Source organism: Marmota flaviventris, chromosome 2 (genome assembly GCF_047511675.1).
Source record: "Marmota flaviventris isolate mMarFla1 chromosome 2, mMarFla1.hap1, whole genome shotgun sequence".
Lineage (NCBI taxonomy): Eukaryota > Metazoa > Chordata > Mammalia > Rodentia > Sciuridae > Marmota > Marmota flaviventris.
This window is the reverse complement of record NC_092499.1, coordinates 9,515,716-9,637,611: the sequence shown is the minus strand read 5'-3', so window position 1 is coordinate 9,637,611 and position 121,896 is coordinate 9,515,716. Positions and strand designations below refer to the sequence as shown.

The 121,896-nt window shown below is 42.3% G+C and overlaps 1 protein-coding gene, 1 non-coding gene and 1 pseudogene across 5 annotated transcripts; 1 reads left to right on the top strand and 2 right to left on the bottom strand.

Annotated features, from left to right (window-relative positions):
- Window positions 1-1,314: 1,314 nt before the first annotated feature.
- LOC114104711 (exosome complex component CSL4 pseudogene) lies at window positions 1,315-1,999 on the bottom strand (annotated as a pseudogene).
- Window positions 2,000-7,617: 5,618 nt separating this feature from the next.
- On the bottom strand, window positions 7,618-7,719 carry LOC114104730 (U6 spliceosomal RNA). The gene has a single exon (XR_003584879.2). It is a non-coding gene; the product is annotated as a U6 spliceosomal RNA (small nuclear RNA).
- Window positions 7,720-18,308: 10,589 nt separating this feature from the next.
- On the top strand, window positions 18,309-80,441 carry Papola (poly(A) polymerase alpha). Of its 4 annotated transcripts, none has more exons than XM_027950933.3 (22): window positions 18,309-18,530; window positions 34,056-34,229; window positions 34,614-34,680; window positions 39,484-39,565; window positions 41,658-41,767; window positions 42,266-42,319; window positions 44,958-45,069; window positions 45,727-45,816; window positions 45,907-46,045; window positions 47,572-47,644; window positions 48,965-49,085; window positions 49,998-50,082; window positions 55,481-55,534; window positions 56,065-56,184; window positions 57,439-57,548; window positions 61,516-61,637; window positions 66,889-67,031; window positions 69,430-69,527; window positions 69,763-69,983; window positions 74,296-74,358; window positions 76,044-76,118; window positions 78,238-80,441. In XM_027950933.3, the coding sequence occupies exons 1-22, from the start codon at window positions 18,523-18,525 to the stop codon at window positions 78,331-78,333; spliced, it is 2,217 nt and encodes a 738-aa protein (XP_027806734.2). In that variant the 5' UTR covers window positions 18,309-18,522; the 3' UTR covers window positions 78,334-80,441. The 4 variants fall into 4 exon arrangements, with proteins under 4 accessions (XP_027806734.2, XP_027806736.2, XP_027806735.2 ...); XM_027950932.3 differs by having other exon boundaries at window positions 18,310-18,530; window positions 69,427-69,527; XM_027950935.3 differs by lacking the exon at window positions 74,296-74,358.
- The last annotated feature ends 41,455 nt before the right edge of the window (window positions 80,442-121,896 follow it).

The following is a 121,896-nucleotide window of genomic DNA, read 5'->3' as shown; positions in this document are numbered from 1 at the left end:
TTTGACTAATATAAGTTAACTGTAATTATGTGGGGTAGTGTCCTCTATTCTGTACCAATGGTCTACTGGTCTGTTTTGGTGCCCATACCATGCTGTTTTTGTTCCCATTGCTCTGGAGTATAGTTTAAGATCTGGTATAGTGATGCCACCTGCTTCACTCTTCTTGCTAAGGATTGCTGGGAATGGAACCACCATTTGACCCAGCTATCCCACTCCTCGGTCTATACCTAAAGGACTTAAAAACAGCATACTACAGTGAAGCAGCCACATCAATGTTTATAGCAGCACAATTCACCATAGCTAAACTGTGGAACCAATCTAGATGCCATTTTACAGATGAATGGATAAAGAAATGTGGTTTATATACACTATGGAATATTACTCAGTAATAAAAGAGAATAAAATTATAGCATTTGAAGGTAAATGAATGGAGTTGGAGAATATAATGCTAAGTGAAATTAGCCAATCCCAAAAAACTGAATGCTAAATGTTGTGTCTGTTATAAGGAAGTTGATTCATAGTGGGTTGGGAGGAAGAGCATGGGAGGATTCTATAAACTCCAGATAGGGCTAAGGGGTGGGAGGGAGCGGGCACAGGGGTATAAAAGATGGTAGAATGAAATGGACATCATTACCCTAAGTACATGTATGAAGACACAAATGGTGTGAATATACTTTGTATACAACCAGAGATTTGAAAAGTCATGTTCTATATGTGTAATGTGAATTGTAATGCATTCTGCTGCCTGCTAAGAGCCAAGTATATGATGCATGGCATTTTTGGTTGAAAGGTGACGCCAGCTAGCCATTGAGATGATATGATTATGTTAAGATTTGCATTCATATGGATATTGGACTCCTGCTGTTCACCTAGGCCTACTACAGGACTCCTGGAGAGTTCCCATTGGTTGGGGAAGTACAGTAGGAGGGAGTTCCAGGGGAGGAGCTCTCTCTGGCGGTTCCGGGAGGAGGCCGCGTGGGTGGATCAAAAAATCTTCCCAGCGCGTACTGGACATTGGCGGCAGTTTCAAAAAATAAAGTTTGTTCCTGCTTGAGTGGCTCGTGATTTTGTGCCCAGCCAGACTGCAGCAGCTGCCATATATAACAAATTAGAATTTAAAAAAAAATGATTTTTTTCCTTTTAATAAAAATGTTTTCTTTGTTGCAGCAAAAATATATATACTTAAAAGGCCTGTCAGGTTATCTCCAAAGTTACACAGTTTGTTGGAATTCCCCCAAAGAGAAGCTTTATCCTCACGAATCCAATTTACTAAAAGGTTCACAAAAATAAACATTCCACCTATAGTAAATTACTGGCAGATTTTTTAGAGGTGGTCACTGGCTGACCCCAGGTATCTAAATAAAGACCATGGCATCTTGATGTTATTTTCATCACGTACTCTTAGAAATAGCTACCCCCTCTGTGGGGTAAAATGTACCATCTTAGGTCTGCAAAAATTCAGGCTGTACTCTGGCCAATTTCTGGAATTCTTCAGTGTGGGTCTTAGGACACTGCATCTCACACCAACTAATGGGAATCATCTGGACACCTGATTCACTGTGGGCTACCACCACACCCAGCTCATTCTTGGCAGTGATCAGCAAGTAGTTGGACTCCACATGACTTAGATCACTTTAGCCAAAACAATGTCACCTGGGCAGAAACTCTTATCTTTTTCAGATGCTCGGACATCTTCCTTTCTGATAGTTCCTTAGAAGGAGTTCTTCAGTGGTGTGGAGCCCACATATAGGATGTGCACTTTGGCAAAGCATGAGACCTTACAGGTTACAATAGTTCCCATATCCGGAAGTAACTGGGACTCTGCTTCTCTCATCACAGATACCATGGGAAGCACGCTGTTCTTGCTGCTCTTCATCAGGCAGCCCGCAAGTGGCGAAAAGATGTAGCCGTGCTGGGTATAGGTGCCGCTGCCAGGGCTGCCCTCCTCCAAATTACACAGACGTTCACCAGGGATGCAATATCTCATGGGTGTCACCATCAAAACAAATTAAAAAAAAAAAAAAAAAGCTGGGCACAGTGGCACACATCTGTAGCTCCAGCAGCTTGGGAGGCTGAGACAGGAGAATGGCAAGTTCAAAGCCAACCTCAGCAACTGTGAGGCACTAAGCAACTCAGTGAGACTCTGTCTCTAAATAAAATACAAAACAGGGCTGGGGATATGGCTCAGTGGTTGAGTGCCCCTTAGTTCAATCCCCAGTACCAAAAAAAAAAAAAAAAAAGAAAGGAAAAAAAAAAGAAAAAAGAAGTTGTTAAATTCACGGGTGAGGCAGGGGATGTGGCTCAAGCGGTAGCGTGCTCGCCTGGCATGCATGCAGCCCGGGTTCGATCCTTAGCACCACATACAAACAAAGATGTTGTGTCCGCCGAAAACTAAAAATAATTTAAAAAAATATTAAAAAAATAAATTCACAGGTGAATAATATATAATTCCATTCATATAAAGTTGAAAAGATAATAATTAACCTACAGTGATAAAGTCAGAATAGTGGTTGCTTGGTGGTGTCCATAGAGGCTGATCAGCTGAGAGGAAGCCTGTTGGGTAGCTGGACATTGACGATACACTGTATCTTGGTTTATCTGACAGTTATTTGGGCATGTCTATAAAAATTCAATAGGGAAAGAATATTACAGAGATGAGGGGGAGTTGAAAGGCCTTGCAATTTGAATACTGTACAAGTTGTGCTTTAATAATTCCTTTAAAGAGCTGATATTCTACCTCAAAATAATAGTAAAGTCAGCCAGGTATGGTGATCATGGTGACTTGGGAGGCTGATACAGGAGAACTGCAAATCGAAGAACCTGGGCAATTTTGAACCTCTCTCAAAATAAAATTAAAAAAAAAAATTAAGGCTGGGGATGTGGCTCATGCGGTAGCACGCTCGCCTGGCATGCACGGGGCTCTGGGTTCAATCCTCAATACTACATAAAAATAAAAAATAAAGATATTGTGTTCACCTAAAAAATAAATATTAACAAAAACAAAATTAAAAATTTTAAAAAGGACTGGGGATGTAGCTCAGTGGTAAAGAGCCCCTGGGTTCAATCCCAGGTATCAAAATGATAATATTGCTAGGCATGGTGGCACATACTTGTAATCCCAGCAGCTCAGGAAGCTGAAGCAGGAGGATCACAAGTTCAAAGCCAGCCTCAGCAATTTAGTGAGGCCCTAAGCAACTCAGCAAGACTGTCTCTAAATAAAATATAAAAAAGGGCTGTGGCTCAGTTGTTAAGTGCCCTGGGTTCAATCGATGGTACTCCCCTCCAAAAAAAAAAAATAATAAAATAAATAAATAAATAAATAAAATTCAAGACCAGTGTCAGCAATTTAGGCCCCTTACTGAGACCCTGTCTCAAAATAAAAAATAAAAAGGACTGGGGAAATGGCTTAGTGGTTAAGATCCCCTGAGTTCAATCTCCAATACCAAAAGGAAAAAAAAAAAAAAAAGAAGAAGAGGTATTAAGTGATAAATTTCAATAAGTGTAAAGCTTTTACTTGGCTTTATGTGCTTATTTTAGAATCAGGCACTTCATTTTCAAAAATAAGTGTTCTCAGCCAGCCTCAGCGAAAGTGAGGTGTTAAGCAACTCAATGAGAGGCTGTCTCTAGACAAAATACAAAATAGAGCTAGGGATGTGGCTCCGTGGTCAAGAGCCCCTGAGTTCAATCCCCAATATCCCAAAAAAACAAAACAGAAACAAGTGTTCTCATGTGTTTGTCAGTAGAGAAGAGATACCACCAGAAGAGGGTCCAAAGGAACTGCAGAAGGGGGATCTCAGGAGAAGTGGGTTTCTTAACACACACAATGGAAATTACTTTCAGCATGTGTCAGTAGAGGCACAGAGATTTATCTAGGAAAGCAGGGAACACACATTCAAGAGAAATTCAAGAGACTCTCTAGGGGTTCTCAGGCTGCTCTTTTAATATGTGACTTTTTTTTTTAATTGTAGATGGACACCATACCCCTATTTTATTGTGTGCTGAGGATCGAACCCAGTGCCTCACATGTGCAAGGCAAGCGCTCTACCCCTGAGCCCCAGCGACAAAGCGCTTGCCTTGCACATGTGAGGCACTGGGTTCGATCCTCATCACCACATAAAAAATAAATAAAGATATTGTGTCCATATACAATTAAAAATTTTTGTTCTTTTAGATATACATGTCAGTAGAATGTGCTTTGACATACATACATGGAGTATAAGTTCCCATTCTTGAGGTTGTACACGATGTGTAGTTCCATTGGTCGTGTATTCATAGTTGAACACTGAAAAGTCTGATTCATTCTACTGTCTTTCCTATTCCCATCCCCACTCCCTCATTCCCCTTTGTCTAATCCAATGAACTTGTATTCTCCCCTCCACCACCCTTGTTGTGTATTATCATCTACAAATCAGAAAGAACATTTGGCCTTCAGTTTTTGGGGGGGATTGGCTTATTTAGTATGATAGTCTCCAGTTCCATCCATTTACTGGCAAATGCCATCAATTTCATTCTTCTTTATGGCTGAGTAATATTCCATTGTGTGTATATATATCTCACATTTTCTTAAGCCTTTCATCTGTTAAAGGGCATCTAGGTTGGTTCCATAGCTTGGCTATTGTGAATTGAGCTTCTATAAACACTGATAAGGCTGCACCATTGTAGTATGTGGATTTTAAGTTCTTTGGGTATATGCGGAGGAGTGGAATAACTGGGTCAAATGGTGGTTCCATTCCAAGTTTTCTAAGGAATCTCCATACTGCTTTCCAGAGTGGTTCCACCAATTTGCACCTCACATGTGGTAGGCAAGCGCTCTACCCCTTCAAGGGGGGGGGGGAGTCCTCAGGGGGGATTACTTTGGTATACAGTGTAGGTGTACTCCGCCCCCCACATCCTCACCAACACTTATTATTACTTGTATTCTTGATAATTGCCATCTGACTAGAATGAGATGGAATCTCAATGTAGTTTTGATTTGCATTTCTCTAATTGCGAAGATGTTGAATATTTTTTCCATATATTTGTTGACCATTCACATTCTTCTGTGAAGTGCCTGCTCAATTTCTTTGCCCATTTATTGATTGGGTTATTATTTTTTTTTTATTGTTAAGTTTTTTGAGTTCTTTGTATTTCCTGGAGATAGTGCTCTACCTGAGGTGTGGGTGGCAAAGATTTTCTCCCATTCTGTAGGCTCTCACTTCATATTCTTCAATATTTCCTTTGCTATGAAGTTCTTAGTTTGATACCATCCCATTTATTGGTTCTTGATTTCCCCTCTTGTACTTTAGAAGTCTTGTTGAGGAAGTCAGTTCCTAAGCCAACATGATGGGGAGTTGGGCATACATTTTCTTCTAGCAGCTCAGGGTCTCTGGTGTAACACCTAGGTCCTTGATCCACTGTGAGTTGATTTTTGTTCAGGGTGAGAGATAAGGGTTCAAGTTCATTCTGCGACTTGTGGATTCCCAGTTTCCCCAGCGCCATTTGTTAAGAGGCTTTCTTTTCTCCAATGTATGTTTATGGCGCCTTTGACTAGTATGAGAACTTATTTATGTGGGAGTGTCTCTGTGTCTTCTATTCTGTTCCATTGGTCTTCATGTAGTTTGGTGCCAATACCACAATGTTCTTGCTACTATAGCTCTGTAGTCTAACTTAAAGTCTGGTATTGTGATGCCTACTGCTTTGTTTTTCTCACTAAGGATTGCTTTGGCTATTCTGGGCCTCTTATTTTAACAAATAAATTTTATGACTGCTTTTTTCTATTTCTACAAAGGTTTTCATCGTAGAGGTCTTTCACCTCTTTTGTTAGATTGATTCCCAAGTATTTTATTTTCTTTGAATCTATCGTGAGAGGGAGAGTTTTCCTAATTTCTCTTTCAGTCAATTCACCAATGGTGTACAGGAACAACTGATTTATGTGTGGAACCTCCTCTTTTAAATGAAACAAGTGAGGGGTGGGCATGGCTGCTGCAGTCTGGCTGGGCACAAAATAACCGAGCCACCACCGAAGCCTTGTAGATTTAAACAGCAACTCTTTATTCACCGACACTCTGCAGATTCAAACAGCAACTCTTTATTCACCGACACTCTGCAGATTCAAACAGCAACTCTTTTTTCCTGAACTCTCACTGATACTCTACTCACACTTCCTGTGAACACCCTGCCTCCACTCGGCTCTGTGCACCAATTCTCTCAGAACCCTGCGAGAACTCAAAGGAGCGGGTGCCTGAGGCAGCAGGATGCGCCTTAATCCTAGCAGGATCCGCCCTAATCCTGGAGCCACCCTATTCCCAGCAGGATCCACCCTAATCCCTGAGCAGGGTCACCTTTCAACCCAAAATGCAATGCGTCATTCCTACTTGGCTATGGCTCTCAGCACATGGTGAGGTATGTGAGGATGATATCAGTCTGGTGGTTCTCAGGTCTTGAGAATCAGATAATGGAGACAACACTGGAAACTCTCCTAAGTTGGTTTCTTTATATATTGTCTCTATGTCTCTCTCGACTTAATGTATTTAGTGGATAATTAACAGTGCACAAGGTAATTTTCCTAAGTGGGTAGATCTGGGTAACTTTAAGATTTGCATTCAGGTGCAATGGCACACACCTGTAGTCCCAGTGATTTGGGAGCCTGGGGAAGGAGACTGTAAGTTTAAAGCCAGCTTTAGTGAAACCCTGTATCAAAAGGTTGGGGTTGTAACAGTGGTAGAGTGGGTTCAACCTCCAGTACCAAAAAAATAGAATGTACAGATTTCCCCAAAATTTGGAAGTAACAGTACTGGGAGACAGACTGGCTTGAGGAAAAGACAGGCCTTGAATGATATGCAGAACCTCAGACTAAAATTCAGTTCTCTTGGGGCTGGAGCTGTGGCTCAGGGCTAGAGCACTTGCCTGGCATGTGTGAGGCTCTGGGTTCGATCCTCAGCACTGTATATAAATAAATAAAATAAAAGATCCATTGACAACTAAAAAATATCTTTTAAAAAATGCTATTCTTTGTCTTTTGTCTCCTCTCCACCTACCTTTGATTTCTCTGTCCTGCCTCAGGCTGAGCAACTTTCCTTTTTTGAGGGGCTGGGAATGCAATGCAGGGTCTCACCCAAATTAGGCAAGTGCTCCACCACTGAGTTACCCCCTCGGGCCCTAGATGTTGGTTTTATAGACAGAAAAAGCCTAAGAAAGCAAAACAAGGAACAAGAAGGGGACTGATCATTTCAGAGTGACTCTAACTAAAGGAAAAGGAGGCAGAACAACAGAAAACTGATTGGTTGACACCAGGTTACTTTAGGATTGGGGGGTTTTGTTTTGTAAAGATGAAAGCTGAGAGAACTTCAATTTCATGCTGCTGGAACTGGCTTGTTGGTAATTTTGGCATCTCTTTCCTGACTCCTGGGAAAGTCAGATAATTGTTTCTTTTGGTGGAACCTTAGCAAGCACCTTCATTTTGGGTTTTAGTCTAGTCTGTTGAGGCTACTACAGGAGTTTATTCTAAAACAATGACCTTAAACTTTTATTTAACAAAGGAGGATAAGAATTTAATGAAAGGACAACTCAAGAGTATGGTACTCATTAGATGGAAGTGCTTCTGCTATTATTCTTATCTTAGTAAATAATTCTTTTAAAAAAAATATCGAACACTTCGTGAATTTGCATGTTATCCTCCCGCAGGGGCCATGTTAACCTTCTCTGTATTGTTCCAGTTTTACTATATTGCTGCTATGAGCTCTGCTTTAGTAACTTCTAAATACAATTTCTGATTAATTTTGTAAAGTATTGGCCAAGTGAACCATCAAACTTTATTATTAATAAAAATCTCCAAGTCATACAGTATCTCCAACTGTTACCTCCTAAATGATACCAGCTACAATCCAAGTAGCTCACAATATATGAGGAGGTTCTGCTCAACAACATTTTTTTTTCGTTTCATACACTGTGGACTTTGTAAACCAGCTTTGGAATTCATCTCTTTATGACCTTGTTCTGTTTAAAATGCTACCTGAGGCAGGAGGATTGCAAGTTCCAGGCTAGCCTCAGCAACTAAGTTAGGCCTGAATCAACTCAGGAGACTCGAAAGTGTCCCTGGGTTGGGGCTGGGGATGTGGCTCAAGTGGTAGCACGCTCGCCTGGCATGCGTGCAGCCCAGGTTCGATCCTCAGCACCACATACAAACAAAGATGTTGTATCCGCCGAAAACTAAAAAATAAATGTTAAAAAATTCTCTCTCTCTCTCAAAAAAAAAAAAAAAAGTGTCCCTGGGTTCCATTTCTAGTACAAAAACAAAAAAAGCTACCTGAATAGGGGCTGGGGTTGTGGCTCAGTGGTAGAGTGCTCGCCTAGTGCAGGTGAGGTACTGGGTTCGATGCTTAGCACCACATAAAAATAATTAAAAAAAAAAAAAAAGACATTGTGCCCACCTACAACTAATATATGTATAAAACTTAAAAAAAAAAAAAAAAAAAAAACCAAAAAAGGCTACCTGAATAATACTTAAGATATCAGTAGGCTGGGTGTGGTGGCACATGCCTGTAATCCCAGCAGCTTGGGAGGCTGAGACAGGAGGATCAAAGCCTGCCTCAGCAATGGTGAGGCACTAAGTAACTCAGTTGAGGCCCTGTCTCTAAATAAAAATACAAAATAGGGCTCAAAACAAAAACAAAAAAGATACCAGTACAACACATCTTCTCAGCAGCCAGTAGAAAATACTGGCAATGAAGCAAAGGGCCCATGGTAGTGTACACTACAGCAGCTGGAGATACTGCTGCAAGCTTAGTCCTTGTCTCTGATGCCAACCCATGAGGAGGACTCGGTTTTGAGAAAAAGAAAAGAGAAGGTTTATTGCTTTGCTAGGAAAGGAGAAATACTGGGGACTCCTGTCCCAAAGTCTGTGATTCTACCCATCAGCAGGAAGGGGGGGCTTTAAGAGAGGTGATTGAAAGGCTACATTCCAGGCATTCTCTGTTAGAGTTGTAACTCATTTGTTAATTTGGGAGGCAGTCATTTCTGAGATCTTCTGGTGCCATCCCCAGAGTTTGGATTATTCCTATGGTGGTGTATACTCAGAGACAGATAACTCTGCCTAGGATGGGAAAGAAAGGTGACCCTGTTTCCCCTGAGATTAGGGAGGGGGAGAGATTAGGGAGGAGCAGGGAGAGAGGAAGAGAAAGAAACATGTTCACTTAAAAAATAAGTTGCAGTGGCAGAGAAGCAAGGGCTATATTCAAAGCATAAAGTAGACCACTGTTACAGAGGGACATTAGGACAAGTGAGACAAGGGTCACGGTCCAGCGACTCTTACATACTGGTAACTGGCCTCATCACTCCTCGCTTCCTTGGCTAAAGTTATATTCTTAATTGGGTCCTAAATGTGACAGGTGAATACCTTGTGAATTACTCACGTGTGAAACTTGAGTTGGAGTAGTGGGTGGGTGTGCTTAAGGTCCTACCAGAGCTGAAACATGACTCCAACCTATGATTCTTGCCTTCGGAATTCTTAATCTCTATTTTTGGCCCAGATCTTCTCTCCTTAGCTTCCAAAGCACATTTTAATTGCCTAAAAGCCATTTGTGAAGGCCCCACAGCACTTCCAAATCAATACTCAAACTAGGCTCCAGATCTCAGGCACTCACCCTGTTCCCCTCCTGCTTCCTATTTCATTTACTGGTAGCTGCATCCATGTTGTCACCCTTCCTAGAACCTCTGAAGTCATCTTTGTCTTCTCTTTTCCAGGATAAACTGTGCCTCTTAAATCTCTCTCAAATTGTCCCCTTTTTCCTTATTTAAGTATCATCATCCCTCACTCACTTGAACTGGTAAGAACTAATTCATACCTTCAAAACTTCCCCTGTTCAGATTTATTCCCTCCTATACTTTCAAAAATACAAATATAATCTCACTTCTGTTACAAAACCTTCCATGGCTCTCCTATTCACAAAAAGGCAAAATCTACATCTTTTAGGGTAGCTTTTGGTCTCAGCTACTCTGAAAAGCCTTGACTTCTTTGACCACACTATTTGGAGTTGATCTCCCCTTCATTCTGTCACTTTGTATGTTTTATTTATGGCTCTTAGCACATTCTGTAATTCCCTTGTCTGATTATGAACTTATTATTTGTCCTCCCTCGCCCTTTTTGTAAGGTCTATGTGGGTCTGTGATTTTTTTTTTTTAAATTATTTATCTATTTTATTTTGGTACAGGGGACTGAACTCAGGGCACTCAACCACTGAGCCACATCCCCAGCCTTATTTTATATTTTTATTTAGAGACAGGGTCTCACTGAGTTGCTTGGTGCCTTGCTAAGTTGCTGAGGCTGGCTTTGAACTCGTGATCCTCCTGCCTCAGCCTCCTGAGCGGCTAGGATTACAGGTGTGTGCCACTGTGGCTGTGATTTTATTTTTCAAAGTGAAAAGTAACAACCTACTCCCCCGCACCCCAGCACAGTCATGGCACAGGGCAGGCACACAACAACCAGGTGCTGAATGAAAGGCCCTCATCTTCCATCTCTCACTTGACTACTCCCCAGGACATTCCTTGTCGTTGAGTTACTTCAAAAATCTCTTTCTCCAAATGAATGTAAAATTATTTGCACTTTTCCTATTTTTTAATTGTTTCCTTTACTTAATGTGCCCTTCTTGCCTGTCTGTCCATTTTTCCTCCTGCCTCAGCCTCCCTGGTTGCTAGAACTGCAGGTGTAAACCACCCCACCCAGCCCAAATCCTGACTTTTCTATCAGGATATTTCAAAAGTTACAGCTCATGTGACCTTGATTCCATCCCCTTGTGTAGTTCTTTGTAAATGTCTCCGGCATGTAGAATGATACCTAGCACATTCTAGGTACTAAATAAATATTCATCACTTCTGCTACATTGCTATCTCCCTCATTCTAGGGAAGGCCAAAACAGCTTATTTGGAACAGCTATAGGCCAAAATCACAAAGGTTTAATGTCCACCTGTTTCTTTTTCAATATTTTCTGAGATGCCTGGCAAAGGACAGTATGAGCTGAAGTTCCCATTCTTTAATTCATAAAGCACACCTTGCTTAGCATTTGGATGGCCATCTTAAGTGACAGCCACCATTTTAAGGAAAAGTTTCACTTTCCCGCCCAAGGGCATTTCTGAGAAAGGCTCACCACTCCCTCACACCAACCCAACCCTAACCACCTGCAGCAGGACCCGCTGGTCTCTGATTCCTGAGCTTGCCCTATAAAAGTCCTGGATCCCAACCCTGTTTTGCCTCTCTCCACTATAGAGATGGCCTTTATTTGTCACTCTGACAAATAAACTCTTGTGCGCAGCTCTTTGATTTCTCACATACCCATCTCTCGTTCCTTGCTTTCCCTTCATTCTGGTGCTGAAACCCGGGATCGGGTTCCCCAGTGTGCCCACTCCCCTCTTCGAGGGTCAGGCCCCAATCCAGATTCCATCAGGAGACCAGGCCCCCCATTCTGCCAAATGTCCTCTCCACACCCACCACTGGACATTGCAGATAAGACCCCTGTTCTCTAGTTGACCTAAACGACCTACAGGTCCTGGGACTCCCACGGTTACTGTATGGTCAGGGATATCCCCAGCCACAGCTTCCACAGCTACGGCTGATCCCTACTGTTGACCGGGTCTATAGGTGGCCTTTTATTTGAGTTCTGGGTTTTGAGAAAAAACCACCAAGGGTGATTGGGAGTTAATCCTGGTGAGATGATCTCTCAGCCTTGGGTTAATCTCTATGGGCTTCTGCCCCTTCTACATAGTCCTCGCTGGGTGTCCAAGTGCCTCTACAGGGTCCTGCCCCAATGCTTACCCACCGGTGGTGACAACCCCCTGAGTGTAACCCTCCTCTTGACTAGGTGATACTAGAGACTGGGGGACACCCCACCTCTAAAATCACCATGGGCAGCTCCTCATCCATTCCCTCCCATAGTCCCCCAGGCTGCCTCCTTGCTAACCTAGGGTCTCTCTCACCCTGGACCTAAACCCCCCAAAACTTATCCGCTTGTGCAATCAGATCTGGCCTCAAGATCCTTTGGACAATGTAGCCACTTAATGGCACTCTAGATCCCAATATTACCAGAGGCCTTTTCAACTATGTGAGCGTTCTGGAAAATGGAAAGAGATATCCTATGTTCAGGTCTTCTCCTCTCTGCATTCCAAGCTCTCTCTCTGCAACTCCTGCACAAGTCCTCTGAGCTCTCACCTCCCCTAAGTCTGCTTCCAAAGGGACAGAAGATCCTACCCAGGACTCCTTCTCCTTCGACCCAGCGGATGAACCCCTGCCATCCCACGATTCTCTTTCTAATGAAGCCTCCGGGCCACTGTCCCCTGGGCCCCTCCGCCCTTCTGTCCTCCTACCATACGTTCATGGGCTGCCGCTGCCCAGCCTGCATCTCTGTGTCCTCTACTCGAGGTGGCTGGGTAGATGGTGTAATCCAGGTTCAGGTGCCTTTCTCTTTGTCAAATCTTTCACAATAGAAAAGCAGCTGGGGTCCGATACTTCATGTCCCACTTCAAGTACATATATCAAAGAGTTTCAGCATCTGACCCCATCACGATTCGACCTTCCCTGATGTCCATATGATCTTGTCTAACACCCTCCTGCCCGAGGAGCACAGTGAGTTTGGGAGCAAGCTAGAAATTACGCTGATGGGGTACATCAGACCTCCGCTGCCCATCCAATCGGCACTGACGCGATCCCAATCAGGACCCCAGTGGGATTATAATTTGCCTGGAGAAGTAACTAGTGGAAACCAATTCATTACTCGCCTCCTAGCAGGACTTAGAAAGGCCGCCCCTAAGGCCATCAATTGTGAAAGGCTCCAGGAAATCTTCCCAGATAAGAGTGAAAACCCCTCAGCATTTCTAGACCACCTGACCAAGGCTTTATTACAACATACTAATCAGGACCCCGAGACTCCAGATGGGAGTCAACTCTAATGACTGCTTTTTCTCCCAGAGTTTCCCCGATATTAAGGCCAAACTAAGGCACCTCGAGAGGGGGCCCCTAACTCTCCAAGCTGAGGTGGTGGGAGTGGCCTTTAGGGTGAATAACAGGAGAGAGGAGAAGGCCTGGCAGCAGAAATATCAGATGCTCGCTCAAATTGTCTGTCCAGCCTCGTCATGTGTCCCTGGTTCCACTGGCCCGCGGAAGGATCCCTCAGGACCACTTGGACCCTGTTTTAAATGTGGTCAGATGGGTCACTGGGCTGGTACATGTCCCAAGCCTTGCAAGCCTACGGGCCCTTGTCCTAAATGCCATCAGGAGGGACACTGGGCCATTGACTGTCCCCAAGCTCTTGTGGCTTCCAGCCACCTGACCCTTCTGGCTCCCCTTTCCAACTCTTAAGACTGACTGCAGAGGACCGAGGAGGACCAGGTCCCCATCACCTGACCACTCCCTTCACTCCGCGGAAACCCAGGGTAACTGCATTTCAGGTGGGCCTGTCTCCTTCCTCCTAGACCCCGGGGCTAGATATTCAGTCCTCAAGGAGTCCTGGGGGCTACCACTCGCTCTATGACCTCTGTTGTGGGGTAGAGGGCAAACCTTACAACCCTCACAGACACCCAGCCTCGTTTGCGCTTTTGGCTCTCTAATTTTTACCCCTCCTTTCTGGTCATTCCACAGTGCCCTGTTTCCCTATGGGAAGGGACATCCTTACAAAGTTGGGGATGACGCTTTCCTTCTCCCCTCGTATACACTTCCATCCAGACTCACCTGCTGCTCCCCTGATCCTCATCCTCACCTCAGGACCGTCCTCTATTCCATCTGCCAGTGCCTTCCCATTACCCCTTCCCAGGTGGACCCTACTGGCTGGGATCGCCTCACACCACGAGGCCACTCACATCGTCTCAAACCCCCCTCCATTTTCTGGCCCAAGCACAACGCCTGCTGTCCCTCCTTGCTGCCACTGCCCTCTCTTTGCAGAGTAGCCTTGTCAGGCTCCTGACAATAAATCTGCTTCTTACCCCAGGTGGGTGTGTGACTAGTCCTGCGCCACTTTTCTTTCATTGATGCCAGTGACTCCATCAGTTCTCCCATCAGCTTTGCTCTCCCCTCGGGGATTTGGGCTGCTTTGGGATCCTGGCCTGAGGGCCCAGAACAGTGACCACATATCTTCTTCCATTCACCTGGTGCTCTTCTTCATCTACACTCCGGCCTCATTTGGGTCCTTAATCTTCATAACGTTTGCAAGCGCTCAGGAAAATGGCAGGAAACCCCTTATGTGCAGGCTCTCTCCTTTCTCACTCTTAGCCTTCCCTGGGCTCCTCTTGCCACCCCCCCCCCCCCGCCCCACCAGCTTCTACTTGCCACTAAAGCTCTGGATTCTACAGAGACCCTACTTCTAGACAAAAAGGGACCCAGAACCCTCCTCCCTGCTTCTATGGGCACAGTACATTGTAAAGCCTGGGCAGCAATGTCCCTGGCCAAGGCCACACTGAAGCTAACACTGAAATACAAAGGGCAGACTCAGCAGGCTGGATAAGAGGCCTAAAACTTGGAGAAAAAAAAAAAAGTCAATTTAAATTTTCCCTTGGCTACAACACAGAATGACTTCAAAATTTTCTCCCTCTCCCCCCTCCCTATCTCTTTCTCTCATATCACTTTAATGAAGTAATTAATGGTCATATCATTTTTTTCCTAGGACTAACACTTCATTTGGCTCAGAGACCAATTTACAAAGTTGGCTCTTATAAGGTCCTTGCTTAGCATCTGGATGGCCATCTTAAGTGACAACCACCATTTTAAGGAAAAAGTTTCACTTTCCCGCCCACGGGCATTTCTGAGAAAGGCTCACCACTCCCTCATACCAACCCAACCCCTAACCACCAGCAGCTGGGCTCTGATTCCTCAGCCTGCCCCACGAAAGTCCTGGAACCCAAGCCTGTTTTGCCTATAGAAAGATGGCCTTTATTTGTCAGCAATGACAAATAATAAACTCTCCTGTGTATGTCTGCCTGGTCTCCGCCTTTCATTTCTTACTTACCTGTCTCTCATTTCTTGATTTCCCTTCAGCTCTTAATCTAATAAGTTTTAAAAGTGATAAGGCCTTTACTCATTTATTCTGTGTACTGTCTTGTCTATGTGTGTGTATCAAAACCAACATATAGAGCACTCATAAACTAAAATTAAAAAATGGATCAAAAAAAATCTCTAGCCAAACAATAAACCAGCTTTTGTTACAGGAATACCACCAATCCCTCACCAAAATTGGGCCGCCAGGGACTGCATTCCACCACCACTCAGACAATTCTCCTCTCTAGCGACAAAAGTTAACCTAGATCTTGGCCCAGCACCAAGACTCTCGACCTTCCCATCCCTTCCGCTGGGCAAGCTCACTCTCAGGTCTTGGTTCTCAGCTCTTCAGCAGAGCTCACAAAAGCCCTGGCCAGGCAACTAAGACTCTCTATGGGCAAAGCCCGGGCGGGACTAGGGAAGATTGGGTGATGACTCCCTTCTCTCAGTCCCAAAAGGGCTTCAGCCCTGGGGCTAGTGAATTGGGTGGTGACCACCCCTTTCAATGCTGTCCCCTCTCTCACTCTGGGTTGTCCTAGAGCAGGAGACATCTTCCTCTAGCCACTCTAGCACTCCAACTCACCATGGGGAACTCCCAATATAGAATCCCACCTGACTCACCTCTCGGCTGCCCCCTCCATTTGGCTTCTGACTAATTCAACTTTCCACTCAGTCATAGCCATTCTATGACTTGGACAATGGTCACCTACATCCTGTGCCCCTAATGAGAGATTCAAATGCCGCCCCTTCCCAGCAGGTAGAAGTTATAGAAGACTGACCTACATCCCTGTTTCCTAAGGAGCCCAATAAAAAACAAAAAAGTGGGGAATACAAGATCCTTGCTTAGCATCTGGAAGGACATCTTAAGTGACAGTCACCATTTTTTTTTTGACTGGTTGTAGGAAGCACCCTACATCCTAGAACACTTTATTAAGACCTTATTGCTTATGCAGTTAAAAGAGACATTGATTAAGCTAACAGTCACCATTTTAAGGGAAAAGTTTCGCTTTCCCACTCCCTCATACCAATCCAACCCCTAACCACCTGCAGTAAGACCCACTGGGCTCTGATTCCTGAGCCTGCCCCATAAAAGTCCTGGAACCAAGCCTGTTTTGCCTCTTTCCACTATAGAGAGATGGCCTTTATTTGACAGCTCTGACAAATAAACTCTCCTGTTTATGTCTGCCTGGTCTCTGTCTTTCATTTCTTGCTTACCTGTCTCTTGTTCCTCACTTGCCTTTCAACACCTTCAGACACATTATTATGAGCAACTTCAGTATCAAGGATTTAAGACTCTTTACTTTTTCCTGCAAATGTCCAATGGATGGTTAAAAGCAGGATTAAAGACTTGGCATCTCTGCCTGCATTTTGCATTCATCTTCTTTGCTCTGAGTCACCTTGGATTCCAGAAACAAGGTCTGATAGGATAATGATCATGTGATGAGTCAACCTTACCACCAGCTCCCCACCAGGCAACAGCACTTTCTCCTCTGGGACAAGGCCCTGCCTGCCCAATCCTGAGATAATGACCTGGTCAAGATCACCTGTTTGGGCAGCTTATGAAATCCCGCCAGCTATGCAGACCCCCCTCACCATTGCCCCTATTCCCCTATAAAACATCAAAGTCATTCTCAGTCTCTGGGCTAAGGGCCTTTGTTTTCTCAGTACAGTCATGCTTTAAAGAGTTAAAGCTCCTTTCATGTTTTTCAATGTTACCTTTTCTTTTTGGTTTTTGGGGCAAATAGACCTCATTTGACAGTTCCCCAGTCAGGACCCTGGGCTAGGACTTCACTGACCACTTTTTTTGAAAAAAAAAAAAATATATTTTTAGTTGTAGATGGACACAATACTTTTGTTTATTTAGTTTTATGTGGTGCTGGGGATCAAACCTAGGGCCTCACACGTTAGGCTCTTCCACTGAGCTACAATCCCAGCACTCCATTGACCACTTTTAAGACTGAAGCCTTAATAGGTTATGGATTTCTCTGAATCTCACATCCTCAGCTTTTTTGGAGATGCCAGCCCCCCAGGTGAGATTAATTTTAATACCATTTTCTTTAATGCAACAGAACCAAAACATTATTTCAATATGTAACCAATATAAAGTAATTGATTGCAGTATTTCACATTATTAATTTGTGCTAAAATCTCCGAAATCCGTGTGTATTTTGCATTTACAGCTCATATTAAATGGAATAGCCTCCTTTCAAGTGGTTAACAGCCAAATGTGGCATACAGATTTACAGCCTGTGCTTTTCTCATTCTGAATCATTAGTTCTAGAAGGAAAATAAGTCCTTTGTCAGATCTTCTGAGGATTTATAAGTGCATATAAAAATATTTAGAGTTTTGAAACTTCAGGCTAACGCTTTCCCCTACTCATTTGACCCCCACCCTACCCCTATTAACTTGTGCAACACTTTGGAATGTCCATTCTAATTTACAGAGGGAAAGAGCTTCAGAGTGCAGGGGCTGCCTCAGGCACCTTTTCAAGCTTTTACCGGTGACAAGGCAGAAGGTCGAATTCTAGGTCCCACCACAAAGAGATTAAGGGCTGGAAACACAGCCTGGGGGGAAATTCGGCTCAAAACAGCCTTTGCTAAAATCTCAGTAGTTACCGACAGCTTTATCAAGTAGCTCGTGTTGCAGAACTGGCTGTCATCACAATCCGATCTAGCAAAACTTATCCACTCAATAAATATCTGCGGAGAGCCTGCAGACAGACGTCAGGAACATCAGTGGACCAGACGGACGAGGGGCTCCGTCGGCGGAAGGCATACCCAGGAGAGACCAAGTCCTAGCAACGCTGTGGCGCGCCGAGCCAGGCTCCGAGCTAAACACCTCTCTGGCTTCACCGCATAAAGCCTCGGTTACCCTATGAAGTAAGCATGACTCCTACCTTCGGTAAACTACGGTGCGGTTGAGCAAGTTGTCATAACCCACGGCTGCGACCCACCCGCGCCCCCGAGCAGCACATGGTTCACGCGCCAGCGCCTCAGGAGGCGAGAAGGGCGGGTCCGCACGGTGCACCGGAAGCGGCGCCTCGGAGGCCGGGGGTCGCTGCGGAACCTTCCCGCGCTATCGGAACCGCGTCGCCCCCATTCGGGCACGAGGGTATCCTCGCCTAAGTGCAGACTGCCGGCCGGAGCCTCCGACACCGCGTCGTCCCCCGATACCCGTCGCGGAAGCGTGAGCGGATCAGGGTGGGAACTGAGGGCCCACGGTCGCTTCTCAAACTACGCTTCCCGTGAGGCGGCGCGGTGCCGGGTGTCTGGTGCGCAGGCGCGCGCACGGCGTGCGTGGCGGCGTCAGCGGTTCTAGAACGTTGCTGTGGTAGCGCTCGGGCGCCATGTTAGGACGAAGGGGAAGGAGGAGAAGCGCTTAAAGCGGCGGGAGCGGGTGCGGGAGTGGGGTTGGACCCAGGGCTGAGGCAGGCCCCCCCCCTCCCTCCCGCCTCAGTGGATCATGCCCAGGGCGGCAGCGGCGGCGGTTGCGGGGGGGAAGTGACTGGGCGGTGCCGGCGCAGGAGACGATGCCGTTGTAAGTGTTTCGTGTTCTGTTCGCTCTCGCACGCCGGCCGGGCCTCGGGGGCGTCGGGGAGGGGGAGGGGCGGCGCGAGCCGGGCCCGCGCCCAGCCCGCTGCCGGCGGACGGCCGCCCGGGCCCGCTGCCGCCGCCCGGGGCCTGCGTCTCCCACCCCTTCCTGGCCGGACCGCGGCCGTCGGGCCGGGGGCTTTCCCCTTCCGGAAGAGCCGGGGCTGCTCCCGCTGCTCCGCCGGCGCTGGGTACGGAATGGCTCCCGGCAGCGCGGCTGGCGGGCCCGCTCCTCGTGGGCGCTGCGCTCGCGCCTCCTCGCCCTCGTCGCCGCCGCCGGCGCGTCAGCCTCCGTCGGGCCCCTTCGTTCTTCCCTTTCTCTGAGCGCCCCTGTCGTGCGCCTGAGTTACCCACTTCCGCTTCCCTTGTGCAAACCTGCGTGAGCGCGGGTGAGACGGGGTCTGAGCTTCCAGGCCCGCTCCTGCGGCCCCGCCGCGGCCTCCCGGTGCTCCGGGACGGGGCGCCCCCGGTGCGTGTGCTCAGTCTCGTCCGGGTGGGTCACGGGATTCCCCTCGGCGTCCTTCGCCCTCGATGCCCACGGACGCTCCTCTCCGCCCCCGATTGCAGCCTTATTAGAGCTTCCCTGACCCCTTCTGATCCGCTAGGCCTACAGCGGGTACTTACGTAGCCCTACAAGGTTTTTAAAAAGTTTTCTCTCCCTCTTTTTTTCCTCCTAAGAACAAGATGCAGTTTGAAAACTTGTTTCTGGGATCAAAAAGTAGATTAGAGCCTTTACTCTGCTTATATTCAGCAGCGTAGAGGCCTCCTCTGTGAGACTGCATTCCTTCCAGTTTTGAGGTGTTTAGAGTGCCCCTTTTAAAAAGACGAAAGGCTGAGTTTTCTTCATCTTTGTATTCCAAACGAAGCGTGTCATTGACAGTTGACGTTTTGTTTAAATCAAATTCAAGGTAAAGATTTTATGGTTTCTAGGCACCCAGTGTTAAGTCAGCTTAATTTTGTGAAAGTAGGAACAATTTAGTTTTTGGAAATATAGTTTATAACTAGAAAAAAGAAATTTATATATATATATATATATATATATATATATATGTAAAAGTTAAGTAAATATGTGTGTGTCTTTAAAGGTGAGACTTTAATTTTGACACATGCCTTTAATGACATCTATCGCATTTTACATAATTATTTGAAAAAAAGTATCTTCTGACTCCCTCTTGTGCCCCAGCCTCACTCACTCACCCCTGGTATTTTGTATAGAGACCTCTCAAATTATTTTTGTAATTAGAATACTTTTTTAGTAAAGATTTAAAATTGGTGAGGTTTCTGTTGATTCATATTATCATGGAATTGGAAAAAGATGCCCTGGGGGGAGCCCAGATCAAACAAGAATTTTTGTGGCAGTTTTTCAGTTTAGAAGGAATTCAGATAAATGTTCAAATGATGTCATGATGATTTAGTGTTAGCTTACAGTTCATTGCTATTTTTGAAAAGGGACTCCTAATTTTGATAATTATGTCAGTAATAAAAATGGAGGAAATGTATACTCTAAAGAAAATGGTTTCATAGAGCAATTTCAAGTAAATCTAAATGCACCTGCTTTTTTCTAACATTCTTTGAGGAAGGAAGGTATAAGTTTCTATTAAATTTTCACTTCAGCAAAATGAGTATATGAAAACTAGAATAATATAGAGAGGATTAATATAATCTCTGTAAAATGTAAAAAAGAAATCACTTGTGGCTATCATACTTTAAATAAAAGGACATAAAGGAGAGTAATCAACATCAACATCAATGACCAAGCATTCATGCCACAAAGAATATTGAAATTACTGGAAAAGACATTAAGTCTTGCTAAAGGGGAGGCTAGAGATTTTTCTCCCAAACATTGTGGAAGCTGTCACAAGAAAGGGAATTAGGGTAGTTTCATGTAGCCATAAAAGGTAGAACTGGGATCTTCTGGTTAGTAACTATACTTATAGCAGTGTTTCTTGTGTGCTATTTGTGGATGCCTGGAGTGAAGGTTGTCACTGAGATCCTTTTAGAGGGTACCTAAGATCTTTAATAATAATGAGATACTATGTCTTTTACTTCTGGCATTTGCACTGATAGTGTGAAAGTAATGGTGAGTAATTGAGTAATGCTGCTAGTGCCTTAGGATCAGTCAAGGCAGAGGTGGCTCCATATTGTACATGTCATATTTTTTTACTACACAGTTCAGAAGGTTCTTGATGAAGCATTAAAAAATGTTAATTTGCTGGGCATGTAGGTGCTTGCCACTAGAGGTTAAGGCAGAAGAATCATAAGTTCAAGACCAGCCTTCGCAATTTTGCAAGACCCTACCTGTCTCAAAACTTAAAAGAACTGGGTATGTAGCTTGGTGGCAATGTCTGGATTCAATTCCCAGTACCCAAAATCACAAAGTTTATTTGGGCTGGGGCTCAATGGTAGAGTGCTCCTAGATTTGATTCCCTAGCTCTACAAAGAAAAAAAATTAAATTTTCATCCTTAAAAAGTGTCTTTTATTATTTTCTATGTTTATGTAATTATATGTGATACTGAGGGTCTTTTATTTATACGTGGTACTAATGGGTCTTTTATTTTATATGTTTATTTATTTATATGTGGTACTGAGGATCAAACCCAGGGCCTCACACATGCCAAGCAAGTGCTCTACCACTGAGCCACAACTCCAGCCCATGAGGTTGTCTTTTTAATATGCTTTGATAATAGAAAGTAGAATAGTGATTTTTGAGGAAGAGTACTTGCTTGGTTTGTCTTCTAAGCTAATCTAGTGGTTTTGTTTATTTAATTTTTGGTACTGGAGACTGAACCCAGGTGTGCTTAACCACTGAGCCACATCCCCAGCCTTTTTAATTTTTTATTTTGAGACGGTCTTGCTAAGTTGCTTAGGACCTCACTAAATTGCTAAGGCTGGTCTTGAATTTGGCAGTCCTGTCTCAGCCTCCCCCAGGTTGCTGGGATTACAGGTGTGTGCTACCACACCCAGTTTAACCTACTCCCCCCCTCCCCCATGGAGCGCCTTTACCTGAACTGGTGATGAACTGTTGATATTCAAGTTTGAATATTTGCAGGAACTTTTTGCTAATTAGTTGAGCCTCCCCTGTCACTTCAAGAAAACAGCTAGATAGGTGTGGTGGCTCATACCTGTAATCTCAGTGGCTCTGGAGGCTGAGACAGAAGAATGGTGAGTTCAAAGCCAGCCTCAGCAAAAGCGAAGCCCTAAGCAACTCAGTGAGACCCTGTCTCTAAGTAAAATACAAAATAGGGCTGGGGATGTGGCTCAGTGGTCGAGTGCTCCTGAGTTCAATCCCTGGTGCCCCCCCAAAGAAAAAAGAAAACAGTTGACAGTATTTGTAGCCAGTAAAAACAATTGAGCTTTTAAGCAAAAATTGGAATTTTGGAAAGCTTGTTTCTGTAATTGTGAATGTGACACCTTCCCAGTACTTAAAAGATGATATTGGTGATGAATCCCCCCCAATGGAGATTGAACCTAGGATGCTGAGCTATATCCCCAGCCCTTTTAATTTTTTTTTCTTGAGAGAGGGTCTTTCGAAGTTGCCCAGGCTAGCCTTGACCATTGGATACTCTTGCCTCATCCTCCCAAGCTGCTGAGATTAAAGGCATATGCCACTGTGTCCAGATAGTGATGGTATTAATGGATGTAGGTTTTTTGATGTTGCATAATGTGTGTCAGTATTTGGAATTCAGTGAATTCATTATTTTCTAAATGACAGTCATGATGTAATAAAGTCATACCTGGTTAAAAGGTACATTCAGAATACAGAGTAGGTCAGAGTTTTGTTATTTACATATTAGTTATACAGAATGGTAGAATTCATTGTGGCATATTCATAATACATAAAAACATAATTTTATCATTTTACTCCCCAGTATCTCCCAGCTTTCCTCCCTCCCCTGTCTGCCTCTACTCTAATGATCTCCCCTTTACTTTCATTGCATCTCTACCCCTCCCCTCCCAGCTTCCATATATGAGAAAACATGATACTTTTCTTTATAGGTCTTACTTATCTTGCTGAAAATGGTAGGTCAGATGTTAATGCAACAGATTACAAAGGGTTGGGATTGTTTTAGCTTTATTATCATAACTAGTTTTTTGGGGAGGTGGGGACAGGACTAGGGATTAAACATAAGGCCTCATAGACTACCACTTTTCTGTATCCTCAGCCTCTGACTCTTTGTTTTAAGATTTTGGAGCATTTGTAGTGAATTGCTTGCTACTCAGTGAATGGTTTTGGAATGTGGGGTGTTTTTATCTTTAAGAGTGTTTTCAGGTCATGCTTTTTTAGTAGAGAAATTGAGATGGAAGATGGAAGATGGTAGATGGAGTAAGTTTATGAGCTTATTCAATTCCTATTTCTTGATTTTCCTCCTAAAGTGAAAGCCTTCTTATTTAATAACATAAATTTCAAAGTGTTTTGGTTCATCGGAACATTCCATTCCTTGGTAACTAAGTCAACTTTATGTTACCATTACACTTAAATTTATCACCTTCATTTGCATGTAGGCACATTTATAAAAACTACTTTCCTAGAAAATGAGACCATTTGGATTCTTAGCTGTTTCTCCTTTCTTTTGTTTTTTATTCTGTGTTTTCAGTATTCTAGCTGCTTTTTTTTTTGGTGTGGTACTGGGGTTTGAACTCTGGGATACTTTACCACCAACTATACCCCAGCCTCCCCCGCCCCCTTTTAAATTTTGAGACAATTTCTTAATGCTTGGTTGCTCAGGTTGGCCTCAAACTTGGGATCCTCCTGCCTTGTCCTCCCTGATTGCTGGGATTTAGGCATGTGCCACTGTGCCCTATTCAATAGCTTTTAAATAATTGCATAATCTTGGCTTATGATTTACAAGGCAGTAGTGTTGCTGGAAGTATTGGTTCTTCTTAAAATAGATTAAAGTGAGGCTGAAAGTATCCCCTTGGCCAAGTTTTTGAGGGTGCTAAATTGTAGATTGGTGTTTAAATTAGTTCTGGTTTCCATGCTTATCCCATCTTTTGTGGATTCTGTTGAGAACCATGTTTGATCAGTTCAGCTGGAGTCAGTTTACATTTTAAGACCCATTTTTCCCAAGGTGCTATGGTGCTAACTTGTAGTCCTGATACCAGAGTCCTAGGCCAGAACCCAGACTTTGAAAATCCAACAAATCAAATCTGATCACTCACCCCAAAAACCAAACAGAAAAGGTAATGGTGAAAAACATGAAAGGAACTTTTATCAGCATGGCTATATGAGGAACACAGGAGACCGGTGCCCTTAGCTGTGTCTTCCAGAGACTAAAAATGACTTTGAAGTTTCATAGAAAGGGGAATAGGGGCAATGGTGAGGGGTCTGCATAGCTGGAGGGATTGCACAGCTGCCAAAGGAGGCGATGTTGATCAGGTCTGTCTGTTATCTCAGGATTGGGCAGGCAGGGCCTTGTCCTGGATAAGAAATTGCTGTTAATTGTGGGTAACTTGAACTCATCAAAAGATATTTATCTATCATATCTTGTTCCTGGAATCCAAGGTGACTAGGAGCAAAGAAGACGAATGCAAAATGCAGGCAGAGATGCCAAGTCTTTAATCCTGCTTTTGGCCATCCATTGGACATTTTCAGGCAAAAGGAAGTCCTTTTTACAGTCCTAGTGCTGGGGTGACAGGAGGTGGGAGGATTGCTTGAGTCCAACCTGAAAACATAGGGACACCCATCTCAAAAAAAAGAAATGTCCAAGCTCAAGATTTTTGGTACAGAAAAAAATTTAAATATCAAACTATTTACAGATAACATACTATATACTTACATACACACAGTGTAATATATTCTGTAGAACCTAAGATCTTTGTAGGTAATCCCGGCCCCGGCCCTTTTCCTTTTTCCCTTTTCCATTGTCTTTCTTCTTTGCTCCTAGACTGTTGCCCAGGCTGGCTCAGAACTTCTGGGCTCAAGAGAAGCTTTTGCCTTAGCTTTTCAGGTAGCTGGGACTATGGACAGTACCCGGCAAGTATTTTTAGTGACTGGGTGTAGATGCTTCTGTGGGAATTTTGGGTATTAGGCCAGAGTTTTCCACATTCTTATTTGTGGAAATTTAAGTATTTGGTCCTATTTAGCGTTTTATTTTTTGGTGATAGTGGGGATTGAACCCAGGGCTGTGGGGATCAGTGACTCACATCCTCAGCCTGGAATTTAAGGATTTGGGAAAGTAAAAAATGTGAGGGATTTGTTAGATGTCATTTCTTTCTTCTATCGGAGTTATTTTGCAAATTCATATTAACCTATATTTCATCCAGAAACCAGCTCATTGTATTTTATTAGTTTCTACAGTTTGGGATTAAGAGTAGTATCACAGTCATTTTGGTCACCTGAAATGTTTAAATTGCATTTCCTGGCATTAATGTATATAAAACTATGCTTTAATAATTTTTTTATTAGTACATTTTAATTATACAGATTGATGGGTTTCCTTGGAGTTTTATATATGTTTTACTTTTCTGACACATTTTAATTTTTTTTTTTTCAGCTTCTCTTTATATTGCCTTCATTTTCAAGGTGTACTTGGCAGGTTGATACAGGAGTGCTGCAATTTGAGAATCTGAGGTTATTGTTGTTTAATTTCTCCTAGATAGTAAGGAGAAAGAAGGCAGTGGGGCCCTCAGAAGTACCTTTAGGAAGGGAGGATAGTAATCTGGCCATTGTAGTAATTGAATAGCAAGTACCTATTGCCTACATAATCAACCTTGTTTGACCTTGTGCTTCATCCTGTTTCATTCCCATTGAGCATAAATTTACCTCTCTGTTTGATCCTCTGATGCTGCCTACTAAATATTGGCTGGATCATCCACCTTGAATATATTTTTCAAGAATGCAGTTGTGTTCTAAACATACTTAGTACAATTTAACACAGAACAAGTGGTCAGCTATCCTCACCCTCCCCACTCCACCCTCGTTCTGATATTGAAGCTAGGGGTCCTCTACTGTGAAGCCACTTCCCAGGCCTTTATTTATATTCTAAATTTTGAGAACAGGGTCTTTCTAGGTTGACTAGCTGGGGAACTTGGGGTTGTACCTGTAATACAGGTATCTGCCAGTGCGTCCAACCTTAGAATAATTTCTTAGGAAATAGATTACCTTGGTTATATGCTTGACTCTTGAGTTTCTGTCATTATTTGCTATGCCTTGTGAAAGAGGATGATATATTTTGTACATTAAGATACTTTAGAGAAATACTTCTTTCCTTCTCCATCCAAACTCTTTTTCTTTGCTTAACCTGAATGCACATATTATGTTTAAGGTCAGACCTTTGGACAGCAAATTACCTATATACAAGAAGTTATTTTAGTTTATCTGATTGCTTCTAAACAAGACTGTCTAGCAAGTTAAGCTTTCAATTTTAACTTTATCATAGAAATGATAAAATTATTTTCTCTTGGGTAGGGGCTATAAATTTTTAGACAAGTTGGCCCTGTTGATAGCATGGACCACAACTTGTTCCAAATGCCAACATTAGGAGACAGAGATTCATTCATCAATAGTCTGAACTTTGTATAAATTGGGGTGAGGCAAAGTGCTTAAAACATTAAATGTTTGGGAAAATGCCACTGGGGAAATGATGTTGTCCTTTGTGTGTTATCAGCCTAAACTGCCTATTTTCTCTCTGCGTAGCCATACTTCTTTATTTTTTTTCAGGCTTTTATTTTGCATTTATTGTTAAGGATCTGAATCCCAGAGTAAATTTCTCATTGTTATTCAGAACAGAGGCTATCTTAAACATCCCCGTATTTCTGATTTTAACATCGTCTTTCATATATAGTTATGATTACAATACTTTTCTGTTAAAAGTAATTTAAATGAGAAAATGATTGTAGGGAAATTGGGTTAAGTGTTTTGGAGCAGTAAAGTGATTTACTTTTTATTTTATTTGTTTTTTTCAGGTACACATGACACTAGAGTGTATTTTGACATGTTATACATACATGGAGTATAACTTATTCAAATTAGGATCCCATTCTTGAAGTTATACATGATGTGAAGTTAAACTGGTTGCATGTTCATATATGAACATAGGAAGGTTATGTCCTATTCATTTTATTGTCTTTCTTATTCCCATCCCCTCTCCCTTCCCTTCATTCCCCTTTGTCTGACCCATTGAACTTCTTTTACCCGCCCCCTATTATGTGTTAGCATATATACACATATCAGAAAGAACATTTGGCCTTTGGTTTTTTGTTTTGTTTTTTTGGTGGAGGTGTGGGGGATTTGTTTATTTCACTTAACATGATAGCCTCCAGTTCCATCCATTTAATAGCAAACACCATCATTTCATTCTTCTTTAGGGCTGAGTAATATTCCATTTTGTATATATACCACAGTTTCTATCCATTCATCTGTTAAAGGACATCTAGATTGGTTCCATAGCTTAGCAGTCTTGAATTGAGCTGCTATAAACATTGATGTGACTCTGTCACTATAGTATGTTGATTTTAAGTCCTTTGGGTATACACCAAGGAATGGAATAACTGGGTGAAATGGTGGTTCCATTCCAAGTTTTCTAAGGACTCTCCATACTTCTTTTTAGAGTTATTGCACCAATTTGCAGCAATGTATGAGTATGATGTTCCCATATCCTCCTCAACATTTATTGTTACTTGTTTCTTGCCATTCTCACTGGAGTGAAATAGAATCTCAGTGTAGTTTTAAATTTTTCTGCAGCTTTTTTTTTTTTTTTTTTTTGACATTTTGTGTGCATCTTTTCATGCTACTGCATGTGCTGACTACCCCCTTTTTATATGGCATAGTATTATTGTGTAAGCATGTACTGTAATTAATCTTATGTTGATGGTATTTAGGTGGCTTCCTGGTTTTTTTTTTTACTGTATTGCATACAGGGATCCGTCCAGTGAACAACCTTCAGTATCTTTGACTAGGGATTGAATCCAGGCATGTTTTACCACTGAACTACATCCCCAGCCCTTTGGGATAGGTTCTCACTAGGTTGCTGAGGGTCTTGTTAAATTGTTGAGACTGGCCTGGGAAACTTGTGATATTCCTCCCTTGGCCTCTAGAGTTGCTTGGATTTTAGTCATGCATCCCAGTGCCCAAATTGTCCTAGTATTTTTTTTTTTTTAGTTGTTGATAGACCTTTATTTTATTTTATTTCTTTTTATGTGGTGCTTAGAATCAAACCCAATGCCTTACACATGCCAGGCAAGTGCCTACATTCAACCCCAGCCCTTGTCCTGATGTTTTTAAGATAAATTGCTATAAACTTTTAAAATTGGCATATGCGTTTTAATATTTGATGAATATTGCCAGATATTTTTTAAGTGATATGCCAAAAGTTCACTTCCATTGGGAGTGCATATTGTTAACACCATTGCTAACATTGGAGGTTTACAATGGTCTCTTGTTTTCCCTGAATGTTTAGTTGGTAAAGATTTTGTTTTTCTCTAGTTTGTTGGTTTTAATTAGCTTCCCTGATTTGAAGTGACACTTTTTAAAAAATTATTTAACAATTCTGTTTTTCCTACTATTTGCTGTAACCTTTCTTACTGATGTATTTTTTGTTACATAAATTGTATAACACAATTTGTTTTGGGGTGTGGCTTTTATGTTTTGTCTTAATTATGCACTGAAAATACTATTCTTCATTTTCTCTTAGTACTTATACAATTTTTTTTTCTTTTGTGTGTGTGTGTGTGGGGGGGGTATAGGGATTGAACTCAGGGTCAATTTCCCCAACCTTTCTGTTTTATTTTGAGACAGTTCTCACTAGATTGCTGAGACTTGCCTCGAGCTTGCAATGCTCCTGTCTCCGCCTCCCATATTGCTGGGATTATAGGTGTTTACCACCGTGCCTGGTTGTAATTCTTAAGTATTTTGAAATAATGAGGAATTTAGATTTGACTTAAAATGTATAATATTATCATTATAATGTATTCAGACATTGATAACACTTTGACTGTTTGAATGCATGGCTGCTAAATTACAATTAACAAATTATAGGAATTTGTACTATTTGAGTTAGTTTTATAATTACCAAGTTTGGGTGTGGTGTGTGTGTATGTGTGTGTGTTTTGGTACCAGGGATTGAATCCAGTGGTGCTTATTCACTGAACCACATCCTCAGCCCTTTTTATTTTTTATTTTGAGACAGGGTCTCACCAAGTTGTTTAGGTCATTGCTAAGTTGCTGAGGCTATTTTTGAATTTGTGATCCTCCTGCCTCAGCCTCTTAAGCCCCTGGGATTACAGGCATGGGTCACCATAACTGACTCCTAGGTTGTTTTTGATAGTTCATTTTGTGCATATTAATTAAAATTGGTTGCCCAAACATTTGAAATAAATATCTAGCCAAAATAAACAGCCAACAGTCATGCTAATTTTACATAAAAGTCAAGTAATTCTTTGTAGCTAGAGTATCTTTATTAGAGTTAGGTCTTGAACAACCTAATGTGGCTAAAGGAATACCCTTTTTTCCAACATTAATTGGAAAACTCATGTTTTGTTACAGCCCTTTAGTGTTATAAATGCATTAGAGTTTTTAGCTTCATAATTTGTTACTCAAAGTAGAGAAGAGATATAATAAATTCTAGGTAAATCCAAGTGTATGTGATGGACCTCTCTGGCAAGGGAGAGGAAAGGAGTGGCATAAAGATAGCCAAGGATAAGAACTAGAATAGTTGTAATGCATTAGCTACATAGAATGTTGTTACTATTTAAAAAGGTTGATATATTTTAAAGGCCAACTTTATATAGAACATATAAGGAGAATAGCCCATATTCTGAGGAGGGAAAAATTCTGAAAAAAATATATCATGTCCTGAACCTGAAAAGAAGAGGTAGGGGTGCGTGTGTGTGTCTTTATGTGTATGTGTGTATGTAATGCTTGGCTGTCATGTGATTTTGAGGGGGCAAAATTGATATGTGTAGGGCTGGGCGCTGTGGTGCATGCCTATAATCCCAGCAACTTGGGAGCTAAGGCAGGAGTACCACAAGTTGCAGACCAGCCTAAGCAATTTAGCAAGACCCTGTCTCAAAAAAACAAAAGAAACCCTATAAGTGTATATATGTATTTTTATTTTTTATTTAATCCTATGAAGGATTAAGACTTAAGAAGCTTTAGTTACATATTTAATAACTACAAAGATGTTTTCATCAGAAGTGGATGAAAAGTTAGAAGGAGGCTAGAGAAAAAAACAGCAAAAATTTAGGGCACTAAACATTAGTTATTATGGAAATGTAATGATTTTTAGAGAGTATAGAACTTGCTGGATGGGCACCAGTTTCATTCTTAGGTATTTATTTAAGCAGTATCCTAGACATAAATACAAATCACATTCATAAGATGAAAATAAATGATGCTCAGGAAAAGCTCATATGTACTTGTTTTCTTTTATTATTTTGTGATACTTGGGATGGAACCCAAAGGTACTGTACCAGTTAGCTGTATATCCCCAGCCCTTTTTATTTTCAATTAATTTATTTTTGGTACCTGGGATTGAACCCAGAGGCACTTAACCACTGAGCCCATATCCAACCCTTTTTTATGTTTTATTTAGAAACGGGGTTTCTCTAAGTTGCTTAGGGCCTTGCTAGGTTGCTGAGGCCAGCTTTGAATTTGTGATCCTCCTGCCTTGGCCTCTCAAACCTCTGGGATTATAAGCCTGTGCCACGGAACCCAGGGCCTATTATTTTTTGTTTTGAGACAATCTGGATCAATTGGCCAGGCTGGCCTGGAATGTAATTCTTCTGCTTCAGCCTCCCCTGTAGCTGGGATTATAGGTGTGCACATTGCACCCAGCCCCAATAAGAAATTTTAGTGAATCATCATATTGTAGGTTTATGTGTTGATATTTTTCGTTGTTTTACATACATTGTTGAAATTTTCTTTTTAAAGTAGATTACTGTATGAAGAAAATTAAATACATTTCTAGAAGTGTTTCTAGAGAAAGATAGACATGGGCAGAAGTCTAATGTTTTCAGGAATGGAAGGAGGAGCTTTGCCTTCTTGGGGTTGGTAGTAGTCTAATGTACGGTTCCAGGAGACAAGTAAAACAATCCTTCTTTTTCTGAGGCTTATGTTCCCAGTTGTCCAGTGTTAAGTATATGTTTTTGTCTTTGTTAGAAACAGATCAACAATGAAAAGATTCCTGAAATTGTTTTTATTGCTCTATATTTAACATCTAGTATGTGTTCCCTCCACCAATCCCAATAGATAGATCCCAGGGCCTCCCTCATGCTAGAGCTAGGTTTATTTTTACTTATTTTATGCATATTCTTACTTCATATAGATGTTCTACGGGTATGTATACCTGTCCACTGTGACTGGCTACCTATTCTCATTTCTAATGTTAGATTTAGATGGAAGAGTGCTGGGGATATAGCTCAGTTGGTTGAGTGCTTGCCTCTAGGTATGTATTATATGTGTTATTTCTTGAATCACAAGGTCCTGGGTTCAATCCCCACCAAAAAAAAAAATTTTAATAAATGGAAGAAATGAGACTTCTCTACTAGTACAACAATGGTTACTGTTTCTCCTTAGGCCACTCAAAGTATCTAGCAACCATCTTTATTGGAGCCACAACTATCTTTTAAGCTTCATTTTTTTGGGGAGGGGGTTTATTTTTACTTATTTTATGCATGTTCTTACTTGATATAGATGTTCTACAGGTATGTAGGTATGTGTTTTATAATTTTTTTGAATCAGAACAAATGGGTGTGGTCATATACTTACAATACCAAGGCTGGATGATATTACTACATTTTAAAGGGAGAAAATTTCTAACTTGCATATGATTTATTTTCCCATCAAAATATTAAAATGTGGAGACTAATGTAGATATCAGTAATTTTTTCAAATTGTACTAATTTTGTGTGAATTTATAAATGTGAATCTGTATTCTGCTATTATAGCAAGATAGTTGAAGTAGACAGGAGCTTTCTGAACATTGGATTTTTTTTTGTGTGTGTGTATGTGTGTGTGTTTGAGACAATGAAAAGTTTGAATATTTGGAAAAATGGGAAAGATAAAAAGGAATCTTAATTCCACAAAGAATGTGTATTCATGTTTTGTTGATGATCCAAACTGAACTAGTAAGGAATACAACCCCTCAGAATGGAGAAAAATATGGAAAAAACATGTTATTTGTACAAAACAGATTTATTGATTGAAGCTAATGAAACTTAAATTTGACTTGAAAGCTTTCTTTGCTTGAATCAAATCTCTCCTGGATAGAATGAACTTTACATTTTCATTTCTGCCCTTTATGTTCACATCATTTATAAAAGTGCTGGTAATTCTAGCATGATCATGAAAACTATAGTTTATTTGCACAAGAGAATGCAGTTATGCTAGGATTTGAGGTAAGTGTACTTTGTAACAATTAAAATTCTTCAACAGTAACTTAATGTACACTTAAAAATTCACTGATTTCATGTGTTGTACCCTGCCACAACAAAGCAAAATAAAATAAAGGGACGCAAGGCAACTGGAGGCAATGGATATGTTTATTATTTTGATTGTGGTGTTGATGGAAACAAAAGTGTGTGCATATTTTTGAACTCACCAAATTTTATATGTTGTCTCCCTCCCCCTTTTGGGCATACCATTATACCCTAGTAAATCTGGAAAGAGTAAAACTTCAAAAAATAAGCATATAAATATTTTATCTGAAATTATTAGTATGTGTTGTGAGAGGAGGGTGTGGTCAGGCAGTTTTGAGGGCTACCTTTGTGGTTTGTTTTGAAGAATTCTGAGAACTGTTGGTGATTAATGAAAATATATAGTAACCAAGATGCCAGTATGAGTTTAGTTTTGTATAAGTTAATATGTATACTTTAATGATAGTAGCATAAGTTAGGAAAATAAAACTTTTCTTCCATTTTTCAGAAAATCCTTGGTGCTTTTTCATGTGGATCCCACATGAATTTGTGAATTAGCATCACAGCCTTTCATAGCTAGGCAGTTTCATTTAGAGGAGTACAAGGCAGTGATCTGACATGAATTGATTACTGCCAAAGACAATAAATCTTATGTTTATTCAGGAAATGTTACTATAGTCTTTATGAATGTTGAAACATCATATAAAGAGAACATAAAATGTTGATTAGAACGCATACCACATTCAGCCCAATGGGTAACAACAGTATGGGCTTCCTAGCATTATTTGATCTGTGTTAATATTAGAAGATAAAAGATACTAATCAGTCACATTGTTGGCTAGAACCTAGTGACTGTTGGTAAATTTTTCATGCGACTTACCTGTGTAATATTGTCAGATTCTTTTTTTTTTTTTAATCTTTTTTGGTGCCAGGGATTGAACTCAGGGGCCACATCCCCAGCCCTATTTTGTATTTTATTTAAAGACAGGGTCTCACTGACTTGCTTTAGCTTCTCACTTTTGCGGAGGCTGACTTTGAACTTGAAATCCTCCTGAGCTGCTGGGATTACAGGTGTGCACCCACTGTACCTGGCCTCAGTCCTTTTTTGTCTTTTATTTAGACAGGGTCTTGCTGAGATGCTTAGGTCCTTGCTACATTGCTGAGGTTGACTTTGAACTTGTAATCCTCCTCTCTCAGCCTCCTGAGCCTCTATTCTTTTTCCAAAAATCAGTAATAAGGGCTGGGGCTGTAGCTCAGCAGCAGAGCGCTTGCCTAGCATGTGTGAGGCTGGGTTAGATCCTCAGCACTGCATAAAAATAAACAAATAAAATAAAGGCATTCTGTCCATCTACAGCTACAATTTTTTAAAAAAGAAAATTAGTAATAAGCTTAGTATGAATATGGTTTTCTCACAAGTTGTACTTGTTTGTACGGTTTGCTGTGCTATGTGTGAGCTTTATGTTATATTCCATTTGGGGAGTCTTATGTTGTGAAAATATTTCTTGTTCAAAGTTTTATCAGTAATTTAGAAATAACAATGTAAAGGATTTTTTCCTTTTTAGTGAGTAGATTCTTTCAAAAGTTTATTGTATTCTGTATCACATTTTGTCTAATAATATATTTGGTCTGAATTCTTATTTATTTAGATACTTAGGATGTGACTAAGTTAAACTCCTTGGGAGACAAGGAGAAATAATTTTTCTTTCTTTTTTTTTTTTCCTCCTAATACCAGGGATGGAACCCAAAGCCTGCTATATGCTAGGCAAGTGCTCTAGCATTGGACTGCATCCCCAGCCCTTTTTTATTTTGAGACAGTTTGGTTAAGTTTCCTAGGCTGGCCTTGAACTTGCCATCTTCCTTTCTGAACCTGTAACTAGGATTACAGGCTTGAGCCACTGGGCCCTGCTGAAAAGTAATTTCTTTTTGGTCACTTACTTTAAGTTACCTCTTGTTACAAAAATGTCTTTTGAACAAAAACAAACAAACAAAAATTGGAGTTGTGGCAGGGAGCAAACTATGTTTAGAAGTATATTTTGCTAAAGTAGTTTTTCTAGTCATGTTGCTTGGTTTCAAATTGTAGAATTATTTTGCAGTAATTTTTTCCAATTCCATTTTTAGTCCAGTTACGACGCAGGGATCACAACAAACACAGCCGCCACAGAAGCACTATGGCATTACTTCTCCTATCAGCTTAGCAGCCCCCAAGGAGACTGACTGCATACTTACACAGAAACTAATCGAGACTTTGAAACCCTTTGGGGTTTTTGAAGAGGAAGAGGAGCTGCAGCGCAGGTATGAGTGTGCACCTCACACATTTTAATTTGTAATTTTTTATTGTTGAAATTAATTTGAGGCCTTCACTACTTAGTTAATCAGGGTTAGCTATATATTTGTTTCAGATAAAAGTGATACTTAGGAGAGACACCTTTAATTTTTTCTACATAGAGCTCTGTTCTCTTAGTTTTGATTTTTGGTGCTTTTGGTTTTTATAGTACAAAATTTATCAGAAGAAATGTTTTCCCCAGTGTAACAGTGCCTATAGCTAACTAGTATATGTTTCTGATCACTTAAAAACATAAAACTTAGGAAACCACCTATTTAAAATGTCTTTTCATTTAACCAGTAATGACATAGAATCACAAACAGCTTGATACTTGACAATTGTTTTATCCACAGGATTTTAATTTTGGGAAAATTAAATAACTTGGTGAAAGAGTGGATACGAGAAATCAGTGAAAGCAAGGTAAGATTCTTCTTTTGTATACAAAGAAATTTTGTTCTATATAGCTAACTCAACATAGCAGTTCAGGTGTCTTATATCACCTGGTTTTACTTGAGAATTTAAAGTCTTTAATGTAGAGATCATTTTAGACTGTTGACCGAAGTTCACATATTTTGTTTCTGGTTATTTTGAAGAAATATTGAACAAGAAAAGCAAGAAAAATTGAACTCAGAAATTTTTTTAAGTACCCCCCTGGGGGTGGGGGACAGCTAGGGATTGAAACAACGGATGCTTTACCACAGAAGTACATCCCTAGCCCTTGTTATTTTGAGATAGGGTCTTGCTAAGTTGTTGAAGCTGGCCTTGAACTTTTAAAAAAGATTTTTTTTTAAATTTAGTTGTCAATGGACCTTTATTTTATTCACTTGTTTACATGTGGTGCTGAGAATCAGACCCAGTGCTTCACACACGTGAGGCAAGTGCTCTACTACTGAGTCCCGGCCCCACCCCTGGCCCTTTCCTTGAGCAACCTCACAAGTTGCTCCTCCTCCTGCCTCCTGCCTCAACCTCAACCTCCTGCCTCAACCTCACAAGTCACTGGTATTACAGGGATGTGCCTCTGTGCCTGGCTCTAAGTACTCTTTGATTATAACTTTTCAAAGCTGAACTCAGTAATTTATACTCTTTAGAGAAATAATACATGTTTCCTGAAGTAGTTTTAAAAAGTTTACTATATTAGCCTGTGTGAGTTCCTGGATTTAGTCCCCAGCAAAAAACACATACTTTTTAAATTTTTTTTTGTAGTGTAAGAGATTGAACCCAGGGCCTCTTGCATGCTAGGGAAATGCTATACTTCTGATCTTCATCTCCAGCCCAAGTACTTACTATATTTGAGAATATCATGTTGTCTCTCACAGAATCCTACAATAATGAGGGGGGTTTTTTGTACTAATATTCTCTGAGTTTCTAATACTTTTATTATGAATAGTTATACAACTGAGGAATCCTTGGTTAGGCTTCTGGTTAAAGCAAAGGTATTTTAGAGCTGTGTGTGGAATTCATTTGATTCATTTAAAAAATATACCCCAAAGTGATAATTTTCCCGGGGTAGTAGAAAATGCATATTTAAGTTTTAAATACAGCTGAAGACTTGATATTAGGATGGAGAGTGTTAACTTAGAAGAAAATTCAGTATTTTGGCTTTAGTTGAATTTATATTTTCTTAAAACAATGGATATAATAGTTAAAACAATTTAACACGTTAGTAATTTGAGTATTCTAAATTATGTTCTTTATCTGTTAATGTTTCTCATTAATAGAGTTTCTGATAGAAAATGAGAGTTTTGGAAAGGCAGTTTTTTGAGCTGAGGAACAGCTGGTTTAAACGTGTGTGTGTGTGTGTGTGTGTGTGTCTCTCTGTGTGTTTGGAGCTCGAGTAAACCTGGAACTTGAGGTGTTTTTTAAATAGATTTATTTATTCATTCATTCATTCATTCATGGTTCTGAGGATCGAACCCAGGGCCTCGTCCGTGCTAGGCGAGCGCTCCATCGCTGAGCCACAACCCCCTAGCCCCTTGAGGTTTTTTTGAAAATTGTGAAACCAGAGTATTGTTTCTGTTACTAGTGATTCTATTGTTTTTGTTTCCAGAAGAGGATTTTTTTTTTTTTTAATCCAGGGGCACTTAAGCACTGAGCCACATCGCCAGCCCCCCTTTTTACTTTAAGACTGCATCTTGCTAAGTTGCTGAGGCTGGCTTTGAACTTATGATCCTCCTGCCTTCAGCCTCCTGAGCTACATCCCCAATCCTTTCCATTTTTATGGTTTGAGATTCCATTTCTCTTTCGGTAAGGCTGGTCTCATACTGGGATCCTCTTGCCTCAGCTTCTCCAGTAGCTGGGATTACAGGTGTGTGTTACCCTGCACAGTGATTTTTACTTTAGATGGCTACTTTGTTTGCCATCTAATACTTCTAAGATTTAGTTAAAAAAAAAAGATTTTGCAATTGAAAATTGTATTAGTAAAAATATCTTTGCTTTAACTAGAAGCCTAACCATGGATTCCTCAGTTGTATAACTATCATAATGAAAGTATTAGAAACTCAGAGAATATTAGTACAAAAAAACTAAACAGTGGTATTCAGTTTGAATGTCTAATACTGGAAATCTTAAAAAAGGCTTAATTCTATGACCTGAATTATCTTGTTACAGTTATCGTAATAGCTATAAACATACTAATGTCTAGAAGTGTAGCCATAGGTAGTTTCTAACCCACAGGTGACCATTTAAATAAAAATTAACCAAAATTAGACATTCATGTTCTTAATCACACTATCTACATTTATGTACTCAATAGTGGCTACTGTATTGGTTGGTGCAAGAGTAGAATGTTATGTCCTTGCCAAAAGGTGTTTGTCCAGAAGATTTGTGTCTTTACTGGAGAAGTTCAAAGTTCGATATTCTAAGATTGTTTCTCTCTAAATTCTTTGTAGGCCTATTTCTACACACATCTTGCTGGCTTATTTTATTTTAAAATTTGATTTTTTTTAACTTATTTTTTTTGGGGGGGATACCATGTGTTTAACTACCAAGCTACATCCCCAGCCCATTTTATTTTTCGAGACAGGTTTGCTTAGGGCCTCGCTAAATTGATAAGTTTGAGACTTCAAGTCGCTGCAATTACTGTGCCCGTTATTTATTTTTTTAATTTCTTTTTTCTAGATCAGTCAATCTACCCACCTACCTTTCTTTTTTTAATTTTGAGACCACGTCTTACTAAATTTTTAGACAGGGTTGGTGAAACTGGCCTTGAACTTTTGATCCTCTTATCTTAGCCTCCCAAGTCACTTGAGATTACAGATGTGAGCCAGCATGCCCAGTTTGTGGCTTATTTTAAATAATCAGGCCAGCATTACAATTAGGTTTTCTCATTATCTAAGTACAGCAAAACAAAGGCTTTCTTTACTTCTTAAAAACATTAACAGTTGCTGGATATGGTGGCACCAGCCTGTAATCCCAGAGACTTGAGATCTGAGGGAGGAGGATGGCAAGTTCAAGGCCAGCCTGGGAAAACTAACACAACCCCATCTCAAACTAAAAATGGTTGGGATGTAGCATATAGCTCTGTGGTAGCATGCCTTGGGTTCAATCCCTAGTATTAACCCAACCTGCCCACCCCCCAAAAATCAATTCACATATAACTTGTCTGTTTTCTAACATGATGGTTACAAATGTCCTTGAAAAACAAAGAATTCCTTGAATCTTTTTATTTTATTTATTTTTAATTTGGTGGGGGATAGTTATAGATGGACCGAATGCCTTTATTTATTTTTATCTGGTGCTGAGGATTGAACCCAGTGCCTCACACATACTAGGCAAGTGTTCTGCCACTGAGCTACAGTCCCAGCCTATGAATCTTTTTATTTTAATGACCTTTATGGTTTTATTTTCAGTTCTAGGATTGTATAATGCTTCATTCTATAAAATAAATGTTCCTGAACCATTAGAATTCCCCTTTAGAAAGTTTTTTGAATGTAAGTAACACTAGATCTATGTTATTTATATTTTTGGAGAGGTGAGGGAGTCATTTCCTACTTTCTGATTCTGAATAGAGACTTTATTACCAAGGAATTAAAAATTAAGAAGCTAGGCCTGGTGGCACACGCCTGTAATCCCAAGGGCTTGAGAGGCTGAGGCAGGAAGATCTTGAGTTTAGAGCCAGCCTCATGGACTTAGTAAGAGGCCCTAAGCAACTCAGTAGGACCCTTTATCTAAATAAAATATAAAAAGGGCCGGGGATGTGGCTTAGTAGTTAAGTGCCCCTGGGTTCAATCATAGGTACCACCAAAATAATAATAATAATAATAGTAAAATTTTATTAAATAAATTAATTTTATTAAATAAAATAAAAAGAAATACTGATTGATTTAGCACTTATTAAAAGAAAATCCCCCCTCCCCAGTAGTAGTGATTGAACCCGGCAGTGTTTTATAACTAAACATCACCCCTACTTCTGAACTATATCCCCAGACCGCTATTGGAAATCATAATTTTTTTAAATTCCTGAACTACTGTTTACCAATATTGCCTTTCAAGTCACTGTTAATATGGTAAAATTATACTCTAATCTTCTATTAGATTTTTGGTTTAGTCATTGAATATAATAATCTTTTCTTTTGAACAATTAGAATATGTTTTTATATCCTAATATTACTGAATTATTTTATATAGAATCTTTGTCATGAAATAAAAATCCTGATTCTAACATTGCTCCTGTGGAACTACATGATCTCCTTTATTAGTGTTTTTTAGAAATGTGGCAAAATTCAAAAATAGTATGGGTCTTTACCAAAGAACACTTTTCTGTTCAAAGCTGGTTGAATCCCAAATCAGATTTATCTGTGAAAGGCTGGCTGACTTTTTTTTTTTTTTAAGAACTTACAAATAAGTATGTTTGACTACTCTATACATTTGCACTGTAATCTTTTTTTTTTTTTTTTTAATACTTTTTAGTTTTAGGTGGACACAATATCTTTATATTTATGTGGTGCTGAGGATTGAATCCAATGCCTCATGCATGCTAGGCGAGCACCTACCACTGAGCCACAACCTCAGCCCTGCTAATCTTGAGTTTTGGGTTTTGCTTTTAATACAGAGTCCTCCACTATTACTCAAAGCTGACCTTAAACTTCCAGGCTCAAATGAGCTTCCTGCTTAAGCCTCCTGGGTAGCTGGGATTTTAGGCATGCACTACCACACTTTTTTTAAAAATTACATTTAAAATAGTTTCCCTTTTGTTTCACTGATTACCATTTTTTGTTTCAACAGAATCTTCCACAATCTGTAATTGAAAATGTTGGAGGAAAAATTTTTACGTTTGGATCTTACAGATTAGGAGTACATACAAAAGGTAAAAAAAATAGTGGTTGTTTTTTTTATTTTGAAGAATGCATTTTTTATTTCTTAAAATTTATGATACAGAAATTTTATTTCTTAAAATTTGTGTCAGTTACTTGTGAATCTTGTAAGCTTAGGTTTTTCATGGAAGAAAGAGTCTTAAAGGGATCTAAAGACTAAAAATGTAAAATAATACCTTCATGTCTGTTCTAATGTAGTACTAAAATTAAGTAAAATTAAAATACAGGTCCAGTTGAAATTAGCTATGTTTTATATGTTGAATAGCTACATTGAGCCAATGGCTACTACTCTATTGGAAAGTGCTGACAGAGGCCATTTTTCCACAGAGGAATTTTATTTTTTTATTTTTTGTACCGGAGGTTGTCTTTCAACCAGTGTACTTTCCCACTGATATACATCCCTAGTTCTTTTTATTCTTTATTTTGAGACAGGTTCTCATGAGTTGAGGCTGGCTTTGAACTTGTGATCCTTTAGCTTCAGCCTCCTGAGAGGCTGGGATTACAGTGTGAACCACTGCACCCAGTGCTGTTTGTCTATTAGATAGATGCATGACCAATATTGCTATTATTTTTTTCTATAGTATGTCATTCCAAATATTGCTATTATTTTTTTCTATAGTAAAAACACTCCAAATAATTTATCATTAAACATTAAACAAACTGATATGTATCCATGGCTTTTTTTTTTTTAACTGGGGATTGAACCCAGGGTGCTTTTTCACTGAGCTACATCCCAGCCCTTTTTAATTTTTTATTTTGAGATAGCGTCTTGCTAAGTTGCTTAGGCTGGTCTTGAACTTGCAGTCTTCTTGCCTCAGCCTTTTATGTTGCTGGGATTACAGGCATGCGCTACTGTACCTGGCGTATCCATATCTTTTTTTTCTAGTTGTAGATGGACACAATACTTTTATTTATTTTTATGTGGTGATGAAGCTAGAATTCAGTGTCTCACATGTGCTGGGCAGGTGTTCTACTACTAAACCACAACCCCAGCATGTATCCATATCTATTGATAATTACTGAATATTTTCTTATTTATATTTATTTTCTCTGTGCAATACCCAATAAAAATGTTACCATGGCTAAGGACATTTATTGAATTCTGTTTACCAGGTACTGAGTTAAGTGCTTAATATTCATTATCTTATTTATTCCTCACAGTACTTTTGTTTTCATATTATAGGTAGTCTAAGACTTAAATAGGCAAAAGAACTTGAGCAGTTTTTCTTAGCTATGTACTGGTAGAACCAATAAAATAGAGCTCACACAGTCTGGGATATATCCCCATTAATATCTGACCTCTGTTTTAAGAGTATCTGCCATTTCTCTGTATAGTGGTATTCTCTTTTCCAATTTTCCACAGTAACAATAGATTCGTTTCTGATGTGTCCTGTGTACTATATACCACTTTTCTCCTTTGTGAATAATGTGCTAAATATAAATAGCCTCTAGAGAGTGCCTTAACATCTCATCTTTTAGAAAAATGGCTGTGTTGACCAACTTCCACCTTGCCCTCTCTCTTTTATGACTCAGATTATTGATTTGTTATCCTCCTTTTTCATATGGGAGCCAGTAGACACCTATCATAGAGTGTTTAGAGAGTCACTGTTTAACTTATGAACATGGTTGGACTCATGACATCAAGGCATTGGATTTTGTATTTCAGTAATTCCCTCTCTTTATCCTGAAAGTTCTGTCACCGTTTCCTGGATTATTTGGGCCCACTGTATATATTACAGCATGCTTTAGGAACAAATAGTCCCTATTAATTAGAACTCATTTTTCCTCTAGTGACTGATGTTTCTTTTAAAATTTTTTTAGATGTTGATGGACCTTCATTTTATTCATTTATTTATATGTAGTGCTGAGATTCAAACTCAGTGCCTCACACATGATAGGCAAGTGCTCTACTACTGAGCCCCAACCCCAGTGTCAACTGATAATTTTTAATAAGGAGTGATTTTTTTTTTTTAAGAGCTTGCCAGTATAATGTTAAACGGTTACTATCCATCAAATACTGCCTCAAAAAGGTGGAAAATAATTTTCTTTTAGTACTAATTAGTGGTTGCTGGGATTTTTTTTTAGGTGCCGACATTGATGCATTGTGTGTTGCACCAAGACACGTTGATCGAAGTGACTTTTTCACCTCGTTCTATGATAAATTGAAATTACAAGAAGAAGTTAAAGACTTAAGAGTATGTAAATGTTTGGGGTGAGAGGAAGGAGTTATAAAATTTTATTTAGTCTTTTGAGTGAATTTTATGGTAGAGTCATCATGTATTGAGCTGTTACAATTGACCATGCTATTTGAAGCACTGAAAATGTGTTTGCATTTTATTCTTTACAGTATGCTAAAGTCATATATATGTAAGATGTACATGATGTCTTAATCATTAGAAAATAGAGGCAAGCAAAATAAATATTAGATAATCAGACTACAACCACACATCTGATGAAATAGCAGAAATCAAGGATTTAAACCCTGGAGCCTAGAGAGTCTTAAAGCTAATTGCTGAGAACTTACTTTGTGCCAGGTGTCATGCTAAATTACGTTTAAGCAATTTCAATTAAATTGAAACAATTGTTTAAGACAGTTATGTTTGCAATTTCATGTAAATTTTCACATTTATTTAAAAGTACTAAAGTGCAGTTTTAGAGACTAAGTTTTTTTTTTTTTTTTTTTTTCCTTACAGGCTGTTGAAGAGGCGTTTGTACCAGTTATCAAACTCTGTTTTGATGGGATAGAGGTAAGGTGTTATGCAAATGGACAGTTCTTGATATGTGGTGTTACTGAACTTGACAGTGTAGGTTAAAAAGTTGATATGGTTATTATTTTACTTTCTGCAGTACTGGGAATTATCTCAGGCAGTCTACCACTGAGCTACATGCCCAACCCTTTTTTAATTTTTAAATTTTGGACAGGGTTTCACTTAAGTTTCTGAACCTATCCTGAAACTTGTGATCCTCTTGCCTCAGTCTCCCAAGAAGCTGGTATTAAGGTGTGTACTGCCACGCTTCATTCGTGAATTGGTTGAAGATTAATGCCAAGTTTTTTTTTTTGTTTTGTTTTGTTTTTTAATGGAAGTGACAGCCGGCCATGGTGGCTCACACTTGTAATCCTAGCAGCTTTGGGAAGCCAGGGCTGGAGGATTGCAGGCTTGAAGCCAACCTCATCAACTTAGTGAGGCTCTAAGCAACCTAGTAAGACCCTGTCTCAAAAAATAAAAAGGGCTGGGGATGTTGCTCAGTGGTTAAGCACCCTTGTTCACTCCCTAGCGCACGCTTACACACACACACACACATACACACACACAGGAGTGACTCACATGTTTAGATTATGTATCTGTCTGTCTGTGGTACCAGGGATTTAACCCAGCCCCGCCCCCTCCTCCCCCCTTTTTTTGAGACAGGGTCTCATGTTGGTTTTTTTTTTTTTTTTTTTTTTTTGATGGGTGGTGGTGGTGCTGGGGATTGAACCTGGGACTTTGTGCATGGGAGATAGCACTTTACCAACTGAGCTATATCTCCAGGGATCTCAATAGATTGCTTAGGGCATCACTGAATTACTGAGGCTGGCCTTGAATTTGCCATTCTCCTGCCTCTTGGAATGACAGCCCTGCACACCTAACCATGCTGGCTAATTCTCATTTAAATGCCAAGGGTACCCAGGAGCTGAAACATGGGCAAATTTAAGACCAAGTGATACTACAAAGCGATTTCTTGGTAGTTTTTCATATGCAAATTTTATGTTGTTTTAGTTTCAATGAGGCAATAAAACTGTGGATTTGCAAATGGTACTTTGCCTTAACTTCCTTTAAATATTTAAAAAATGGGGAGAAAAGTAAATTGATATGTATGTGTTGAAATATTTTCTGGTAGGATTTAGAGCTCAAGTTGTCCAAGATTGTGTACATTTCTTGCTGTTTTTTTGCAAATATGGTGGAAATAATTGGAACAAAGTAGGTGGTTAAACAAGTTTAGTTACTTTTTATGGTACTTTTACTGTGCAAATGATGCTAGAAAGTCTCTAATGTTAATGGTGAAGATAATAAAATTTTATAAGTGGAGTAATGATAACTTAATGGTTTTGCAAAAAATGGTAGTTTTTAGAATTGCATAAGATGCCAACTCTTAATCTTTTAAAAAAGTCAAACTAAAGGCTGGGGATATAGCTCCATTGGTAGAATGTTTGCCTTGCATGCACAAGGCCCTGGGTTTAATCCCCAGGAACACACACAAAATAAATAAGTCAAAAGTCAAACTGCATTGGGCGAGATGGCACATGCCTGTAATTGCATCATCTTGGAAGCCTAAGGTTTTAGAATCACAAGTTCAATGCCATCCTGAGCAATTTAGCCAGGCCCTGCCTTACATTTATTTAAAAGTAGGATATGCTGGGCCCTGGGTTCAATCTCTAGTAAACCAAAGAAAAAATTCAGTTGAATTCCTTAAGCTTTTCAGAATTAGATCTAACTCTGGGTCTTTTAAGCTGGGTTATCCCTAGTGTGCGTGCATGCGTGTGTGTGTGTGTGTGTGTGTGTGTGTGTGTGTATGTGTGTGTTACTCAAAACTAAAATTTGAAGCTGGGTACAGTGACACATAGTTTTAATCTCAGCTACTTGGGAGGCTGAGATAGGAGGATTGCAAGTTCCAGGCCAACCAGAGATTTTCTCAAAAATTTTTAAAAAAAGAACTGAAGATGTAGCTCAGTGATATCACATAGCTTCCCTGGGGATTAATCCCCAATACTAGTAAGTAAGTAAGTAAATAAATAAATAAATAAAATGAGAAGAAAACAAAATAATACTGTAATATGGACATATGAATTCTTCCATTTAAGGCAGTCTTTATTGGTAGGTATTTTTGAGATAAGTATAAAGATATTTGTTCTTTTTAGCACTGGTGACAGTTCATACAAATAAAGAATTTTAAATAACTTCATAATATGCATTTAGCAAGCCTAGTAACTCAGATTTATTAAGTATAATTAAATGATAATTAGGTATTTGTACAAGTTGCATTTCATATTACTATGATTTAACATCTAGTTAAAATACGTATGATATGCTGGGCACAGTCATGCATGTTTGTAATCGTAGCACCCCATGAGGCTGAGCTACTAGGATCACAAGTTGCAAACCAGTGTGGGAAACTTAGACCAGTATCAAAATAAAAAGAACTGGGGATTTAACTGAGTAGTAGAGTACCTCAGAGTTCAGTCCCCAGTGTTGCAAAACCCCCCGGAACCTATAACATAAATTAATATATTACTGTTAGGTTTGTTAATTGATGATGCTGGCATTAAGTAGAAGTATTTTTTTTACAAAAATGCTTTAAAAGTAGTTTGACAGATATGGAATGTTAAGTTTTGTTTTTTTATTTTAGATTGATATTTTGTTTGCAAGATTAGCACTGCAGACTATTCCAGAAGATTTGGACCTACGAGATGACAGTCTGCTTAAAAATTTAGATATAAGATGTATAAGAAGTCTTAATGGTATGTCAAAAAGCCTTATCTCCTTTTGCTTAGTTGGAGTTGTTATCAAATATTTAGTTGTTTTTAAACCTTTAATGAAACATTTATAGCCATTTTGTTAATTCATAGTGATTACAAATGTGCTTTACTTAATAGATTACAGAGAAGTGGCTGATAGTTTTACTCATTGGTTCCTTATTCTGTTATTTATTTTCTTGTAAGCTAAGAAATACTGAGATTTGTACTTTTGCTAGAAATTTAGATTTTACTGTGTGACCCTAATTAATTTTGATCCTGATATCCTTTTGTAATGGTATCAGTTAAATTTTAAAAGATTATTTTTTAAAAAATTTATACATAAGACTTTTGGACAACAACTGTTAGAAACTTAAGTGGACTGAATTCTTCTCAGTGTATCTAGACAGGGAAAAAATTTAATTATGAGTTGCAGTTTGATATTAGGAAGATTAGTTCAATTTATTTGGCTTACAGCATTGCTTGTGGTAGGAGATAAATGTTTCAACTTTCTTGTTTTGTCTTTTTATTGAATTAAGCTTATTGGCTGTACCAAATCAAAGTTTCTGCTCAATTTGTTATCAGTCTCAAAAAATTTAGAATTGGTGTTACCATTCAGCCTTTGATGATTTCATGTTCTGTTTTTTCACTCCTATCAATCAGGTTGCAGGGTAACCGATGAAATTTTACACCTAGTACCAAACATTGACAACTTCAGGTTAACTCTGAGAGCTATCAAACTGTGGGCCAAACGTGAGTTCAGAATTTGTTGGCTAGCTTATTACAAACATTTAAACATGTGTTCAACACTAACTTCTCTTTTTGCTTTTCCCTTATCAACAGGCCACAACATCTATTCCAATATATTAGGTTTCCTCGGTGGTGTTTCCTGGGCTATGCTAGTAGCAAGAACTTGCCAGCTTTATCCAAATGCAATAGCATCAACTCTTGTACATAAATTTTTCTTGGTATTTTCTAAATGGTATGTGTTTAGATTATATTAAAATAAAATTGATTGTAGACACTGAAGTTTAGTCTTATTTCTATGACATTTCTGCAGCTGGTTTCAGATTCAAATTTTAGTTCGTGAAATAGTCATTTAGATAGCCTTGGATATCACAGTGAATATTATGGCAAACTTGAACTCCATTTCTTTTCCCTAGCTTTGCCAGGATAGTAACTCATATTCTATTTGTACTTAACTTGCATAATCCTACCCTCCAAATAAACTGAATTTTAGCTGTAGCTTTTGCTAAAATCCAATTTATTAATAGGTTGGCATATATGTTAACATTTGGATAAAACTTCTACATACAACTTTTCACTTTTTGAATGTTTTTGAATACATACACCATTAATATTTGATTTTTTTTCATTGAGCTATTTGTTTATTTTTGGCAAAATATTAAAGATGCCAATTGTGTAAAAAATGTAAAGAATAACCTTATGTATAATGAACAAATTATCGCTCATGTATTAATGAATTAGTGCTTGGACAAAAGCAGTATCTGAATCATTAATATTGGGGAGTTTTTTTTTTTCCCCACCTCATTTCAAGATGTCCACATTTGTCAACAATGGTTTCATTTAAGAAAATTAAGATTATTGCCATTTCAGAATAGTTACTTTGGTCCCAAAGATGAGGATTGTTTGGTTTTAATCAGATTTCCCTCAGATTTAAATCTTCCTAGTTTCTGCCAACTCATACCCATCCAACATTGCAAAAGACATTATTGTTTTCTAGTGATTTTGTAAAAATCAAGAGTTTTTGGAGACTTTAGAATCAAGTCACACTTTCTAATACACATTCTGCTATTTTGGGATTTGATAGCACATTTTAATTACATATAATAAGATATGATAAGATTAAAGAATGTTTTTTAAGGCTACACATATATAAATGTTTTCAAGAAGCTAACCTTGCTATTAAGGAAGGGGGCAGATGTTTTCCATTTTTTAATTTCTACTGTAAGGACTCTGCTAATTTTACTAAAGATTGCGTCCTGGAAACACTGTATTCACACCACAGACTTTTACTACATTTATTCATGTAACAACTTTTAAGTCATGAGATGGAGAAAATTTGTCTTAATTGTTATAATTATTCATACCCCATTGTCTATAATTGGAAGTAACTTTTTCTCATTTTTCTTTGGATGGAACTAGTACGAAGACAGGATTTTTGTCTTTCAAAAGGGTTTATCCTGTTCAAGATTTAGGTGAAAGCATCAAATATCTTGCGGGTGCTTTTTAATTTACATGGTGCTTTATCAGTTCTTTTAAGAGAGAAGATATTTGACTTCAATTTGAAAAAGCTACCAAATGGTTTAATTTTATAGTTACAGAACTATTTCAAGTAGTCTTTACCATCAACAGAAAGGAATGAAAGGTTGTATATACCAAAATGAATGAAGAAGGATCACATTCACAAATGCTGTATGTTTAACAAAATACGTTTAGATGATAATATCCAATAGTCTTATCAAGTGCTACAATCTTTTTAAACAGGGAATGGCCAAATCCAGTGCTATTGAAACAGCCTGAAGAATGCAATCTTAATTTGCCTGTATGGGACCCAAGGGTTAGTGTATTATTTTTTCCCCTACAAATTCACACTGTGCAATAACAAGTAAAAGTCATCTGCATAAACTTCAGGGAGACCTCCCAGCATTTTATGTATGAGTGGACATGTCCGTATTACACTTTCTTCTAGATAACCTCATCTATAATTGTCCTCTGATGTGAGAAGCATAATGATGTACCCTGTAAACTACATTTAATTGTACATAGTTTTTAATACAAATTTCACTAACATTTTAATTTATATAGAACTACCTTGTAAGCAAAGTTGTATGGGCCTTTGTGCTTAAAAAAAGAAAAAAATAATAAAAGGATACTAAAAATCCCTGTTTTTTTTTTTTTATTTGATCTAAATATTTTGTTAAAAATGGGGTTATTGTAGGGAAACTGCTTAATGTTTACATGTGGTAGATAACTTCTAAGCAATATCATTCTAATAACAATGATGTAAATGTAAAAATTGTTTTAGATATTTCAGATTATAAAAACATGGTTGGGCTGAAGAAAGCTTCCGTTTTGTTTGGGGAGTTATGACATTACTGCTTACACATTTTAAATGTTAATAACATGAACTTTATTGATAAGAAATTTAGGTTTTCACTATGACTCTAGGTTTATGAAATTCTATTTTTCTGAATTAATTTGCTATCTTACTATTATACCAAAATTTTGTTTTTAATAAGTTCTGTTGAATTACATGAAGCTGTGTATTTCCAAACCTCGAGAAATTTAATTTTGGAGGATAGGAATTTACAGTTTCCTTTGTGGAAATATGCCACTTACCATTATGTAAATTAGCAGTTATTAAATTATTCCCATATCTTAAAATGATATCAACAAGGACATTGTAGTTTCACTATGTGTTAGGAAGCCTTAAACACCTTATAAATTAAGGGTATATTCAAAACTTAAGTTTCCATCTTGTTTAAAATTAGTTTTATACAGAATAACTTTAGAGTATGACGTTTCATGAAAGTGTAATTGCGTGCACATCCCCATTTCTATTGTTGAATAAAGAAAAACTAAATATCAATATATTCCCAGTTAGAACTTTCTTTGCTTAAGCAGGCACATTATTTCTAATATGTTTGCCCAAATAGTCATGCCCATATGATTGAAACAAACCATTACTTTAGACCAAATCCCTGATTCTGTAAGGAATTCCTTAAAAAACAGTGTCTCCTTTCATGGTTTTTCTTTCTCAACTCCAGCTGTGAATGAAATAAAATTTAATCATTGGTTCAGTTTAACAAGGGGTAAAAAGTCCAAGTATCTGTTGCATATGTACTTGAAGAAACTGATTGGCTGTTATTGTATGTAGGTAAACCCCAGTGATAGGTACCATCTTATGCCTATAATTACACCAGCATACCCACAGCAGAACTCCACGTACAATGTGTCCGTTTCAACACGGATGGTCATGGTTGAGGAGTTTAAACAAGGTAAGTGTTTATCCTTATGCTCTCCTTTATACGTGAAGGATTTACGTATCATTGTAGAACCAGTAGTTCACTATAAAATTTAATTGAAGAAATCATTCACTGAAGTGGATTTTGGTGTTCATATTTGTTTAAGGTGTATATCAGAATTGACTAAAAAATTTAAATTTAGGTAATGTATTTTTTATTATGTTGGAAGATTAAGTAACACCTAAAACCAAATCTTTTGCTGCCCCTTTATAAGCTGACTTCATTCTATACTGTTGTGAAATTATGAATGATAAAATGCTTGTCCAGTGAGACTTGAGGGATGCTTAGGAAGCTGCTTACTCTTGGCAAATAGCTTTCAGAAGGATTGGGACCAAACCCCTCATTTTAGGGGAACTTAACCTTTTTGAATCCTAATTTTACTGTAAATTTAAAGTACTACCCACTGGCCTTTGAGAGAAGTAGCTAAAATGGGATTGTTTGGTTGACTGGAAGCAGTTGAGGAAGTAGTGAAAAACCTGTGAGTATCAGCTTTACCTTTAGAAGTTCAAAATTCTTTCCTTCAAGGGAAGATGCTTTTATTCATTTAGAGAGAGCAGCTAACTTGAGTTTTAGAAATGTAAGGAACAAATTATGTGGACAACTTTTCTTCTCACATAACTCAGTGCTTTAGTTTTGTGAAAGTCATAATTAACATGCCGTCTTAGAATAATGGTGCTTTACTTGAAACCTGGCTCTCAGAAAACAGGCCAACTTTTTTGAAAAATCTGTATATATGTAAGAATATGCTTATGAGCTATAAACTAAATCTTTTAAAATTTTCAGTTTTACAATTATAATGAATGCATGTGGTTATGTTTAAGATTATATAAAATTCTAGATTGTTAGACTGAAGCATGCAAACATTTTAATATGTTTTTAATTTAGGTCTTGCTATCACAGATGAAATTTTGCTGAGTAAGGCAGAGTGGTCCAAACTTTTTGAAGCTCCAAACTTCTTTCAAAAGTACAAGTATGTATTTTAAGGCATGTTGAACATGTTCTTTTAAGTAATGGTTTAATGGCAGCATATATGATACCTTTTCTTCATAGACTAATGTAGTTTTGGATTTCCCTTCCTCTCACTTAGGACATACCATTTTTTAGTAAACTGTTTATTATCTGTTTTTCAGTGTAATGTGTGGCCCCTAAAGTTTTGCTGCAGCAAGAGTTTGGTCATCCTATATTAACCCTGACCCAAATAGGAAATCCATATAGTTTGGCAAATTGGTGAACTGTTAACATCTGTAATTGAACTTATCAGAAAATGAAGTCTTTTTTATCTAATTCCGGAAACTTATTTATCACTAAAATTCTTTAGAACACAGACTTAGCTAATAAAATGCCAATATGTAGCCATTTTAGAGCACATTAGTAATATCCTACCAGTTCCCTCCCAGTGTTAATAGCCACTTTCAAGTCTTTATACAATTAGTTTTCTTGGGTCTAAATGGGTTTAATAATTTTTAGTACTGATTTGAATATAATGGTTCAATACCTTAGGTTAAAAGCTTCGTTAAATTGTGTTGGTTTGGTGAAAACTGTTTCATAAACATTTTTTTAAAACAAACAAACTACACGGACTTAAACTTTTATTTGCCCTGAGCTGAAAATTTGCCAGAGTCCCCTTAATTTTTTTTAAATGCTTGAAACTTTCCTGATCATGTTGGATTGTGTTTTGTAATAATCTAAACAAGATTAATTGTTGCTATTTCCCCAATTAAAAAGAAGAATGATGACCTTCATGATGTCTCTGTGTTTTCTGTATCTTTTGAATGAAAAAGCAGTAATGGAACCAGCTTAATTATTACGTTCTGGGAGCACTATGTTGTTAGTAAAAATTTAAATAGTTTACTATTTAATAATCTTATTTTATTACACCCCATATATTGTGCTTTCCATTTGGCAGATAATTTTTGTTTTGTATTTTAGCTAATGTTGAGGAAGCCACCTTTGAACATGAAATAAATGTATGTACTGATAGTTTTTAAAACTACAATATGAGACAATTGTGTATAAGGAGAAAATCAACGATAATATCAGCATCTCTTAATTGCTGAGAACCAAGCATGAATTCTTTTCCTATCTAACTTGTTTATGTGAGTAAGAGGTAGATGGGATGGAGTTCTTCAAAATATCTACTTAAGCTGTTTCTTTCATTTGAAAAAATTAACATCAAAATTGAACAAACCTTTCCATTGTTATTTCATTTGAATAAATTGACATTACTAGAACTTTGGTGCTTTTTTAAAAGCTTGCTTAGTATTTCTTTAAATTTTTTAAATCTTTATTATGTGCCCAATAGTACCTGTAATGTTTTTGATAAAAAGATTATTATTGCAGTGGTACATGCCTGTATTCCTGCTGACATAAGGGACTGAGGCAAGACGATCATAAGTTCGAGGCCAGGCTCAGGAACTTAGGCCCTAAGCAACTTACTGAGACCCTGTCTCAAAGAATAAAAATTGCTATGATAATGCTCAGTGGTAAAGTCCCTCTGGGTTCCATTCCTAGTCCCCCCCCCCTCCCCCCAAAATCTTGAAGCAGTCAAATCCTTTGTAGGATATTTATAAAGACTTAAATAGGTGTGATGAAATACCACAAAGTTTATTTCAGGAAAATTTGTTTCACCTGAATATCCTGGGAAAATTAATTATTAAAAACAGTACATTGAGTTAATTTTATCTTTACCAAATTCCATTATATTTTTATGTCTTTTCCACAAATGTCCTCTTCAAGGTACAGTGATGATTATCCTTAGGCTTTTGGAGGTATTCACAGATTGAATTTAAATCATCTTTATATGAAATGCCTTGATGATTAGCTGTATGACTGAATTGAAATCCTTATTTTCTCCATGATTGAAAGTTGGTTAAGTATGATTTGAAGCATATCCTGAAGATATTGTTGTTTGGTAGGTGTAGAGTTCTATATATATCTTCCCTTCATTAGAGGGAGAAACTGTAGAGGGAATTTTGTTTGTCTTAAAAAGCAATCTAGGGCTGGGGATGTACCTCAGTTGGTAGAGTACTTGCCTGGCATGGACAATGCCCTGGGTTCAATCCCCAGCACCACAAAGGAAAAAAAAAAAAAGGCAGGCTAATCTTCTAAAAGAAAATAATGCCTACCTTGAGAGAAAGTTGTAATTTTCTGTAAAGACTTCTAAGAAAATATTTTCTGTATTTCCTCTTTAAGATATTAAACATAGCTATTAAGTAAGCTAGCAGTAAAGAAAATGTGAATACTTATGTGTATTGTTTCGCTGGGATGCAAGGAAGGAAAGCCAGAGTAATTTTTAATGAAGTTGTATGTACAAAATTATTTAGATTTTAACATTTGTTTAAACAATTTAAGATGATGAAATACAACTTTTGATTCTGAATACCTAAAGAGAATTGTTGAAGGATTTCTGACTAAGATTTTCATCAGTGTTCATATCTGAACTGTCATCTGTTTAAGTATTGAGATGAAATAGCAAGGGAACCATCCAAAAGCTTTTTGTAAATAACTGTTAGGCGGTATAACAACTATATTTAAGTGTTCTTAGGCCTTTCCACATAGATTTAAATTCATTCAGGATACATTTTCATAGTTAAATTTTTATTAGAAGCCATGTCTCTAAATTTTGGGAAAAGGTAATGGCTGTTGACTTTAAAGTGTGTCACGAAGGCATTTGAGACTGTTGATACATGTTGATTGTGAAACAGGATCAAAAAATGTTCTAGATTAGAATTGCTTTTTTTTTTTGTTTGTTTTCTATCAAAAACTCTGGTTTTTAAGATTTTTATGTAGGTTTAAAGAATGAATTTGGGATTTTGTTTATTGCTCTGGTGAGTGTTTTTCTAATGACTGATGTAAAATAATTGCAACTTATTTTTTATTAACCATTGTATTTCACACCAATTCAAATTTTGCATAAATTTGAGTAAAGAACATTTAACTTCATCATTAATACTTGAGTTAATCTTTTACATTTACATTGTACAGAGATGAAAAGACACCCCTATTTCAATAAGAATTAAAATTGAAGTCATAATCTATAAAACGCAGGAGGTAGGAAGTATCAAAATCAATTGGATTGCCAACAAAATTATGTTCAAATGGATTATCTATTATATCTTAGTAAATAGAGAACATGGTACTATACCATTTAGAAACTAGGTGATTTGGCCCTCTGCTGGGTGAAGCCAGCTAAGTTAAACTGATTTTGATGCTTTGTTGTCTGCTGTTCAGAGTTACTACACTTGGGCAAAGGAACTCTTTCTTCATCTATCCTCCACCCGCTATTTTTTTTTTTTTTTAATCAGTTCACTCTTCTTTTTCTTCTTTTGTGGGGGAGAAAGGAGGTAACCGGGGATTGAACCCAGTGAGGTACATTCTTGGCCCTTTTTATGTTTTTTATTTTGAGAATAGGGTTTTGCTAAAGTTTTTTAGGACCTTGCTAAGTTGCCCAGACTGGCCTCAAACTTTGTATCTTCCTACCTCCTGAGTTGCTGGGGAAGGTTTGTACCTTGTGCACATCTTAGTTGAATCTTTTTAATGGAAACCTAGATAATCTAGAAATCAGGTCAGAAATGAGGTTGTTAGGATTTTGTTTGAGTGTGAGTATTCTCTACATAAAATCCACAGATTTTAGTTATTATTTTAAATTTTTGCTAGGGAGCTTTTTGGTAAACTTTACTTTCATATATATTTACATGTATATGTGGATTTTTTAGTTATAGATGGACATAATACTTTTAATTTTGAATATTTAGTATTTTTATGTGGTGCTGTGGATCAAACCCCAGTTCCTCACACATGTAAGGCAAGTGCTCTACCACTGAGCCACAATTCCAGCTCCCAGATTTTAGTGTTTTTATGTGACTTTTAAAAATTTGTTCTATATATTGGCTTGTTCCCAAATAATACTAAACAAATGGGAAAGGAAGTATTAAGTTTATGTATTTGGACTATATTTTTATGTAGTTGCATTCACATTTTCATATACTTATATCACAGACCTATTTTTATGTGTTTACATATGCACACCTTACTTTTGAATTACCTGCTACTTTTTTTTTTTTTTTTTGACAGAATGCCTTTATTTGTTTATTTTTATGTTGTGCTAAGGATCGAACCCAGTGCCTCACATATACTAGGCAAGCCCTCTGCCCCAGCCCCTACCTGTTACTTTTAAGTTTACTTCAAATTAATTTGCTTGAAATTTACAATATTTCTGCCACTAAGATAAGTACTGTTACCCCACTTTATAGATGATGTATGCAAGTTTTAGAACAGTCTAGGTTTACAGTATTTTTCAAATATATTGTGAGCATAATTAATAAAATAACTTATTGGGCTATTTTATGGTAGTATGGTTTAAAAAAATGCTTAAATTTGTTAGGCTTTCTTTAACCTTTGCTAAAATATCCAGAAAGTGTTCTATTTCTTTGAAATTTGTTGATAGTGGTTTTTTTTTTTTTGAGGGGGGTGCGGGAGTTGCAACACAAAATGTGAGTGAACATATCAAAAGGATTTTAGATTTTTTGGAGAATAAAATGAAATTTTTGTTTACACTTTTAGTTTTATAACCAGTATTTATATTAGCTGTAAAATTTAACTTCTAGTGCTTACTAAATAAGTATTGGGGAAGGGCTTGTTTGACTGAACTTCTTTAGTTGGAGGAAAATGAATACTTTAGAGACATAAATAGTTTTGAAAAGATTAAAAAAGAAGACTTTGTTAGTGATGATATTTTCTGAAATAAAATATTTTCTCTATTTTGAGTGGGATTGAATTCTGGATAGAAATCAGCTTTCTTTTTGTGGCTCTCAGGATAATGATGTCTTTTTTTTTTATTGTCACAGAAGTTTATATTAAAGTCTTGGAGTCTGATTCAAATTATGCATTCTGTTTAATATAATTAAAAAGCCTGATATATTTGTTGTTATTTTGAAGTTACTATTGTATTATGGGTATTTAGTGATTATTTTTGTGGAGAAAGCCACTCTGCTTGTTTCTCCTAAAACATTTTCTTTTAGTAGTATATTTCAGTGAGCAGCTCTTTTATAGATTGAACGCTTCACTGGAATCATTGTGGAAAAACTATCATTTAATGTTTATTCAGCTTCCTTGATTCAGCTGCTCTTTTTTGTCGTCATTCCTAAAAATCACTATTGTCTTTCAGAAAAATTAAAATCAAAATCATTTGTACTTAGAAATGTGTAGAGTTAGCTTCTGTAATTTTATTTGCATATTGAGATTGCAGGCCCCCCCTTGGTAAATTGATGTTGATCTATAAATGTAATGAAACTTACTACATTATCGTTTTAATATCCAGAACAAAGTATGTAAATAAAATAAAAAGCATATTGTCTTTATCTTCAAAGGCATTATATTGTACTTCTAGCAAGTGCACCAACGGAAAAACAACGCCTAGAATGGTGAGTAATAAGATTAGACTTGACAGAAAAATAAACTTCAAAATGAATCAGTCCCAGAACACAGTAGGAGTTGGGAAGTCCTTAAAAAACATCAAGTTTGTTTGAGTTGTTTGCGCATGGAGCTTTACTACTTCTGATGGAAGTGTAAGAATTAGAGAATCCATATGCAAATTACTTATTTTATAAAGATTTACATTTTTTAACTGTTGATTTATTAAAGATTTTTTTTTTATATTTTAAGCTTTCTGTTTTTTCTTTAATTATTTGTTGTAATATCTTTTGTAACCTTCCGGATGTGGGTAAACTGTGCCATAGTTCTCTTTCTTCCTCAGTTCAGCATTTTTGGGAAGAGCCTAGGGTTTTTGCTTTTGAGTGTGGGTGGATAATTCATTCAGTTGAATTGCCTTTGTATGGATTTTAAGTTATGTGATCTTCATGTTCCTGTTTTACACAAGCATTTGATTTGTGCATTTGCTATTTTAAATAAAGTCAACCAAATCTTTCATTAATACTAAGTGACATTTGTTCAGGGTGGGCTTGGTGGAATCAAAAATTCGAATCTTGGTTGGAAGTTTGGAGAAGAATGAATTTATTACACTGGCTCATGTGAATCCCCAGTCATTTCCAGCACCCAAAGAAAATCCTGACAAGTAAGCACTCTTAATATAAAAGTACTCCATCTCTCTTTTATCTTTACTCATAGAAGTTTAACCTTGCAAGTATCTGATTTGTGATGGATTCTGGATCATTGGAAGGCATGTAAATAAAATCAGGCTCACATTTTCATTTAAGGTTCTTGAGTAGGTCAGTTGTTGGTTTGATTCTTGCTATTATTATGAGATTATAACTGTATTTTTTTAAAATTAGAGGATTATGGGAGTATTCATGATAAACTTTCAAAAAATAAATCAGTTTTAAGAAGTAAGATTCATAGGAGGCTTAGGTAGGAGGATTGCAAGCCAACCTCAGCAAGGCTCTAAGCAAATTAGCAAGACCCTATCTCAAAATTAAAAAAAGGCTTGGGATTTGGTTCAGTAGTTGAGTGCACTTGGGTATAATTCCTACTACCAAGAAGAAGAGGGGGGAAAAAAAGACAAAAGATTGAAAAGTATAGGTGAAAGAATTGTTAATATAGGATAATTATTCTGTAAACCCAGGGCCTTATGCATAGGATAATTGTTCTGATGGATTGAATAGATTATTTTCCCTTTTGAAATCATGTAAAAAGTTCTTTGAACATTTTACACATTTTTTGTCACTGCAATCTTAATTATTTAAAGATTGCATGTTTCATTCAGCAGATAAACCATCGGTTCATTGTTCAAAAGAAGCGGAGTCAACAACTTTTTCACTAATTATGCTGTAGTCAGATTTGCTTATGGCCTTTTTATATTGAATTTTAAAGTTTAAGAAATATATATTTTATGTTAAATTTTCATGTTCAGAAAATCTTTGTGCAGACTTTTCTAAAAAGCAGTATTCTTTCTTCCTCATTAATTAGAACATAGTATTTCTTTTGAGTCTAGTGCCTTTGGTCATCATTATTAAGAACATCATACAGGTCAGGCAAAGTGGTACAGGTTGTAATTCCAGCTATTCTGGAGGCTGAGGCAGGAGGAATGCAAGTCACAGGTCAACATGGGAAACTTAGCAAGACCCTGTTACAAAATTAAAAAGCTCAGTGGTAGAGTGCATATACAGAGAGTTTATTTGTCCTGGGAGTTGATTGTTTACATAGTTAAAAGAACATAGAAGACATGTTTGGGATAGAACTCTGAATGTAGACCTTAGTTTGCTCATACGTTTGTGTTATAAAATTTTCCTTGTGTTCTCCATGATGCTAACCAAGTGATAAATACATTTTCATGAATACTGATAATCAGTGGTAATGTTCTTTTTTACAGGGAAGAATTTCGCACAATGTGGGTGATTGGGTTAGTGTTTAAAAAAACAGAAAACTCTGAAAATCTCAGTGTTGATCTTACCTATGACATTCAGTCTTTCACAGATACAGGTATGTCTACTTGGATAATCAAGCATTCAAGTTGCTTCCATTTTAAATTTATTGATGTACACAATAATTAGTGATATTGGCAATAACTTATAACCTGAGAATGTCACAGTGATCATAATGATCTTAATGGTTTTGGATTACTTTCAGTACTGTCTAATATATAATTGATTTTTTTTTTTCTTGTGACCTTAAAGTTAAATGGAATTACTTAAAATTTGATTTCTCCACAATTCTGTATGGAATTAGAAACAACCCGAATATTAGTTTTGTCTACAAAACTGACTATATCTGACTACTTTAATCATCTTGAACCTTAGAAATTGATTCAGTTGAACTTCTAGTAATCTGAAGACTTTTTTCTCACGTGTTAAATGTAGATTGAAGTATTAATTCATAGGCAGGCAATAGAGTGATTATGTGTACATTTCAGTTTGACTTGTATCCTGAGATAAAGGGTAGTTTTATTTAACTTAAGACCAAACGATGGTGTGTGACCATTATGTAGATGTATAACTTTTTAGGGGAATGGTGCATGTGCACAGGGACAACTGTACATCTTCCCTAAGGACTATTTCTGTTCTCTTTAAAGTATCCCTCCACCTTTGTTTTAAATAATAAGTGGCATTTTCATTTCTCCACTCTTGAGTTTTCCCTTGTGAACATTTAGGTTTAATATTAAAAATTTTTTTTTTTCGCCTACTTACTAAAGAAGGAAAGAGATTGGTGGCAGTTTGCTAAAACGCCTGTATCATACACTGATTCCAATGTAAAAGAGAAATAAAGGGACTATTGTACTATGTTCCTTTCATCTGTGGTTTCACTTTTGTTACTCTAGGTCCACTGTGATTCATAAATATTAAATGGGAAATTCCAGAAGTGAGCAGTTGACAAGTTTTAGATTGCATATTGCTGAGAAGCATGACATCTTGTGCCCTCCTACTTTTTTCTGCTTAAGAGGCAAATTATCTCTTTGTCTAGCATATCCACATTGTGTACACTAACCATCTGTTGGTCAACTTAGTAGCCACTTAGGTTATCAGTTGCCATATTGAAGTGTTTGTATTCAAGTAACCTTTACATGGTAGCCTAATGCTACATCACAAAGACTGATTCATTCATGTTTGACCTCTTATTCCTCATGAGAAGAAAAAGGCAAGTACGGTAAATTGGTAAATTAATATACTTTGATAGACCACATCTGTATAATTTTTATTACAATATGTTGTTATAATTGTTCTTTTTTATTGGTTCTTTTTGTTAACCTCTTATTGGGCTTAATTATGTATGTGTGGGAAAAACAAAGTATATATGGATATGGGGTTCAGTACATATGGTTTCAGCCATCCACTGGTTTTTTTTTTTTTTTAACATACCTGCTTGTGGATAAAGGTTGACTGTGTGTGCATTTCAGTATGTAAATGCTCAGATACAGTGACACTAGAAGACATATTTAAGAAAAGTCAAATGATTATACTTTATGTAGAATCACTGGCAGTGCTGTATCTGGGAATTCTGACTGACATGGGTGTTGTTTGTGGTTATTCTGATTGATGTTCAGCAGTGTTGAAATTTGTAACAAGATAGAAATAAAAGTTGGAAATAATGCAAAAATTTCCATGTTTTTTGGTTTTGTTTTTTTGTTCTGGGGTTGAACCCAGGGCCTTATGCATGCTAGTCATGCACTCTGCCCCTGGGCTATATGCTTATTAACCCAGTGATCTAATTTTTGGTATACATAGTGGTTGTGCTGTAAGCAGTTATGTGTTAAAAAACTTTTTTTTTTTTTTTTTAAGTAAAACTGAATCACTTTCTTGATTCAAATAATTAGTAGATTTCCATCTTTAGAAATGGTGATGTAACATGTTACAGTTCTCTGGGTGGAACAGTCTACATTAAAGGATATAACTTAATCACTGTGACAAAATGAAAACATCCCTAGATGGTTTTAAGATGTCATTTGTAGGACATTATTCCTCCTCCTGCCAGTAAAAGTAAAAGTAAAAGTTTTGATGCCCACCTAATCTGTTTGTGAAAAAACAAGGTATGCACACATGCTTGAATTAGTAAATTTATTTTGTACATTGCATTCAAATTAAGCTGTTTATTAAAGATCTTAATGAATCAACTAGGTTTCAAGGATCTTTTGGGTGTTTATAAAAGGGAATACTTACTTCTGTTATTGAAAATTTTTAATGTAATGTTTTTTTTTTAATAACAAATTAACATGTTCATGGCAGATTTTCATCCGTAATTCCTCCCAACTTTTTTTTCAAGACATTGGAGACATCTGATGCCTCTTTTTCCTCTACTTAGTTTTTTTTTTTTTTTTTTTAATTATATTTAATTATTTATTTATTTGGCGGACACAACATCTTTGTTTGTATGTGGTGCTGAGGATCGAACCCGGGCCTCATGCATGCCAGGCGAGCGCGCTACCGGTTGAGCCACATCTCCAGCCCCTCTACTTAGTTTTTTGATGATTCTTTCAGAATACATGAAGAATCCTGCTACTTACTGCTTTTTCTAGTACTTACTGCTAGTTCAAGCTGCAGCTATTGCTCTGTAGAATTACTACCCTTGCCTCAGCTTTTTTGTTCTGCCTTGCCCACCTTACTATTTTCATGTAGCGCTCAAATGGTATTTTTAAGACAGAATCGTGTTGCCTGGCCACCAATGTCATGCAGAATTAAGTCTTAAGTCCTAAACTGATGTTCATAAATTATGCGATCTTCTCATTATTCCTCTTTTTTGACCTCATCTTCTATTATAAGTTCATAATCCTTTGTCCATTTGTCTGGGTCCACAAAAGTAATAAAATCATTGCATAAGATCCCAGCAGCCTGGAGCACTTGGTAATCACAACATTTTGCAGGGAACCATTGCTATTCACATTAGCAAAAATAAAGGCCAAATAGCTATAAAGAGTTAAGATTAGAGTTTGTTTCTAGATGAGTTTTGATGTCAGTCTTTAGAAAGAAAGCCTTCTGTGTTGGGAGTTATTTGCAGAGGAGGGATTATGGAGTTCCACTTCTCCTCTTTTCCTTTTGTCTTTTTTGTTATTCCTGGAACATTCTATGCATGTTCTCCTGCTCAGGGAATGTGGTTTGTGATGTTTGCTTTCCCTGAAATGCCATTCTACTAGGTACTCTTAATCTTCAGTCAATGTTACTAAGTTTCCAGGCTCAGCATCCTGTCCTGTTCCTTGTTCAGTTTTTCTACATAGTACTTACGTCCATCAGGCACAAAATATATCTTACATATTTCCTGTTTATTCCCTACACCTGTAGCATGTTGACTCTGATTCTCTTTTGGTCTCCTTTCTTTACTGTTATCTCCAGTATGTGCAGCATTGTGAGTGAGGTCTCAGTATAGATGCTTAATGAGTATTTGTCATATGACTTACTAAATATTTTGATTATTCTGTGGCCCTAGGACCTAAATAATTTGGATTTATTTCTTTGTAGCATTTTCTTTTTATATCTGTGACCTGTTATTGATTTATTTTTATAATAAAAAACATGTCATTACTTAAAATTTTATCTTGCAGATTCTTGTAAAGTATCTTACCTTGGAACCATTTAACAAAGAAAATAGTTTAATAAGTTTGACTTTTATTTTGTTGCATGGGTTACATACTGAGAGTAAAAATTTAATTATACTGGTAGCAAAAGGGTATGGGTTTAAGAAATCCTTTTTCTTCAATTCTGGTGTTTTCTTAAAAGAGTTACTATGCTGGAAGATTTAATGTACTTAGTGTTTTTATTCATTATGTGTACCTTACAGAAAAGAATTTTCCTGGACAATGAATTTTGTCAGATTAGGGACAGGTCTTGATCTGATAATTTTATACACATGCAGTATTGATGGAAAAAAAAGATTCCTACTTAGAATACTTTCCCCTGAGTGAGTTTAAACCTGACTTTAAAAAAAATGTTTCTGTTTCTTGTAACAATTTCTAATTGTGTAGTTTATAGGCAAGCAATAAACAGCAAGATGTTTGAGGTGGATATGAAAATTGCTGCAATGCATGTAAAAAGAAAGCAACTCCATCAACTACTACCTAATCATGTGCTTCAGAAAAAGAAAAAGGTAAATTTAGAAAGTACTTACAACAGCATTACTAACATAATGTTTTGTGCATCCAGCCTGAAAGTATTTCAGAATTTAGATGTAGTTAATAGATCATATTTGAAATAGGTGATAGCATTAAAAAAAAAAATCTGTTAATGTGGAGCAACTCCATTCATGTGAAATCTTACTCAAATCAGTTTTCTTGGATACACTTGCCTCAGACTTCAGAGAGATAAGTGGTAATGCTGCATATTCTTATTTTTATACATCCAGATTCTCTTCTTTTATAAAGTCTTTTATTATCCATTTAAAGTCCTACATCAGTGTCTCAATTCCTTTTCTTTTAAAGTGAACCATGTTAAATTAGTCAAGTTATGTGGACTAAGAAATTGTATTTTTTTCCCGCAGCACTTGCTCAATCTATTTATTTAATGGGAAGCAAGAAATTGTATATTTTTATTTTGGTAAGTGTAGAACAATAAAAGTACATGTATATTACTTAAAAATTATAAGTTACTGGTTATAAAGGAGATCATACCACCAGAGGTTAAATTTTTGCAGTATGTTGTGGGGTTTATTTTTCCTTTTGACTAACTTGGAGCCATTTTTTTCCTTCTTTGGACTTATAGCACGTATTTTAGAATTTTAGATAACAAGCATGATAACAATTTTATTTTTTTTTAAAGTGGTTCCAAAAATAGATGGCTTACCAGGTGTGATGGTGCACGCCTATAATCTTGGCAGCTTGGAGGGTGAGGCAGGAGGATTTCGAGATCAAAATCAGCCTCAGCAACTTTGTGACGCTCTAAACAACTTATCGAGACTCTGTCTTTACATAAAAATATAAAAAAAGGTTGGAATGTGGCTTACTGGTTAAGTGCTCTTGGGTTCGATCCTGGGTGCCAAAGGGAAAAAAAAGATGGCTCATTTCTACAGTGGAATCACTTATAGTTTCACTGCAGTGAAAATAAATGATATGGAGAATCACATGTTAATAAAAAGGATGCAGATGAATCTGTACAGCATGCTACTGTGATGTAATGTTTACAAGTTTAAGAATTTGTAAAGCAACATTTAGGAGATGAATACAAAACAAAAGTGTATGTTAGAGAATGATGACCATCTTTGTATTCATGGTAATAGTTGTTTATCTTCATCTGGGGTTGGGAGGAGAACAGTATAGTTAATATACAAAAGACTTGAACTTTAAAAAGCTGGGACATAGTGGGTTATGCTTATGATCCTGGCAGTTTGGGAGGCAGAGACAGGAGGATTGACGTTCAAGGCTGTATCTCAAAATTAAAAGGCTGGGGACTTGGCCCCATGATTAATCACCCTTGGTTTCAATCCCTTGTAGGGAAGAGAAATAGAAAATAAAAAAAACCTAGAGCATGTTAAGGTAAAAGGCATTCATTGAATTTAAGCCTAAGAAATGTGTAACAGACTCCTTGGTTCAAATTCAGGCTGTATTGCTTCCCATCTGTGACACTTTGGCATGTTATATGACAAGCACCTGTTCTTGATTTTTCTCATTACTAAAATCAGGTTAATACTTTTACCTGTCTCATTTGGTATTTCATGAGAATTAAATCAATTGGTGTAAAAAGTGGCTTAGACTAGTGCCAGCCACACAGTAAATGCTCATATTGACTTGTTATTATCATCACCATCATCATTTATAATGTAGGGATAGGTATATAAATTTTGACAGGGAGGAAGAAATCTAAAATTAAATTCTGGAATTAAAATATTATGTTACTTTTTCTTTATATTCTTCTTAGTGCTGGGCATCAACCCAGGGTCCCATGCTTACTGCGCATGTACACTGTGACTGAACTGTACTCCCAGCCTTTGATGTTACTTTTATAAACTGCTTGTCTCTCCCCAGCACTGCAAACATTCTCTTAATCTATTTGTACCATGAATTACCTAATCTAGAAAGTGACAAAAATATGCATGTATTGCTAAGCAATTTTAGTTTTATATTGTCAGGAAGAACATTTGTCTTCTAATTGTTCTTTGAGATTGTATTATTATTTTTTTATAGTGCTGGGGATCAAACTCGGGGGCCTCATGCATATAGCAGGTGCTCTACCCAGCCCTGATATTATATAATTAATGAATTAAATTGTACTTGAATGTAAATTTATTATGTTTGAATATGTATATTTTGTTTTCTGAAATGAATATAAATAGCCTACTATTCCTTTTATTAAAATATTTATAATAAGGGTTAATTAGATTGTCTGGTATCCTAGATTCATACTAGTTTTTAAACTTACTGTTAAATGATAACAGTATATTTGGAACAACTAGTATATAGTTACAAGAATTTTTGGATGTTTTATTTTTATTATGTTTTTATATAGTATTTCTCTAGAACTATTTAACAAAGAATTATGATCGCTAACTTATTTGTTTACAAATGAAGTTAAGTGTTTACAATTTACCTTGCAATAACTGCTCTTAACAGTTTATTTCTACAGATATTATTCATTATACATGTTATCCTATGTAATGTATATTTTTCAGTTTTTTTGATGAAACTTACCATTTTATGATCTGCCTTGTTTTGAGCTTAGTATATTGTGACCATCCACCCAAATTATTTTTTAGTGGCTCCTTAACATTTCTTTGTATGACTATAGTTTGATTAAACCCATCCTGTTTATAAATTCATTTAGATTTTTACTAATTTCCTTTATTAAAGTAGTACTTTCTTGTTTTTATAAGTATTTGGGAGTATTGAATTCTTTAATGGTTACATTGGACTCTAATAGCTTCTTTTTATTAATCTCTGTTTACAAAGCACTGTACCAGTCTTTCTCTGTATTTACTGTTCCAGCAACTCCTAGGTATATGTCTCTTATAGAAGAAATGGAGTGGTTAAGAAACTTGTCTCTTTATGCAACATAACTTTTCATGTTGTATAAAATGTGAATTAAATCTAGATCTGACTGACATGTATACATGTATTCATTCTGTAGTATCCTCTTGTCTTATTTATCTTTTATTAGAAAATTTTGATGGAATATTTATGATTAGTTGATTTTGAGGTGTTTTGCCACCACACTTGATGTAAACGCAGACGCAATGAAAAGTAACTTAATACTGTTTTTTGTCAGACCAGCCACTTAAAATATTCACTTTCACAAATTATCCTGTGGTGGTTTACCATGTGTGTGGTCACCTAGTCAGGCAGGTAACTATATGGAATTGAATATAATTTATTTACTGAACAAATCTTTCTCTTGTCTGGTAGAGTAAGGTTGGGAGTATCTTTGAATGGAAATATACTCATTTAGAATAATGGATATTTTTGTTTTACAATTGGTTTTATAAGCAAAAGGCATTACTCTCATAAGATCTTGATTTCCCCATTTGACCCATTTTTACTTATTTATGTAAGTCGTTTTCTTAGTAATAAATCAAAGATTAGAATGTCTTGTCATTTGGGGAACTGAGGAGCAGAGCATGCATACATACCCACATACATATATTTGGTTTTGGTTTTTGTCAACAGTGTAAGTTATTTTCATTAGAATGTTTCTTTCGGGGCAGAGTGTATAGCTTACTGGTGAGACTTGCCTGGTGTGCATGAAGCCTTGAGTTTGATCCCAGCACTGTATTAAAAAAAAAAAAATCCTGTAGATAAGTGAACACTGAGGTTAAATGAAGCTGAGTGAACTAGCCTAATGAATAAGCTTTGTTAGCAATACTTAAAACTTTGCCACTTAGGAAATCAACTTTAATCCCATAAAACTGTTTTTAGTTTTGCTTTTTTCCCACATTATCTATTTTAGAGGGATTTTGTTTGATTTGATTTTTTTTTTTTTTTTTTAAGAAGCAGAACCAACATTGGGGTTCTATATGTGGTTACTGGGTTTAGTTTTCAGAAAATTAATTTTGCTTTTATTTTTCTCAGGACAGTTTACATACAAAAGTAAATATACCATATCAAAATCTAAATTACAATTACAGCAGCTGAACTCTTTTGTTTTTAGAAGGTTCTTTTTTTTTTTTTTTTTAATAGTGAATGACAGTAAATTATACTGGATTTTTTTTGTTTGAATTGTGTACTTTTTATGTTCATTATGGAATAATTAGAAATCAATAAATTGTATCATGTGAGGTTGTATATATGCCAATAGTCCCAACTACTGAGAGGCTGAAGCAGGAGGCTCTGTTGAGTCCAGGATTTCAAGGCCAACCTGAGCAACATAGTGAAACCCTATCTTAAAAAACAAAAAACCAGGACTGGGCTTGTAGCTTAGTGGTAGAGTACTTGCCCCCACAGGTGAGACACTGGGTTCATTCTCCAATACCACATAAAAAAACTATATAATAGTGGCTGGGATTGTGGCTCAGAGGAACTACGCTTGCCTCACATGCAAGAGGCACTGGGTTTGATCCTCAGCACCACATAAAAATAAAGATACTTATTAAACACTAAATAATAACGGGCTGGGTATATTGGTCAGTTGGTAGAATGCTTGCCTAGCATGCTAGGGTTCAATCCCTAGCACCACAAAAAAACAAAAAACAAAACAGAAAAAAAGAAATGAAGGTATTGTGTCCATCTAAAACTAAAAATATTTTATATCTATATATACCTATAGGTATTTTATTTTATATACATATAAACACATATATACACACTTTTTTAAAATTAATTATTTTAACCCAACCTCTTTAGCCAGCCTGGCATTTGCCTGTAACTTTGGCTATCCTGGAGGTTGAGGCGGTATGATCGAATAGTTAAAGGCCAACCTGGGCACCTTAGTGAGATCCTGTATCAAAATAAAATAGAAGGGCTAGGGGTAGCGCCCTTGCTTGTCCTCAATTAAATCTCCAGTACTGCAAAACAAAAAGAAAAGAAAAATCACTTTAAATCCACTAGCCAGATAGTCGTCGCTAATATCATATTTATTAAGACATTTTCCCCCATTGTGTGTTTCCTCATATTTATAGTCCCCTGATTCAAAATTGATGTATTTTCATATTATAGTGGTTTAAGTTGCATTAGGTCTTAGTATACATGCTTAATGTAGCATTCCTTTCTCCTCTTTTTTCACATGGAACTATAGTTCAATCAAGACATATATAAGTTCCATATCTTTGCCTTTTATATTCGGCACGACACTTAAGAGTTCTACAGACTTAGCTGCTTTATGCTTTTTAGTAGAAAGTATTTCAGTTAAGAGTTTTCATGTTTCAAAGATCTGGGTGAAATAAAGATGTATTTAATTAAATATTTTGTTGATTGCAGCATTCAACAGAAGGTGTCAAATTATCAGCTCTGAATGACAGCAGCCTTGACTTGTCTATGGACAGTGATAACAGCATGTCTGTGCCTTCACCTACTAGTGCTATGAAGACCAGTCCATTGAACAGTTCTGGCAGCTCTCAGGGGTAAGGAAACAAGGGAAGTAGAAGTGGAAAGATTAGCTGTTTGCTGAACACATTAAAATATATTCTCTTGTGGCATTAAAGTAATCTGTTAATGTTTACTCCTTAATTTTTAAAAAATAGCAGTTTAACTCCCTAGTTCTGAGACAGTTTTTAGTTTTGACCTAGCGTATATTTGTATTTCATTTTTGGAGCTGGTATGTCTTTGATTTATGAATGAATATTAGCACCTTCATCCTTCTAGATTTATATATTTAGATAGCTACTGATAGAGGATGCTATATGGTATGCTAAGGAGAATAGACAAAAGGTCTATCCTAGAGCTGCTTATTTGGAACAGGAGAGCTTTTCTGTGAATCCGTTTGTGAACTTCTGAAGAGGGTAAAGGTCCAGCATAGAGTGGTTTCAGATAGAAAAACCTTTTTAAGAAGAGCTACTTCTTAAAACGGTTAAAATATTTTGAAAGAAGAACATATCTGTGGTAGTGAAAATTAGAACACAGTAAAGCCATATTTATGTTTAATAAGTTGACAAACTTGAAACCTTAAAAGTTGGAGGGTCAGTTAATATGCAGTCAATGGCAGAGGTGCAGTTTGGGGAAGATTTCTGAAAAAATGTGAAATAGAAAATGCCTATGCACAGATGAGTTCATGGTGTTTTTTTCATTTTGACTTGGTAGCATGTTTTTAAAAGCTTAAGCTAATCATATATAATCTGAAGACTTCAACCCTGAACATGTCTTACAAATTTTGGAGTTATAAAACAAATTTCATTTTGTTAGAGCATTAACTTTCATACTTACATTATTTTAAATTTTTTTTTTGGTGAGGGGTGAAGAAGCAAATATTTAAAATAAGAATCTTGTATAATTTGAGTTTAGTGCAAGTATATGAATTCACAAATTCGGTCTTGCAGTTTAGTTTCTTAAAGTAATATTAAATTCCTTCTGAAAGTAAAAATTTATTTTTGGTAGGTAATACTGGGGATTGAACTTCAGGACTTTTGAACATCCTAGGTAACACTCCCCAGGTCTGAAAATAAAATTTTTAGTCATTTAATATCCCCTTCAGAGCTCTATTTTCAGTCCTTTATCTCTCTGGAAGTGGTTTTACCTTTTCTGTTAATTCCATTTACTTACATATCCTCATAAACACCAAAATTTTTTTGTTTCTTCAGTGCTGAGAATCAAACCCAAGGCCTTGGGAATGCTAGGCAAGTGTTCTACTGCTGAACTACATCCCCCAGCCCTTTCTTAAAGTTTTATTTTGAGACAGGGTCTTGCTAAATTGCCTAGCCTGTCCTGAGCTTGGGATTCTCCTGCCTCAGCCTCCAGAGTAGCTGTGGGATTATAGGTGTGTGCCGTCACACGCCACTGTAAGCTCCATAGCTTAAAAAAGTGGATTGCTCTATGGTTCCATGTAAATACCAGAAACCCCTCCCCAAAAAAGTGCTCCAAGTGTTGCCCACCTTGTCCTCATGGCTCCATAATTCCTCAGCTTCAGGATGTGAGCTATGGCCGAGGGAGAGTAGGTAACCAGAGCATTTTTTGCTTTTATTTTTCTTTCAGGAGAGAGTAAAAACTTTAGCTTATTTAAATGTCCTTATGATAATTACTAGAGACAGAAAAGTGGATATAGGAGAATAAAGAAGTGGTGAGTTTCCTTTACTTCTAAGAGTTACTGGGGTCCAGAATGTAGAAGAATGGATTGGGCTTTGATAAATTATGAGACAATGAATATAATCTCATTGAATAGGAAAGAAGAGGGGTTATGATAGAAGTAGGTATGTCTCATATTTGTACTTGAAATTTTGGTTAATTCCTTATTGTTGATGGCTTTGGTTGTGAGTTCAGAAATAGGTCATTTGCCAAGACTGGCCTGTGAAAACAGAGGAAACACCAGAGAGAATTTTGAGGAGGCACAAGGAGGGTTTAAAATCACTTATTTCTAAAGTAAAATATTAAAATAGCCTCTTGTTACTTGAGAGTCTTTGTTTCTAACTTGGCCACTGGATGGGCTTTTAGGGTTATGTGTACCCTTAGATTTTATGTGCAGAAATTTATTTCTGTTTCTCAGACCATTTTCCTGTTCTATTTTTAATAGCACCTGATGCATCCACATCACTTAAGAACAGATCTTTTAACTATTTCATCCACTGTGGTAGTTACTATCTTTATGTGGTGTTAAATTTAACTAATATTTAATATTAGAGAAATAACATTAAGTATTCAGTTCAGTTTTCACTAACTATATTTGAAGGGTAGAATGGCCACATGTTTGTAGTGGCAACAGTGTTAAATAGCATAAATAAAAGAACATTTCTGTTGTTCCACAAAAGTCTGTTGGTCAGTATTGCTTTATAGAATATTTAATATTCAATTTTTTGTTTGTTTGTTTAGCAGAAACAGTCCTGCTCCAGCTGTGACAGCAGCATCTGTGACCAACATACAGGCTACTGAAGTTTCTACGCCACAAGTAAATTCCAGTGAAAGCTCAGGGGGTAAGGAGATTGATTTGACAAGTTTGAGAACTTTAACATTATAATTAGTTTTAGTCTTCATTTTAGAAAAATGAGTTTGTTGATTAAATCGTTTGAATTCAGGTTTTAAATGTTATTTTATTATTTGTAGGTAAAGTTATTTATGAAATCAAATTCTGAGAAATAAAAGCTTTCCCTGAACTTTATGTTCATGTTATTATTTTAATTTATATGTATTCATGTATTTACTGTTTAGGTACATCAAGTGAAAGCATTCCTCAAACTGCCACACAACCAGCCATTTCTCCACCACCAAAGCCTACGGTCTCCAGAGTTGTTTCCTCAACACGTCTGGTAAACCCACCACCTAGACCTTCAGGAAATGCAACAACAAAAATACCTAATCCTATAGTAGGAGTCAAGAGGACATCGTCACCTCATAAAGAAGAGAGTCCCAAGAAAACCAAAACAGAAGAGGTATATCTATCTGTTCTCACACACACATACACCCCTAAATCCACACACATGCAGACATGTACATGTTAGTTAGCTGTGGCAACACAAGGTTGCCTGTTCTTAAATGCAGTGGAAGAAAATCATTTGTTAGCCAAAAATGAGTTCTGAAGTTTTGAAAAAACGTTTGGTGTGTCTGTAGTGGTTTAGTGCTACAATTTCTCTTCACCATTTCCTTCTCATTAGTAACTATCTCTTCTGTATAAGCCTGGACTTTGGGGCAGGGGTCGGGGTAAGGAGAGCCCTGTGTTGTGAATTGCATTCAGGGCCTCTCTTCACAAATGACAGGCAAGCCCTCTACCACTGAGCTATAATCCCCAGTCCATGAAACTTTTTAAGCATGTATGTAGTTTGTAACACAGAATTACATGTTATCTTCATTTATTATTCTCTCTTATTTGTACTCATTTCTTCATGGCCTCTTGGGGCAGTTGTATGGAGCTTGAACCTTGTGCATGCTTTAGGCTACACCACCAGTCCTCAGGTGCTTCTTATTTAATAATAGAGCAAAGTTGCAAAGTCAGATTAGTTTTGCAGCCTTGAATGATTACTTCCTACAACCTTCAGGAAGCTTTTTAACATTAATTATTTTTTCTATTTTAAAAATAACAACTATAGTTGGCTTACTTTATTGCATTCTCAAATGTGCATATTGATTTGGTGAGTCTTTGTTCTGCAGGGGCTCTGACTCAAGAAACAGATTCAGGGTTCAACAGGTGAAAGAAGACAGTTAAGACAGTAGACATGTTTTATTCAGTGGTGGCACAGCCATTAGCTGGCTCCCAGCTTTGTCTCCAGTTCTCAGCCAGTTCCATTTTAGGCCCTTTTTAGCCCATTTCCATAGGCTTTTTTTTATATGTAAGATACAGCAGGTACACTACCAACAGCTTACACGTGGGTAGGGAGGTACATGTTCAGAAGTTAATGTCTATCCGTGAAATCACAGTGTTTCTGGCCTTGACTAACCATAACATAGCTAGTTCCCAGCCCTGACTACACACTAAAACATTAACAAAGCCTTTTGAAAGTGTCTGCCTGGGAGCCTAACTACAGCCATTTGGTGGCCTGCCCCAACAGTCTTTTATTTCCATTTTTTATTTTTATTTTTGCATTGGTGGGGACTACACCCAGGGCGTTAGTTATGCTAAGCAAGCCCTTTACCACTGAGCTCCACCCTTAACCCCTTCTATTGTAACAAGACAATAGAAGTTGTCTTGTTAAACAATTTCATCTCTCTTGAGCTACTCTCATCTTTTCATATTAGTGAGGCATTCACCATTGCCCTGGAGATGATAGGATAAAATTATCAATTTCACTGTGATATATTTATCTATCTGCACATGTGTGTGTGTATGTGTGTGTGTGTGTGTGTGTCACATGTTTTTTAATTGAAAGGATTTCTTTGGAAAAAAAGAATCTGGGTTTCTCATGTGTTTTGTGTTTTGATTGGTAATAGTGAAAATTTAATTGTTTCTAATTGACCCTTGTCTTGAAATAGACATTTCAAGACAAGTGATCAACTAAAAATGAATATTGTGCATTTTGTCACTAGTAAGACAGTGATTTTCATTGTTAAATTACTTTTTCGGGTTTTTTTTTTTTTTTTTTATTCTTTAATACATCTTGTGTTTTGTTTTTTAATTAGAGATTTAAAAAAATTGTAGTTGCAAATGGACAGAATGCCTTTATTTGTTTATATTTTTTTTTTAAATGTGGTACTGAGGATGAAACCCAGTGCCTCACAAATGATAGGCAAGCACTCTGCCATTGAGCTACAGCCCCAGCCCCTTAAGTAGAGATTTTAAGGCCTCTTCCAGATAACTTTGAATGAGAACCATTGAAGGAATCAGGCCTAGGAATCTTATTAGAAGCCTCTCTACCACATGATTGTGTTGTGAAGCAACCTAAGAGGAAAGTTGATGTTGTGTTCTTCAGGATTTCATGTACTAGTTTGGTGTAAATTACACATTCTGCCTATTCATGCTGTTTGGAGTTGTCAGAGCATTTCAGAATGCAAGTTTCTTTATACCCTAGTAAAGGATAAGTGTAACTCCAGACTAAACATTTGGTTTCCTTAATGTTATAAGTGGCACCCAAGGAGCTGTTAGTAAATAAATGTATACCGGCACAATGTTTGTAATTTTGTTAGGACTTCTATTGGTAGAATAATGATCATGTTTCTTGTAAAGTGTAGAGAAGCCGTAGGAATATAAAAATTTTAAATTTAGTATGGAAAATTTAAAATATATATGAAAGTAACGCTCACTTAATATACCTATTACATAGTTACAGTTATAATGAATGCTTAGCCAATCTCTGTACCCTCATTTCTGTTAGACATTTGCATTTCCCCCTATGTCCTTGAATTATTTAGAATCAAAAGTCTGACAGGTATCATTCAATAGAATTTTTTATGTCATGCATTTATAAAAGAATGCATAAACAAAATGAGTCACTCTTCCAAAACTAATAGTTCATTAATATCATCAGATATCTATCTGGTGACTGTTCAATGTCTTTGATCATCTTGATTTTTTTAATAGTCTCTGTTAAATATGGAACTAAATAAGATTCCTGTGTTAAAATTATTTGATGTTTTTTAAGTTATTCTTTATTTCTTAAAATTTTTTTAAAATAGCTTTTTTAGTTGTAGGTGGACACAATATCTTTATTGTGGGGCTGAGGATCGAACCCAGTGCCTCTTACATGCTAGGCAAGTACTCTACAACTGAGCTACAATACCAGCCCCTTAAGTTAGCCTTTAAAATACAGATTCTCCCTTTCTTTTCACCCATGTAATATTTTTGTTACATAATTTTCTTAGGATTTTGCTTATAGTATCTCCATGGAGTTGATTAACAAATATAGAATTTTAAGGTAAAGAAATGATCTTAGTTTATTTCATAAGCTTACTGCATTTCCTAGCAGAGGAACTTGAGGCTCATTGGCTTTTCCAGATATAAAGCTAATTTTAGTCAGAGGCAGGATTAGAATTGAGCCCAAAATCTCATGGTGCTGCAGTTGAAGAAGTATCATATCCTGAAGTTTTTTCAGTACATAAAAATGATAATGTAAAGTAAAATTAGAAGAAAAGTTTGCTCTTTCGTCTGGATTGTATGGGTAAATTAGGCTGTCTATATTATAAAAACTTCTTTTGTGAGGGGACATTTCAAACACGTACAAAAGTATAATGAGCTTTGCTATTTGCATCACCTATCTTCAGCATTCAACTCCCAGCCAGCCTTTTTGGTATGTGGGTACTATCTCACTCCCTTCTCCATTGTTTTGAAGCAAACTCTAGGCATATTGTTTCAGCCTGAAATATTTCGGTGTGTATCTAAAAATTAAATACTTCAAAAAACATACTACAGTACATTTATCACTAATGTAATTTTATAGTGTCACATATTCAGTGTTCATGTTTGCAGAGTTTGTGACATAAATCTGTATTTTCAAAATTATTTGCAGAACGCAACTCATGTTTTTATTAAAATTAGTGGGTTTGTTTTTTTTTTGTATTAAATCTCTTTTAATCTATAATTTAGCCTATGGTTTCTATGTCTTTTTTTAAAAGCTGTGATGTAAAATTAGGGGCTGTGGTTGTGGCTCAGTGGTAGAGCGCTTGCCTAGCATGCATGAGACACTAGGTTTGATCCCCATCACCACATGAAAATAAATACAAAGATATTGTGTCCATCTACAACTAAAAAATATTTTAAAAAATAAAATTTTCTGTTCAGTAAACACAACTGATAAAAGAGTCTCAATACAGTTTTTAAGACTCAAGGAGGGCGTGTTGATTTTAAACTTTGCATTCTTTGTGATGTTAATCGTCCTTTCAAGGAAAGCGGGAAGAGGAAAGTTGATGTGGTTTTCTTCAGGATTTCATAAACATTTTACGTGATCACACATGTGTGAGTTTCCTCCAGCTGGAAGGACAGTACTCCACCTTCTTAAACTTGTTTGATTAACTAGCTTTTTCTTTCCTTACAAAAAATATTTTAGAAATTTAGTAGTTTGGGGAATGTACTTTAGATGGTGATTATCTGCAAAAACAGTTTTCCTCATGCTTTTAAAAAATTTTAGTGTTTACTACTGAAGCCACATTAAATTAATTAATCTCAAAGAATCCTTTTCATAGAGAGTCCTCGATCTATTTTAAGGCTATAGGTTGATTATTTTATAGTTTTGGAAAAATAACAAATTGAAGCATTGATTGGCAAATAATCTAAATTTTTTTCATTTTAGAGAATAAAGCTTTTTTTTTTAAAAACAGGATGAAACAAGCGAAGATGCTAACTGTCTTGCTTTGAGTGGACATGATAAAACAGAAACAAAGGTATATTAATTTAGCCTTTAGAATACATACACAATTAAGAGTACAGAAGATGTGATAGAAATGTCTGTAGAATAATGTATTATATTTTGTGCTAGTTTTTTTTTCCAGTATTGTTTTTAGTGGAGTATTTGTTCTTTTAATGTTAATTAATGCCTAAAGCTAAAGGGAATATAATGGTGAGTGAGACATGCAGGTAGATGTAAGTAATTATATTATTAAAGAAAATTAGAGTAATTGAGGGCTGGGGGCGAAGGGTCAAGAGGAGTAAGGTACTGATTTTGGACCCCAGAGAGATAGTAAAAGGCTTCATGGAAGAATTTGAAATGGTCCTTGGGTGATGTATAGGATTTGGGGCTGTCTTCCATTAGAAAGCCATCTCACTATTGGTTTAAGAGTGTAGTACAGAGGACTTGGTTTTTGACAGAAGATTTTGGCTAGAACCTGGGGTACATGAGACTTTGATGAAGTAGGTAGGGTGGAGAGTTTGTTTTTTTCCAAACATTAAAAACTTGGAATGTTATTTCTTCAGAAGTTGAAAAATTCTGAAGGCTATTAATGTTATTCCCATTTGTTACAGAAAAATTAGAAAGTTTCCTCCTTTCCCCAAATTCCCATTCAGTTTCCCATGATCAATATTTAACAAGTGTTCTTTTGGCATCTTTCTAGATTTTGCATGTGCCCTCATGTAAGCATATACCAACCAATGCCCTTTGCTTTCTAATTTTAATTCATTTTGTAAATCAAGAAAACATATTCATGTCATTGTTACTAAAAAGCTACAAAATTATCATTATGACTGCATGGAAGGCTATTTATTGCCTTATTTTATTCAACTAGTTTCCTGTCATTAGCACTTGTTTCCATTAAAAAAAAGTTGAACTTTCTTGCTGTAGCATTGACTAAAATTAAATACCTGCCACCCATTCCCATTTATTTAGGATAAACTTGTGTAAGATTTATTATTATGGCGTAGTATGTTTTGATTTTAACTCTGAATACACATTGCCAAGTTGTGCCCAGAAAGGCTGCGTGTTCTCCGTTGTTACTCTTACATCCTATTTGCCTTTCTCAGATTCTTGGGAGAAAACTGATATTTCATGGTTTTATATTTGCATGCATGTTTTTTAAAAATTTAAGTTTATTTTCATTTATATATGCACACATGTATTATTTTCTTTTGTGCACTGCTTTGAAAAAGTATCAAATGGTTTGCCTTGCCTAACAGTAGAATCAGTTCTCATTCAGAGACATATTTTCTACTTATAATTAAAGATGTAGAACAATTTAATAATAATGATTTTTTTTTTTTTTTTTTTTTGCACATAGCTAAGAGCTTTCTTTGGGTTTATATTGTGTTAATTATTGCCTGGGCAACATTTCTTAATAGGCCACTGTCTTCAATAATTGCTTGCTTAAAATTGTCCAGGTTGGAGCTATTTGAAGTCAGGAGATACTTTAACCATGCCTCAGAAGATTAAAGTAGGCAAATAGAAATTTATGAACATTTGAAATGATGAAATAACCTATAACAAGGCTTAATAAATGATTTTATAATATAGTCACATCTCTCTCTTGATCCCTCCTGTTTTCCAGTTTGTCTTCTTTATTAGCTACCAAACCCAGTTATGTTCTTTTATTCTTTGTTAAGTCTCTTTTCCCCCCTCCCCATCCTCTTTGTCTCACAGGAACAACTTGATACAGAGACAAGTACAACTCAATCAGAAACTATTCAGACAGCGGCTTCTCTGTTGGCCTCTCAGGTACTAAGTGCAACAAGCAAGGAGAATTTTGTTCATGTTCTTAAGATTAGTTGGTATATTGAATTAAAGTGGGCATTCATATTAGACTATTAAAATTATCTTTGTGAAAATAATTACTTGCAAGCCTGTGGGTGTGTTTATTGTAGTTTAAAGACAGGGCACTGGATGTGATGGAACAGAGCTTTTGTGCTGCCAGAATAACTAGCTGGGCACAGTGGCATGCACCTGTAGTCCTAGCTTCTCAGGAGGCTGAGGTGGGAGAATGGCTTGAGCCCTCAGGTTGAGACCAGCATGGGCAACAGAGCAAGAGGTAGATCCCATCTCATTTGGGTGGGGGTAGGGGGGAGATACTATAGCTCTGTCTCTTATAAATCACTTAAATCCTCACTGGTCATATTCATAGGTTTGTGTAAAGGTCAAAGAGTGAAATTTAAACCAGAAAAGAACTAAAAAACAGATTTTTTTTTGTAAGACTAATAATTTTAAAACGTGTTTCTGTGTTCAGTACTGATTTTCAATTATTTGATATTTAATCTGTATTTCTTTAGAATTGTTTTTTCAATTGTACTATTAATTTTCCTTGTGACAGTTCCTTACGTACGTAGGCATCTGGGGTCTTTTTTCATTGATTTGCAAACCTTCGTTTTGCTTGGGAAATAACTATTCTCTTGAATTCCTTGGAATTGAATCAATCCCAGATAGGTCAAACTCTGACGCAAAGTTAATATTTCTTTAAGTAGATACTAAACTGAATAACTTCTACAAGGTAACAGGACAGCTGCTGCCAAGGGATGTTGCCGTACTGATACATGATGATGCTTTGCTCTGTGGTTCAGTTGTTTTAATGTGATCATTTAAAAATGTACTTTTATAAGATGTTAATTTCCAGAGTCTTTAAAGACACATATACTACATATTATGTTTAGTTTTGAAATTTTATTGTTATCTAAAAACTTTTGGGAGAGGTAAATAAAAACAACCTGAGAAGGTATACTTAATATTGATACATAGACTTGTTTATCAAGCTTAAACTATACATTGATTGTGATTACATGCCTTTTGGTTTGCTGTGATACTTTCTCTGGAAATATTTTCATAGTTTGTCTTATTGAGTTCATTTCTATAGAATTAGGAGCCATTTTAAAGTATTATTCTGAGTAGAATTTTTTTTCTAGTGAAAAAATTTATAAAGCCAATAAAAGAAAAAGCACTTAGAAAACGAATGATGTTGACTTTAAAAAAGAAACACATTCTTCTATTTTTTGATATTAGGGATATACTTATTTCTGGGGAGGTGGTGATATCTAACCAATGAGTCTTTTTATTCTTTTGAGGTAAATCTTGAAATATTTACAGATAAATGATAGGATTTCTAAGATTTGCTTCAGAATAATCTAGGGACTAACAGTGGGAGGATGGTAGATTGGCTTTCTTTGACACTGGATAAGCTGGATAATGAATACATCAGGGTTCATTATGTAGTGCTCTCTACTTTTGTGTATGTTTTAGAATTTTTCAGAATAAAACATTTAATAATTGGTCTATTCTCAAATGTTAAAGACTTATGATTTAATCTGTTTAAAGTAATAAGAAAAGACTTCTAAAATTTTAGATAAAGTTTTGCTCATTAGTATGCATTTCATTTTTTAATGTACAGTGTCAGAAAATAGTAAGTTTATGGACGAATGCTGGCTTCTGTGTGTAAGGTGAACTTTAAGTATTCTCCCACATGGGGGTGCTCCAGCACCAGTTAATATTACTGCTGTGGGTGTTACAAGTAAATGCAGTCTAATGTTACCTTATAATTATATAGTAGGTGATTTTTAGAGGAATATGCTTTTAAGAGTTTCATTTGAAATTTACTTGAGTTTCCTATGTATTGATAAATTTTTAAAAAAATATATTCTTATTTGAAAATTCCTATGAGTATAGAATAATGTGATAATAATAGTTGTGTTTATTTGTATTGCATTTTGACAGCATTTCTGAGCATTACATTTTTAATACTTTCTTATGATAAGGTTCCATCATTACATAGGAAGTAAAGCAGTGGAAAGTACATCTCATTGCTAAATTGTGGTACATTGAACGATGATGTGTTCTTTGCTTTCATTCTCAGAAAACATCAAGTACAGACCTTTCTGATATCCCTGCTCTCCCTGCAAATCCTATTCCTGTTATCAAGAATTCAATAAAACTGAGATTGAATCGGTAAAAACAACCTCAGGGGTCCATAAACAATATCTGCCAACTCAACCTGTTGTCTTCAAATGCTAATAAAGGAGAATGGAGGGTACAAGACTAGACATGACTGAAAATGGATTTAGGTTTTTTTGGTGACCTCCCTTACTGGGCTAATCAGCACTTGATCCGAAGTCCAGGTTAGTATGTGAAGCCAGGAGTACTATTATTATTGTGTTAGCAAGAGTTGCATTAACTATTTCCAAAAAAATTACTGCCTTTAAATAAGAAAAGAAAAAAAAAAAAGAAGAAAACAAAAAACAAACAAAAAAAAAAACCTCAAGCTATATTTGTATTCATAATTGACATCTGGATTGGGTTTATGTTTGATGCATTGTTTGGAAAATTTGCAATACAAACTGGCATAATTCCTTATTCTGATGATGCACTTTTATGTATTTTTTATTAGAAAGTAGAACTAATTTTAGATTTTTCAGCTTGATGGATTTTCGTTTTTTCCTGAAGAATTTCCTTTAACATTAATCTTCACATTGGATACCATTGTGCAGTGGTGTATCATCATACTTCAGAGAAAGAGCAGGAGGACATCCAGTTCAGTCCCTGTGAGGTAGCTGTGACCCTAACAATGAAATGTCAACTCTAGGGCATACATTTGACATTGAAAGAATAATGAGGAAATACTTGGTTTTGATGGGGTTATGATTAAGAAATGATATATTGGTTTTATTTATAGAATTGTTTTATAGTGCATACAAATCAGCGATCAGCCAATAAATACATTTCTTTGAGCTTACTCTGAAGCTCTGTATTCTTTTGCCTTCAATCTGTTGTCTTCAAAACAAATTTAAAAAGCTTTTCAAGCCTTCCCTCTTTTCTATTTTTCCTTTTGCTTGTATGCACAAAGTAGGGCTTAATTCACAAAAACCAAAATGCCAGTATTTTCTTAAGCCATGACGTGAAACCAGTGACCCTGTGGCTACATGGCACAGAACACTAAATTTTGGTCCCATGGCTAAAACTTTAGGTTGACTAAAAGTAACGCCTGTGAAACATGATATCTATCTTGGATGGCTGTTCGATCTCTAAATAAGAGGAATTTTGTACACTCCACAGAACTCTCCTGTTCCTGTCTATAGTAAATTGATTTTCAATTTTAAACATGTGGGCAAAAAGGCATTTTCTTCAAGATTTTTAACTGATTTTTATTTTTAACTGGTTTATCAAAATTTGTCAGTAAATTTTACATACAGAAACATTTTGAAAATCATTTCTAGCAAGCACTTGACATCTAGTCAGTCAGCCCTGTACTCCTTTTTTATTTTTATTTATTCTATCAAAAGATTAGAAATTTCCTTTAAAGAATAGTTTCTCCTAATTGAGCAGCAGAACATCCATCTTTATGAAGAATGAGGGATGCCGGATGTTGCTTACGATTTCTTATCTGGACAGAGCAGTCTAACAGATGTTTCTGATCAGCATGTTTCATGAATCCTCCGTCGTGCTCCATCTTATCACATGTGCATTTTTCATGTTAAATCGCAGTTACTTAAACTCTTCCCTTGTCCTTCTAAATTAATTTTCCAAAGTTGGAGTGTAGTCTTTGCCCTTAGGCTATGCATTAATTGATGCTTTCCTTTCACCATGACTTTATAATGTCTAGTAGACAACATTTCCACTTCCCACGTCTCTGCTCTGCACAGTCACCTGGCCCTTCCTCCCACCACCTAAGGAAAAAAGATGGTCAACTAACAGGTGAAGTGTACAAGGTGTCTGTGTTTTGTAGCTTCAGAGTTAGATTGATATTGCCAGGCACAGATTTAGTCTTGTCATTTTGTTTACACATTTGGGGAAAAAATTCAGTTTATTAAATGTTTCATGTAACTGCATCCAAGTTTTGCCAGGCTGGAAACTTGGACCTTTTCTGTGTAGTGACCTTTTAATTCTAGTTTTCATAACCTGGAGATCAGACTGTTGCTTTCGCATGATATATGTAGTGTCTCATGACTGGAGTTTGCTTTGTTTTATAGTATCTGTACTCCTTGTATTTTTCAAGAGCTATTTTGTAAACAGATGATGTATTTCTCCATTGAAAACACAATAAAATTAAAAAAAACAGCACAATCCCAAAGTTGGCTGATTTCTTTTGACTCTTTGTTTTTTTTATGTCATAATCAGCTATTTGGTGTTTTTTTGTTTTTTTTGTTTTTTTCTTTTTCCATATAATTGATCTTTAGAGGGAAAAGCATGAATGTAGTTACTAATAATTCCCTTTCGGCTGTCCTGTCCTAAAATAGTCACTCTGTAGACACCATATGTCATCTGTGTGTTTATTCTGTGCAGGTGGACAGTGTCCTCTGTGCTGCCTCTTCAGAGCACTTCATCTCTGACATCAGAAGGTGGCACTGTTGTTTTTTTCAGTAAATTTAGAATTATAGACTACAGCCAGCCAGGATGTGTTTCTTATTTTACTAAATCCAAATCAGATACTGCTTTTCTCAAACCCCCAATTGCTTGATATTGCAGACGTAACTGATGCATCAGGAGGGAGCTGCCCTGTGTTTGTGATGGTCAGCTCTTGGGTATGGTTGTCTTCAGTGTTTTGATTGAAGAGATGGATCTCTTAATGTAAAATCCATTATTCTAAGGGACACACTGCTGTGTACATTGCATTCTTAAGATTCAGATTTCTAATGCTTTCAATATATGTATGACTGCAGTGTGGGATTATTTTTTATTAAAGTAAAATTCAACTTTTGGGCTTATTCAGCAAGAGGGAAAACATTGTAAAAATTATCTTTGCCTCCATTTTGACACTTCTAGAACTAAGCTTGCTATACTTCTTTTGCCTTGATAGAACTAACCATGGGACTGAATGTTATTCTTTCTGAATTTTGTCAGCTTTACTGCCTTTTTGTATTTCATGCATCTTGTTGAATTAGTAAAATGACTATTGAAAGTTGTGTGTTTTGTGACTCTGGGTAAAACTCTGGAATAGTTTTTATTTTTCTAATTAACGCTTCTTTTTTTTTTCTGTACATAAAAAAATGTTTTAAAGCTCAGTGTAATATTAATTCCAGCAGCATTCAAGACAGCAATAAATGATCAGCAGTTCCATGTAGTATTTGATATATGAATTAATATACGCAAATTTGTAGACCGAGCCTTGGAAATAGCATTAGTGCACTTTGAAGCATTTAAGTAGGAAGATAAACTGTTTTCTAGAAAGGCGTTGAATAATCCTTTGGATCTTTTGCCCATTTTAAGTCTAATAAAAAATGAAGAATAAGGAAAATTAGTTTAAGGAAAATTAGTTAACTTTTAGCCTGAATTGTATGTTTTGTTTTGTTTTTAGTTCTCCACATTATTCCTCTTCTGTTAGCTTTTCTTCAAGCCAAAAATCACAAATGGATGCTGAACTTGGTAAATGAAGTATTACGTACGTTCTGTAATAAACATGACCTTCTGTTACTGGAGAGAAGTGGACTGTTTAATTCTGTGTTTCTAATGTTTATAAGATCAATTCATCCTTTCTCTATTTTTACCCATTTAAAAATTTTGGTTACATTCCATATAGCTTTATTGGCACCAGGTAAGGAAGATGGCATAAATATTTCTGACCCATGTGTTTCAGAAATGACTGTACTTCATTCTAGAAGTGATTTCACTTACTTGGGAAATCATTTCTGCCTCTGCTTTTCTTCCTCAGAGACATGCTTTTGTCTCTGTATTCTGGGAACGTCCTAGCAGCTGATGAAACCACAAAAGTATTTTGTTGAAAGGCATGGAATTTTAAAGTTCATTTTTTCTTTACTCATCCCCTCCCAATTCACACGCCTTTGTTGAAAAGGTAGAATTAAGGCCACGCTCAAGTTTAGAAATTCACAGATGGGTGGAAGGTCATCAGTATAATTATTACTCTTTTTTTCTCTATTATCCTTCCTTACACTTCATATTTTTATGTAGCTAAAAATCATTTGTACAAAGGATACAGTATTTATGGAGTTTAACCATCTACCATTTAAAACATTAACTTTCAAAATACTCATTTTTAATGTAAATACGGCTGTATTTATCACTTTCCCTCTGATTTGAGTGTCTTTGAATCCCATCTCACCAGTAGGATGAGAAATGTATTCAAATAAAGACAAGTACTGTGTGTGTGTGTGTGTGTGTGTGTGTGTGCGCTTTAATCAAAACATGGGAGGGGTTGTTGTTTTTGTCTTTGTTTTGTGGTTTTTTTTTTTTTTTTACGATTTATTTATTCATATTTATTTTTTAGTTTTCCACGGACACACATCTTTGTTTGTATGTGGTGCTAAGGATCGAACCCGGGCCGCACACATGCCAGGCAAGTGCGCTACCGCTTGAGCCACATCCCCAGCCCGGGTTTTTTTGGTTTTTAAGAATTTAACCTTTTATTTATTTATTTATTTATTTAATGTGATTCTGAGGATTGAACCCAGGACCTCACCAGTGCTAGGCAAGCGCTCTACTACTGAGACACAATCCCAGCCCCCAAAACATTGTATATACTGAACAATGCTCTGTGCAACCTAGCCTAATGTCTTGTGTGTTTTATTTTTTAGTGGTGAGAATGGATTATGCTAAACCCTGCACACACTTCACTGGTCCCAAAGTTGGCTAGGGAAAGCCCAAGGTTGTGCTTGTTTCATTTGTCGTCATGGAATGGACAGTGTGTCTAGCAGCCAGAGCTTGCCACTACCACAACAATGGTCCTAGCAATGGGCCTTTCCTCCTGAACACGGGTATCCCAGTCCACACAGCCACAGCAAATTGCAGTTCTGGAACAGTGTACATTCAGCATATCAAGAGGCCTCAGCACATGTTTTATTTATAGTCATGGAGCAATACTTTTTGTAAGTATCAGGAATTGAATCCAGTTCTCCCAGGTTCAATGAGCTATATCCCAGCCCTTTTATTTATTTAGTTGTAGATGAACCCAATATTTATGTGATGCTGAGGGTCAAACCCAGGGCCTCACATGTGCCAGGTAAGCGCATTCTACCAATGAGCCATAACCCCAGCTCCCCCTTTTTATTGAGACAGGGGCCCCCTAAATTGCTGAAGCTGACTTTGAACTTGGCAATCCTTCTGCCTCAGACCCCCAAGTTGCTGGGATTACAGACATGTACCACCCACAGCCTGCTTAATAATGTACCCTTGATACATGTCTCTTTTTAGATAATAGGTTGAAATACAAAATCAATTACAGGGAAAGTATTATGGACAAATCCTGACTTTATGTAGCCAACAGTAAAAGTGATGAAGTCTAACCTAGGCCAAGTACCATTCCTCCCAATACTTTGAACTCTCCATAATAAGCCTGGTTTTAATTTAGCATGGATGGGTTTTGGTTCATATTGTGTGATTATGACCTGATTTTATATAAATCAGTCTCTTAAAAATATTTCACAAGCCTTTAGAAACATTTCCTTTAATTAATTTATAAGACGTTATTTTTGATCCAACAGATTTCTTGCTGAAAATATGTATCTTGAATAATTCAAACATTTCAATTTTTTGGGTTTCTTAACACTCATTACAGACATTTATCTCAGTCTTGTGTGTTTTCTAATAATGTCATGTAGTCCTAAAATAGTTAAAGCTTGAAATTTTTGGAAGGAGTCTAATACAATTTTTGTAAAATTGTAAGTTCAGAATTACAAAAGTTATTTCCAGAGAGTAAAGTGATCTCTGCCACTGCTGTGCCCCTCTGACATCTCCATATTCAAAGGGGTGGGCATTTGGGTTCTCCGATTTTAGGCGTAAGGAAGTAGGTATATGTATTTTAACATAATAATGTAAAATGTCCCAACTGTGTGCTTACTCCGTGTGGATGCTGTCTGTCTCTTGGCACAACACCCTCCTCACAAACTTTCACACTGTGTAGTGCCTGGTGCTGTGTGATTTCCAGAAATCTGGCATGAGAATTGGTCCTTGTTTGCGTTTTGTGACTGCAGTGGAGCTGTTAATAAAGAGATTGATGATAAAGTTGTCGAGAAGAGACAGTTGGGCAGAACTGCTCCCCGTGAGTGACAGAGGGCATGATCTGCCTTCACAGCCAAGAAAGCCGCCCCCAGCCGAGAACCGGCCGTGCCGGGACACTGTGCCAAGACTATTAGAAGCTTCACTGCACTATTAGATGACTACATCTCCCTTTAATTTGAGCTCGCTTCAAATTCTCATTTTTATCCTAAGTTCACGAGATGCTCAGAACAAATATATTTGCAAATATGACACACGCTTCCCAACTGTAAAATAATTACTTTTGCAAATTCTTATAAGCACTCATAATTCGTCCTAATTTGGCTTAGTAAAGTTAAAAGTTTTGTTTTGAAAATATGACTACAGTTTTTGTAGAGAGCCAACATTTATTTTAGACAGTAGCTGCCTTAAAACCTTAAGGAGTCAAATCTGCCAGGCTCGAGAGTAGGTGTTGGCTACAGCAAGCCCTGGCTGTGGACCGTGCAATACCCTGGGGCACTCGGGATTGACTGCTGCAGGGAGGGTGTGCACTCTGAGGCCTGGCACTGGTCCTCCAAGCTCTCCAGAGGAAGGTGTCCTTGGCACAGGAGCATTTCCTCAGCCACGCTTTTCCAGAATTGGCTTTCGAAATGGGATGTTCTCACCACAGACTACAAACCATAATATCTACCCATTTGGGACAGGTGGAAGGAAGGTGAGTTGGCAAGGATGCCCCTGTTTTTAAAGCTCCATTTTGACTTTGTATTTTTGTGAAGCACTTTGGACTTGGCTGATGATACCTCAAAAGGTTAGAAACACGAAAGTGTAAAAATCTTATTTCATCTCACAAGGATTTTAAATGGCTTAAAATTTTGAACTACCAATATGGAAGTTTTTAGAAGGGTAATGCAGCTGAAATGGAGGGGTGGTAAGTTGAGGCCAAAATCTTAGAGAAAGGAACATGTTTATTCATCAGATGTTTTCAGGTTCTGTCTGCCTAGACACTTCTGGGGGAAGTTAGATTACAATGAAAGTTAATTCTTTTTGGTTGTTATTCCCCTCCTCCTTTGTGTACTGGGAGTGTAGCCCAGGGGCGCTATACTACTGAGCTACATCTTCAGCTCCTTTTTTTTGGTAGAGAAGGTGTCAGCTAAGTTGCCCAGGCTTGCAATCCTCCTGCCTCAGCCTCCTGAGTCACTGGGATCACAGGTGTGTGCTACAGTGGCTGAACCATACAATTTAGCAAAATTCTTTAATTCACAAGATGGCAGGAGCAGTCTGGCCTTGGTATATGAGGCATGCCAGACACAGCGGGGGGGGGGGGGGGGGATGAGATGTCTAAGCTTGGTCCCGGGAACAGCCAATGCTCACTACTGGTGCAAATGGCATTGTGTGGGGGGCTAGTTTCTGGTGTAAGAATTGAATTCTATGAGACACTCTATCATCCCTGTCAGGTTTGGCACATGGTAGAAACAGTGTTCAGTAAAGTTGCCCATCAAGCATCCATCTTAACATGTGTAGTGGAAAGAAGGTCTCCAAGTCAGTGCTGCTTTCAGCTCTTGGTGTAGCACGGTTTTCACCTTCTTTAAGGTTCACATTCCTTTATTGTATGGACCAAATGCAAGCAAGGAGCTGTGAGGTAGCTCTATTCTACTATTACATGATGCTCTTTGTGTTTACCCTGCAACGCTCACTGGTGTGAAAGTTTTAGTTTTTTCTCAGTTGAGTTAGCCAAAATGACCAGTGGCAATTTGAGCTTGAGAAGTTTGTCGGACAGGACAACCTGATGGTCTTATTTGTACTCGGCCAAAGACTGTCACCAACTAGTTGTGGAAGTTTTGTACCTGTAGTTGGAGAGTTTCCCCACTTGAAGTTTTCTAGATAATAGTGGAAGTGAAGGGAAAAGACAACCAAGGAGCAGAAGATGTGATAATGTGGGGGACTCCTGCAGGATGTCAGTGAAGAAAGATGGAGGAAGAGGGAGAGGGGAGAAGGAGCCACAGATGAGCCAGCCGTGGGGTGTGGGGTGGCATGCAGCGCAACTGGAAAGAGAAATCCCATTGTTCTACGTTATGGCTATGTTGTAATACTGTTCGATAATTTCTCTTGATTTATCATTTGAATATTGGATAATGTTAGCTAATTGTTTTCATGAAGTCTTGAGCCTTGGCTTCTGAAGCCTCTGCCAGTGGGTGTAGCGGTTGATTAGTGATAAGAAGGTCTAGTCCAGCAGATTGAAGAAAAAGTCCTGGCCTTCAGAAAGGACAGATCCTCTCCCCACACTCAGGGCCTAGTGACCACAGGTAAGTTGTCCAACACTTTCCTACTCTATACAAAGCTCTCTTGCTGAGACTTTATGTGGATTAGCAAGTAGACAATGTGTTTAGAGAATTAGATTTTTCTTTTTTAAGTGTTAGAATAAACCTAGTCTGAACTTGTCAGGAGTAGGCAGAAGAGGCAAATTGCTCACCTCAGAGGAACATCTGGCAGTCACCCCTGCTAATTCTCAGAGCTACCTTCCTACTGTGAAATTTGGGCAGAACAAGAGTAGTGGGTCAGGCAAAGCCCTCTTTTATTTTCTTTTTGAAAATTAAGATGGGATGGAAGCATGCTAACTCCTCCTCAGGAAGCTTGCTCTGCCTTACTGCCAAGACACCTGCAGTGCACCACTTCGGATGAGCAAGCCCACTCTGGGTGTCTAGCAGTAGGTCTAATTGACGTCGTAAATGCTGTCTCCATTTACAGATGAGGAAGCAGGTTTAGTTTGGCAAAGTATCTTGCCCAAGGTCTCACACTAAATTGGATTTTAGTCAAGTTCTGTTTCATTCTAATAAAGTTTCATGCTGAACTATGACCTTGTGTTTTCCACTGGTGGTGCACCTTCATGTCTGTCTGGATGCTGTCATTGTGAAGGCCAGGGTAGTTCTTTGTGTGTGCTCACAGTTTTGCAGCAGCTGAAATGCAGCCTTCCTGTCCGTATGCCCTTATAGGTGGTTGCTAGAGCTGAGGGGGAAAGGCTTGCAAAAACATGGTGAATGGCTTTTGGCAGCTGCACTTGGCGAGACTTGAGTACTGTATTATTAGTCCTGGAAGGTTCAGGCCTTTGCTGGTTTGGAGTGAACTGACCCTACACCCAATTCACCTAGCAGTAGATTTGCCAAAGATGTGGATTTTTAAAAAATGTAGTTTTAGGGCTGGGGTTGTTGCTCAGAGGTAGAGTATTTGCCTAGCATGTTTTAAGCCAATTAAAACAGACTAGATAGTGCCTTCAAAAATGCCAAAAGTTTGGCTGGGGGTGGTGGTGCATGCTTGTAATCCCAGTGGCTGGGGAGGCTGAGAAGAGGGGATCGCGAGTTCAAAGCCAGCGTCAGCAACTGCGAGGTGCTAAGCAGCTCAGTGAGACCCTGCCTCTAAATAAAATACAAAATAGGACTGGGGAATGTGTGGCTCAGTGGTCCAGTGCCCCTAAATTCAATCCCTGGTACCAAAGAAAAAAAAAAACCCGAAAGTTTTAACCTGCTCAAGAGTAGAGCATATAGAAATAGAACAAAAAAGCCTTAAGTCTGCTCAGCTGGGGGGGGGGGGGGGGCTTTGCCTCTGTTTCACATGGGAAGGTATTGGGTTTTTTTGTTTGTTTTTTGGTACTGGGAATTGAATACAGGGACACTTAACCACTGAGCCACATCCTCAGTCTCTTTTTGTATTTTATTAGAGACAGGGTCCAAGTTGCTTAGGAACTTGCTAAGTTGCTAAGGCTGGCTTTGTGATACTCCTGCCTCTGCCTCCTGAGCTGTTGGTATTACAAGTGTCACCACTGCACCTGCTGAAGGTATTGATTTTGATAAGTTTTCATTAGAAACAAGAAATTTTTAAAATATTTATTTTTTTAGTTGTAGTTGGACATGATACCTTTATTTTATTTATTTTCATGTGGTGCTAAGGATCAAACCCAGGGCCTCACATGTGCTCTACCACTGAGCCACAACCCCAGCCCCCTAAAAACAAGAAATTAAAGCAGAAATGCTTTAGGAATTGAATGAAAACCATACTTCATGTTTAAAAATCAAAGTATCTAAAAATGAATTTTGGGGAGAGGGCTTCATCCATTATATTATAAAATACCATTCAAGTTGTAGATATTAAGATGTGGATTGTGGGTGAAAGCTATTTTGTAAATCATTATTTGAATTGTTTTAAACAAATATGAAACTACCTTAAATTTGTTGATTTTTTTTTTTTTCTGGTTATAGTAGAAACAGACTCTTTTAATGCTTGAAAAATAGCAATATAAATAGAAGGAAATGAAAATCATTTCTATTTCTTTCATACCCCTTTTTAAAAAATACATAGCTGAGGTTGTACTAAGTCATTTTTATATCAATCATTTCCCCAGAAATTGTCATGTCTGTGGAACCTCCAGAACATCCTGGTGGGCCTCCGTAAGCTGGCAGCCTGTCCTCTGGAGGGCCGCTGGGGCCTTGAGGAAAGGTGGTGGAGGTGTGGAGAGGAAGGCAGGCTGCATGGTGGGGTCCCTGGATGGACGTGGGGAGGCCCGTCGTGGAGGCTCACTGCAGCAACTGCTTAGGTTGAAATTGGAGCTGCTCACAAGAAACAACATTCCGGAAGCCTAGTAATCCTAGCAGGCCCAGTTCTGCTTCCCATGAGGGGTCATTCATTCAACAAATGGTCATTGATCTGCCATGCGCTCGTGCTGCCGAGGAAAACACGAACATGGTGCTTCATTGGACCCAGGGTCTGCTGTGCTCAGCGTCTGGGCACTCTGAGCCCATCACACTCAGGTCATTAAGAAGCAGTGGGCCCAGCCATGAGTTGGACCTGTCCAGACTCCCAGTTGTGAGAAGCTGCATTTGAGGACATGCAGTCATGACGAGGCCTGGCTACCTGTGGGGAGCCACACTGGCAATAGCACCTTGTGCAAGCCCAGGGTTCCCAGAGAGAGGGATGACCTTTCCTGAAGCAGCAGGGAGCTGGGAGATGGCAGAGGAACAGGCAGCCAGGAGCTGGGGTCGTGGCACAGTGTGATAGTAGCAACCCCGAGATGCTGAGGGAGCTTACAGCTTCCCAGTGGCCTTGAAAATGCCGGAAGTCAGCGATAATTTGGTGATGGTTCTGAAACAGCTGAGGCATTGGAGGAGCTGGGGACAGCACTCCAGGTGGTGTGCTGGGTGCCCGTGAAGGCAGATGGGAACATGTAAGGTCCGAGTGCAAAGCAGTGGCCAGGCTAGTGCGGGGGATAGTTGGAAATGACAGCAGTGATAGGGAGGTTGACCAGAGAGAGGTCACAGCTCGACCCTGAAGGGTTGTAAGGGTCACCCTGACCAAGACCTGGTCCTAGCTCTTCGTGGTGTTACAAACCAGCAGAGAAAAGGGAAGTGACCAGAGGCAGCTCTGGGTTTCTCCCGCCTTCCCAACCTCCCTGTCATCTGGATGTTTGGAGACAAAGCGCCTTGCCCTGTAATGTGGAATAAGCCAACCTTGAGTGCCAGCTTTGAACCAAGTGTTCCCAGAGCTCCTCTCAGTCCTTGAGGGTGGATGCCATAGATCCTGGGGTACTAGTGGACCGGGGGTCCATCCAGCATGCCAGCGCGCTTGCCCAAGCGTGGGCTTTTCCACATGCCATCCGGGCCTGTGCTCTATTCCTCTGCCCTGCTACCCCCCCTCCTCCACTTACCTGGCCACCTGGCTGGGACCCCTGCACTGTGCTAATAGCCCTTCAGTCCTGGCTGCCATGGGCCCAGATCCCTGATGCACAAGTGCATTTGGTTTTGGTGTGTCCGTAGAGCCAGAAGAGGCTGTGAGCAGTGTGCCCTTTCTATTTTGACACCTGTGGGGCCACGTCTCTGTCTCTGCAGAGTCCTCCCACAGAGAGCCTCCCAGCCCGACAGCCGTCACTGTGTGGGCTCAACACCATTGGGCTGAGTGTGTACGAGTCTTTATTTCAGTAAGGCCAGAAACCTCTTCATTTTTTCATTGCGCAGTCACCCCCCTACATGGCCTTGCCACCACCTCTCAGCCCTAGCCCCTACCCATCTTCAGGCTGTGATCCCCAGTCCCCACCCACCATTCAGAAGACCAGGCTGGATTCCGCTCTGTGCTCACAAACCTTGGAGGCCAAGTGAGAGGCATCTGCCCTCCCCTTGGCTGAGAGGCTGTCATTCCACCAATAGTTACCCCCTGTCCCTTCCCCTGACCCCTTGTGGCCCAAGTGGAAGCCTCTAGAAGACAACCTGCAGGATTCAGAGAAGTAGCCACTCCTGACTGCTGGTTCTGTTTACAGCCTCATGGAAGGCAGAGGGGTGGCTCTGAACCACAGGCTGGCACCAGTGACTCAGCTGGGAGCAGAGTTTTGGGGGCGGGGCAGGAGCAGGGGAAGAGGAGAAACAAGCACAAATTTGGGACAGTTTTACTAGAAAGAGGCAAAGGGAGTATGGCCTGTATCCTCCTGGCCCCCGCATCCTCAGAACCAGCAGAGCAGGGGTGGGTGCCCTTTCCCCTCCTGCTAAGTGACCTAGCCTAAAACACTCTGCAGAAGTGTTTGGGACCCCAGCCTGTGCTGTGGGTCCCCAGGCTGGCATTGCTTTCCTTGGCTGGCTGGCCAGTTGTGTCCAGTAAGATGGCAGCACTGTTGCCCCTGGCTCCTCAGGCCGCCCCTGTGCTGGTTAGGATGTGCTCGAGGGAGTGGACAACTCTTCCCAGGAAGCTGGAACCACAGGGAGGGAGGGGGACAGCAGGAACAGCAGGTATGCCGTTCGCTCCTTCAGCACCCCTGGGTCCTGGTGCCTGGCTGAGTTCTTCTGTGGTGAATGAGTAAGTGGGCCACCCGCCGCCTGTGGGCCATGGCGTGTCCTGGGTATGCTTGGAAGCCCTTGCCCAGCTCCTCACTACCCAACCCACTGGTGCCATTTGCATATCATCTCCTCTAAGGGGTCTGATGGTCCTGCAGGCTGGTCAGAGTCCCCCCAGTCTCAGAGCACTCTGAGACTACATCTCCAAGCACTTGCCAAACAGCGCTTGGAAAGCCATGGCTGTGCCTTGCAGCTGTAGCCACAGGGCAGGGGGTGTAGTAGACACTTGGCAGTGAGTTCACGGAGTGAAGAAAGGACCAAGCCCTGCCCCAGGAGCTCCCGAACCGCCGCAGGATATCAGTGCACGTTTGAGATTCAAGTACCAGACAGGTGCCTAATGCCGTTCATAGACCGTCTCATTGCATCCTCCTTTCAGTCCTTTGAAACAGCTGTTTCCCATCTTGGAGCTGGTGAAGCTGAGGCCCAGAGAAGTTCAACACTTGCTAAGCCCTGCACCTTCCAGGCCTGGGAGCCAGTTGCTCTGCTAGGACTGTTGGAGGGTGGTCGAGAGGAGGAGGGCACCAACAGCCTGAGGCCCAGCTCAGCACTTTCTGAGTTGCTGTCTCAGTTCTCTAACAGCCCTGAGAGGGTGTGGCATTACCTGGCGCTGAAGAATTCAGAGAAAGTCAGGGATTTGTCCAAGGGCACCAGCTAGGGAGCAGTGGAACCAGGATTCGAACCCTCTGACCTGATCTGAGCAGACAGGAAGGGAGGGCTCAGGTATTGCTGATTGAATACCAAGAGGCCTTGAGACAGGAGCTACCTGCTGTGGTCTGTCCCACTTTGCTGGGAAGAGATGCCGATGTGCCAATTCTTATTGTTATCCATAAACTATGAAAGGGAGTTCAGCTAATGGAGATGTAGCTGGGAGCTAGGTCCTTATTGATCTCAGTGGTCACTGTCAAAGCCCCTCCCTTCTGTTAGGACTCATTGCTGCTTACCCAGTCTTCCAATGCCTCGCTTTCCAAGCCAGTGCTGTGGGATAAAATGCAGAGAGGCGGGGCACACCTGTGAGTGCGGCCAGAGCACATGCAGCATTAGGCTGGGCCAGGAGATGAAGCTATAGCTCATGGGATTTCAAGAAACCAATCTTGGCCTATGATTCATTTTGATAAAAAACGAATATGGTATTACTGCCCCAATTCTTATTTCTTCAGCTGGTTGCTAAGAGAATTCAAGGGAGAGCAGTGCCAAATTCACATTCAGCTTTAACAGTTTGTCCTTCCGAGCGCAGGCCGACTTGAGAGTAACTCCTATGATGGGTACAAATGGAGCTGGCATTTGAAAGGGCGAAGGGAAGACACAGGAAGGGGGACAGACAGGCTAGGCCCCAGGCAAGAGCACATTTATTTGGAAGTCTGGCTTGCAGGAGTCTCTCCTTCTGGAACCAGCCCCGGATCTGAATGGAAGGGCCAGTGGCTCTGGGAAGCAATGTCACACAGCCAAGGTGCCAAGGTCAAGTATGCCCTCTTCGGGTGCACGGCTGGGAGCTCCAGGGCTCTCAGGTGCCCTGAGTTTATTCATGTTTTCATAGTTTACAGCAGATTACTCTACATGCCTTTAACTTCAGCTAGCTTCATGTATATGGTAGGAGGCTAAATGTCCTCATTCACATGATCCCAGTTAGTCTTCCCCAAAATGGGCCTTGTTAACTGAATTTTACAAATTAGGAACCTAGTTCAGATAAGAGGGGTCTAGTTTGAAGGTTGCATAGGTCTAGTGTAGATAGTGCATTGCTGATCAATTTGCTAATTAGGGTGGGGTGGAAGGAGAGCTGCTTTTTGGCCTCAGTTGACTGTGTGTGTGTGTGTGTGTGTGTGTGTGTGTGTACACATTTCTGGGGATGGAACCCCAGAGCCTTGCGATGCTACAGAAGCGCTCCAGCACTGAGCCCCACCCCAGCCCTCAGCCGACTTCTCAAGAGCCATACACTTTGATGCACTGGAACTGCGTCCACCTGAGAAACAGCATCCCAAACCCTAAAGTAGGGGATCCGGGGAGGGGATCCAGGAACAGTGCTCTGAGTGGAACCAAAGAAGGTGCAGGCCTACAGAGGCGGCTGTCCCTGTGTCTCTGAGGGAATGGCCCCGCACCTGATTCCCTGCTCCAGCTCGGTTTGCGGGGTTCACTCCCCGTGCTGCTGCCCTCCAGCACGTGCTGTGGCGTCCTTTGGTTTCTCATTCCCTGTGGTGTCGTGCTGTTTGCGGAGTGTGGAGCAGGAGCTGTTCTTTGCACACATCTGCAAGGTAGGGCTATGCCACAGGCTCCTTTGGGTACATTCCCCATGCAGAGTGTCCCCAGCTCTCAGGGCTTGGGTGTGACTGGCCGTCTAAGGATCTCCTGGATCTGTCTGCACCTGTGTGAACAAAAATCAAACAACCGTGTTTGCATATGAACAAGAAAGTACAAGTGCGGGTTGTGGCTCTCGGATTTCTACTTTTGGCCTCAGTTTTTCCATCAGTAAAATGAGGCCATTAAGCTGGATTCCTGGAAGAACCTACAGCCCCAAGCCCCTTTTGGGGGCCAAGTTTCCCCTGTTTAGAATGTTTCTCCCGAAGCTGATTTGACAAAGACTTGGCTTCTGCTGTCCAATGGCCTCTTCAACCAGCCCTGGCCTACCAGCCAGACCCCCTGGCACACCCCACCCACCTGTCTTTGCTGGCTCTGGAAGAGAAGGATCCCGGCCCCTCCTGGCTTCCCAGAGTCCTGATGAATACAGATACGGCCTCGTTTGCATATTAGCACTGGTGCCAGCCTGAACCCAGCTGTGTGCAACCTAAGGTGGAATGTAGATTCCCCAGGCCTGCCACGGCTTCTCCACGCGGCTAATGGGAAAGCCTTTGAGTGGGCCCTCGTGCATATGCATGAGCTCTCCTTCGACTGCTGTGGGTGAAGATCTCACTCTCACTGTATCTCTTTGTGCTTCTTTGGGGGTTCCTTCAAGATTCATAGGCCGTCTGGGCTGAACATTTACTTGAAGCATCTTGGGATCTCAGGGACTTGAATCTTGAACCCAAATGGACCCTCAGTATGGCAGCAGGAACCTCTCTGTGTCAGCAGCCACCTGCGGGGACAGGTGAGGGTCCCCTTCACTCCCTGCAGGATGGAGGTCATACTCTCTGTGCCAGGCCTCCATCACCCCAGACCTGCCTCCTGGCTCCTCAGCACCTGCTGTTCCTTCTACCCTCTTGGTACTCTGGGAGGGGGCAGTACAGACAGGAGGGTCCAGGGTCCCCACTACGTTCCTTTTGGGCAGTGTTTCTGCCTCTGATGTGCACCTGCCCTTGGAGGTCATGTCTGTCCTGCTGGGCCCTGGGCACTATATGCAGTGGCTGCTGAGTGCGGACAGCCCAGAGCCACTGCACTCTTAACCCTCTTTATCAAAAACTGAAAAACGTGCCACATCTTCCATGGCACGTTTTTGCAGAGACTGAGATTAGGAAGAAAGGCCAACATTAGGAAGTGTCAAGGCCATTGTAAGGGTAACCAGCCAACAGGGAGAGCGATCGCGGCTGTAGGGTTTTGTTGCTGCTGCAGCCACTGGAGTCTGTCCCAGGAGGAAGTCCTTCAGATCCTCGGGGGGAAATGGACAGGAAGGTGGGCTCCACCTGGCTGTCCCTGCAGCCACTGCTCCTTACCCCTGCCGGGGATCCTAGGCACCCTAGGCACCCCCTTCTCCCTCTGGATCCCAAGAGCTGAAAGAGCAGAGGGACTGAAACGAGTTTATATAGCTTCCCCTGTATATATTTAGAGATGAGAAGTTCATTTAGGGATTAGGGGCTGCTTCTTGTCTATGCATCATTAAGCATACCACATCTGCTACTGAGCTAGCAATCAGCAGAATATTGAGAAAAGTTATAAAGAAATCTTTGCATCGGTTCATTTTCCTTCCCATCTCCCTGTGTCCTGGCTCGCAGGCATTTGCAAGTGAGTGTACTTGGGGAAGCAGCCCAGGCTCCAGCGCCAGAGCCGGGTGCCGAGGACTGAAAGTAGCTCTGCTCTGGCCCGTGTCTTCCTGGGGTGCACCATCCTGCCTGTGTGTGTTCGTGTGTGTGGGCGCCATTGGGCACTGTGTGTCTTTGCACAGTGGGGGGTGGTGTCCAGGAGAGGCTCTATGGAGAAGCCTTGTGTATTCTCCCAGGAAGGGCAGGTCTCCTGGTCGAGAGCTGAGGGGCCCGTGGCAGTCCTGAGCACTGGGGACCAGCCTTGCCATCGCTGTGGGTGACCTTGACCAAGCTGCCTCCCCTCTGTGATCCTGTCTCCTGGACTGTAAGATGAGGCGCTGGCCTAGGTGGTGTCATCTTGCTAAGTGGTGGACAGGACCTGGGGGAGGTGGAAAAGAATAGGATCTCAGCGGATGGTCGGTGGTGGCTGCTGCTATGACATCTGGCATCCTGGTCCCTGCTGCTTCCCGACCGTGGCTTTGCCAGGCTGGTGGCTGAGCAGGTAGGGGCACCGGTGCTGGCACTCTGTCCCGGAGGCTTCAGACCGTGGACCTGCACACTTTTCACAGGGGGGCAGTTGAGTCTCTGCCTCTCTGGCTCCAGCAGCACTCCCAGACAAGAGGGTGTCCTCGTCTCTATCCCTGGGGGCCACTGGCAGCCTGCCTGGCCCATTTGGCTGCAGTGGGGCAGTGGCTGAGTGACCCCCGGCCCCTGCTGGAGGTGGTGGGCCTACAGAGTGACATGTGTTGGGTTGGACTGCAGGTGTCACTGTTAGCCCTGGAGTGGGGGCTCCTTGCTGGGCCCTGGACCGACTACAAAGGAGCCTGCCCAGCTCAGTGGCTGGGGCCGCAGGGGACCCCCGTCGGGTCCCTCTGCCACCTTCTTTCCCACTGACCCCCTGCCCGCCCACAGCCCAATGATGGTCGCCTGTCCCTAGATAAAGATAATACTTAGTCACCGTTTTCACTAGGAGAGCAAATAGCTCTCTGCATGCCTTCAATTATGGGGAATGCTCAAAACTGGGGGTGTTTGTGAGATCTGCATTTAACCTCAGTGACACCCAGGTGGGCCTGGTGTCGCTGATCGCTGACCGTAGGCCGGGCCCAGGGAGGACCAGGGTGGCCCTCAAAGAGGCGCACATGGAGTTGGGCCAGTGCCTGGGCCTGTGGGAGGGTGGGGACCCTGGGCAGGGGCCTGGCCCCTTTAGACACAGCTAGCAATTCAAAGGCTTGGGAGCTACAGATGAAAAAGTCTCCTCTAGAAGCTGTTTTGGAAAGTACCCTCTGGGTGCTGTTTTAACACTACAGCCCCTGGTCATCTTTCCTGGTGCTGGGCCGGAAACACCAACCACCGGGGGACAGCCCTCAGCCCTGGGCCGGGGGATTCCTGCAGCTGCCACGTGGGCCCTATCCTGACTCTGGTCACAGGGGCAGGTAAGCGACATTTGCTCCTCTTCTTCAAATTTTGTCTTTCATTCACCCAGCAACCTCCTGGGTGTGAACAGGGCTCTGTTGCTGGGAGATTTGGGTGGGGATTGTGTCCTGAAGCTGTCCTCCGGCCCAGGTCCCAGCTGCTACAGGAAAAGGGCTCCCTGAGATCTGGGCTTCCTTCTCCTAATTTCTGTTTAAAGAGAACATAGAAAGGGGTGTGTGTGTGTGTGTGTGTGTGTGTGTGTGTGTGTGTTGATGGAGAGCAGGGGTCTGAAATATTTCCAGACCTCAAAAAAAGAAGATGAAAAATAAATTTTTGAATAAGAATGGTCCGTGTACTGTGACCGGAGGGCAAATGCAAATGTCTGTTTTCAAACACAGATTCGTGCATTCTTATTAGGAGTCTGTGACGGTGTCCCCAAGCAGGACATTACATATTCATCAGTGCTGGGACCCTGGCTGCCCACTTCAGGTGTGGCTCTCACAGCCACGGGAAGCACCCATGTCTGCTTCATCCTGGAGGAGGAAGAAGATGGGAATAAAACCCACAAAAACCCCAACCGTGACCAGCCACATTTGGTCCGCTTTCTTCAGTTGCTAAAGTGTTAAGGGAACAGGAGATAAAAAGATGCATGTGGAAAAGCAGCCGCCGCAGATCCTCCACAAAGATCTTTTTAGTGTCAACTTAAATGTACACAAATAGCGGATGATGATCTCTTTTATTGGACTAACATTTATCCAGTAATATCCACACACTTTTAAAACCATTGAGGCCTCCTCTTCAGGTGTTCATTTGAATAGAAATAGCTGAATGAGTGTTTTTATAATTGATCCCCTGGGAACTGAATGTCTAGTGCTGCATAACCAACATTCTCCCATAGCTGAGGTTTTTTTCCCCCAAATTGCCACTCTGCAAAATTAGGATTTTGTACAGTTTTGATAAGAGAATTAACCTCCCACATGCCAGACTCCCCGAGTGTGGTGCCTCCCAAGGAGCCGGCCTGTGCAGGTGGGCTTGGATACCTGGTCACTTCCGGGGGCTTTGCTTTTTCTTGGTCTCAGCAACAGAACCCCAGACACTTGCTGGGAGGTGGAGTTGACAGAGTCGACTGGACGCAGGGGGAGAGGGAAGGCCTGGCCCAGGGTCTTGTGCCCCTCTGGCTTTTCCCTGCTAGGAACACCTGGGCTGACCACCCTGTGGACCTGCTGGGACCTTGAGGGCCATGTGGGCGGTTTCCCTTTCCTCCCCCGTGTCCCCTGGAGTGTGGTGCCAAGTGCTTCCTTTCGGTCTTTGCTCTCGTTTGGGGGGTTGTGATCACAGCGCGTGTTTATTATAGAAAATATGAAGGACAGAGTTGAAGCTAAACCTCATCCCAACTCTGCCATCCGGAGCTTTTACTACTGACTTTTCACACGGCTTCCTATGAACTTCTTTCCAGTCTTTTTCTACGTGTGTGTGTGTGTGTTTGTGTGTGTGTGTGTGCGCGCGCGCGTGCGATTCTTTGGTCGGAAGGCAGCAGGAGATAGATGTGGAACTGGGATCCTGCTCCGCGCTTAGTTTTGTTTATTTATTTTTTTTTTGTTTTCCATTTAGCGGTGCACACAGAGCATCTCCCCGTTGGCCGGCATTATTTGTCCATCAATCCAGTGGCTGTGCACGCAGCCATCAAATGGCTGTAGCTGAAGGAATTTAATGACCCCCTGTTGATGGACACTTAGGAGGGGAGTTTTCTTTTTTGACTGTGAAAAGGAGATGTCAGTTTCTGGCCATTTTAAAGCAAGACTTCTTTAAAGTCATCAATTTTCCCTTCGTGGTGGGGATGATGGGAAAAGCAGTTTCTCGCAGCAGACTGACCAGTGAATGCACATCCGATGGTCAAGGTCCCCAGCCACACAGACCTACGCTGCCCTGGGCCTCCTTGGGTCCTGGTATGGGGCCAGCTGCTTACAGCTGCAGGCAACAGGAACCTCAGCTCATCTAGCTTAGAAAGCAGGGACAGTGTGTCATGTGATGGGATTTCCCCGGCGGTGGGGGGGGGGCAACCTCAGGTTGGCTAATTCAGCGTCTCTGCAACATCTTTAAATACACTGACTACTTGGCTCTCCCTGGCCAGTGTAAGCATATCAGTTCATCCACAGGCTGTCTCCCCTCATGGTGGCAAAGTGGCTGCCTCTGCTCAGGCATGCTATCCAGACACCATGAAGTCCACATGTAGAAATAAACAATTTCTTCAAATAAATTTACCTTGCTCCCCACCTCACCTTCTTTTCCTTTTTTTTTTTTTTTTAATATAAGCCAGGCCAACCTTTTCTAAAAGTCCAGCCTCTTCCCGTTTCAACTCCCTTCCCTGTTCATCGACTGGAGCTCAATCACATACCAATGCCTGTGCCAGTCACTGGCAAAGGGAATGGGATCCATTTCCTCCCTGAGGGCGACACTCCGAGTGCCTGGGATGTGTGGTTTTGCACTTCTGGATCAAGACCCCCTGAGCTCCTGGGCCATGGGCATTAACTCTCTAAGCTGCAGGCTCCTGCTGCTCTCACGAGGTCCTTACCAAGTGACCAGAATGCAAACAGTCCCATTGCCACGGGTTAGTTGGGGCCCTGGGTCCTGAGGTCCAGCGTGAGGCCTGGCCACCTCTGGTTGTCTTTCAGGGCCCCACCGAGTGCCCCAGGGACTCTGGGAGAGCCTGCCCTGTGTGTCACCCTCCCAGCCTCACCCACCCCACCCACTCCTGAGCTGGCAGCTCATTTGGCCCGAGTGCCACGGGTGGGCCCAGTACACTGGTGGCCAGTCCCAGCATCACACCCCCGGATTGATCTGATCCATTCCTGTGGGCATGGGGTGCAGGCCAGAGCTGGTCCAGTAAGAGTCAACCTTGGAAAGTGGGCAGCGTTTGTGTCTCCTTTGCCCCGGGGTCCCCAGGAGGTGAGCCCGGAGCGCATGGTGACCATCTCTCCACCACACAGGAGGGTCTGCCTCAGAGCGCAGCTGACATCCAGGAAGCAGAGTGAGAAGGTGGAGGGTGACCAGGTCCCGTGAGGCCGGCTGCCTGCCTGGATCCAGCCACGCCTGGAGCAGCACTGCGCCTGACTCCATCATTTATGGAAGCCCACCGCTGTCCTTGTCACAGGCACCAGAGTCCTGACTAAAACACTACCCGATAGTCTGCCTTCCAAAAGCAGGATCTCGCAGGTCTGCTTCCAGAACCATCCCGTTGTCCGTGGGCTGTGACCACGGAGCCCTCTGCAAGACTGGACCCGTCATCCCTGATGTCGGGGTACATGGGGCTCCAAGGAACTTGATTTTGCTCTGAAGACCAAACAGCTGGTGACCTGACCCCCTGTGCCAGGGTCACTTCCTCTGGTCCTCAAGAGCACCTGTGTGGCAGGTACCTAAGAGATGACCAGTGCCCTTCGGGGGTCAGGCAGAAACAGGAGAGATGTTTGGCCCTCCCTGCGTCCACACCCTAGAGGTCCTCCACTGATAATCCAGCAGGAATGTTGCACGGCTCAGCTTCGGCTTCTCTGAGTGGCTCCACGTTCTCCTCTCATAGCTTGCTCCTTCCTGAGGCCCGGGGACGGTGCGCGTCTCTGCCGAGCTCAACACATTGCCTGTGTTCACCTTCTGCACAGATCACGTCCCCAGCTGCTCGTCACCGAGGACCTGATTCGAGGGGGTGCTGTGGCATCTGCCTGCTGTGGCCTAGGGAAGGCTGTCTTCAGGCTGCGGAGGTTCCCTCCTGAAGGCCACAGGTCCCATGGCCAAGTGCCCACAAGGCCAGCTAGGGGAGGAACAGGTGACGAGGCCCTGTGTAAGTTGGGGTGGGACTAAGACGTGTGGCCTGCCCAGAGGGCAGCGTGGATTGCCACGTGGGTCAGGCCCAGCATGAGCAGAGGTCATGACATCTCAAGAGCCTGAGGTCTGCGATGATTCCAGGTGAAACTTCCATTAAAAAAGATTCAAACAACTGAAACGCTGAGAAACTGAACCCTCTCTCCTGTCCTAGTACATCAAACAGCGAGGGGGTCAGTCCGCAAAGAGAGCAACCCTAGGGACAGACGCCACACTGGCCATCCGAGGCCCGGGTCTGGGCTGAGCCTGGACACGGTGTGACCTTGGGCAAATTATGAGCCTCTGAGAATCCCTCCAGGTTTCCATTCGTTTTCTGGACCCTTGTTACAGTGTCCTACCTCACGATTCCCATTTTGCGGAAGTCCTGGCCCAGGGAGCCAGCAGGGGAGGGGAGGGGCTCTGCCCCCTCACTGGCCAGCTGGCAGCTCTGAGCCCCCACATGTCCCTGGGTGTCGGGGACACAGCTACCGACGGAGGAGAGCCTGATCCGCCTGGAGCCCACGCAGGGAGCACAGGGTCCAGCACCCTCCAGGGCAGGTGGCTCTTGTTCCCCTGGACTTGAGCTCTCCTCCCCTCCCTCCCCTGCTCTCTCTCTCTCTGCCCCCTCTTCTGGCCATGTTCTTGGTTCTGGGTGAGGTTTAAACACTGCTGGCGCCAACTTTGTGGTCTCATTCTCTGATTCAGAAAACCTCCACGAGGAACGTTGTGTATGCGCCCTGTCCCCGTCCCAGCTCACCTCTGCATGGGACTGGAGCCACGGGGCGTCTTCTCCATCACTTCCCAGGTTTCTGTGTCCTGTTCTTCACTTCAGGAAATGTCTCTCAAAGTTCAGAGATTCAGAAGCCCAGGCCTGCAGACTGCTCTGCTCTGGATGCTGGACGCTTGGTTTATTTCTGTTTGATTCACTGTGCAGAAGAGTGGTCCTGGTAACACGTTGGGGCGTCTCCTTGCTTGTCCAAGGCGACACGTTCTGAGATCACAATGTACAAGATGTTATACAGAAAATGGCAAATTATTTGTATGATCCCATTTTACAGAGGAGAAAACAGAGGCCAAGCCGGCTTTAAAAACTTGCCAGGCAAACCCACACAGCAAAGCAATAGGTAAACATTTGACTCAAAATTTTGATCTTTGGGTGGACAGTGTGTCCCTGCCCCCATGTCTCTTACCAAATTTGGATTCAAAAGCACAACTTAGATTTTCCTGGAAATTGTCCTTGAGCACTTGCTCTTCTTGGTTCCATTGGCTCTTCTTCTGGAGTGGCTCTTCTACTTCTGGGATGGAAAAGCCCAGAGTGGGCCAGGGCAGGGGGACAGCGCCTGGTGAGAGCCGGGTCTGACCTGCCCCAGGTCCTGGAGGCTTCTTCCTGTCCTGGGCTTTGCTTCCTCTTCTCCACGGGAGGCCCAGGAGGGATAGGGAGGTTGCAGCAGCTTGCAGGAGGCAAATCTGTGTGAGCACAACTGGTTCACGGTTCCATCTGAGTCACTTGTCCACCTTGGACAACCAGGGCCTGTCACCTGAGAAGCTGGGTCTCCACTTCCCTCTGCACCAGGCATCAGGCCGGGCATCTCACTAGCCTTGGCCTGACCTGCCACTCTCTCAGGGGCACTGTTGGCTGGCCCTGTGGGCCTGGCTTGGGACCCCTGGCTCTGACCCAGAGCTGGGCCCTCAGGTCTTATTCCTACATTCACAAGAAAACAAGATTTTAAACTTGTTCTTTTCCCAGTGCCTTGGGTTAAGGAAGCTGATGCATCGTCGTTATTGTTAGTTTATGGTGGAAACTTCAAACACTAACTGTAGACAACCACACAGTGACCTGAGACCCGCCACCCCCGCTGACCGCAGCTCATGGGGGTCTGTGGAGCTGCAGGGGCAGAGGCAAGAAGGGTCTCCTCCACCCCTTCATCCTCCAACCACCCCCTGGAGCCCTGCAGCCTCCTGCCCAGAGTCTCCCACACCTTCTTAGAGGTCAAGCAGAGGAGCAGGCAGTCACCACCCAGGGGACGGGAGCTGTGCAGGTGACCTTCCTCCCCAGTTCACCCATGGCCGTGCACACCTGTGCTCACGCTCTTGTGTAGTGGCCACTGGTTTTTAGCCCCTCGGTTCTTAGGACCTGAGCCTTTCTGCTTCCTCTGGGCTGGTGGGGCTTCTCCGTGGTGGCAGGACGGGCAGACCAGCCTGGGGTGAGCAGCAGGGACCCTCGTGTGTATTCCTGTTTCGGCTACTGTGGGGTCCTTCTCCAAGAGCCATGTCAGTTTCAGGCCTTGGGAGATGAGCGCTGAGCTTGGAGGCAGGTGCAGGAAGGCTTGTGAGAAAGTAGGAGGACGAGTTCGGAGGGCCCCGCAGAGGCTGGGAGCAGAGGCAGGGAGGGTCGGCGCAGGCAGGAAGGAGAAGCCTCCGGAGCGGAGACTTGGGGTGAGGAGGGGGAGGCACTCGGGGTGGGGGGGGATGCCGGAGACATCGGTCATCAAGAGAACAGTATTTTAGTGACATCGTTTAAAACTCAAAATTGATGGAAAAAGACATGATGAACAAAAGAGCCACATTTTTAGTAAAGACAGGATCAGTGACATGACATCAAGCCATAACGGACCCCAAGGCAAAGGGAAAATCAGCGAGGCCCATCTTTCCCTGAAGTGTGAATCCCGTGTGCACCGTGGGCTCTTCCCATTCTTTTTTTTTTTTTTTTGCTTTGAAATCTTAATTTGTCCTGCATTTGGCCCCTTTTCCATCCCGTGCCCGTAGTGAGTGTGCCTCCCGAGGACCCTCCTGGAGGACGACCAGCCCTCTGAGCTGTTGCACTGCTGCAACGGCCCCCCCCACCCCCCGCAGACCCCTGTCCTTCCCCGAACGGAGGCCTCAGCCCATGTTTCCTCTAGAGATGGGGGAAAGGCAGCTTCTGGAATCTGCCGCATGAGCAGGAGTCTCAAAGGCTTGCCTTGTGAGCCCCTGACCACGACTCCTGACCATGGCAGGCAGCCCGCCGACTTCCCTCCAGGGTGTGATGCCAACGCTGTCCAGGGTTGAACCCTTTGTCTCCCTCCTCCCTGGGCATCTCTCTTGTGTGGCCAGGGCTGTCCCAGCTCAACAAGGTGCCCATGGCCTGTGGAGGACCCCACTTCTGGACGGTGGGGGGCATTTCAGTCTAATTGCCCCACCACACACCCCACTCATCTTGTGGCTGTAGGGCTGCCCTCCAGTTCCTCTCTGATTTCCCAGGGACTGACCAACACTTACCAGCAAAGCTTCAGGAAGTGGCTGCTAATCTACAAAAGTTGGTGCAAAAAAAGTGGAAATGTCATCCGAGCTGTTCACCTCTCTCCTTGACAGTGGTGGTTTGGTCTTGAAAGCCCCCTAAAGAGAGGATTTGTGGATGAAGAACCTGCAATATTAAGTCTGCAAGATCGTATAGGAAACCTTATTTATGTATTTATTTATTGTATCTTTTCGGTGCTGGGAATCAAATGCAGGGCCTCATTCATGCAAAACATGATCTCCATCACTGAGCCCTGCCCCAACCCCCAGAAACTGGATTTATTGATATAAATACATTTGTATATGTTCACTTAAAAAAAAGAGCAGTTTAAAGAGACGACCAAAGACATTTCAAATGTAAATAAGTAGCAAAGGGTACCACTCAGTTAATTTCCAAATTTATTTAATTTGAGAAATGTTCAACTAAATCCAAAGAATGCTTATCCAGGTGCTCCTCCACTTACGACATCACGTGCAGTAAGTCCATTGTGAATCACAGACACCCTATGGTGTCCCTGCACCTCGCTATGGAGGGTCCCAGCTTCGCCTCTCAGCCTGCTGTGGTGTGGGCAGTGTCCCCTCATGATGGCAGGCTGAGTAGATGCTGCAGGTCTCTGCCATTGCCCACCTTCAAGGAGGGGATCAAGCCGATATCACCAGCCTCAGAGAGCACCCCAAATTCAAAGTCTGAAGTTTGTTTTCTACTGAATGCAAATTGCTTTCAAGTGGAAAAACAGTGACTTGAACCGTCCTAAGACACCATTGGCACCAACACCGCCAGCCCGGGGGCTCCTGCGTACATAGAGCCCACCCTGAGCAGGAAGCCCATGGACCTGAATGTGAACCCGACTCCACTCCAGGGACAGTTACTTCTTTGAATCCTTATCTTCAAAACAAGAGAGCAGTTTTTCCTCAGATTATTGGAAAATGAAATGAGATCATGGCTTGGCACGGCACACGGCAGGCACCTGGTAAAGGTGGGCCCTCCTCCTGCCCCCTCCCCACCTCGGCCCCCTGCATCTTCTCCCCATGGGTCCTCCCACAAGCCATGTCTTCCTGGTCAGGATACAGGGTGTCTCTTGATCCGAACAAACGCAGGCCATCGCCGGTGCGATGCAAGTTTTAAGCCAAACATTGATCCAATTTAGGGGATCCTGGAGCTTGTAGAATTAGGGCACCCTCTTGCAAAATTGCACCTTCTAGGTTCGGCTCAGGTCTTGCCCGGGGCCTGGGCAGTGAAAGGGCCGGAAGCTTGGGTGTCACCTCCCCTTTGATCCACCCTCAGCCACAGGGCGTGGGGGCCACTGTGTCCGTGTGCCTCAGGGCCCAGGCAGCCCCCTGTATGGGACCCTCCTGACTTTCTGTAAGCAACAGGAGCAGAGCCTGCAGATGCAGGGGGGTGGGGGTGGAGAGGACAGGTGTCCTGAGCCCCAGCACCCTTGTCTGGGTCTGTGACAGCTTGGTCTGCTGGTGAGGCTGCTCTCAGACTCCTGTCAGAGCCTCCCTGTGCATCCTCTGCCAAGGGCTGAGAGGCCACCTGACCCATGGCTGAAGCCAGATCGTGTGGAGTGGGGTCCAGGCTAAGCCTGGCAGGCCCTCCCGAGTGTGTGCGGCGTGGACATGAGGCTGCTGCTCCAGGGCCTGCTTGGCCTCCTCCCTCTCTGCATCCCCCTCTGTGTCCCCCTCTGAGGACTCCTCCTCCCCCCTTCCCCCTTCTTTCCCTCTCCTCTAGCTCGGCCCCTTGTCCCCTCGCTTCTCCCCTTCCTTCTGGCTTGGCCTGCCCACGGGTAGCTGGGCTGCAAAGTCTCCCCATCTCACACAGCCCAGCCCCCATCACATAGGCCACCCCCATGCTACCGCAGCCCCCTCATTCACCGAGCTAACTCAGCCCCATGTCACCCGCCTGCGCTAACACAGCCCCGTCTCACCCCCCCACGCCAACGCAGGCCCGCTGAGACACCCTGGTGACGATGGAGCTGTCCAGTTGCCTGGAAAGGGCTGACAGCAGACACAGCCCTGGTCGGGCAGAGCGAGTCCCCGGCCAGCTGGTGCGGGGATGGGCCCGAGCCAGGTAATTATTGCCTGGTGCAGAGGTCGAAAGCCGCAGAGCGGCTGAGGCACTAATGAAACACAAATGGGACATCTGTGTTCAGGAGTTCAGCAAAGCATGGAAAACCCAACTTTGCCAAGAGTTGATGTACCACCGCGAGCGGGATCGCTCCTCCAGCGAAGGGAGCCGCAAACACGCCCGGAGCCTTGCCCGGCTTCTCCACCCGCACTCCATCTGGGGGCCACGTCCCTGGCTCGCAGGGAACTGGCAGAGCTGAGGCCCCGCAGATCCGGAAGCCCCACGGCCTGGGCCTCACACATGCCCAGGCAGGAGTGGGCGTGCCTCCCCGCGGGCCTCCGTCTCATGCCTGGCTTGCTGGGAGCACGTGGCCTTTGCTTTCTCCAGCGGGGTCTGTCGCTGGGCAAGGGAACCCCGTGAAGCCAGAGCCCGGGTCACGGGAAGGGTGGAGTCCCACGGGTCTAGGAAGCACCAGGAGGGTTGTCAGAAAGAGGACGGGGGCGATGCCCAGGGGCCTGCTCTCTCAGGCTGGCTAGTCCTTTCCCTGGGCTGACTTGGCAGTCACGTGGCTGCACAGGCCTGTGAAGGGAGGTATGGCTGAGGCCCTCTGCCATCACTCAGATTATTTTGGTGGCAAGCCACAGAAAGTGACTCTGTCTTATCTGACAAAGAGAATGGCAGGAAATGAGGTGTTTTGTGGGTGGAGGGGGTGCTGTCACAGGAAGGACAGTAGCCGGTCACCACGGGGACTGGGCAGCTGGAGCTGCTGGCTGTCTCCTGGGCCTGGCCTTCAACTCCAGCCCCCCCACCCAGAGTCCTGGAAACACCACGTGCCCCCTCCCAGGATCTGGGTGCAGTCTTAGGCTGGCCAGTTGGAGTCTTTCCTGGGAGTGGGGGTCCTCGAGGTCTGCCCCTACATGGGGGAGCTACTTCTGGAGGAGTCATAGAAAGCCAGCCACCCACAGTGTGCTCACTGCAGCCTTGTGAGATACAAATGTGAGTGGAGTGCACCTGTCCCCAGAGGGCCTGAGGCCAGGACAGCCCCAGGACAGACCTCCCTGCTCTGTCCCTGCTCCCATGCTCACCACAGTGCTTGTGCAGGGGCCCAGGGTCTGGGGAGCCCACCCCGAGGGCAGTCTACGTTTGCCCTGGGAAGCTGCCGTTTCTGTAACCATGGTGACCAGTTATGTCCTGGGTCCTTACTGGGTGCCTAGTCCTGGAGCCTCCCAGATTGTCCGCTGGGTGCTGGTTACAGAGTAGGGACCTAGTGACAGCTGCTGTGAGCCACTCACCCAGGGATGAGGATTGGGTTTCCTGAGGCTAAGGCTGGGCTGTGCACTCCTACCACGCCATGGGGCCCCAGCACACCACGTTGACACCTGTCCTCTGACTGAGGTCAGGATTCCAGCAAGGCCTGCTGCGGGCATGGATCAGAGCAGGAGCAGATGGGGTGTGAGGAGGGCGGGGAGGTCCTGGAGGGCCTGGCCCAACCAGGCGACCTGCCCTCCCCAGTGCCTGGGCTCCCTCCATGCACCATGCCTTTGCCAGTCAGTTGTAATCCCCGGCTGACTTTTTCCATGAGGGACAGAGGCCTGGGATGATGGGCCACCAGTGGTCGCCACTTTTTTTGGTTGATTTGAGCCTGTGCGTCTGTTGAGACGTGCCGAGGTCAGGACTGGGCTCTCCTAACCGAGGTTTCATTGGAAGCTCTTGTGTACCAGGCATGGCAGACACTCTGGCTGCTCTCTCCGGTCGTTCCCTGCCCTCCCCACCTGCAGAGGGTGAGCTGCCAAAGCTCGGGGGCCGGCTCCACCTCCAGCTCTGAGGAGTGAGTGGTGGTGTCTCAGGTTCCCTTTGTCTTTGCTGCTGGGGCTGATCTGAGGCTTGCCCCACCTCAGAGGCTTGTGTGAAAGAGGTCACAGAAACCCCCATGGTTTCCATCTTGCCAGATGATGTTTCTTTTTTTCTTTTCTTTTCTTTTTTTTAATAACTTTTTTATTTGGAAATAATTTTAGATTTACAGAAAAGTTGCAAAGTCAATACAGAGAGTTCCTAAACCTTGAAAGCATATGCTAATTGAAAATAGCAGTCACAGAAGTTTGCATATGTGTGTTAGTCAGCTTTCCAATACTGTGACAAAGTTCCTGAGATACTCAACTTATAAGGAGGGAAGGTTTATTTTGGCTTATGGTTTCTAAAGTTTCATGATTGATTGATCCTGTTGCCTTTGGGCCAGTGGCAATGTAGTACCTCATGGTGGGAGCTCATGGAGAAGGAGCTGCTCACCTCTTGTTGCTGGGAAGCAAAAGAGATGATGAGCCTTTAGGAGGTGAGGCCTAGTGCAAGGAAATTAGGTCACTGGGGATGTGCTCTTGAAAGGGTATATGGGAACCTCACCACTTCCTCCCTCCCCTGCTTCTGAAGAAAAGGCAAACAAACATTTTAATGTGCAAAAGTGGCGGTTGGTGCTCTGGGTTGCTTGCAGCCCAGAGCATCAGGCTGAGTCTACCTGAAGAATGGCTGGCTGCTTTTACAGGAGATGGGCACCGTAGGAAGGCCGCAGGCTCGGGTGCTCTTGCTTGGGACCCCAAAGCTGCTCTGAAGCTGGGGAGGAGTGAACACCACTCCAGACTTGGAGAACAACCTGGGGACGGAGATGACACTCAAACTCAGGAGTGGGGCTGGAGGGCAGCATGGGGTGGGCCCCTGACCTGGGAAGTGAAACTGAAGCCACTCCCGAGCTGCTGTGCAACCCCAGGGCACGGTCAGCCCTGGCAGGAGGGGTGTCACGGGGAGGACTCTCAAGACAACCCCAGCATGTATTAACCACTCACTGAATACCAAACACATGCCTGACCTCAATAGCTACAGTATCCCTAGAAGGTTGCTGTCTATTATTCACATTCTCAGGTGAGGAGACCGGGGCACAGGAAAGAAGGTGGGGCATCTGAATTGGAATTTGGTTCTAATCATTATTCTGAATTAAAAGTTATGCTCTCTCCATTCAGAAGGTAAACTAATAAAGGTCATGGAATAGAGCTCTTGCCCAGCCCAGGAGAGAGGCAGCATGTGGACCCATAGCTGAGCAGGTACCTTGTCCAGGTGCTGCGTCAGGCCCTGGACTACCAGCAGCTCATGGTGGGACTTGGCCTCAACTTCTCCAGCAGCCCCAAACCAGGCTGTCAGTCAGCACTGCACTGGAGATTGTTGAGTGAATGAGTGAGCATTTGCACCTGGGCTCCCCTGAGCAATCGTTCAGAAAGAGAAGATCCATCATGGGCCGACAGGGGCCTCGAATGGAGGCCTCGCAAGTTACAGGTGGAGAAAGCTACACTGCTTCCTGACAGTGCAGGTCTGGTGCAGGGTCTTTGTGTTTTATTTGCAGGACCCCCACATGGTCAGAAGCCATGTGGCCGGGGGGGGGGGGGGGCAGGCGCTGGGTGTGTGCGTTGGGAGGGAAGGGACAAGAAAGGGAGAGTGAGAACTCTGTCTGCAAGGGGAGCTTCCGGAGCTGTGTCCTCTCAGGGGGACAGGATCTTGGGCTATTGGCTATCCTGTGCCCCTTCTTTGGGCCAGAGCAAGAGAGGGGCCATATTGAAGGAGGAGATGCTATAGGGAGCCAGTTTCCTGGGCTCGTGTGCTGAGATATTGGGAAGGAGGGGCATTTATTGGACTTGGAATCCCAGGCTGCCAAACTGTAGGGGTCCTGGGGCCACATCCAGAGCCCTGCAGATGAGAGACCATGGCGGGGACAGGGCCCTCTGGGGTTTCCTCACCCTGGAGCCCCCGGCACCCCTCTGGCTGGCAGGGCTGAAGTGGGAGCCTCTCTGGGGCTCGACTTTGTCCTGCCATCTTTGAACTTTGCGCAAAAGTGCTCTGTAGGCAGAACGAAGAGGCAGCAGAACGGCTTTCCTGGCTATTTCAGGATTGCTGGCCCCGAACATTTATCACTTACTGGTGCATATAATTTGCCTGATGACTCAGTTTCATATATTTTAGTTTCCAAAGATAAACAGTTTTTGCATATTTCCTGCAAATGGGGGTTATATTTAATAATCTCTGGATAGGAGGGTGGGGTGCAGGGGATAGGGAGTTCGAGGCAGGCAGAGGACTCTGGGCACGGGCACAGTGGTCTGGGGTCTTGGCACAGGCTTAGAATCTGGGTGGAAGGAGGCTTCAGCCTGGAAGGCCTGTGGGAGGAGGGGAGAGGCTGCACAAGGACAAGGTTGGATTTAGAGGTGGTGGAATTGGGAGAACACGGGTTTCAGTGCCTGCTTTTGAGGTTCAGTTGGGCTGGGCAACCAGGTGGAGCAACAGGGCCACTGGCCAAGGCAGAGAGCTCACCTGTCGCCCACGCATCCCAGACCTGCCCAGCTGCCCTTCATGTTAGCCCTGGTCACCAGTAGATGATGTGTTCCCACCTTCCTGTCCTTGAAGGCACTTAGAACCTAAGACATGGTATGGAAGGACATAACCCTTTGAACAACCCTGCAAACGTGGGCTCTGATTCCAGCCGGGACTAACTCCCGTGTGACGCTGGACAGAGCTTCGCCTTTCTGAATCTTGGCAGTAACATTTCCCTCAGGGTTTCTCAAAGGCTGGGATGGCATTGTACGTGTAAAGGCACCCAGCCCAAGGCCTGGCACACAGTAGGTGCTTGGTGAATGGCTGTGCCCCAGAAGGTGCGTTGGACACGCAGGGTGGTTGGAAGCAGGTGCTGCGGGTTTTTATCCTGAGAGCGTCTGTCTAGTGGAGGAGGCGAAGCACCCCTGGGGCATTCAGTCTGTTCATCGTGGTGCTCGTCAGGACTCTGGGTGGCCAGAGACAGAACACGACTCCAATGGCTTGAGCAGATTCTTGTAAGCAAATAGATCAAGGGACCAAGGGATCTGATTTCTGCCATCACTGGCTAAAGGGGCCAAGGGATGTCTTGAGGGCTTGGCTTTGGGCTTGCTGTCTCTGGGAGGACTCTGCCTCCTCCTGGTGCCAAGACAGCTGCTGGAGATTTCAGACTCACATCCATCTTCTCAGAAGCACCAGTGGGTATTCAAGCTTCTCTCTCCCTTTAGCCTAAGCAGAAGGGTTAGAATTGAGTTTCATGCACTCAGTTGGCCTGGCTGGATCACATGCAAATCCCTGGACTAAAACCAGTGGCAAAGGGGTTCCTGGACGAAGTGGGTATAGATTGCATCATTGCTCTGAGGTTCCATCTCCCCCCCTGTGGGAGGACCACACCTCTCCTCCCCTGATGCATGACTGGTAGGGCCACTGACCTTGAGCTTGGTGTGGGACTTGCTCTGCCAATGGCAGGTGAGCCATTGTGATGTGCTCCGCGTCTGAGATCAGGTAATGTCCCAGGTGGCTGGCAGCTCTCTTCCTCTTCTCCCTCTGCCTCCAGGAGACACGGTCTCAGAGGCTGTGCCTTCAGCCTGGACCCAAATATGAAGAAGTCACCTGGAGTGGAGCTGCAGCTAATGAAGTCACCATGAAGTGTGTGCCAGAACTGTGTTTGCTGTCGTTCGCTGTGGGAACTCTTTGTTTCTCCCACACCACACTTAAGCTGACTGATACACAGGGAGTGGTTGCTGGTGAGGCAGAAACAAAATTCATTTCCCAGAGAGGCAGACAGGTGGTAAATTCTCAAAGCTCTGTGAATTCCAAAAAAAAAAAAAACAACAAAACCCATGCCTGGCTTAGGGCTTGCACAAAAGTGCACGGTACCTCGCTTTTGATGTACTTACTGCGCTTGCTGTGGCAGTACCTGGTCCTCAGGGGCCATTACTGTGTAGGTCAGATGGCGAATCTTGTCCTGAATTCAGTATTTTTTGAGGGTTTCCTTTAAAACCTTGACTTCCTTGCTTTGAAGCCCTCAGAGGGTGCCTGCAGCCCCAGGACAAAGTCCAGAGCCCCGAGCATGCCCTGCAGGCCCCACCTGGGCCTATTCCAGAGGTGGCCATTGTAAGTGCTTCTGAGCCCAAACGAGCATCTCCGGGCGCTCCCCACCACTGCTGCTCCAGGGCAGCCCCACCCCCAGTCGGACTGCACCCTCCTGCTTGCTTCTACTCGCCCCCACTCACCCTCTTCCCAGCCACTCATGTGGTGGCCTCTAAACTGTCCCTGAAGCCATGTCACCTCCAGAGCACACTGTGAATGAAGTCCAGAGTCCTTGCCATGGTGGGGCAGCGTCCACTCCCAAACTGACCAGAGGTACATCTTCGTGCCCGTGCTCTTCTCAGAGTATGACCCTGATGCTCCTGACATGTTGCAGGGTCTGTGTCCCCTCCCCTTGAATGTGGGTGGCTAGTGACTCTGGTGGAAAGGTCATTCCTTCCGAGCCTGCGCTGACAGGGGATAGAGCTTCCGTGGGGCTCTCCTGGGACGCTCACTCTTGGATCCCGGTCCCCACGGGGACTCTGGCTGCCAGTGGAAAGGAACACAGGGGCCTTGGGAAACCAAGCAGTGTGAGCCCTCCTGCCCCGGGGCCACCACCCCAAATCTCGACACACACTGGGGTGAGCAGCTCGTCTACAGAGGCGCCTTCAGGAGCCAGGAGAAGGGGAGGGAGATGGCTGGGAACAGAAGCCATTTTGCCTGTGTGCTTACCACAGCTGGAAACGCAGTCCCCAAGAAGTACAATGACAGTTCTTCTATTTGTGTCACCTAGAAGGCAAGGAAATATCAAAGACATCTCACCCCCAGGAGGCCACCCCCTCTTCCTGCTCCTCCCTCCTGGGCGCAGGGAGCCCCTCGCTGTCTTGTCAGGAAGGAAGAGGATCTGGTCCACCCTCTGCTCTAGAACTTTAAGGGGCTCTTTCTTCTTGAGCGTCCGTGCTAGGACCTCAAGAGAGAGGCCACTGTGGTGAGCTGGAAGGTGTCAGGACCCTGGTCAGGATGGGGTTGGCCATCTTCTGACTCTGCCCTGTCTTCAGATTTCCAACTGGGTGTAGTCCACTTGGGAATGGGCTCTGGCTCTCTGGATAGAGCCAGTAGTGTCAGGTGGAAGGAAATCCCGAGGTCCAGGTGTCTCCATGGCAGGAGACTGGTGAGGAGGCTCTGGGAGTCCAGCAGGAAGCAAGAGCCTTACGTGGTGGGAGGATGCGCGCTCTGCACAGGTGCTGGGAGCTGATGAGAGGCTGGCAGTCCTGCAGGCATACTGACAGACACAGGCCTTCTTGTCACCAATACTTTCCACCATTACTTTGTCTTCCTCAGGCTCTTGTTATTGAAGGTGACCATGGTCATCCTTGTCTTCTGCTTTTGTCATCTTTTCAAAATACCTCTCAACAGAGAATCATCAGTGAATTGGGAGCCCCTCCACCCGCTTGCCGGGGTCCCACTGCCCGTGGGGATGGACGTGGGGGCTGGGGATGGTCTGACCCAGTGCTCTGCTCTTACTGATCAGATCCTGTCCAGTGCTAGCGAGGGCCCGGTGCAGGGGAGGGGCCCAGCTGAGCCTCGTGGACTGAAACCCTCCCTGAGTGCGCGAGATGTCACCATGCTCCCCTGCTATGTGAAGGGACCACCATCTAGTTCCTGGTGGCTCCCAGGCGGGTAGTGGCTCTTCTCCTTTGTGCACCTGAAGGAAAAAGGACCTCATCTAAATCCAGGCTTCTTTTCTATGAAAGGCTTCTCTCCAATTCTGACGATGGTGTCTGGCGATCCTGGGCTGCCCGCCATGTTTAAGAGCAAGACACTGAAACCCTGAGTAGGAGATTTTTCGTATAAGGGCAGGGCTTGCAGACTGATGTTTTTTCATTGTAGGGTGACTTAGTGGTCATTGTCTTGGGGTCCCCTAAATGTCAGTACCTATAACTAATTGTTTCTCTCAGGAATCCTCTCCCAAATTGCTTCCTCTGAGGAGGACCTCCCCATCTCCTACTGGGGCTGGGGTGGTGAGGAGGGAGGGTGAGGTGTCCTGAGCCCCGGGAGGCAGGGCTGGGGGCTCCCCCGTGTTCTATGTGCAGACTTCCTGACCCTTTGTCTGTGGCAGGGTCTCCCCTGTCCTGGGGTTGTAGAATACACACTTGACTTTGAGTAAACTCTGTTGCCGTCTTCAGTTGGGACAGGAGGTGTAAGTCATAGGAGTACAGAACTGGGGTCAGGAGAGGCCCTGGTGATAGGGGACCAGCTCGTCCTGGTGCTACTGCCCTGATTCTAACACCTCAAGTCCTGCTTCCCTAGGCGTCCCAGTCCCAGGCAGGCCAGGTGGGTGGGTCTTCGCAGCCGGTGGTCTTTGGCTCCTCCTGCCACCTTTCCACCGATCCCCATCTTCAGCCCTAGTCTGACGTCCTTGGTCCTGGCTCCTCAGCCTTTCTGTGGTTGGGAGAGGGGGAGCACTGGCTTGCTTCCTGTTGCCCACCCTCCTCAGCATCCCTTGAAATCAATTAAGCTTTAGCTGTCTGCTCTGCCAAGTCAATTACCACTGATCCATTAACTGCCCATCTTCCAAAATTTTGTTGACATCTCTCATCTGCTGGGTCGTCTTCCCTGAGCGCTCTGTCTCCCGGGTGGATAGCTCTTCTGTTCTGTTCCCATCTCTGAGGTGGGCTTCCTGAGCCCAGAGGAAGGGCGCGGTGTCTCGCCCGGAAGCCCTTTGTGGATGGAGCTGCTACCAGTGGACTCCTGGCCCTGAGGCTGGCTCCCGCCTCCTGCCACCCTCACCCCCAGATCTGAGTACTTGACGTTATAAGTCGCTTCCCCAATGTTAACTCCACAGCACTTGAATTTTAGGTCCATGTCAAATGGTCCCAATCCCAGCCCTGTGTCTTCTCTTCTTTAGTGGTTCGTCATTGGAACTTTCTGATTCCAGTGACATCCTCAGGGCCTGGGGGCTGTGTTCCTGGGTTGGCTTCATGTTTGAGAACATCTTCTGTTGCCATTGTACTCGGGTGGCACCTTCTGGGGTTCAGTGCTCTTGGTTCAGTACTCTGGGACTCTGGAGCTGTTTCCCGGGTGCTTCCCGTCACTGAACATGGCTGCAGGGACGTCTTGGGCCACGGCAGATTTTTCTTGTAGGTGATTGGCTTTTTCGGTCTGGACCTCCATGGATTCATTTTGAGCGCTGGAGTCCTATACTCTAACCAGGTGGCGTCTCCGTGCTGACGGCTGTCCGTTTTTCTGGAACACAGTCGTCACATGTGTTTGACCTGCTGGGAAAGTCCTCCATTTAAGGGCAAGCTGCTCCTTGGCCTCTTCACGTCAGGGACCCGTCCAGTTCTCCGGGGTCCCTCACCCCTGCTGGCCTCAACCTCTGTGCTTCCTCTGGGTCCACTCACTTGCTCAGGCTTTTCCGTTTGTCATCAATTTCCACCTGAGCAATGTCCCCCAGCCCCCTCACCTCTTGCCGCCACGCCCTGGGCCGCTCCCCAGGTCTGAGCGAGTTCCCTTCCGTCTCTCCATGGATTCATTCCCTGTCTTTGGCTCTTGTTTTATGAGTTGCCATTGGTTGTGGGATGGCGAGGAGTCATCTTCCCTCCAGGGAGCTGAGATGCCCCGACTCACCCTGTGGTCAGGCCCTCTACTGGACTTGGCCTCTGCCTCGCCCCTTCTCTCCTCTTGTTCCTGGTGTGGGGGCTCTACCCAGACCTCCCTGCCTTGTTGGGCTGGACTGGTGTGCTCCCACGGTGTGCTGGTGACCCCTGGCTCCCTTTCCGCCATACCTGAGGTCAGTCTGTCTTCTTTCTGAGGTGTGTGGAATTCTGCCCACTTTTCTGTACCTAGGGGTGGCCAGGGCGCGTGGGGGACAGTTCAGGATGCAAGGCCCCACTCGTCTGTCTGTTGCCAGAGTCGGCCCTGGGCTGGGGCTGCAGCCCTTCCCTGATGGTCTTCCGTTGGCTCTGTGGTGAAGTGTCCTTCCCTGGCCCTGTGGGTTCCTTCTGACACTGCTGCCGATGGGCTGTTAAGGACCAGGGCAGAAGGAGGTGACGTGTGGGCTCCTGAGGGCAACCTGGGGGCATGAGCAGAGATGGGGAAGGGGCTAGGGATGGGCAGTTGGTCTCGGGGCCCAAGTGTAAGGTCCAGCTAATGGGAAGCCCTGGCCATCACCCACTCTGACTGTTAGAGGGCTCAACAGCCCCTGCGTGGGCCCCTCACTGGGACGAGTGGGTGCCAGCGGGCAGTAGTGTGGCACGTGCCGGGTCTGAGAGGAGAGTTCTTGAGAGGGTATGGTGTGAATGTGCAGAGCCGTGGGGAAGAGGGTGGTGGTGAGCTGCACGGGCAGGCGGAGCTCTCGACCCGGGTCCCACAGGGTGCAGGGCTTACCCACTCCCTGGCCCCCAGACCTCATGGACTACATCTCCTGTCCAGCCTATGAGGGCAACTCCTGGGATCTCTCAGCCATCTGTAAGCCCAAGGGGGTCCATGGGCCATTATCGGACTGGAGGGAAGGGACTGTCCATCCCTGGTTCAGTGGACCAGACTGAGGAGCAAAGGGAGTGGCTGCCCAGGAGTCCCCCATCATAGACCCCACTGCACACGGTAAAGAGGGTCTATGTGGTAGGGTCGGTGTCCGCACCCCCTATTGCTCTGCAGGCAGACCCTGGGCTTGGGTGCTTCTACTGAGAGCCTGTCACCATGAACAGGGTGCCCCTGGTCCCTGCTTTATCCCCTTCACTGCACTCACTGCCCTGGGCTGGCACTGGATCTGCACCCCATCATGAGTCTCTCCTATGCAAGCCCATATCTCATCACCCAGTGCCTTGCACATAGTAGGTGCTCAGTAAGTGTCTACTGATGGGATGAATGAGTTCACCAAAAGTACATGGTTCTCCTCACTTTGCCGGTGCCTCTGCACACCCGTACCCAGGACCTCGTGCACGGGGCCCACCTTTAGCGATCCAGCCACGCTCAGGCTAATAGGATTCATTCATAATTACATAGTTAAGTAAAATTTATTTGGTGGAATTAGCTGGGCTCCCTGAGGGCAGCATAAACCAGAGAGATGCTCCGTTTCAGAGTCCCGTCTCCCGTTTAAAATAGTTTGTCATTCTTTGGTGGCAATGGCTAAGCGCTCCTGGAGGCACACGGATGCTTATTTACTGATCCACAGATGACGGATGGTGTATCCCTGCTTTGTTTGGAAGGGAAAACTTGAACAGCTTGTCTGCACCTCTCCGCTCGGACATTAAATCAACATGGCTCTATTAGTGGCCTTGGGATGCCAGCTGAGCTGTCTCTGAGCCTGTCACCGTGATGTCTTCATCTGTAACCAGAGCAGACGTGAGCTCCTGGCAGCTTCAGGAGGTGACAACAAATCCAATTAGCTCCTCTCCACGGCGCCGCAGTACTACTGCGAAACGGCCTGACAGGGAGGTGGCTGCAGTACCCTGCACAGTGGGACATGGCATTTGCAGGAAGCAGAGAGAGAGAGAGGGAGAGAGAAGAAGGGGAGGGGAAACAAAGGGACCAAGCCTAATTGTTGGAGTGACTTTCTGAGAGAGTGGAGAGTCCTCGTGCCAGAGCGGCCTGCCATGGGCCAGCCCCCTGGCTCTTGGATGGCTGACGGGCGGCCAAGAGCCAGCTGATGGTCCGGACTTTGAAACCTTGCTTGACTTTGATGCTGTTTATCTTGGGGGACAATTAAATATCGCCTTCCCTTCCTTCTCTGCCTCCTTCCCAGCTTCCTCCTTGTTCCTGACTTCTGCACAGCCCAGAAAAACCTGCGACTCGGGGCGCTGTGGGAGGTGGACAGGGGTATTTCTCTGGGTCAAAAGGTGGGTGCCGAAAGACAGAGGTTCCCCCTGGGAAGTGAGGTGCCGCGGGGTGGGGGAGTGGGCACGTGGCGTGGCCAGGGCAGAGGTGCGGCCTCATGTGTCACGTGGGCGTGGAGAGAAGGAAGCTGCCCTGGGCTGAGACGTGGCTGTTTGGTCTGTGTGTAGACCCCGGAGGGTCGGGGGAGAAAGAAGAAAGGGAAGAACCCGAAGACAGCCCCGGTCACACGCTCTCCAGGAGGGAGAGTTCACTGATGTTTCCGAGCTCCCAAGACAAGCGCCACATTAAATTTCTTGGGCCATTTATTTCCTAAGAACAACTCTCCTGCAAGCTGTGGGACACTGGCAGCGATCCGTCAGGCCCCGCAGGCCTTTCTGCAATCAGGCATCCCTGTGCTCCAAGAATAGCCAAGGAATGGATGAGGAGAAGGGGGTGGGAACTGGGATGTCATCGAAGGGGACCCTGAGATCTCAAGGAGGGGAACGTGGGGTCTTGGAACAGAGGGGACAAGGAATTGGGGAGACAGGAAGAAGAGCCTCATCATGCCATAGAGGTCTGGTTGCCCCGCTGGTGAAGGGACAGGGTGACGGGGCCCTGGAGGACGCGGGCAGGGAGGTGTGATGGAGTCAGGGCCTCACCTGAGCTCTGGTGGCCCTGCACACATGCTCACCTCCTCTAGGAAACAGAAGGGGAAACAGAGACCCTGAGAGGCTGCAGCTGGTAATCCAGCGAGAGCCGGGACTCGGGTGCCTTCTTCCAAACCTCCTCCTTCCCTTCCAGCAGCTTCTGGGCACCTTTTTGACTCCCACTCCCTGGGTCTTTGGGGAGCACTGGGGAGGGCAGGAACAGGCCCCTGCCTGCAGAAGCCAGGCCTGGAGAATGCCTCTGGAGTTCCATCCGCACGACATGGGCCCGAGCCACATTCCAGGGAAGGGCTCAGCGCGCCGCCTGCTCCCAAGAGGCCACGGGCAGGAGTCGGCAGCTCTTGCCTGCTCGAGCCAGCGGGACTGTAGTCAATGGCTAATGGCTGGCGGAACAGGGGTCTCTGTTGCCAGCTCGCCAGTGGGGCTGTCACTCGCTGCCACAAGCTGGTGCCTCTACCTGTAGGGGCTGGCGGCAGCAGGGCCCTGGAGGTGAGCGATGGAAAGGGGGAGGCAGTGGAGAGGGGAAGGGGCCCCGGAGCGGCTCTGTGGTCCTCCTTTCAGAAGCAGGCTGTTGTGGACGAACACGATCCCACTCCAACTCGTCCCAGATTAATCGGGCAGGATAGAGAGGCATCTGGCTGCAGCGTAGAGCGTCGGAGATGCAGCAGGCACCGGGCCACCGCGCGGCCTTTGGAACCGGCCCCAGTGCTGCCAGGCACAATTATTTTCAGCAATGTCTTTCTGCCACTGAAACTTAGGATTGTGGACTTTGGCACGCGAGCTAAGCGCCGATTGGCGAGCTCACAAATTGACACGATCCTTGATGCAAGATGTTGTACGGAGGCCGAATGGGAGGGAGATGGACCCCCGACCTCGGCCACGTGGTGTTGGGCACAGTTGGAGGGAGCTCTTTGTGTGTGTGAGTTGGGGGCGGGTAGGATGAGGAGGTGCCTAAGGGCCAACTGCACAGGCTGGATTCTAGCCTGTGACCAGGAGGGGGACTTCACTTCTCTCCATCATCAGTCCCTCCAAAAAGTCTGGCATGACCCCCTGGGAATGCCAAGTGACCCCATGTGTCCTTGCTAGGCTATCCCCTATCAGCTCTGGATTTGTGATCCCAAGTGGATCTGGCCGTTCAGTTTTGACTTGTGACCGTGAGACGTGGCGCTCCTCGGGAGAACCAAGTTTTGTCTTGTCGATACCCCGACCTCACAGCAGCCACGTGTCACACACTCAGTGGGTGCTCATGGAATAGGACAGGGAGAGACACCCTGGATCATCAGCCCCTGGGTGGGAAAGCACTGGAGGCAGGGGGCTCGGAGCAAGACGTGACACTGTATCAGAATTCAACGATCCAGGCAAGAGAAGAGGGTGGAGGAGCGTGGAGGAGAAGAAAGGGAAAAGAGGTGACGAATAGAGATGGCACCAAGGAAGGAGGATCGGCAGGACCTGGCCACTCTTCCAATGTGAGACAAAAGGAAACCAGCACCTGGGATAGTTCTGGATTTCTGTTTTTGGGGAGCCGGTTTCTGTGGAGGGCTCCAGTACTTTGCTGAGATGCCGTGAGCATCCTGGTGGAGGTGCCGAGGTTGGAGTGATGTGGGTCGTGGGCGTCCGGCATGGGTAAGCATGGCTGAGAACACCCAGAGAGAGGCTAGGGTGGGGCCCAGAAGAGGGAGGGCACTTCAGGGTTGGAGGAGGTGACAGGGAACCTGAGGAAGTAGCTGGAGAGCCGCAGAACAGCAGGTGCACTTCCTGGTGACTCAGGAGCCCAGGGGTGGTGGGCTCAGCAGAGGCTGAGAGCAGGCTTTGGGTTGGCCAACAAGGTGGCCTGTGTGTGTGTGTGCTGTGGGTTGGGCCAGGGTGGGGCACAGCCAGATGGCAGTGGGTGGCGGAGCACAGGGCTGCCACAGGGCTGGACAGAAGAATGGGGACCAAAGCCTGGCTCTTCAGTGAGATCAAACAGCTCCAGTGAAGCGGGTTTTATTGATCCTCAGTGTCACCAGGGGGTGGGCAAAGGGTTCCTCTACTTTCCAGATGGAGACTGAGGCTCAGAGAAGTTAGGAAACTCGTCTATGGCCCCACAACCTGGGCGTCGCCTACCTGCAGCCCTAGCACTGACCTGTAGGAAGGAACCCAGCAGGGTCCTGGCCCTGCCGCTGTTGGACATGGCTAGTCCCTCAGCAAAGGCACAGGAAGGAAGCCGGACAGCATAATCCAGGGAGAACTGGAGCACTGCCCCACCAACAGGGTCCACACGGAAACCCCTCTCTGCCACAGGCCTCTTCCACCCTTGGGGTGGTTTGTCCTCCAAGAGAGCATGCACTGGGGGCAGTGTGGCGGTGAGAGGTGTAAGAGGTGGGGCCTGGGGGATTGGTTAGGTCCTGGGGGCTCCACTTTCCGAAGAGATGAAGGTAGTTCTTGCAGGACCCTGGTTGGTTCCTGTGAGCCTGCACCCTGAACAGCTCTCTGGCCTCCTGTCTCACCATGTGATCTCTCTCACACACTCCTGCCCCTGTGATGCCATCCACCATGGGATTTGGAGACATGCTGTTTGGAATTTCAGCCTCCCAAACTGTGAGCTAAATCAATGTCTTTTCTTTATAAAGTACCCAATCTCTGGAGATTTGTTACAGCAACAGAAAACAGACCAAGACAGCCCTGCTGATAGTCACATAGTCTGCCATGCTCTAGGGGGCCATCTTGGTGTGAGCGTGGTCATGGGGTTCCTCTCTGTTTCCTGAGACTTATGAGGGCCCAGCATAGTCATATCTTTCCATGAGGGTTTTGCACTGAGTAACCAGTGTCACCTCCCCTTTTCATTCTCCCCACAGTTCCCTCCTCCCTCTTCTGTTGTGAACCAGAACTTAATTCTGCCCTTTCTCCTTCCACCTGTGTGGTGACATAGGGGGGAGTGACCTGTTGGGGTGGGAGGGACCAAAAGGCCCATCTGCTATCTTGCTGGGTCAAGAGCCACAGGAGTGGGCCTGTGTGCCGGCACTGGGGAGCACAGGGTGGGAGGATCTGCCTGGGGAGAAGGTCATGGGTCATGGGAGGCTCTTCAGAGGAGGCTCATTCAGACTTGGCCTTAGTTTCTGAGGTGGAGAGTAATTCCTTTAACTTGCTCAGAGTGGCCAAAACCCAAGAGGGAGAGCACGGAGGGGCAGGGCCAAGGGGTCCGACTGGAGAGAAGAGCGCAGTCAGGGCAGGCGGGTCTGGCCTCCCTGAGATCTTTATCCTGCTTAGAGTCCCTGCACCTCTGAAAGCCCAGAGCAGGGCCCAGTTCAAGGTCCCTGGAGAGAGGCCAATTAAGAGTGACTGAAAACAGTCCCACCCTCAGAAAGATCTAGAAAAACAGCAGGGGAAAGGAACTCCTGAGGCCGTGGGGTCCAAAAGGGAAGGCAGAGCCTGATCATCATGGTGGCTCTCAGCCAGGTGCGCTCGGGGTCCACAAGGTCAGAGGCAGTGGGCGGGAGACCCCCAGGGATGGCCTGGCCCAGCAGAGGAGGCCGGCTGACCTCCCAGACTTGTGCCTGCTGTGAGCGGGGCCCAGGCCCTCGGGGACTGACCCTGCCGGTGGGGAGGACAGGATGGTCATAAAGCCACAGCAGACGGAATCATCCAGGAGAGGAGTGGAAGGTTCAGGAGCAACTTCTCACTGGTGTGTGGGCTCCATGGTGGCAGGAGCCATGAAGGTTGGTCATGGGCTTATCCCCAAGGCCAGATGGCTCCAGGGACATGCAAGGCCCAGTCTATGCTCCTTGAATGAGTGAATGGACTTAGCCCGAGCCGCCCACTTGGGTTACAACAGCAACTGCT

Bases quoted from the DNA above. Each gene is read 5' to 3' on its own strand.
- Papola (XM_027950932.3), top strand. The intron at 46,046-47,571 runs GTATGTGTTTAG...CTTTTTAAACAG, and splicing joins TTCTTGGTATTTTCTAAATG to GGAATGGCCAAATCCAGTGC. The intron at 69,528-69,762 runs GTAAGGAGATTG...TTTACTGTTTAG, and splicing joins TTCCAGTGAAAGCTCAGGGG to GTACATCAAGTGAAAGCATT.